Below are 144,179 nucleotides of genomic sequence, written 5' to 3'. Positions count from 1 at the left end.
AATGTAGAGCAATTCTAAGGAAATGAGGTAGAGAGTGTGATTAGGAAAAAGTGCACCTTTGTGAAGGCAAATGGAGGGGGAGGTGAGATAGGAGCAAGGCAGGAGAAAGGGATAACATCTTAAATGTAAATATAGAGTACCTAATTAAAAAAGATTGCTAAAAAAAGAAGTTAGACTCTAGAGAATCAAATAATCCTATTAAAAATGGAGTACAGATTTAAACAAAGAATTCTCACCTGAGAAATATCAAATGGCTGAGATGTACCTAATGAAGTGCTCAACATTCCTAGTCATCAGGAACTGCAAATCATAACAACCCTGAAATTCCACTCATACCATTCAGAATGGCTAAGATCAAAAATTCATGTGACAGAAGATGCTGTTGAGGATGTTAAGAAAGAGGAACACTCCTCCACTGTTGGTGGGATTGTAAACTTGTAAAACCACTCTGGAAATCAGTCTGGCAGTTGTTTAGAAAATTGGACATAATAGTACAGGAAGACCCAGCTATATATTGAAGACCTGGGCATATATTGAAATGAAGCTCCAACATATAACAAGGACACATATTCTACCTTGTTCTTAGTAGCCTTATTTATAATAGCCAGAAGCTGAAAAGAACACAGGTGTCCTTTAACAGTGGAATGGATACAGAATGTGTGGTACATATACACAATGGAATACTACTCAGCTATGAAAAACAATGACGTCATAAAATTCCTAGGTAAATAGATAGAACTTGAAGCTATCATCCTGAATGAGGTAACCCATTCATAAAAGAACACTTATGGTATGTACTTACTGTGAAGCAAATACTAGCCCAGAATGCTTGGAATACCCAAGAAACAATTTACAGATCTTTTACCCCCCAAAAAAATAATGCCTGTATGTGGATACTTCAGTCATACTTAGAATGGAAGACAAGAATCTCATGGGAAAAAATAAAGGTACAAATAGAAGCAAGGATTGGAGAAAACATCATTCAGAGACTGCCTTACCTGAGGATCCACCCTGTATATAGCCTCTAAGCCCAAGAACCATTGCTGATGCCAAGTAGTGCTTACTGGCAGGAACATGATATGAATGCCTCCTCAGAAGCTCTCTCAGTGATGCAGTGATACAGAGGAGGATGCTTGTAGCAAACCTTCAGACTGAACATGAGGACCCCAGTAAAGTAACTAGAGAAAGGACTGAAGGAGCTGAAAGGGTCTTCCACCCCATGGGAAGAACAAAATCATTAACTAGCTAAACCCACCACAGTTCCCAGGGACTAAAACACTAACTAATAAGCTTTCATGGAGAGACCCATGGCTTCAGGTGCATATGCAACAGAGGATAGCATTTTTGGCATCAGTGAGAGGAGAGGCCTTTGGTCCAGAGAAGGCTCGCTTTTTTTTTTTTTTGTTGTTTTTGTTTTTGGTTTTGTTTTGTTTTTTTTTTTTTTTTCAGTGTCGGGGAATGACAAGGTGCTGTGGTGGGAGACGGTTGTTGGGAGAGGGAGCACCTTCATGGAGGCAATGGGAGGGGAAGTAGGATGGTATTGGGGGAAAGGGGATAATATCTGAAATGTAAATACAGAGAATATCCAATAAACTGTTTAAATGTATCAAAATGTTAATGCAATTTATTGAATTTACTTTTGCCCTCTTTTTGTGGGCCATTCATGTGAGACATCCTTAACAATCTTCCAATTGCTTATCTTATGTAAATAATTTGATTGATGTGTAATATGATAATTTACCAGGAACTCAAATGAACTCATTTGCTTATCAAGATAAAAAAGAAAGAAAGAAGAAAGAAAGAAAGAAAGAAAGAAAGAAAGAAAGAAAAAAGAATAGCCACACAAAGACAAACTTCTCCCAACAAGACCATAGATTTTTTAATAAGACCACAATTGTGTAACTGCCCATCCCTGGGGGAAGCATATTCAAACCACCAAATATCACTGTCTTGCTGCTATAAGCCTATTCAAACATGTGAGTCTATGTGGGTCATACCTAGCCACATAATATTGCAAAATAAATTTAGTTTGATTCCAAAATTCCCATAGTTTTTAATGGTCTCAACAATGTTAAAAGCAAAGTGCATGGTCTCTTCTGAGATTCATCAAATTATTTAACTATAATTAATTATATAATGCAAGTGAAGAAGCAGAGCACATACCTCCAACATCAAATGATATACATTGCAATTCCAAACAGTGATAGTGAAGAAACACTGAACCAAAGCAAAACCAAAGGCCAGGTGGGCAAACATCAAATTCTGTATCATCATGTCTAAATAGCATCAAAATACTATTCAGATCTCCAATTTCTTTCTGCCTTGTTGACTGTAATATATGGAGGTTTCCCACTACAACTAGGTTTTATACTTCATCACAGCAAGCCTCAACTTCTTTACATGACCCCATCCGTCCTAGGTTGTCAACTGTAACTGAGCCTGCCTCTTCAGCAAAAGTCTTGACTTCTGCCATTGCCAAGACTCAAATTCTCTCCATGACATCTTTATACCTTCAAAACCAGTACAACCTCGTGATTCTTACCCATAACCAAGTTCATATGCACCAGGGAACACTAATGGCCATCTCTAGAACAAAATTTCTTTATACAATCAGACAACACTTCTTAGAATATTTCACCTCAGTGATTCTGGACACATATTAATCACTGCTAATTTTTTTTTTATCTCCAACTAACCAACCTCAACTGTCCCAGTAGACCCTTTATTCTACACTATAAATCCAGAGCCACAATTTAGAAACTTCTGAGTTCTGCTTCTAGTTGGAGATGGAACATGACCCCCTTGCTTTATTGTGCTGTCACTAGTTTTGTTTTCTAAGTCCTTGACTCTCCAAGCCTGGCCACCCTGTAACTTGCTCTGAAGATTCAAATAATTGCATGGCTATTTCTCTGCAATGCTTCTGTGTATCATTACACCTGGACATAAGCTTTTCTTTACCCAGAACACAGTCTGTCCCATAATGGCCTTGAACTAAAAGATCTATTTGCCACTCACTCCTGGAATTAAATGTATATAGCACTATGACTGGACCTAAGCTTTTTATGTTATATCTAAATCAAGTTGAAAACTATTTCATATCCTTAAATAAAAGATTTAGTTTTATTCCATTTTCTGGTGCTTCTTTACTCTTTGAACCATAGAGTTTGTTGTTGCTGTTGTTGTTGCTTAATTTGTTTTTGTTTTTGTTTTCCTTTTAAGCTTGCTACACTTTATCAAAATGCTCTTCATGAGATTAAACCCGAGGACAGTCTATATGGGTTGCTTCTGTGACAACCTTTGTTAATGCAATTAATCTGAGTCTCTTCATCTTAGCCTCAGTAATACTCTTCAAAAATAGCAAAAAAGAAGGAAAATTCTTAACATCTTAAGAATGATCTTTAGTAAATTGCCTGCAGCAACAATGTCTTGCACATTCCTACTAGTATGACCCACTAAGTTTCTCTTAAAGCATTCCATGACTTTCTAAATCCAAAATCCAAAATCTCCATGCTCCAAACAAAACCATGGTAAAAGTTATCAGAATAATACCCCAGTCATGGGGAAAAACCTCTTAGTTTTGATTTTCATTCATTACTGAGAAGCAACAGCATGAGCAAGCTAACTCTTGTAAGAGACAACATTTAGCTGGGGGCTGGTTTACAAGTTCAAAGGCTCAGCCCATTATTTTCAAAGCGGGCATGGTGCTGGAGGGGCTCAAAGTTCTATAACTAGGTCTGAAATCCTCCAGCAGAAGATTCACTTTCAGGCAGTTAGGAAGAGAATCTTAAAGCCAAGTCCCACAGTGGCACACTTTATCCAACAAAGCCACATCTATTCAAACAAGGTCACACCTCATAATACTGGCACTCCCTAGATCAAGGATATTCAAACCATCACACTCATCATCACAGGGGATGTGCTAACTTGACTTACTAGGTTTTATTATAAGGAAGAATTAAATAATGTAAGGAGGGGGTCAGTAGCAATTGTTTGATAGAATCAAAACTCGTGGTGTAGAGTAGACATAATCAAGAGATAATCAAGAAATGTATACGAATATGTTGTATATGTTTGCTGTTCAAGTTGTAAAATAAGTAAATTTTTTTTACTTTCTTTTTCTTAAAATGGCCTGTATTTTTACTTTCAGTTACTAATATTTTAAATAGGAAAGGAAGAGCAACGGGAATACAAACAGGAGTCAGAATGAACTCAATATATAAAAGATGTCCACATGTAAAACCTTTGCCAAATTTAATTCCAAGTGACTATAGCCACCAAAAGAACAAAGATTATTTATATTATTTACAAATTTACATGATTACCAATGTAATTACATTTCTAAGAAGTGTGATTATAGAATATTCTGACACCAGAACAAATTGTCTCTCTAAAAGATATATAATGGAGAATATTTGGTTTAAATAGATGAATGGTGGTCAACAATATTCTACCATTTACAATGGTTCTTATCACATCCTTTACCCACCAGAGGTTAATTCCATATCACAGCAGGGACTATCATTCTAGAACCAGCTCTCTGTCTCTATCTTCTTTCCTCTATTGAATCCTGAATATGTCATTTTAGTAATGCTTGGGTTCTGACAGACTGCCAAGCAGTAGTGTTCAAATACAGTCTATAGCTTAGTCAGAGTGCAGACATATTTTTATAATGGAATACGCTTTTGTAATTTCATGGGCAGTCCTGTTCCCTGGTGTGAGGATCTTGTTTCTCCAGACAGGTACTCTGCATATTCAAGGCAAATGCATTTCCATCACTGAAAAAAAATCCTTGAAACAATGGAGCAAGGAAAAGAAATAAACTTCAAAGATTAAAGAAGAAAAAAGAAGTATAAGTCGTAGCTTTTACAAGGAGATGGAACGACATAAACAACAACAATGGATACCAAAAAAAAAATCAATCTGTAATAGTTCTATGACTAAATATGAGCCACTTGCCATATGATTCTCCTTAAGGAATGTAATGTGAACTATTAAATTTTGTTACATAGTAAACTTTGTGAATCTGGGTAGATTCTGTATGGTATCTGAGGTAGAAGACACAATATACAAATAAACTGCACATCTTTTACTTTCTTTTTCTTTTTTCTTTTCTTTCTGTAATTCCTATTTTTTGAAAACTGATACTCTATCTTTCTTAATATAAGTAGTTATGGTTCCTTAAATCCAAAGAAATTCTACTTTGAGAATTCACTTAATACAACAGAATGAAATTAGATAAAATATTTACATATTCTTATAAAGGAAGCAATAAAATTTGCCCAAAATGATAAATTCTAGAAGTTTCACAGAATCAATAATATCATCTTCACGATGGACAGCAAGTTGATGCATTAGAACATCTGTGAATTCCTCTGTTTTTTTACTTCAGAGATGCTGAGGGACTAAAAACCCAAAAGCATGAAAACTCAAGGCCCTTATTTGTGGGCAAGTGGATCATGCTTTCTGACAGACAACCTGGTAAGGCTAAAACAGGTGCAAAACCCAAGGAATTCTCATGATTGAGAATGACTAGCATTAGGAGAATCTCCAGGACAGGGTCCATCAGTCTTGGAACATATAACTATGACATCACATTGATAAGACCATGAAAACTGGTCATTTAGCATTAAAACTTAGAGTTCTCCAGGCTAATAAAGTATCTGAATAACCCCGGAGTGTTTAGCCAATGAGTTTCCCTTCCTAGGCATCCCCTCCTGTAGAAGGTATTTATTTAATCCATGGTTCACACTAAGTAAGACATTTGCACTTACCTCTATCATGAATAAAGCAGTTTAAACAATTTCAGTCTCTTTCATCAAGAACTGCCTTACTGGGAGTCCTTGTTTTAAAGAGCCTCGCCTATATCTTCCAAAGAAGGGCTCTCTTCCAGGCTCTTTGAACTTTGTCATTCACTTGGAACCAAATTGATTACCAGAATCAGGGGCTCAGACTTCCTGCTTAGTGTATAAGGGAAGCATCAGCCACCAGAACCATCATTCTCAACACCCTGTGGTCCCATGCAGTGCTTGGGTACATAAGAGGCTGAGAACCACAGTATCTACCACAGATGCTACTATTTCTTGCCAGGAAAAACATGGGCTGAGACCCCTATCATAAACTGCATTCTGCCTTCTCTGAGCACCACATTGACTGCATTCTCGCATCCCAGTAATAAGGCAGACATGTAGCCCCAACATTTACTAGGCCTGGAACTTTTTTTTATTCTTTTTCTCCTCTTCCTTTTACGATAAGGATATTTCTGTGTAGTAGAATCTGTTTTCAAACTCAGGATCTTCACCACATACATGCATGCTTGCATGCATACACACACACATATGGGCAAACACACACACACAAACACATGGCAAACAGACACACACACAAACATATGGGCAAACACACACACACACACACACACACACACACACACACACATACACACACACACACACATCCTGCTATTGCTGAGATGATAAAATGTGTGTCACATAATGTTGGGGATATGAAATGCTGAAATGCTGCTGGAATGTGAGTAATCAAGCATGGAGGTTGTTCACATACCCAAAGCTGTGAGTCTATGTTTTATCAAATATGTGCAGAATATCAATGGAATCATTGAGAAGTAGTTTCATCACTATTTCTTCCTAAGACTTTGAGGGGATGGATAAACAATTAGCATTTTAATTATTTTATTTTTATTCTTCCTCTGTTTCATGAACTCAAATCATATTCTTTGGAAATTTTCAGTGCTATATTCTAACTGTGACATTAAAACAAATAAACAATGACAACAAAAGTCAGCGAGCATACATTTTTACTTCATCATGCATCCACGGCAGGACTCGATATATTCACGAGAGTTCCGTGATATTTTCAGTGTTATGTACATCATAACTGATGGCAACTTGCCCTTCATTTAGAGAATCTTCATTTTGAGTGGTTGGCACTGGTAACTATGCTTTCAGCTGCTCTTAGCCTCTAGAGCCTGCTCATAACAAATTATACAATCTGCTAGAAGCTTCTAACAGCTCAAAATGTGGCTGCTAATGTGCCTATGGCATTTCAGAGGCGACTTTTAAAACTTCCCGAAAATCTGGAAATTACAAAGACAAACTGAATTAAAAATGGTATAACTTAATGAACTTTTGACTGTTTTCTTTGATAAAATATCCATTTCCAGTCTCAGCCACTGAGTTCTAACTACTGTCTGACACAGAAATAGCATAAACAGCTACTTTCCTATGGCAAAAATTTGCACCACTGTGCAAGCACTGAACTTGATCTGAGTGATCATATGTTTGAGACGCAGGGTATTAGCAACAGACACTTCATATGAAAAATTCTGTTAAAAAATAACCATTTGGTTGCTTATTCATATATACAAACACAGCCTTCTCGGTTTCAGATTCTCTTCCCCCTGGGCAGCTTCCTCGCACATCTGTGGAAAAGTAAAGCATAAAGAGTACGTTAAATTCAGGTCTGGATAGCATAATAAAACCATAATAAAACAAAGCTGTCTCTATAGTTTCTTAGAGCTTTTTCTTGGACTGTATGTGTTATATGAGTAAGTACTGCCTTAACAATTCCAAGACTTTTGAAATAAAATAAGCTTAACTCTAAGTGCTGAACCTTTGTGGAAGGGGCCATTGTATCTGATATTATTTTTGCACATAACATGAAGCTACTCTTTATAGTTTGGAACACTCTATTATAGAGGCTGGATTATTTTCCCATGTGCCAAGTCTTATACCATGCGGAATATCTTTTTAACGAGAAAAAAAGGAGAAAGCTCAACTCCTGCTCTTCATTGTAATTCAGCAATTTCTGTTGGGGCTGAATTTGGTTTTGTTTGTTTGTTTGATTGTTTGTTTCCTCGTGATTTTAAACTTCTACTAAGCTACCAAATCACTTGTAATAGTAATTTAAAAGAGTTTAGGTGAGATCAGTAACTATAGAAACTGCCTGTTAAAACAAATGAACTAACTAAAGGAAGATAAGTTAAAGCAGTGAGTGAACTAACATCTCTAAGAAGTACCAGTGACACATTGAAACCTCTCCATGTTCTAGTCCAGAGTGATTCATGCAATTCTCTCTTGTGCTTTTCCATGTGACTTTGTGATGCCTTGTTGGCTAGGACTTCTTGGTACTTTTCTTTTCTGGTACTCTGTCTCAACATGTGAAGGTTTCATATTTAAAATTGCCTCTCAATCTATTTTCTTTGAAACTTCAACTGTACTCACAGAATAGGAGATACATTAGTCAGTCTAGAAAACTCTGCTATTGATCATCACTTCTTTATTGATGTTGACCTACCTCACTCACACTATTTGATATTTCCTTCTGACTCCCTGTTTTTACATAAAATAATTTTGATCTAAACTGAAGATTCTACATTTTATTTTACTTGTCAAAAATTCTGTGTAAGGCATTATACTAACCGTAAAGTTTCAAGTCTTTTCCTTTTGAAACTGCTCTTCATTAGGGCTTCTACTGCTATGAAAAAAGAACATTTAATTGGAGTTAGCTTATAGGTTGTAGAATTATGATTGTCATCCAGGCAGGAAGCACAATGGCAAAAAGCAGATATAGTGCTGGAGAGGGAGCTGAGTGTTCTGTATCCAGATCAGCAGATAAGAAAGGACAGTGACATGGGACATGGCTTGATCATCTTACATCTCAAAGCCTACTTCCAGTTACTCACTTTATCCAATAAAGCCACACCTTCTCCAACAAGGCCACACCTCCGAGTAGTGCCACTCCCTATGAGCTATGAGGATATTTTCATTCAAACCACCACAAAACTTCATTTGATTTAATACTTACATTAATAATATTCTTCAGTTTAACTAACATACTTTAAGTATACACTCTATTCTACAAAAAGACAGATTGTTATTAGGTAAACACTGTCTGTACTTTTATTATCGGTTTTAATATAATAAAACATTTTATTATAATAAAGCAAGATAAGAAAAAAGTTCTCAATTTTTTATTTGAATTGATTATAAGAAAGATTGTATGGCAGAAAAATTTTCTGAGGAAAAAAGTGAAAGTTAAAAATAGTAGACAATCAAAAATATTTTAATATCAGTGTGTTGAATAAGAAAGTATGTGGTTGTATAATAAAAACAGCTCATGTGGTGAAGTGCTTATTGCACAAGCTTAAGGAACTGGATTCAGATTTTTGCACCCACATAAAAACACAGGGCCCTGCAGGATGTATTTGTACATAGTGTGGAGAAGACTGAAGGTAAAAGGATCCCTGAAGTTTGCTGATGTTCCAGTCTTTCAAAAAAGAAATTAGCTCTAGGTTTATAAGAGACCCTGTCTCAAAAGTCAAAGTGAGGAATTGTTGCTACCGTCTCCGACCAGCAGAAAAGGAGCAATGACACAGTGTTCTCCTCAAAGTGGTTTATTCAGGAACCTTACAGCATGCCAGTGAAAATCTTTCTGTCTTTCTTTCTGTTTCTCTTTCTGTTTCTCTTTCTCCTCTCCCCGCCTCCAAGCAGTCCTATTATCCTCTCTCATTTCCACCTCCTTTGTCCATGTGCGTGGCTCCAGTTCATAGGTCTGCGTCATCTGGCCTGGTCTCCAGTCATTACTGAATCTGCACAGCCCGCATGGTGGAAGTGGCTAATCTCGGGGGCAGGAGAAAGTCAGGTGCTACTCACAAGACTAGGCCAGAATCCCAAGTATCATCTTGAAACTGCCGCCACACCTGCTCTCCACATCTCTTCCTTCTTTATAATTTTGGCCAAGAGAATATCTGCCTTAGGTTGCCCCCTGTGGCAGTGCCCCTAACCCGTCGTTGGGAGATGAACAGCATTGGTTTGATTCCTGTATTAGGTTGGTGACAGGCAAAGGGAGTCTTACTGGTCACTGACTATTTCTCTAGCATGCCACACCACACTTGAGGAGACTGCCCAGTCTCCACCGCTGCAAAAGCCTGTATCATGAAGGCTTAAGTTCTGTGCTGTCGAAACTGTATACGGCACATGCACCATAACATCAGGACGCTTATGAGGACCAAGCAAAGGGCTAATCTAGCTAGTCCAGCCCATTCTTTCCACCTTGAGGCAGCAGTGGTGATCCAAAATCTCTTTTAGGATCTGCCACCCAAAACGGCGGCTTGTAGAGGCTGAGCAACTGGTGGGTGGGAGACCTGGGCTGCCAGGGAGCAGAGAGATCTCTGCGGAGTGCACATGGAAAGTGCACCCCCTGCCTTGCCCTGCCCTGCCCTGCCTGATCCAGCGACCAGGAACAGAAATTTGGAACTTCTGTTTCCACCCGGTGGCGACTTAGGGACACAGAGCAGAGCCTAGCCAATCTGCCACCCGGAACAGCAGCTCATAAAGGCTGAACAACTGGTGAGTGGGAGACCTAGGCTGCTGGAGAGTAGAGGGATCTCTGCGGAGTGCACACAGAAAGTGCACCCCCTGCCTTGACCTTCCCTGTCCTGCCTGATCCAGTGACCGGGAAAAGAACTTAGGAACTTCTGTTTCCACCCGGAGGCGACTTCAGGACTCAAGCAGAGCCTGGCTTATCTGCCACCCGGAATGGCAGCTCGTAGAGGCTGAGCAACTGGTGGGTGGGAGAACTGGGATGCCAGGGAGCAGAGAGATTTCTGCGGAGTGCACACGGAAAGTGCACACCCTGCCTTGCCCTGCCCTGCCCTGTCTGATCCAGTGACCAGGAACAGAACTTTGGAACTTCTGTTCCCACCTGGCTACTCTGAGGAATAGAACATGGCTCGACCCATCTGCCACCTGGACAAGTGGAGATCCAGGGACACAGACCAGATAAAAGGGAAAGGCAAGAACTTATCACTGACAACAAAATGGCAAGAGGAAAGTGAAAGAGTATATCCCAAGGAAACCAAGACAACCTGGCAACACCAGAACCCAGCTCTCCCATAACAGCAAACATCGGATATCCAAACACACCAGAAAAGGAAGACACAGACCTAAAATTATACCTCAAGATGCTGATAGAGATACTTAAACAAAAACGGGAGGAAAAGCAAAAATATTCAGAAGCTTTTAAAGAGGAAACAAGAAACACACTCAAAGAACTCAAAGAACTAGAGTAAAATAGAATCAAAGAGATGAAGGAATGGAAGAGGTAATTTAAAACAGAAATTGACACAATAAAGAAAACACAAAAAGAGATAACCCTAGAGGTAGAACACCTAAAAAAGAAATCAGGAGTCACAGAAGTAAGCATTTCCAATAGATTACAAGAGATGGAAGAGAGAAACTCGGGGGCAGAAGACAACATTGTAAACATAGAAAAAACAGCCAGAGAAGATGCAAGAAACAAAAAGCTCATAACCCAAAATGCCCAGGAAATCCAGGACACAATGAGAAGACTGAACCTAAGGATAATAAAAGTAGAAGAGAAAGAAGACTATCAACTAAGAGGAACTATGAGATGACCACGAGCATAAAAGAAGCCTTTAGAACTCCAAATAGGTTGGAACAGAAAAGAAATACCTCCCGACACATAATAGTAAAAACATCAAGTGCCCAAAGTAAAGAAAGAATACTAAAAGCACTAAGAGAAAAAGGTCAGGTAACATATAAAGGCAGACCAATCAGAATCACACCGATTTCTCAACAGAGACTATGAAAGCTAGAAGAGCCTGGACAGACATCATGCACACCCTAAGAAAGCACAAGTGCCAGCCCAAGCTGCTATACCAGGCAAAACTATCAATCACCATAAATGGAGAGATGAAGATATTTCAAGACAAATCAAAATTTACACAATATCAGACAACAAACTCAGCACTACAACGTATTATAGGTGCAAAACTCAATACAATGAGGGAAAATACAGCCTAGTAAAAACAAGAAAACTCCTAAACAAGAAAACTAAAAGAAGAAAAAGACACAGACACAACTCAACCCACAAAAGCAATAATGGAAGGAAACAGAAACTACTATTCATTAATATCTATTAACATAAATGGACTCAACACCCCAATAAAGAGACATAGGCTATCAGACTGGATACATAAACAAAATCCAGCCTTTTGCTGCATACAGGAAACTCATCTCAGAGACAATGACAGACACTATCTCAGAGTAAAAGGGTGGGAAAAAAACTTCCAAGCAAACAGCTTCAAGAAGCAAGGTGGAGTGGCTATTCTAATATCGAATAAAGTAAATTTCCAGCCAAAAGTTATCAAAAAAGATAAGGAAGGACACTTTTTACTCATTACCGGGGAAATCTGTCAGGAGAAACTCTCAATCCTTAACATATATGCTCCAAATAAAAAAGCACCCACATTCATAAAAGAAACCCTACTAAAGCTCAAAAAAATGCATTTCACCCCACACAATAATAGTGGGAGACTTTAATACCCCACTCTCACCAATGGACAGATCAGGGAAACAGAAACTGAACAAGGACACTGCAAAACCTGCAGAGGCTTTGATCCAACAAGAATTAATAGATATATACAGAACATATTATCCTAAAGTAAAAGAATACACCTTCATCTCACCACACCATGGCACCTTCTCGAAAATTGACCACATAATTGGACACAGAGTGAGCCTCAATCGATATAAGAAGATTGAAATACTCCCAAGCATCTTCTCAGATCACCATGATCTACGGCTGGTCTTTAACAACAACAAAGACAACAAAAAGCCCACATACACATGGAAATTAAACAATGCTCTGTTAAACAATAACAGGGTCAAATAAGAAATAAAGAAAGGAATTAAGGATTTTCTAGAATTCAATGAAAACGAAAACAAAACATACCCAAACCTATGGGATGCAATGAAAGCAGTACTGAGAGGAAACCTCATAACCCTAAGTGCTTCCAAAAGGAAACTGGAGAGAGCTTACATCAGCCACCTGACAGCACAGCTAAAAGCCCTAGAACAGAAGGAAGGAGATATACCCAAAAAGAGTAGACGACAAGAAATAATCAAAATTAAGGCAGAAATAGACCAAATAGAATCAAAAAGAATCATTGAAAAAATCAACAAAACAATGAGTTGGTTCTTTGAGAAAATCAACAGGATTGATAAACCTCTAGCCAGACTAACTAGAGGGTAAAGAGAGAGTATACAAATTAACAAAATCAGAAAGGAAAGTGGGGACATAACAACTGAGACTAAGGAAATTCAAGAAATCATCAGATCCTACTACAATAATTTATACTCCACAAAATTGGAAAATCTGGAGGAAATGGACAAATTCCTAGACAGAAAAAAGATGCTAAAGTTAAACCAGGACCAAGTAAACTAAATAAATAACCCTATAACACCTAAAGCAATAGAAGAAGTCATCAAAAGCCTCCCAACCAGAAAAAGCCCAGGTCCACACGGGTTCAGTGCAGAATTTTATCAGACATTTATTGGCTATATAACACCAATACTCTCCAAACTATTCCAAAATATAGAGTCAGATGGAATACTACCTAACTCAATTTTTGAGGCTACAATAACCCTTGTACCTAAACCACACGAAGACCCTACAAGGAAAGAGTACTTCAGACCAATCTCACTTATGAACATCGATGCAAAAATACTCAACAAAATCTTTGCAAACCGAAGCCAAGAACACATCAAAATGATCATTCATCTTGACCAAGTAGGCTTCATCCCTGGGATTCAGGGATGGTTTAATATAAGGAAATCCATAAACGTAATCCACCATATAAACAAACTCAAAGTTCAAAATTACATGGTCATCTCACTAGATGCTGAGAAAGCATTTGACAAAATCCAACACCCCTTCATGTTAAAAGTCCTGGAAAGAACAGGAATCCAAGGTCTATACCTAACATAATAAAAGCAATATACAGAAAACCAACAGGCAACATCAAACTCAATGGCAAGAAACTTGAAGCAATCCCACTAAAATCAGGGACTCGACAAGGCTACCCACTCTCCCCCTACCTATTCAACATAGTACTGGAAGTCCTGGCTGGAGCAATTAGACAACAAAAGGAGATCAAGGGGATACAAATCGGAAAGGAAGAGATAAAAACATCACTCGTTGCCGATGACATGATAGTGTACTCTAGTGACCCCAAAAATTCCACCAGAGAACTCCTATAGCTGATAAACAAGTTCAGCAAAGTGGCTAGATACAAAATTAACTCGAACAAATCAGTAGCCTTCCTATACTCAAAGGACAAATATGTGGAGAAAGAAATTAGGGAAAAAGTACCCTTCACAATGGTCACAAAAACTATGAAATACCTTGGTGTTACTCTAACTAAGCAAGTGAAGGACCTGTATGACAAGAACTTCAAACCTCTAAAGAAAGAAATTTAGGAGGATCTCAGAAAATGGAAAGATCCCCCATGCTCATGGATTGGAAAGATCAACATCTTAAAAATGGCCATCCTACCAAAAGCAATCTACAGATTCAATGCAATCCCCATCAAAATTCCAACCCAGTTCTTCAAGGAATTGGAAAGATCAATGTGCAATTTCATATGGAATAACAAAAGACCTAGAATAGCGAAATCCATCCTCAACAACAAAAAAAATCTGTGGGAATTACTATCCCTGACCTCAAGCTATATTACAAGGCAATTGTGTTGAAAACTGCATGGTACTGGTACAGAAATAGGCATGTGGATCAATGGAATAGAATAGAAGGTCCAGAAATGAGCCCTGCAGAGAAAGAGGAACACTTCTCCACTGTTGGTGGGATTGCAAATTAATACAACCACTCTGGAAATCAGTCTGGCGATACCTCAGATAATTGGACATAGTACTACCTGAAGACCCAGCTATTCCACTTCTGGGCATATACCCCAGAGACACTTTAATGCACAACAAAGATATATGCAACCACAATGTTCATAGCAGCTCTATTTATAATAGCCAGAAGCTGGAAAGAAACCAGATGTCCTTCAGAAGATGAATGGATACATAAATTGTGGTACATTTATACAATGGAATACTACTTAGCCACCAGAAACAATGATTTAACCAAATTCTTAAGAAAATGGCTGCATCTAGAGAATATCATCCTGAGTGAGATAACCCAGTCACAAAAGAACAGACATAATATGCAGTCACTGATAGTGGAATGCTAACCTCAGAGGCTTGCACTTCCCCAGAAACAACTCACATACTGTATGAAGTCCAAGAAATAAAGAAAACAAAACAAAAAAAATATTTACAAAACAAGAGGACTTTGACTATTTCCATGTTGCGTTTTGTTTTGCATGTACTTTATGCTCATTGTAACTATTAGGTTTTCAATGCATACTATCAAACCTTGAAAAAAATCAAGTACTGACTAACAAATATATTCACATAGTTTTATGTAAAAATTATTTTAATATCTGAAAAAGCAGTACTGACAAAAATGTATAATTTTAAGCAAAAAAATGTTTAAAATCTGTACATTTATCTTTGTTTTGTAAAATAAAGTCGTTTGAAAAAAATATCAAAATCCCTTTTAGGCTTGAATAAGGTCATAGATGAGGGGTCCTGTACAGGACAGAGAACAAAGTGCAACATTCTAGTCTCCACAGCCAAATGATGTGTGGATGCATTACAACACATGGTATAAAAACAATTATCATTACTACAATTCAAAATCCTATCCTTGGACTGATTATACAATTAGTATTCTGAGAAATATTGGTAATCATCTGAAAACATAACAATCCCTTAAGGGAGAATATTGCATCCCCAAGGGGTGCAATATCCTCATCCCAGGGTAAGAAAGGTAATTGCAAGGAGGTATTAGATGCAAAGATTTGAGGGAGAACTTGTGCTGAGTGTGAGAGAGGTAAAGGCTTAGGGAAAACTGATAGGAGCCCCCATCACAGATCTTCAGTCTTCACCAGTTTTTCTTTTGTGCATTTATTCAACATATGCTATAAATTTTTATTAAGTAGTCTTTATTTATATAATATTTATAGTTAGTAAAATTATAATCACTTTTGACTCTTCCTTTTTTTAAATCCAAATTTCTGTCTCATCCTATCTTCCTTTGATCCAATTAATGTTAATATTTCTTATAACTTTTAGCTTACTGAAAAATTCTCAATTTTGTATAATGTAGAATGGTAAGTAAACTGTCCTATAGCAGAAAAGGCTGATGGGGGAAATGCAAAACAAAACAACACTGAGATTCCACCTCACACCAGTCAGATTGTCCAAGATCCAAAACTCAGATGACAACAGATGCTGGCGAGGTTGCAGAAAAAGAGGAACCTTTCTCCACTGTTGGTGGGGTTGCAAACTAATACAACCACTCTGGAAATCAGTCTAGTGATACCTCAGAAATTTGGACATAATACTACCTGAAGAACTAGCTATTCCACTTCTGGGCATATACCCCAGAGACACGTTAGTACACAACAAAGATATATGCACCACAATGTTCATAGCAGCTCTATTTATAATAGCCAGAAGCTGGAAAGAACCCAGATGTCCTTCAGAAGATGAATGGATACAAAAATTGTGGTACATTTACACAATGGAATACTACTCAGCCACCAGAAACAATGACTTGACCAAATTATTAAGAAAATGGCTGCATCTAGAGAATATCATTCTGAGTGAGATAACCCAGTCACAAAAGAACAGACATAATATGCAGTCACTGATAGTGGGATGCTAACCCCAGAGGCTTGCACTGCCCCAGAAACAACTCACAGAATGTATGAAGTCCAAGAAAAAACGAAAACAAAACAAAACAAAAAAAATAGTAATGCTCAATCCTTACCCACCAAAACTACATTGGCAAATTCTGGGTTATACCCTGTATTACATGTACTGTCTGCTCATTGTAAAAAAAAAAAAAACGTATTGTATAATTTTATGCAAAAAAATGCTTAAAATCTGTACATTTATCTTTGTTTTGTAAAATAAAGTTGTTAAAAAATAATGAAAAAAAAAAGAAACAGAAAAGGCTGATGGATTGAGGGAGGCCGAGTGCTGCTTTAGGGTGAAATGTTTCAACTTCACTGTACATTAGAGAGGCAACCATTCAAGGAAGATAGTGGTTGACCTGAAGTTTGCTATGTGCCATTCTGAGAGGCCTGTGCAGGTAAAGTAGAGTACAGACAAGGGAGTGGTTTACTCAGCATTCAGCTATGACATTCAAGTAACAACTATAAAGTTTTCCAGAAACATCTTCTTGATTTAGTATAGAACTGATGGCACAAGCTATGCTCATGTATGTAAACATTCTAAAGAATTCCTTGTGTGATAGATCCCAAGAAGGCCATGAAAACACAGATAAATCACATGAAGAAAAAAATACATCGACTTGTCTTTTTTATTCTCTCCAATCCTACATCCTCCTTACCTCTCTTCTTTCCTCCTTCTTTCCCTTCTTCCCTCCCAACCCACCTCCATTTCTCCCTCCATTCCCTATCTCTTTCTCCCTGAGCCTGTGGCTACCTAGAAATCTTCATATTAAATTTTTTTCCTGAACTGTAAGTGGTTCTTTGCAGTCTGTCAATTGCACTTGAAAGTGGGTAACTACACAACATTGCTCTATGATGTGACATCCAGGAAAGACATAGTTGGATAAGAATCCATGCTGAGAGCCATAGTTATAGTCCTTAGTTATAGTCTGTACATGAAAAGTTCTGTTTCACAAGAGGCATGACTTCATGTTTATTCTCTACAAGCAGACAGAAGTCAGTCTCTGATGACTTCAAATATGTTGTTGTAACTATTTTATTAGCTATTTTATTTATTTATATTTCAAATTTGATCTTCTTTCCCAGTTTCCCCTATACAATTTTCATATCCCATGTCTTCCCCCTGCTTCTCTGAGGGAGCTCCACAACCCACCCTCCCACTCCCACCTCATTGCCCTGGGATTTCCCTGTATTGGGGAATTCAGTCACCACAGGACCAAGGACCACCCCATCATTGATGCCAGACAAGGTAATCCTCGGTTACATAAGCACCTGGAGCCATGGTCTCTCATGTGTACTCTTGTTGATACAAAGTCCCTGGGAGTTCTGGGGGTTCTGGTTGGGTGATATTGTAGAGAACCTGTAGAGCCCATATCCAGAGGTTTGGCACCCCCTCCAGGTGAGGGATGGGGTCACTTATCCATTTCAAAAATACTAACACAAAATTGTTCCTGTCTAAATGAAATGCACAGACAAAGAGTGGAGCAGAAACGGCCATTCAGATACTGACCTGCCTAGAGAACCATCCCATAAGCCGGCAGTAAACCCAGACACTATTGCTCTTGTCAAAAAGTGCTTGCTGACAGGAGCCTGGAATGGCTGTCCCCCCAAGAGGCTCTGTTAGAGCCTGACCAATAAAGATGTGGATGCTCTCAGCCAACTACCAGGCTGAGCGCAGGGACCCCAGTGTTGCAGGAACTGGAAGGACTGAGGAACTGAAGCTGTTTGCAACCTTATAGAAAGAACAACAGTATCAACTTTAAATATTTCAGTCAATGTTTTAACTTGAAAAGTCCATCCTTTCAATGCTCCAACTTGCATAGAACTTCATCTTTCAAGATTTGATGGCACATTGTGTGTCTGTATGTGTGTTATATCACACATAATGTTAAGTTTGTACACATTTGCAATACACCTACCAAAACAATGCCTTTTCTCTCTGCTCATTCATAAGTGATATATGGTGACATTTCCTCTCTGGCTTCCTCTTTCTGTCTCTTCCCCTTTTGGCTTTCTCTCTCTCTCTCTCTCTCTCTCTCTCTCTCTCTCTCTCTCTCTCTCTCTCTCTCTCTCTCTCTCTCTCTCTCTCTGTCTCTTTGTGTGTGTATGTAGAGCTCAGAAATTAATGTTATTTTTTAGTCATTCCTTGTGGAGAGCAGGTGTGGTGGCAGTCCCAAGATGACGCTTGGAAATTGGTGAAAAACTGTATAGAAGATGAGGAATGGTGTAGCATGGAGCTGGGGGAGGGAAATGAGGCTCTGAATCCGGTTAGGGAAGGGCACTCTGAGGCGGCCAACTCCACCTCCTTATGCCCCGGGCTGAGTGGAAGGGCCGTAGTTTGCATCCTGAAACTTGGAGAGAGCTACGAGCCCCGTACTTTCCTGTATTTCAGGATGCAGAGTAATTGTTATCATGAGCCGCTAGACTGGAAAATCCTTTAGAGGCTAGCCGAGGGAGTGCGCACCTCTGGAGTTAGTGCTGCATATGTTGTGGCGCAATTAGAACACCTACACCTGTATTGCATGACCCCTACTGACTGGTAAAATTTGGCTCCTGCTTGCCTGACCTCTGGTCAATATTTAGATTAGGAGGCATACTGAATTTGCCAAGGAACAAGCTGTTTTTAAAGCTCGCAATGGTCAGCCCGCCAGGGATCAGGACTTGCTAATGGGACAAGGGAGGTTTGCAGCAGCCCAGATAAATTATCCAGTCCAGGTGTATGAGCAGATTAACCTCATAGGAAGCAGATCATGAAAATCTCTACCCAAAAGAGGAGAGGTGAGTGGAAACTTGACCAAGATCCTCCAAGGGCCCACTGAACCTTTTGCACATTTTGTAACCCCACAAAATGTTCGTATCCATACTGATAAGTTGATTGCATTAAATATTTTCAAAACTCCTGGGAGATATTCAATGGGTTCTACCCTATTTATCTCTGACAAACAGACAGCTGCAACCACTCCATTATATTCTTCCAGGTGATTCTGCTCTTGATTCTCCCAGACAACTCACTGATGCTGCCCGAGCCTTGTTATAACTGGTAGAGCAGGGAATCCAGACTGCGGCCTTAAAATGCCAGGATGAGTCACAACCCATTTTGCTGTGTATTCTGCCCACAGAGGCACAGCCTACAGGAGTTCTATGGCAAGGAGCTTCTTTCCTTTGATACATCCAAAGATTACCCCGGCCAAGACACTTTTGCATTATCCCACTTCAGTGGCACAATTGGCTTTGCTAGGCATTCAACAATGCATATAGTATTTTGGCATCCCACCTAAGAATCTTATAATTCCTTATAATGTGAGACAACTAAAAGTATTGTCATCTACTATAGATGACTGGGCTATTCTGAGATGCAGTTTTCAAGATAAATTTGATCTTCATTTCCCTAAGGATCCTATCCTACAGTTGATTACCACTCATCCTATAGTTTTTCCTTGCATCCCTTCAAAGGATCCTTTGCAAGATGCTCCACTTATCTTTACAGACGGTTCCAAGACAGGACAAGGAGTATATATGGTGGCAGGTTCCTCTCTGGTTATCATACAATTCCCCCCTGCATCACCCCAAGTTATTGAATTGCAAATTGTGATTAAGGTATTTAAGTTGCTTCCAGATCCTTTTAATTTGATTTCTGATAGCCAGTATGTTGTTAACATTTTGCTCCACTTAGAAGTAGTGTGTAAAATCAATTCAAAATCTACTATTGGACATCTCATTGTCACCTTGCATGACTTGATTTTGAAAAGAACGTCACCCTTTTTTGTACAGTATATCCATGCCCATACTAATTTACCTGGTCCCTTAGTGGAGGGAAATGATATTGCAGATAAAGCCACTAGGCCTTGCTTGATTTTTTTTCGATATATCACCTATTTATTTCATTGGCTCAAGAATTTCATTCACAGTTTCATGTTATTTTCCAAGACTCTGTCCTCACGCTTTAAGATCACATGCGATGAGACACGGGGTATTGTAAAAGGGTGTCAAAAGTGTGCCTCTATGCTACCCCAGATTGGGTTTGGGGTTAACCCATGTGGGTTGTACCCTCTACACTCTGGCAAATAGATGTTACTCATTTCCTTGAATTTGGAAAATTAAAGTATCTCCATATTTCTATTGATACAGACTCTGGGATCATTTTTTGCATCTCTACATACAGGGAAAAAGCACATCATGTAATTGCACATTGCTTTGAAGCATGGAGTGCCTGGGGGCAGCCCAAAGAATTAAAAACAGATAATGGGTCTGCCTGTACTTCTGCTTCTTTTGTGTCCTACTGCAAAATGATGGGCATTCAAGTAACTCAAGGATTGCCCTATAATCCTCAAGGACAAGGAATTATTGAGCGTGCTCACCACACCCTCAAGGAGTGTCTAGTTAAACAAAAGGGGGAATTACCTCTGTATGTTCTTCTCCTAGGGAGAGACTGGCTATTGCTCTTTTTACCTTAAATTTTTTAAATGAAGACAAGCATGGGCGGGTCACTGCTGAGCCTCACACCAATCATGATGTTTCTCCCAAAGGCCTGATTATGTGGAAAGATGTCTTGACTGGCAAATGGCAGGGTCCCGATCCGGTGTTGGTTTGGGTGAGAGTGTCTGTTTGTGTGTTGCCTCAGGAACATGGACAGCCACTGTGGGTCCCAGAGAGGTAGACCAGTGTGGTCCAAGATGAGAAGAGCAACAACCCTGTGGATGAGCCTGATGCTGATGCTCCTGCTGATGACAAGGTTGTACACTTTTGTTGAAAAAATTAACAGTTGATTATAGACTGTGTTCTCTTGTGTACATTTATTTTAACATCCAGAGACACATCATCTAATATGTCTCTCATATTAGCAAGTAATACAAGCCTGCAGCAAATGAAGACCTGAGATGTCATGAATGTAACTAAAAAAGCAAAATAAAATGAATCGTATATTTACCTAAATTGTCTCTTGTAAAAATTATAAAGCAATGAAAAATATTTTCACAAGGTGAAGATGAAGGGCTTGGCTATTAATGAAAATGCTGAGCTGTGCTGTATGTAGGTCCTTCCCCAAAGACTTTAATACAGTCCCAAGATGGTTAAATGGAAATAGATTATGTTAATTATATTTATTTCTTTTACTAAATATCATTCAATAAATTTTATATAAATATTTATGCACATATATGGCTTAGATAAACCACAGTAATACCACTACAAATTATAATGGGTGGTTTTGCATAGTAATATTTTATGTCTTTTAAGAAGACTTACACCGTGATAAGTAAGCTAGTATCAATATAACAACAGAGGTTAGGAAAACAGTAAGGAACTATGTGGAAGGGATGAATATTCCTAAAAAAGTAGATAATTAACTATAGATCAATAAGTTGGGGACTGGAATTGGAGAGTCAAAGAGAGAGAGAAGGGAAGAGAAATGGGATATAGAAGGTACAGTTAAACTAAGGGCCATTTGAGGAGTCATTTGAAAATTTAATACAGTAGAAGCTTCTTATAATGTATAAATATATGACAGTAATCTAAATGATCTAATAAAAATCACCAAATAATAGGGGAGATGATGCCCCAAATAGACCTTTGTTTTACTAAATAAAGTTCCAAGACTGGGAATAGGTGTATTTTCACTAGTTATTGGCCAAATTTCCAATGAAAACCTCAAACAAATCAAACTATTGCCGAAGCTATTAGCATCATTGGTGCTGTGACTTGGATTCATAGATTTCCATGTTTGCTGTTCTACAGCTGCAAGGGTTATGCCTTTAGGCTGGAAACACATTTCAAGTTGGCCTGCTCCACCGGCTTTTGGGCCATCAGATCACTAGATGTCTGCATTTAGACACCAGCAAAATGGTGAATTCCCTCTCCTGGTGCACATAAATGTCCCCTGGATCCAAAGGATCAACCATTGATCTCCAACACCCCTGGTGTCTTTGGGGATGGAAGACTATAAGCCACAGTCTTCATGGTTATGGCTGGTTCTTTACAATGACTCTTCAACATAGCACCTTTTTACTTATGAAAGATTTCATTCTTTCTGAAGTATAACCCTTTCTTTTCTCTTAGAAATTCCTGTATCTGCTTTCTCGTGTCTTCCAGTAGGTACCGTGATCTCTGGCTGTCACGTGACAACATTTTGAACCTGTTTGTTTCTTCATTCTGTTATTTTTCATTCCCTTTAGTATGTTGCAAACAGTAAAAATAATAACCTTTTTCCTTGCTCATGAGCATTGTATGCTCATCTGTATCTCCAGGCTCCCTCCTGGGATACCACCTGAAAAACCTCAAACCTCCAAACCGAGCTCCTGATTTAAAGGCTTCTAGACTCATATGCCTTTACAATCAAACTTGCCCCCAAAACCCACTAGATAATGATTCCACATGGACATCTATCAGCATTTTTGGTCCTATTAGAAGGGATCTTTATAACTATTGCCAGCCATCTAGAAAATGGAGGAAAGTTTCCTATATGCAGGCCTTTTCCTACCTTTGCTTCAAACCTCTTCTTTGTCGTTTCTGTTTGTCAACTCAGCTCTTCCTCTCTATCAACAAGATGAAACTTCCATTATCCTTGATCCAGCTAATGACACCCTCCTTACTGTCCCTGAGTAGCATCTTTAGTGTCTACTGCTCCTCGAGGTTCTTATATTTCCTCTACACACCAGGCCTCCTTAGCATTCTTTCCTAGTGGGGTTTCTTAAGACCACTGCCCTCCCCCATCTGTTACAAGCTGCTCTTACCATTCCACACTAGCACCTACTTTCACCCTACCCACATTTTTTAAAAGTATGATAGGTTCTTGTTTTATTGGACTTTTAAAAATTTCAAAGGCTATCCCCTTTTCTGGTTTCCCCACCAGAAACTCCTCTGCCCATCCTTCTATGAGTATGCTCACCTACCGACCTACCCACTTCCACCTCCCATTCCTATATTACCTTAAACTGGGGCATCAAGCCTTGGCAGAACCAAGGTCTTCTCCTCCCACTGATGCCCAACAAGGCCATCCTCTGTTCAAATGAAGATGGAAGCATGGGTCTGTCTCTGTATACTCTTTGGATTAGGACTCAGTTATACTACTCCTGGGCATATACCCAAAAGATACACCAAAATTTAACAAAGACGCATGCTCCACCATGTTCATAACAGCCTTATTCATAATAACCAGAAACTGGAAAGGACTCAGATGTCTTTAAACAGAGGAGTGGATACAGACATGTTGTACATTTATACATTGGAGTACTATTCAGCTATTAAAAACAATGACTTTATAAAATTCTTAGGCAAATGGATGGAACTAGAAAATATTATCTGGAGTGAGGTAACCCAGTAACAAAAGAAAACTTATTACCCAAGATACAACTCAGACCACATGAAGCTCAAGAAGAAGAAAGTCCAAAGTGTAGATGCTTCAGTCCTTCTTAGAAGCAGGATCAAAATTATTCACAGGAGAAAATATGGAGACAAAGCTTGGAACAGAGACTGAAGGAAAGGACATCCATAGACTGCCTCACTTGGGGATCCATTCCATATATAGCCACCAAACTCAGACAATACTGTGAATGCCAGTGTGCATGCTGACAGAAGCCTTATACAGCTGTCTGCAGAGAGGCTTTGCTAGAACCTGACAAATACAGAGGCAGGTGCTCACAGCCAACCACTGAACTAAGAATGGGGTTCACAATGGAGGAGTAAGAGAAAGGACTGAAGGAGCTGAAGTGGTTTGGAATCCCATATGAACAACAATATCAAACAATGAAAGCTCCCAGGGACTAAGCCACCCACAACATTTTTTCTTTGTTTTTTTTTTTTAAATCATTTTTATGGGATATTCTCTGTATTACTTTTCAAATGTTACCCCCTTCCCCTAATCCCATTCCCCCTCCTCCTCATATTGCCTCCATGAAGATGCTTTCTCTCCCAATTGTCCTTTCCCATCACAGAGCCTTGGCATTCCACTACACATTTGTTTTATTCTGCGCCAGACTCTGACCTCCACCTATCAGTCCCTTCATGTCATACAATCTGACCACTTCAGGGATTATTGTGTGTATGTGCCTCCTGAAACTGGATCAATGCCTCTGACCTCTGGACCTTTAAAAACGCCATATGGAAATGAATATTTGCCCTTCCTGACACTTCTCATTTTCCTGCTTTTACTATTTGCACCCTGCTTCATCAACCCCTTCTACAAATTCCTCCAAGGGCAAATTCAAAACATTTCCAACCAAATGATTCATCAATTCCTCTTACAGGATTACTTTAATAGGCACAGAGGAACTTGATGATAACTTTTGAGTGAGTCCTGCTGGTTAGGATCAATTATGCACCTGAATTGACAATACTCTTTCACAGCAGGTATCAGTTTAAGAGATCCAATGCCCTATTTCCACCTCATTATTGTCCCTCTTCAATTTTGTGCTCCCCTTTATAATAAGAAAAATAAGGGGGCATTGGCAATCAGGTAACCTCTACAGTCCAGCCCACATAGCAGCAATGGGACCATCAGACAGCAAGATATGGCATCATTAGTTGCCCAGAAGAGGCACATTCTTGTTGTCTACTGTGTTGCATGTCCCCCTGCTCATGTGCTGTGTCAATATAGAGAGTATTATTATGGATTATATATATATGTATATATTATGGATTCTGGTTTGGGGTCTTTATAGATTCCTGTGCTTGCAAACATGTTTATCTGCATCAATATGTGTTTCTTGTGATTTCCCTTTGACTCTTTTTCTGTTTGTTTTTCAAGTGCATTTATTTGTTTTGGATTTTTATTTTATTTTATTATTACACATAGATATTTTTTTCCAAGAAGAGATGGAAACAAAGTGTGGATTCATATTTGAAGGGTGTGGGAAGACTGGGGAGATATTGGAAGTGGAAACTGTAATCAAAATATAATGAATGAAAAAAATCTGTTTTAATAAAAAAAATTTTAAAATGAAAACATAGAGTTATCTACAAGAGAATTAGTTTTAGAAAGATGATGCTCTAGGTTTTTTTGGTCAAAGCAGTAGCTCTCTATTTATGTGCTAAAATAGAGTTGGGGTTTTCCTTATTGCTTTAGTCCAATGAAATATACATAGTGAAAATAAATATGCGTGTTTCTGCCACATACTTCCTAAATTGTAACCATTAAACGATTGTGATCTGCACACTTTATGGAGTAAATTGTGCAGATTATTTTCAGGTTAAGAAAGTAGCCTACTTAAACAACAGTGGATTTTATAATATAGTCTTCTTCCTGTTTATCCATCCAACATGTACTTGTTACTATAATATTCTAAACCTTTCATTCAAGTTGAAACTAAAGGAATGTTTGGCATCCATATAACCAAAGACCTAAACGTGATGCTGCTTCCATTTCCTGATAGCCATGACACTGAACATATGTACGAACTAAGTGCAAAGCACAAGAGATAAAAAGGTTATGTCCTCAACAATTGTGAAATCTATTCTGAAATTAAAGTAAAAAAAAAAAACTTTAAAATACAGTTGTTGAGTTCAAGTCTCCTCATGGAAAACTTGTTGGATTAGAAAGTCCTGTAATTTTACTCTCTATATATTAAGTGTGAATATTTTGAAAAAGATGAAAAAAACCCATTATTTCTGATTATTGTATAATACTCAAGTTGTTTTGTAATATAGATGTAAGGCTCATGCCAAAGTTTAAATACATAATGAACACTAATTATCTAAAATAAATTTATATAAGCTGAAATTATTAAAAATGAACATGAAAATAATATTTTGTGTAACTGATTTATACATAACTTGTTAAAAATTGCTAATTTGAAATTTAGATGTTTTTAATGTGCAGGCCCATATTTGAACTTTTAGAATCATATAATATAATATTGCCTTTGACTATAACTCACAAGTGTAATTAATAAATAATATAAATATAAATATATAGAAAATGTAATAGTAATTGGTATAATAGTAACTAATTAAAGAATATCAAATATAGAAAAGAACACAGTGTACTATGACTTAAAAATATTCAATACACTTTATCAAGTAAACATTCTAGACGTATTAATTCTAAAGACTGATATTTGAAAATTTTCAATTTCTCACATGAAAAGAAAGATAAGAAGAAAGGAACTCTTCTCCCAGATGATTGCCAATTGAGATTTTCTACGATGAAACATAAGAATAGAGAAACACAGACACTATCTAGAATTAGGGTACACATTTGAAGTCAGGTGAGATCAAGGCAGCCAGAGTATACAAAACACAATAAAAGGTTCGTTTTCAGCATTGAGTAAAATACTGACCACTACAAAGCCATGGACAAATTGCTCATGGTTTAGAAAATAACAACTTCTCTGAAACACAACACTGGGTTCTTTGAGATGCCTACATAGAACTGTCTTCTTACATCAAAGGACATTGTTTTGTTTTAGATCATCTGTAAAAAAAAAATTAAAAATTTGAAATTAAAAAAAATGTATTTTTTTCATTTGTACTTAAAACAAAATGAAATATATGTGAACGATATATAAAAGAGCTGTAAAACTTGAAAAACAATTAGTTAAATACATTTGGAAATAGTGAAAAGTTATGATTATTAAGATTTCAGTCCTTTACAACTTCATCTATGGATTCAATATTATTGGAATGAGTTTCCTTAGAGCATTAACCAACTAATTCTATAGTTTACTGAGGAATGAAAAAGATCCATTAAAACCAATATTAAATTATATGACAGTATTGAATGTTAGATGAATACTGATATCAAGACTTACTTTAAAAGTATATCAATTAAAATAATGTGGTGTTGATAAAAATGTAGGCAAACAATAATATTGTGGAACCCAGAAAATCACACATCAACATGAGTAACTGATTCTTAACAGAGAGACAAATCAATGAAATGAAACACAAACTCTTCTTGAACATAGTACAACCTGAAAACCAAGCTATACCACTCCTGGGCATATACCTCAAAGATATTCCAATATATAACAAGGACACATGCTCAACCATGTTCATAGTAGCCTTATTTATAATAGCCAGAATCCAGAAAAATCCTAGATGTCCATCAACAGATGAATGAATACAGAAAATGCGGTACATTTACATAATGGAATACTACTCAGCTATTAGAAACAAGGACTTCACGAAATCAGTAGGAAAACAGATGGAAAACAAAAGAACACGCATGGTATGCAATCACTGATACGTGGAAACTAGTCCCAGAAAGTTTGGAGTACCCAATACTCAAAAAACATTTCACAGACATTATGAAGCTCAAAAAAAAAAAAAAAAAAAAAAAAAAAAAAAAAAAAAAAAAAGCCAAAATGAGGATGCCTCAGTCCTTCTTAGAAACGAGAACAAAATGGGAGGAAATGCAAGGTCAAATAAAAGAACAGGGATTGAAGAATTGATCACTCAGAAGCCACTTCACCCGGGGAACTGACACACATGCAGTCACCAAATCCAAGCACTGTAGCTGGTCCCTAAAAGTACTTACTGGCGGGAAATAGACAGAGATGCCCCCTCAGGGTCTATGCTAGAGTCATATAGATATAGTTGAACATGTTTGCAGCTAACCATCAGTATGAACTCAGGGATCCCAATGAAATGTCTAAGCAAAGAACCTAAGGAACTGAAAGGGGTTGCAACCTTATGGTAAGATAACAACTTTATCAACCAACCAAAACCTCCAAAATGCCCATGGAGTAGAACACCAAGCTCTGTTGGATATTCTCTGGATTTACATTTCAGATGTTATCCTCTTTTTGCCAATCCAATCCCCCCCAAGCCCTTGGCTTAATGAGAGAGGTCCAGCAAAGACTAGTTTTCTCAGAAATTTTGGAAGAAGGGGGGTTGTTTGTGTTTTTGCCATTGTTGTTGGTAGAGGTGGTAATTGTTGGTTTTCTTTGTTTTTGTTTTGTTTTGTTTTGTTTCATTTTTAATGGATATTCTCTATATTTACGTTTCAAATGTTATTTCTTTCCCCACCTCCCCTCGCCTCTCCCCTAGCTTCCATGAAGGTACTCCTCCTTCTCCCAACTACCCTCTCCCACCTCAGTGGCTGCGCTGGGTAAAGAAGTTTTCACTGGACCAAAGGCAATACTATCCTCTGTTATATCCTCCCACTGATGTCAGGCAATAGTATCCTCTGTGACATATGCACCTGGTGCCATGTGCATCTCCAAGTATGCTCAATGGTTAATGTTTTAGTACATAGGCAGTCTGGATGGTTTGTTTGATTGTTATTGTTGTTCTTCCCATGGGTGGCAAACCCTTGCAGGTCCTTCAAACCTTTCTCTAGCTCCTTCACTGGAGTTTCCATGTTCAGTTCAATGGTTAGCTGCAAGCATCCACATCTGTATCAGTGTGACTGTTGCAGACCCTCTGAGGAGACATCTATATCAGGCTCCTATCAATAAGCACTTCTTGGCATCAGCAATTGTGTGTGGGTTTGGTAGCTACATATGGGATGGATCCCCAGGTGAGACAGACTCTGGATGATTTTTTTCTTCAGTCCCTGGGTTGTTTTGTTTTCAAGTAATACTAGATCTGGATAACACACTCAGCAATTTTCCTTTCTGGCCCTATAAAAGAAATGACAGTAGATCTTTGTTAATTTTCTGGTAGAATTCTTAAGGTGGCCCTTCTGGACCTAAGACTTTTTAATCACAAGGTTTTTGTTCATGTTTCAATGTTCTTGTTTGTTATTGCTTTGCTGACATTCATTTATCGAGAAGAATACCCATTTTTTCTAGGGTTTCTAAGTTACTGGAGTTTAGCTTTTTCTTTTCTTTCTTTTATGTTTCTTTGGATGTTTCTGTGCTATTTCCTGTTTTGTTTGTTCTGTTGTGATTGTTGTTACTTTTTTAAGATTCCCCTTATAATAGGCTTTATTTATTTGATTTCAATCATAATACATCCCTGTCCATGTCATCTCTTTCTGATGATTTGAGCCATCTCTTTTCTTTGTTTCATTGATTATTTAGGTTTTCAGGTGAGTTTATTTTATAAAACGAAAAACACACACAAAACACACACAAAACTTAAGAACAGCAGCACTTAGATTCATTTTTTCCCATTTTTTTATTGGATATTCTCTATATTTACATTTCAGATGTTATCTCCTTCCCAACAACCCCATTCCTTTTGCCTCTCCCATTACCTCCATGAAGGTGCTTCTTCTTCCAACCTTCCTCTCCTACCTCAGCACATCGGGGAAAGAATCCATTGCTGGACTAAAGTCCTCTCCTCTCATTGATGACAGAGAGTGATATTCTCCTGCATATGACCTGAAGCCATAGATATCTTCAGGAGAAATGATTGGTTCGTGTTTTAGTCCCTGGAAGCTCTGGTGGGTTTGATTAGTTAATAATTTTGTTCTTACCATAGGTTTGCAGAACCTGTCATCTCCTTTAGCCCTTTCTCTAACTCCTTCATTGGAGTCCTCAAGTTCAGTCAGATGGTTAGCAGCTAGCATCCTCTTTTGTATGAGTATGGCTCTGGCAGAACTTCTTGGAAGGCATCCATATCAGATTCCTGCCAGTAAGAACTTGAAATGTCTGACTGTGAAAACATGTGGGGCTCTGATTCCAGTGACTTATCTTGACCTCTTTTCCTTATGTTGGTTTACATAATCATTTTTTCATTATCTTATGATTATGTTGACATATATTAATGAATGAAACAAGTAATGAAAAGAATGAATGAAACAAATAATGAAAAGAAAACTAGACAGCATGGTAGGGGTCAATAACTAAACTGTAACTTAATCCTCCATTGAGAGAAAATCAGGTTTCTCCAATAGAACGACACTGGGTATTTCAGCCATTGTAGGGCAGGCCTTCTGTTCAGTAGTTGACTAACATATAAATGGGCTACTCATTTTCTAAAGCTTGTTTCTTTGTTTTTCTTTTTATTATTCTTTATTTGGTCACAGTTAGATATTTTCTTTGTTTTTCTTTTGTTTTTGGTTTGGTTCTATTTTGCTTCTTGGTTTGGGAGGGTTTGTTGTTATATTGAGTTTTTTTTTTTTTTTTTTTTTTTTTGTATTTTGATAAAGAACTTAAAGTTGAGGTGAGTAGAGATGGGAGATCTGGAGAGACGTATGAGAGGGCAAGTATGTGCTGAAAACAAGTTTAATTTGAAGATTGTTTTAAATAAGAATCAGAGTTAAACTTATTAAAATTAAAATTGTTCTTAATGAAAAAAAAAAAAAAAAAGAACTTGGAATCAGCAATAGTGCCTGAGTTTGGTGACTGTGTATGGGATGGATCAGCAAGCAAGGCAGTCTTTGGAAGATCTTTTCTCCAATCTCTGCTCCTCTATTTGTCACATTATTTCCTCCCATTAGTGTTTTGTTTTCCGTTCTAAGAAGGACTGAGGCATCCATATTCTTGTTCTTTCTGTTTGAGCTTCATAATTTCTGTGAATTGTTTCTAAGGTATTCTGAGCTTCTTGGGTTAGTATCCACTTATCATTGAGTATATACAATGAGTGTTCTTCTGTGGCTGGGTCAACTCACTCAGGATGATAGCTTTAAGTTCCAACCATTTCACTAGAAATTTCATGAAATCTTTGTTTTTAATAGGTTTGTATTCCATTGTGTAAATGTAGCACAATTTTTGTATCCATTCATCTATTGAAGGACATCTGTAGTCTTTCCAGATTTTGCTATTATAAATAATGCTGTTATGAACATGGTGGAGCATGTGTCCTTGATAGATCATGGAGCTTCTTTTGGGTATATGCCCAGTGGTGTTATAGCTGGGTCCTCAAGTAGAACTATGTCCAATTTTCTGAGGAACTGTCAGAGAGATTTCCAGAGTGCTTACACCAGTTTCCAACACCACAAACTGTGTAAGAGTGTTTTCAAGAATTCTGTTGAGTATTTTTACATCAATGTTCATGAGGGCAATTGGTCTCAAGTACTCTTTGTAGGATCATTGTGTTTTTAGGAAAGAATATAAGTGTGGCTTCAAAGAATGAGGGGAGTATTATTCCCTCTGATTCTGTTTTGTGAATAGTTTCAAGCGTATTGGCATTAGGTTTTCTATAGTGGTCTGTTAGAATTCTGCACTACACTCATCTGGTTTTGGGCATTTTTGGTTGGGAAACTTTTGTTGATTGCCTCAATTTCTTTAGGAGTTATGGAGCTGTTTAGGTAATTTATCTGATCCTGATTTAACTTTGGTACCTGGTAACTGTCTAGAAAATTCTCAATTTCCTCTAGATTATCCAGTTTTGTTTGTTATAAGCTTTTGTAGTAGGATCTGATGTTTTTTTGAATATCCTCAATTTCTGTTGATATGTCTCCCCTTTCATTTTGGACTTTGATAATTTGGATTCTATCTCTGCTCCATCTAGTTAGTCTGGCTAAGGGTTTTTCAATCTTGTTGATTTTCTCAAACAAGCAGCTCCTGGTTTTGCTGATTCTTTGTAAAAGTCTTTTTGTTTATTTTTGGTTGATTTCTGATCTGAGTTTGATTTTTTCCTGCTGTCTACTCCTCTTGGGTGCATCAACTTCTTTTTGTTCTAAGTTTTGTTCTAAGTTTTGTTCTAAGGTCTGCTGGGAAAGAGTTTGTGTATGCTCTCTCCAGTTTCTTTTTGGAGGTACTCGGAGCTACGAATTTTCCAATTAGCACTGCTTTCATTGTACCTCATAAGTTTGGCTATGTTGTGTTTTTATTTTATTTCAATTCTAAAATGTCTTTGATTTCTTTCTTGACTAAGCTATCATTGAGTAGAGCATTGTTCAGCTTCCATATGTATGTGGGCTTTTTGTTGTTTTTGTTGTTATTGAAGACCAGCCTCATTCCATGGTTATCTGATAGGATGCATGATATTATTTTGATGTTCTTGTATTGATTGAGGCATGTATTGTAACTGGCCTATATTGTTAATTTTGGAGAAGGTGCTGTAAGGTGCTGATAAGAAGTTACATTATTTTGTTTTAGGATGAAATATTTTATTGACATCTGTTAAATCCATTTGGTTCATAACTTCATAGTTTCAGCATGTTTCTGTTCAGTTTTTGCTTCCATGATCAGTCCATTGATAAGAGTGGGGATTTGGAGTTTCCCACTATTATTACGTGTGGTGCAATATATGCTTTTAAGCTTTAGTAGACTTTTTTTTTTTTAATGAATGAGTGTGCCCGTAGATGTTCAGCATTGAAGTTTATCTTGGTAGATTGTTCATTTGATGAGTAAAATGTGTCCTTCCTTATTCTTTTCTTTGATATATTTTTGGTTGAAAATCCATTTTATTCATATGACGATGGTTACTCCAGCTTTATTCATGGGACCATTTGCTTGGAAAGCTTAATCCCAACTTTTTTTTCTCTAATGAAGTACCTGTCCTTGATGCTGAGGTGAGTTTTCTGTATGAAGTAAAATTCTGGGTCCTGTTTACATATCCAATCTGATAGTTTATGTCTTTTTATTGGGGAATTAAGTCCAGTGATGTTAAGAGACATTAGGAAATAATTATTTTGTTTCCTGTTATTTTTGTTGTTAGAGGTAGATTTATGTTTGTGTTCCTTTCTTCTTTTGGTTTTGTTACAGAGAATTACTTTTTTGCTTCTCCTAGGAAGTATTTTCACTCCTTGTTGGAGTTTTCCATCTATTATCCTTTGTAGGGCTGGATTTGTGGACAGATACTGTGTTAATTTGGTCTTGTCCTGGAATATCTTTGTTTCTTCATCTATAGTAACTGAGAGTTTTGCTGGATATAGTAAACTGAGCTGGCATTTGTGTTCTTTTAGGGTCTGTATGGTATCTGTACAGGATCTTTTTTAGCTGTCATAGTTTTTGTAGAGAAGTCTGGTGTAACTCTGTTAGGTCTGCCTTTATATGTTACTTGTCCTTTCCCCCTTACTGCTTTTAGTATACTTTTAAGTTTTGAACATTTGGTGTTTTGATTATTATATGTCAGAAAGAATTTCTTTTCTCATACAATTTATTTGGAGTCCTCTAGCCTTCTTGTAAGTTCATGGTTATCTTTTTCGTTAGGTTACAGAAGTTTTCTTCTATAATTTTGTTAAAGATATTTACTGGGCCTTTTGGTTATATTCTTTGCTCTCTTATACACATATTGTTCTTAGGTTTGGTCTTTTCACTGTGTCTTGGATTTCCTGGACGTTTTGGGTTAGGACCTTTTTAATTTTTACATTTTCACTGACTGGTGTGTCAATGCTTTCTATGTTATCTTCTGCCCCTGAGATTCTCTCTTCTATCTCTTGTATTTTGTTGGTGGTGCTTGTGTTTATGACTCCTAATCTCTTTCCTAGGTTTTCTATCCTCAGGGTACTCTCTCTGTGTATTTTCTTTATTGTTTCCATTTCCATTTTTAGATCCTGAATAGTTGTATTCAATTTCTTCATCTGTTTTCTTGTGTTTTCCTGTGTATCTCTAATGGCTTCAAATTATTTTTTGGTGTTCTCATATATTTCTTTAAAATAGTTATTCTTCTGCTTCTCAAGGTCTTCTATCATCAGCATAAGGAACAAATTTAAGTCCAAATATTGGTTTTCTGGTGTGTTGGGATACACACTACTTTTTGTGTTGGGTTCTGATCATGCAAGATTGTTGCTTAGATTATTACACTTGTCTCTTTGGTGGTCTCTTTGCCATCTTACCTTTGGTGTTAGTTGATCTTATGTTCTCTGAATGGACCATTTTTCCCCTGTGTGTCTGTGGTCAATAGCTCCACAGCGAGATCGGTCTTGTGTGTTCAGCTCTCTATGGGCAGGCTGTGAGTTCTGATATCAGTGGATTAATTCTAACTCTGGTTGCAGATGGAGGCCTGAAGGGCACAGACCCAAGCAGTAGAGTGTGACCTGTGCCCTAAGATTTCCCAGAGCTCTCTCTCCAGACAATCAGTGGAGAGAGAGTGTGGGCTTAGACATGAACTCAGTAGGGAGAGTGCTCCAGAATGTACTCAGGGTGCTCAGTTCTCTACAGGAAGACTGTGTGCCTGCTCTGCCTGTGGCCCCATGCTTTGTTTTTATTTGTTACTGTCTTCATTAATTTTTGCTTGAATTATAATATTTTCCCTCTGGTGCTGTTTTTGTCTTGTTGCTCTCCAATGTTTTTTTTTTTTTTTTCTTTCCTTTTCTATGATGTACATTTTTTTTCTTTTAGCTAAATTTTTTTTACAACTTTATTTTAAAAAGAGAGATATATGTACAGATTTTAAAAAGCGTTTTGGCAAGCAGTTCCCAGAGATAAAGGCCTGGAGAGAAGGGGATCCGAGTAGCCAGGGGGAAGAGAGATCTCTGCCGAATGCACACAGAAAGTGTGCCCCTGCCATGGCTGATCCAGGGACCAGGAACATAAAATTGGGACCTCTGTTCCGACCCGGGAACCTTGGGGTGCAGAACAGGGCTCAACCCATTTGCCACCTGGACCAGCAGTTCCCAGAAATAAAGGCCTGGTGAGAAGGGGATCCAAGTAGCCAGGATGCAGAGAGATCAGTGCCAAGTGCTCACAGAAAGCACTCCCAAGCCCTGACTGATACAGGGACCAGGAACCCAACATTGGGTCCTCTGTTCCAATGCAGTGGCTTTGGGATGCAGTACAGCGCTAGGATCATCAGCCACCTGGACCAACGGAGATCCAGGTAGTACAAGGGAAAGGCGAGAAAATATCACTGACAACAAGATGGCAAGAGGAAAGTGAAAGAGCATATCCCAGGGAAACCAGGACAACCTGGCAACACCAGTACCCAACTCTCCCATCACAGCAAACAGCTGATATGTCAAACACTCCAGAAAAAAAAAGATGCAGACCTAAAACCATACCTTAAGACGATGATAGAGATCCTTAAACAAGAACAGGAGGAAAAGCAAAAAGAATAAGAAGCTTTTAAAGCGGAAACAAGAAAAACACTCATAGAACTCAAAGAACTAGAGGAAAACAGAACCAAAGAGATGAAGGAATGGAAGAAGCAATTTAAAACAGAAATTGACACAATAAAGAAAACACTAAAAGAGATAATCATAGAGGTAAAACAATTTAAAAAAAATCAGGAGTCACAGATGCAAGCATTTCCAATAAACTACAAAAGATGGAAGAAAGAATCTCGAGGGCCGAAGACAACATTGAAAACATAGACAAAACAGTCAGAGAAGATACAAAATCTAAAAAGCTCCTAACCCAAATATCCAGGAGATCCAGGATACAATGAGAAGACCAAACCTAAGGATAATAGGAATAGAAGAGGGAGAAGAATATCAACTAAGAGGCACAGTAAATATCTTAAACAAAATCATAGAAAAAAATTTCCGTACCCTTAAGAATGAGAAGACCACAAGCAAAAAAAACAGAAGCCTTCAAGACTCCAAATAGGTTGGACCAGAAAAGAAATACCTCCCGACACATACTAGTCAAAACAACAAGTGCCCAAAGCAAAGAAAGAATACTAAAAGCAGTAAGGGAAAAAGGTCAGGTAACATATAAAGGCAGACCAATCAGAATCACACCGATTTCTCAACAGAGACTATGAAAGCTAGAAGAGCCTGGACAGACATCATTCAGACACTAAAATAGCACAAGTACCTGCCCAAGCTGCTATACCCAGCAAAACTATCAATCACCATAGATGGAGAGATGAAGATATTTCAAGACAAATCTAAATTTACACAATATCTGACCACAAACCCAGCACTACAATGAATTATAGGTAGAAAACCCAATACAATGAGGGAAACTACATCCTAGTAAAAACAAGAAAACTCCTAAGCAAGAAAACCAAAAGAAGAAAGAGACACAGACACAACTAAACCTACAAAAGCAAAAATAGCAGGAAATAGAAACCAGTATTCCTTGATATTAATTAACATAAATGGACTCGACACCATAATAAAAGGACACAGGCTATCAGACTGGATACATAAAAAAAAAAAAAAAAAAAAAAAAAAAAAACCAAGCATTTTGCTGAATACAGAAAACTCATCTCAGAGACAAAGGCAGACACAATCTCAGAGTAAAAGGTTGGAAAAATAACTTCCAAGTACACAGCCTCAAGAAGCCAGCTGGAGTGGCTATTCTAATATAGCATAAAGTAAATTTCCAACCAAAGTTATCAAAAAAGATAAGGAAGGACACTTTTTACTCATTACAGGGGTAATCTGTCAGGAGGAACTCTAAATTTTTAACATATATGCTACAAATACAAAAGCATCCGCATTCATCAAAGAAACACTACTAAAGCTCAAAAAATACATTTCAGCCCACAAAAAAAATAGTGGGAGACTTCAATACCCCACGCTCACCTATGGACAGATAATGGAAACAGAAACTGAACAAGGACACTGTAAAACTAGCAGAGACTGTAAACCAACTGGAAATAATAGATATCTACAGAACATATTATCCTAAAGTAAAAGAATACACCTTCTTCTCAGCACCTCATGGCACCTTCTCGAAATTTGACCACATAATTGGACACAGACCGAGCCTTTATCGATATAAGAAGATGTAAATACTCCCATGTATCCTCTCAGATCATGGTCTAAGGCTGGTCTTTAACAACAACAATGACAACAAAAAGCACACATACACATGGAAACTAAACAACGCTCTGTTAAACGATAGCAGGATCAAAGAAGAAATGAAGAAACAAATTAAGGATTTTCCAGAATTCAATGAAAATTAAAACACATCATACCCAACTATATGAAAAGCAATGAAAGCAATACTGAGAAGAAAACTCATAGCTCTGAGTGATTCCAAAAAGAAACTGGAGATAGCATACATCAGTAACTTGACAGCACAGCTAAAAGCTCTAGAACAAAAGGAAGCAGATATACCCAAGAAGAGTAGATGGCAAGAAATAATTAAACTTAGGGCAGGAATAGACCAAATAGAAACAAAAAGAACCATGGAAAGTATCAAGAACACCAAGAGCTGGTTCTTTGATAAAATCAACAAGATTGATAAAATAATCAACAAAATCCTTGCAAACCGAATCCAAGAACACATAAAAAAGATCATTCACCATGACCAAGTAGGCTTCATCCCTGAGATGCAGGGATGGTTTAATATAAGGAAATCCATCAATGTAATCCACCATATAAACAAACTCAAAAAAAAACATCACATGGATATCTCACTAGATGCTAAGAAAGCATTTGACATAATTCAGCACCCATTGATGTTAAAATCCTGGAAAGAACAGGAATCCAAGGTCCATACCTAAACATAATAAGAGCAATATGCAGCAAACCAACAGACAATATCAAACTTAAGGTGTGTAACTTGAAGCAATCCCACTAAAATCAGGGACTCGACAAGGCTGCCCACTCTCCCCGTACCTATTCAACATAGTACTGGAAGTCCTGGCTGGAGCAATTAGACAGGAATAGAAAATCAAAGGGAAACAAATCAGAAAGGAAGAAGTAAAAACATAACTCTTTGCAGATGATATGATAGTGTACTTAAATAACCCCACAAATTCCACCAGAGAACTCCAAATTTGATAAACAAGTTCAGAAAAGTGGCTGGATATAAAATTAACTCAAATAAATCAGTAGCCTTCCTATATTCAAAGGACAAAAATGATAAGAAAAAAAATTAGGGAAAAGATACTCTTCACAATAGTCACAAAAAGTAAAAAATACCTTGGTGTGACTCTAACTAAGAAAGTGAAGGACCTTTATGACAAGAACTTCAAACCTCTAAATAAGAAAATCAAGGAAGATCTCAGAAAATGAAAAGATCTCCCATGCTCATTGATTGAAAGGATCAACATTTTAGAAATGTCCATCCTATCAAAAGCAATCTACAAATTCAATGCAATCCCCATCAAAATTCCAACCCAGTTCTTCATTGAGTTGGAAAGATCAATATGCAATTTCATATGGAATAACAAAAAACCTAGAATAGTGAAATCCATCCTCAACAACAAGAAAACATCTGCGGGAATTATCGTCACCTGATTTTGACAAAGAAGCCATAAACATTCAATGGAAAAAGGACAGCCTATTCAACATATGGTGCTGGTCCAACTGGCACTCAGCATGCAAAAGAATGAAAATAGACCCTTTCTTATCTCCTTGTACAAAGCTAAAGTGTAAGTGGACCAAAGATCTCCACATTAAACCAGATACACTGAAACTATTAGATGAGAAAGTAGGGAAAACCTTAGAACACATAGGCACAGGAGAAAATTTTCTGAACAAAACACCAATGGCTCAAGCTCTAAGGTCAAAGATTAACAAAGGGGACTTAATGAGATTGCAAAGTTTCTGTAAGGCTAAGGTCCTTGTCAAGAAAACAAAACGGCAGCCAACAGAATGGGAAAAGATATTTACCAACACCACATCAGATAAAGGCCTAATATCCAAGGTATACAAAGAACTCAAAAAGCTAGACACCAGTGAATCAAACAACCCTATTAAAAAATGGGGTACAGAGCTAAACAAAACGTTCTCAGTTGAGGAATATCGAATGGCTGAGAAATATCTGAGGAAGTACTCGACATCCTTAGTCATCAGGGAAATGCAAATAGAAACAACCTTGAGATTTCACCTCACACCAGTCAGATTGCCAAGATCCAAACTCAGATGACAACAGATGTTGGTGAGGTTGTGGAGAAAGAGGAACACTTCTCCAGTGTTGGTGGGGTTGCAAACTAATACAACCACTCTGGAAATCATTCTGGTGATACCTCAGAAAATTGGACATAGTACTACCTGAAGACCCAGCTATTCCACTTCTGGGCATATACCCCAGAGTTACTCCAATATACAACAAAGATACATGCACCACAATGTTCATAGCAGCTCTATTTAGAATAGCCAGAAGCTGGAAAAAACCAGATGTCCTTCAGAAGATGAATGGATACAAAAATTGTGGTACATTTACACAATGGAATACTACTCAGCCACCAGAAACAGTGACTTAACCAAATTCTAAAGAAAATGGCTGCATCTGGAGAATATCATCCTGAGTGAGATAACCCAGTCACAAAAGAACAGACATAATATGCAGTCACTGATAGTGGGATGCTAACCCCAGAGGCTCGCACTGCCCCAGAAACAACTCACAGAATGTATGAAGTCCAAGAAAAAACGAAAACAAAACAAAACAAAAAAAATAGTAATGCTCAATCCTTACCCACCAAGACTACATTGGCAAATTCTGGGTTGTACCCTGTATTACATGTACTGTCTGCTCATTGTAAAAAAAAAAAAAAAAAAAAAAAAAAAAAAAAAGCATTGTCAAGAAAAGAAAACGGCCACCAACAGAATGGGAAAAGATCTTTACCAACTCCACATCAGATAGAGGCTCAATATCAAAGGTATACAAAGTACTCAAAAAGCTAGACAGCAGAGAATCAAATAACCCTATTAAAAAATGGGCTACAGAGCTAAACAAAATGTTCTCAATTGAGGAATATGTAATGGCTGAGAAACATCTAAGGAAGTGCACAACATCCTTAGCCATAAGGGAATTGCAAATCAAAACAACCCTGAGATTCCACCTCACACCAGTCAGATTGGCCAAGATCCAAAACTCAGATGATAGCAGATGCTGGCAAGAATGTAGAGAAAGAGAAACATTTTCTACTGTTGGGGTTGTAAATTGATAGAACCAGTCTGGAAATCATTTTGATGATTCCTCAGAAAATTGGACATAGTAGTGCCTGAAGATTCAGCTATTCCACTTCTGGGCATATACCCCAGAGATACTCCAATATACAACAAGGATACATGCACCACAATATTCATAGCAGCTATATTTATAATAGCCTGAAGCTGGAAAGAACCCAGATGTCCTTCAGTAGATGAATGGATACAAATATTGTGGTACATTTACACAATGGAGTTACTACTCAGCTATCAGAAACAATGACTTAACCAAATTCTTAAGAAGATGTTTGCATCTAGAGAATATCATCCTGAGTGAGATAACCCAGTCACAAAAAACAGTCATAATATGCATTCATTGATAGTGGGATGCTAACCACAGAGGCTCAGACTTCCCCAGAAACAACTCACAGACTGTGTGAAGTTCAAGAAAAAAAGAAAACCAAACAAACAACAGTAACAAAAAAAAAATTATGCTCAATCCTTACACACCAAGAAAACATTGACTAATTCCGGGTTACATCCTGTTTTACATGTACTTCTTGCTCATTGTAACTAGCAAGACCTTAATGCAGAGTATCATACCTTAAAAAGATGAAGAAAAAAAAAGCCAAGCACTGACAAAAATGTATTTGTATACATTTATGCCAAAATGTTTAATTTTTTTTCTTTTATCTTTATTTTTTAAAATAAAATTTAAAAAAGAAACAAAAGAAATATAATTCTAGCGTTTTAATGGCTTGCTTTTACACAAAGGAATAATACATGACAATGTTTGAAGAAAGAGTTAGTTTTCTTTCTGGTTGTACTTTTATTACAATGTAAATATCTCTCTTATTTTCTCTTTCACATGTTTAGTGATCTTAGAACTTTAACCATGGGAGTGGAGCATTTGTGAAATTTTACCTTTAAGAAAAAAGAGATTGGACATAGTGCTACCTAGTGATCCAGCAATTCCACTCCTGGGCATAAACCCAAAAGTAGTTACAATATCTATCAAAGACACATGATCACAATGTTCATAGCACCCTTATTTATAATAGTCAGGAGATGGGAAGAACCCGATGTCTTTCAACAGAGTAATGGACACCGAAATTGTGGTACATATACACAATGGAGTACTAGTCAGCTATTAAAAACAATAAGTTCATAAAATTCGTAGGCAAATGGATTGAACTTGAGGCTGTCATTCTGAATGAGGTAACCCAGTCACAAAAGAAAACTCATGGTGTGTACTCACTTATAAGTGAATACTAACTCCCCTCCCCCCAAAAAACAACCAGAAACTCAGAATACCCAAGAAACCATCCACAGAACTTATGAAGCTCAAAAAGAAGAAAGACCAGAATGTGGATGCCTCAGTTCTTATTAGAAGGGAGAACAAAACAGGGGATGAAATACAAAGACAAACAGAGGAGCAGAGATTGAAGAAAAGACCTACCGAGGCTGCCTCACCTGGAGATCCACAGCATATACAACCACCAAACCCAAGCACTGTTGCTGATGCCAAGAAGTGCTTATTAGCAGGAACCAGATATGCATGTCTCCTCAGAGGCTCTGCCAGAGTCATACAGACACATATGAGGATGCTTGCAAGTAAACATCAGACTGAACATGGGGACTCCAATTAAAAAGCTAGAGAAAGGACTAAAATAGCTGAAAGATTTGCACCCTCATGGGAAGAACATCATTATCAGCCAAGGCACTGAGGTGGGGAGAGTGATTGAGAGAGGGAGCACCTTCCTAAAATCCAGTTGAGGGGCAGAAGAGAGAGGAGTGGGGGGAAGGTATAGCATTTAAAATGTAAATAAAGAGAATATTCAATAAAATTGAAAAAAAGTTATAAAAACACTGGATATAATTAACATGGCTGATTTTGTTATATATAGTTACCTTAATAAAGGTTATCAAAACTATGAAAAAAATAAAATTAAAAGCATTTTGGCATAAAAGTATATGAATATATTATTGTCAGCACTTAATTCTTTTAGAAGTTTGGTGGCATGCATTGAAATCTTACTATCTACCATAAGCATGAAATACATGTAGAACAGAACATAACAGTAGATTTTTTTTATTACACATTTGAATATGAGCCCTTTGTATTACATATCATCTCCCACTTTTAAGGGTGACTCATATTTTCAATGCTGAGGATTATATGTGTATTCCAGGCAAATACTCTGCCATTTAACAACAACTGTACTCATAAGCTACTTATCTTTAAAGAATACTGTCTGCTTCAAGACTGTAGCATACTGTGCTATCTTCTGAATGTTTTTTTCTCCTCTTCAAGGTCTTTAGTTTATTTTGCTATCTCTTGAGTATTTCATTTTTCCTTTCTACATTCATAAGTACATTGGTAAATAAATTTCTGTTGTCTATTTAAAATTCCCAAATTAGGCTAAATTATTCTCAGTTTTATTACTAACTGTTTTTATTTTTAATTCTCACAGTTTAAATGTTAATCTGCAAGGTTTTTAATCACAATCAATCTGAAATGCATCCTTGTGAACAGTGCAGTGTAGCAATCAAATAGACAATTTTAATTCATGGATCCCGAGCTTCATTAACCGACACTGACAATATTAGTATCAATCCATTGAGTTGAACTGCTTTTCATTTCATTTCTTTTCTTTCCTTCTCTTTCTTTCTTTCTTTCTTTTTTTTTTTTTTTTTTTTTTTTTTTTTTTTTGGGCCAAAAACAAAAAAAGAAAAAAAAAAAAAAAAAAAGAAAAAGTAAGACATTTCCCAGACTGTTTGTTCTTAGATTTGATCTTCCTAGGTGAACTAACAACAATGTTTCATTAATTATAGTTAATTAGTGCATTTGCAAAATGCTTAATGGAATCTGACAGTTTGTATTTTTATTCAAATTCCAATAATATCTTGAATATCACTGTTCTGGCAGACTTTGATGTAAAATGTAAAATTAGCTTTCTGAATCCCACCAGATGCCAAACCAAAATGTTTTTATAAGAATTGCTTTGAATAAACACATTGATTAGGGGAAATGACTTTACCATAGTATTGATTCTTCTAAACCATGAATAGAGTTTATTCTTTTCACTCTCTGTAATATTTATCTTCTCCAATGGAGTTTTATAACAACATATGTAAATATATATAATATATTTGTATATTATATATATATGCGTATATATACATATATCTATATCTGTGTGTGTGTGTGTGTGTGTGTGTGTGTGTGTGTGTGTGTCTGTGTGTGACTCTGGGTTTTGCTTCAGAATCTGAAGCCTCAAAGTTTGCCCCCAATGAAAAAGTTCCTATCAACAAGGCTCCACCTTCTTCAACAAGGCTATAACTCCTGATAGTGCCACTCCACATAAGTTTATGGGACCAATTTAATTCAAAGCATTACCTGTTAAAAAATTAACTTTCTACCTGGATTTTCTTTACTAACACATAAAAGATACTTGATTTACTGCTTTTCTTAAATGTATACATTTTTGGTACCTTTATAATATTTGGTTTGGCTCTGGGTAGGGCAATGATCTGATGGTTGACTTCTTATTTATAATAAAAAGGGTTAATAACTATTTTATGCTTTTAAAAGTACAATTCTATTTTTAAATAATCTGTTATATTGTATATTTCTTGTTTATTTCAGTTGTTATGTTGGAATTTCTGATTTACATTTGGGTATTTTCTGTGCATTTTTTGTTGTTGCTTGTGTGCCTGCTGATGAGAAACACCCAAATTACTTGTTGTCAGTTCTCTCTTCTGCCACAAGCATACTTTATTTTTTTTAATCTCAGGCTATGAAATGATTTTCTTCACAAGCCTCACTGCCAGTCATATAGTTTAGTTCAAAGTACAGCCCACTCTTCAACTTTTCCTGTTAGTCCCCAAGTTATTCAGAGTTAAGTTTTCTACCTCCTCAAAATGTGGAGATTTTGCTTAATTCCTTGAGCCTTAGGTTTTATTTTTTTTTTCTTTCTTTTTTTTATTGGCAATGTGGTCAGAACACAGACATAAAATAGTAAACTATCTTCCGATTACTCTATATCTCAGCACATGGCTTATTTTGGTTAGTGTACTAAATGTACTTTAAATTGTGAAAATGTGTTCATAGTTCAGGTACCATGTTCTATATCTGCCAACAAGCTTGATTCAGTTAAGCATAATGTTTTTTTTGTTTTTATTAACTCATTTCATGGAAGAAATTAAGGAAAGGAAAACCTATTCCTGAATTATTCTTTTCTCTAGCTGTTCTCTCTGTTCTTACTTATTCAAAGTCTGGTCATTGCAAGCATACCACAAATGCTGTGCTTTTTAAATTTTCTCTATTGAAAGCATGCTTTTCATTTTCTGATATGAATAGCACCTCTCTATGTCTTTATCTAGTATCACAGAAATGGCTGGGCATTTAACTCACCTATTGGATTACATCTTTCAGGGGCTCCGAAGTAGGAAGAATTTGTGTTTAATTTCCCGAAATCCTTCCCAAGCATGCCTCAAAGAGCTCTTAGAGTTGACCAAATGACTCTAAGTGCAAGGACTCAAGGTCTAAAGTGGAAATTAATAATTCTACTATGAATTTTAGTCCATTTTTAGAGAATATTTGTTCCTTCCCGTTTTTGTGTCTAGGATATGATATAAACGCATACATTCCTATAATGCATTTTGTGAATGTAGGGAAGATTGGTGAAGAAGAGAAATGATATTTTTTCCATAATTAGAAGGCATCTAAAATTTTTTTAGATTGAAAACTTCACCATACACCTTTACATAAATTTGATACTAGAAAGATAGAATTTATTACTAAAAATGCTGACATTAAGATCTGCCTTTTTCAATTTTTCTGAATCATTAGGGAATACAAAATGAACATGGTTTTCTATGCGAATAAAGGTCCTATTATGTCTCTAAGTCACTTTATGCCTAACTCACTGAAGTGATTTGAGTTATTTAAGTCCTTAATTTACTTCATTATTCACTTGTGTTAGCCATAATTTGAATAGGAATGGCAAGATGTTTTAAGTTCCACTGAATCAGATGGTTAAAAAAGTCTAAAGCATTGTTAAGAACTCAGTATGATGGTTCATATTACATATTTTCGCAAATTCTATAGCATGAAAGTGCAAACTAGTGTGCTTTTTAATATTGAAAAGCATATTTTAGTAGTGCTGTAGCAGAACTATTTAATCTCACAGTAACAAAATTGAATTACATTTCTGTAAAATGAAGGATAACTTCAGTCCTGGTATAGATGCTAAAATTTCAATGTCTCAAGACTCATGGTACACAACAGAAAACATGTATACTAAAATTGACTAAACAAAAAATCACAGTAAGGAAGAAAGGAGCTCAAGGTCCTGTGGAAGGACCCAGGAACAAACTGCTCTGAAAAGACTAAATCAAAGGCTGTGTTCTTCTAAAAGGACTTAACTAGGGAAGAAAAGGAAGGAAGATGTTATGTTAGCAACTGATTCGATTATTTAAAAAGTGATAATAAAAATAATGACTGGTTTTGTATTTACAAATGTATGTTTGAGATCATGTATATAAGATTATTTGACACAACAGGCTGATACACATATGAAGTCACAAAAACTGACAGCACATTTGATTTTATTTTATGATTTTGATGAAAATGTTTTTCAGGCCATGAAGCTGAGACTCTTAATCTTCTATTCTCTTTATTCTTAAGCTAGGAGTGTTCATGATATTATAAGTTTTCTGGATGTTTTGTGTCAGAAATGTTTCAGACTTAACATTTATTTTACTGATATATCAATATTGTCTATTATATCTTCTATCCCTGAAATTCATTCTTCCATCTCCTGTATTCTATTGGTGATCATTACATTTGCTCTTTCTATTACCTTCTCTAAGTTTTATATCTCCATAATTCCCTGTTTTTGTTTGTTTGTTGCTTTTATTTCCATGTTCAGAGTTTGGAGAGATTTATTTCTTTCTTTCACCTGTTAATTGTTTTCCTATATATCTTTTTTATTGAATAATTTATATATTTACATTCTAAATGTTATCCTTCTCTTCTATTCCCATATAATAAAATAAATTATATATTAACATTATTATATATTTACATTATATATTACAATATATTATATATTTACATTCCAATTGGTCCCTTATCTTCTATTCCCACTCCTGTTGGTTCTATGAGGATGCACCCCTCCCACCTACCCACTACTAATTCAAACCCCTGACATTTCCCTACAATGGGGAATAAAGCCATCACAGGACCAAGAACACCTCCTTCTATTGATGCCAGGTAATACCATCCTGGGCTAAATATGGAGCTGGAGCCATGTGTCCCCTAATGTGCCCCTGGTTGTTGGTTTAGTACCTGGGATCTCTGGGGGGGGGGTCTAGTTGATTAATATTGTTGTTCTTCCTATGGAGTTGAAATCCCCTTCTGCTACTTCAGTCCTTTCTCTAACTCCTCCATTGGTATGCCCATATTCAGTAGGATAACTAACCGCAAGCAATCAAAATTAATCAAAAGGGGCAGAAAAGGAAACTCATCAAAGAAAATAAATCTACCAAGATATTATCCCAATTCTGGCCACCTATGCCCCACAAGGGCACCTACATTTCTAAAAGAAACATTGCAAAAGTTTATACTACATATTGATTTCCTCACATTAGTATTGGAAAATTAAATCCCCAATCTCACCAATTGACAGGTCATCCTGACAAAAACTAAACAGAGAAATAAGAAACTTAACTCTATGAATAAATTCAACCTAACAAACAATTATTGAATATTTCACTAAAACACCAAAGAATATACATTCTTCTTGGCATCTCATGAATTCTTTTACAAAACTGACTATGGTCAGTTTTGGTCACAAAGAAAGACACAACATATACAAGAAAATTGAAACAACATGTTTAATCTTATCAAATCACCATGGATTAAAGCTGGACTTCAACAACAACAGAAACAACAAAAATCTTATGCCCTAAAGGAAAATTGAGAAGCTCTCTACTTAAGGACATAAAAGTCGAGCAGAAAATAAAGAAAGGGAGGAAGCAAGAAAGGGAGGGAGGAAGGAAGGAAAGAAGGAAGAAAGGAAGGAAGGAAGGAAGGAAGGATAATAGGAATTCCCTTACACTGAGAATACTGGACCAAAGGCCCCTCCTCCCATTGAAGCCAGAGAATGCTATCCCTGCTGCATATGCACCTGGAGCCATGGGTCTCTCCATGCAAACTCATTGGTTAGTGTTTCAGTCCCTGGGAGCTGTGGTGGGTTTGGCTAGTTGATAATTTTGTCCTTTGCATGGGGTTACAGACCATTTCAGTAACTTTAGTCCTTTCTCTAATTCCTTCATTGGGGTCCCCATGTTCAGTCCATTGTTTAGCTACAAGCATCCTCCTCTGTATCAGTTTAACAAAACCGAACATCTTTTCATGTTTAAAGCACTAGAGATATCAGAGATACAATGTCTTATTAAAGCAATGTGCATCAAACCAACAAGAAAAATCAAGGTAAATGAAGATTCCACTTAAAGAGATAAAATCAGGGAAAAATCAAGGCTGCCAAACCTCTCCCTATATATTCAATATAGTAATTGAAGTTCTATCGAGAGCAATAGGAGACTGAGATTGAGACTGAGGTTTGGATTGAGATAGAAATTGGAAGGGAAGAAGTCAAAGTGTCGCTATTTACAGATGACATGATAGTGTATGTAAAGGATTTCAAAAATACTGCCAAAGGACTCTTATAGCTTATTAACACCTTCAGCAATGTGGATGGATACTAAACTAGCTCAGGAAAATCAATCTTCCTCTTTTATACAAATGATAAATGGGCGCAGAAAGTGTCGCAGCAGTCTCTGACCAACAGAAAAGAAGTGACTACACAGCGTTCTTCTCAAAGGAGTTTATTCAGGAACCTTACAGCATGCCAGTGAAAATCTTTCTGTCCCCTGTCTCTCTCTCTTTCTGTCTATCTTTTAGTTTCTCGTTCTATTTCTCTTTCTCTTTCCCTTTCAGTTTCTTTCTCTTTCTCCCCGCCCCCAAGAGCAGCACAGCTCGCACGGGGGAGTGGCTAATCTGGGGGGGGGGCAGGAGGAGGTCAGGTGCTAGAGCCAGAGTCCCAAGCATCATCTTGGGACTGCCACCACACCCTCTCTCTACAAGAAAGAAATTAGGGAGACAGCCACCTTGGTATTATCCACAAATAATATAAAATATCTTGGTGTAACTCTAAGAGAAAGTGAAATACTTATATGAGAAGAACTTCAACTCCTGGAAGAAATAATTTGAAGATTTCAGAAGATAAAAAGATCTATCTTGCTAATGCATAGTTAGGATTAACTTAGTCAAAGTGGCCATCTTTCAGAAAGCAATCTACAAATTCAGTGCAATCTCCATCAAAATTCCAACAGTTTTCTATAGAGCTTAAAATAACAATTCTCAACTTCACATGGAAAAACAAAAACCTAGGATAGCAAAAATAATATTGAACAATAAAAGAACTTCTGGGGAAATCACCATCCCAGACTTAAAGTTGTACAACAGAGCAATACTTATAAAAACTGCATGGCATTGGTACATAAGCAGAAATGTTGATCAATAAAATTGAATCAAAGACCTAGACATTAGCCCACACATTTATATACACATGATTTTTTTTATAAAGAAGCCAAAATTAAACAATGCAAAAATAAATAAACATCTCTAACCAATGATGCTATTTTAATTAGATGTCTACATGTAGAATAATAATAATAATAATAATAATAATAATAATAATAATAATAAATGCATATTTACCATCCTGCCCAAAACTGAAGTCTAAGTGAATTGAGGTTCACAATATAAAACTGGATACACTTATTCTTGTAGAAGAGAAATTGAAAAATACCCTTTAACATATTAGTGTCCTTAACTCTGAATCATAGAATTGGTTATATGGCATTTAAAGAGGTTACCTCCTGTAGCCTGGTAGGAACCCCAGTGGAACTTTAGAGACACCAAACCACCCATAAAATTTTTACCCAAAATTTATCCTCTACAAGCAATGTAGTGATAGGGGATGGAACAGAGACTTAGGGAATTGCCTATCCGTAAGAGGCCCAACTTGAGGCCCACCACATGAGAAAACACTAATCCCTGACACTATTAATGATACTCTGTTTTGCTTGAAGACAGGAGTCCAGAATGGCTGTCCTCTGAGAGCTTCCACCCTGCAGCTGACTCAGATAGATGCAAAGACCCAGAACCAAACAGTGGATAGAGCTTAGAAACTTTTATGGAAGATTAGGAGGAAAGATTTCAGGCCTCAAAGGAGATAAAAACTCTACAGAAAGACCAACAGAGTCATTAACCTGTATACTTGCAGCTTTCAGAAACTGAGCCCCCCCCCCCAAACAAAAAACATAGCAGGGGAAGATTTGGACCTCCCTTTGCATATGCAGCAGATGTGTAAATAGGTTTTCATTTTTTCTAAAACATCAGGAATAAGAAAGGGGTGCTATCCCAAAAGCTGTTCCCTCTCTGTGGGATATGTTTTTCTAGCTGGCTGCCATGTCTGGCTTCATTGGTAGAGGATACACAAAGATCCCAATAAGCTTGATATGCCAGGGTATGGGAATACCCTGGGGGCCCCCATCCACTCAGAGAACAAGAGGGGGGATAGGGGTAAGAGTATGGTGGGAGGGGCTGGCAGGGTGGGAGATGTTTGAGGAATGTAAAGTGACAAAAAAAAAGGAAGGAGAGAGTAGAGAGAGTCGAAAGAACAAAAGATAAAGGGGAAAGAAAAGGAAGGAAGGAAGGAAGGAAGGAAGAAAGAAAGAAAGAAAGAAAGAAAGAAAGAAAGAAAGAAAGAAAGAAAGTTAAAACCTCCCTTTAAGAAGTGTTCTTAAATGTTTTAACCTGCATTCTAGCCCATCACGAAGCAGATGTAGTAGAATGGAAAAGATAATAGGACAAAAGAGGATGTGAACCTTTTTAGAAATAGTTCTTTAGAGTGAATCTAATCTGTATTGTCAGGATATCAGGAGTTCAGTTCACATGCATCAGCAAATCTACTTACCCAACTTTATATAATTGAACGAAAATATAGTAGATCAGTTTTGAATACTTAGATTTTTATAATGATAAGATGAAGCCTTGCCTGGCCATGTTTTTGGGTCTTCCTCAGATTTTACATTTGCAAATTACATAAGTTAAATTAATTAATCTGTGCAAGTAAGCATAGGAATACAATCAGTTATAGAGACCAATAGGGGACCATCAAATTTATCTCACTGTAGTAATAGTTCTTTTCCTCCACACATGCATCTTTTCAAAAGTATCACTTTTAGGGTAACTCTGACCTGGACTTGTCTGTCTATTTTTACTAAAAATATCTTCTGGTTTCAGACATTTGTTTTAACCTGTGACCTCTATTTCTGATCTAATATTTCACTTTCTGTATTATTATTACCACATACCTTACAAGTCTTTATCATTAGTTATCTAGACATAGGATATAATACTTTAAGACACATAGGAAACTTTGTGAATATCAAAAGTAGATTTTTTTACTAATTTATTCTTGATTAGCAAAAGCTATTCTTAATGCTGAGAAAAATTGTTTCTGTAAAGTATTATAATTATGTTAGCAATTAATGTCCAAAGATAAAACATTTATTATTCTTTGGTTTCCAGGATATTTTCGAAAGTGCCAATTCTTCACAAGAGGACTATTATGCTTTGCATGTTCTGAAAATGCTCAAAATCTCAGCATCTTCAAAAGGCAATGAAGCTGGGAATATATAGACATTTTTAAAACAAGAATGTTTATTACAGTGCAATGTAGCCACTGGGCAGTCATTAAATATTAGCTAATGTTCTGATAATTAAGTGGAATGTAATTAATTTCCTTGCAAAAGGACTGCCAAGTAGAACATTTGTCATGTCTGAAGCTAAAATAGAATAAAAAAAAAAAAACAAAAAACCGATAGCAATCCACTTAAAATTAAAATCTTAACATTAATCTAATAACACAAAATGTCATAGAGAATTACTGTAATTTTGAAAAAAAGCAACTGAAATATTATCTATAGGAACTGAATATTTTGAAAATGTATAGCTTGACTGAATGCAAAGTACATTCCTGAGCTGAAAAGAAAGCTCAAGGGTTAAACCACTTTATGCCAAGGAAACGATCTGTCTGATGTGTTCCTCAGAATCCCTGAAATACCGAAATGATGCTGTGGCATAGCTATAATCCCAAAACGTGGAGATGACACACAGAACAAACTGAGTACATAGACTAGCCTGAACAGTGAAATTCACTTAAAGACAACACTTCACACACACACACACACACACAAACACACACACATTGTTTTTTTAAAAATATTTGATACTTTTATTTTTTATTTATTTGAAGTTATAATTGTGGATTAAAGTAAACAAGCTATATAGCCATGTAAGTTTTGTTTTAATTGAGACTTAACTACAAGTGGTAAAGTGGTCACACTGACATTATAGATTAATATATCCTATATTTACTTAAATTGCATGTACAACTGTGTGTCATATATGTGTCTGGTGCAGATATATAATAGAAAGTTCTATAAGAATAGGAAATGTCGTGACATTTAAAATGGTCTTAGAATAACTAGCATATATGTTTTGGATGTAATGAAAAAAATTAAAGTTGCTACTAATTCACAAAACAATGGTAAGTCTGAGCAAAAGCAAATATTAACATAGTCTGCCTATCTCCTGTGGGAGGAAAAAAAGACAATAATTTTGGGTTGAAAGAAAGAAAAGTAGGAAAAAAAGAAAGGAAGGAAGGAAGGAAGGAAGTAAGGAAGGAAGGAAGGAAGAGAGAAAGACAGAGAGAGAGACTGAGAGAAAGAAAGAAAGAAAGAAAGAAAGAAAGAAAGAAAGAAAGAAAGAAAGAAAGAAAGAAAGAAAGAAAAAGTAAGTAAGTAAGTAAGTAAGTAAGTAAGAAAGGACAAACAAAATGCAGAGACTGGGCAGCTTAGCAATCAAATGCAGCAATGCCATGTTTTCCACTCATATACTCTGTGGAAATTTGGAAAGAATGTAACCAAAATGTATTGTATGAAATAAAAACTATTTTAGTTAAAAAACAAAGTGCTAAAGAAATGAAAGTTCTCTTGAATTTTATAATAATCACAATTATGTAATGCTTGCCTTCATATATCACATTCTATAAAGTTGAATATTAATACCGCTCACTACTTCCTAGACTGACTTACTTTTCCTTAAAATCTGCCTGATACAATCTGAGCAAATTGTGACATAATTTGGATTTTCTTTGATAATTGGGATAAAATCATGAGTGCATTCTGCTGCTTACTTTTACTTATACAATCTAGAATTCCATGCCAAGGTTCAGCTAGAATCATGATGGGTTTTAACTTACCAAAGAGTATAATCAAGCCATTTGCCCACACATAAGTCCTCAAAGTTCATCTTCAAGGTCATTGTGAAACTGGCATCATATAGCACCCATTAAAATGATCTGCCATGAAACTAATCCCTATTTTATCACAAGCATAGTAACTACCAAACATAATTTATCACACATACATACATTACTGATAATTACATAACTATCAATCCAATATAAATCTTATGGAATGAATGGCCTTTTGGCTTGTAAATGATTTCAAGTCATATAGCCTTTGCCTGTATATGTCAACACAGAGTAATACATGAATCTTACAGCATTGTTTACTATAATTTCCTGAAAGGGTTCTTTAAAGATTAATTATGACTGTTTTAAATATAATGTGCAGACATGGGTGTCAGCATCTACGTATATACACATGCATTTGGCTGCCTATTGTGTTCAGTGGCATTGGCAACTCTTGGAGCTGGAGTTGCAGACTTGTAAGCCACATGAACTGATTGCAAGGAGCTGAACACATAAATTTTTTAAGAGCCTATAACTGCTTCCATTATTGTAGATTATAATAAGACATCTTTGAAGTGAAAGACTTGTTAAACTGTACATGTCTCTATTACTTTCCAAAACTTATTTAGACTTTTGCCTATAGCTGTTCTGATACAAAACGGAAACTCTTGAGTAGTTTTCAATACTTCACAAACCATTTTTGAGGAAAATAGGACTTTGGTGCATGAGCTGATGCTGCCTTCATTCCCTGTCTCCCATCTCTGTATTTATAGGAAGTGGGGCATTTTTGTCTTTGAGAGCACAGTCAGTCTAACATGTGCTTCTTTTTTTATTCTAAATTTTATTGGATATTTGAATGAACACATATTCTAAGAAACAACAACTACTCTTAGCTACTGATCCATCTCTCCAGATTCTAAAATAAATCATTAAATAAATACATAATGTAGGTATATAATGTATTTTATATTTTTTCAATTGTTCCAATACACATGATATTATTTTTTTTGCATTTGGGACACTTAGTTTTTTGATATTTTGAGTATTTTAGATGTTTTAAGGATTTAAACCAGTTTCCAAGTCAACTATTTAGATGAGCCACGAATTTTTCTCTTTGTTAATAAAATAATTAATTTTGCTTATAAGAACTCTGATTCAGTCTTTGTACCCAATAGTAGTGAAGACAAGATAATTGGTGGTGTAAAACAGATGAATAGCCAATTAGATTATCTCCTTTTCCTCCTTAAGGTCAATGAAAATCTTATTATCAATTGGGAGTGGATAGCTGGTTACCCTTGGCACTCAGCTATGAAGCAAAATTAAATTATTTTAACAGTAGTTGAATTTGAGCAGATGATAGAAAGCCTGCTGAATATGAGATCTTAGCTATTATAGATACTTGTTCTTAATGGTTGAGATTGAGCTGATGATAGAAAGCAAACTGTATATGAGATTCTTGCTATTACTTTAGTAGAACCGTACAGTGAGCAGATGTCATTTCAGAGATACAGCCTGGGGTTCTCTTCCTAAGACCATGACCAAATTAAAAGAAAAATATGAATGGACCAGTTATCAACATATCTTATTTCCCTACCCTGAAACTGAAATAAATTGAAACTGTATGAATTCAAAAACACAACCAACAACAACAAAACCCTGTTATTTCTAGAAGAACCAAGTGAAAGAAGCTAATATTCCCACTTAATGCTTGATATTTCAGCTGCTGTATTTTGTTGATAATTGAGTTAGATTATTTTCCAGGTAACCTTTGTATAAAAGTCAGAAATTGACTTTGTGAATATATGCATTTTATAATGTAAACCCAATAAGTTGAGAGTTACAGACAGTGAATGATGAAAGCATCACTCCTTCCTCTCCTGCCTTCCACAACTGTCAACTCTATGTTTACCTACCTTAACAACTCGGCATCACAATCTTTAACAGGAAACCCCTACCTTGCCTCACACAGCACACCCCCAAATTAGCTCAAATGTCTCCCATACTCTTCCAGATTAATGCCTCTTAGCAATCCTAAGTGGAGCACTTACTTTTCATGTTAATGCTTCTTCCCAACACACCCAGGTCATCAGTGAAAAATTAGAACTATGAGGAATACTCCACCTTATAAACTGCTCTTCATCATTGTTAAACATAGATTTCCAGACTGCATAACAACTTAATTTTTAAAATGTATTAAATGTGTAGTAATGGGTCCTAAGAGTGATTTTCAGAAAGTTGAAAAAATATATAATTTTGCATCCCACTGAATATGTCCAAGTCAGCAAATTTGTCACCTGTCTATATTTTGTTTGCATGATAGGCTGCTGTGGGTAGTTTAGATAGGCTTGAATAATTTTATTATAAAATTTAAATCAAATGAAATTCACATTAGTCAGTGTATCTTATCACTGATGTGCCAAAACCTCACTCCAATAATGCAAACACTCTGGAGACATAAATTCAAGCATATCTCTGACTTACTTCCACAGGATGCTGCATTACTGCCTCAGATGCTTAGAGGAAGATAGAGTGAAGGAGGCTCTTAGCATTGTCTCTGTAATGGACCCCTAGGGTTTCTCAACTCAGTCCAATCAGGTAGGCTGGAGAAACTGAATCTATACCAAGAGAACTTTATTTTAGATTAGTCTTAATAAGCAATTTTTTCAAACCCACAAAAACAAAAATATAGTAGGCTTAATTAATACAGAGGGCTAAATAGTTCATTAACCAGACTTTATTCTCATGAAATTACCTTTTTATTGAGTATTGCTTAATAAAAAAAATCCTCAGGGGTAATATATTGTCATTTCAATGATTTTCTCTCCCAATCAGCTAAGACTTGAATCAATTCTTAGATCTATCCTCCTTGAAAAAAACCGGAAACTAGATCAAAAAGAGAAAACATGCCAAAGCTGTTCATTCTGTATAGTTTTGTCCTGTTTATTCAGGTCACTTCAGCCATTTTAAGTCTCTTATACACCATGTATAAGTCATTTACATACCTCTATTATTGGAGGATGGTCAAAATTAGCACATTACATCTGAGGACTTACTCATGTTTACATGTGTGCTTGTGACTTAAGGGGCAGTCCCTTAACAGATTCCTGACACAAAGACACTTCACCACAGTTCTAATATATTCCCAAATACTCTGGCCTTATCATATTTTTTAGTATAAATTACCTTAGCAATATTAATGTGTTCTTTCTTTATAAATTAACAGAGATTACAAGATATTTATTACCTCGTATATGAAGAACATCATTTCTATCTTTGTGGCACATTTTACATTGAAGGAATTTCTAGTATCATAGCTTCCTGGGAGCCTCTCTCTGGAATCACCAAAGAAAACCAGGTCTCAGAATTTATGTTGCAATCCCAACAAGATGTCAGTAGTCTAGCTGCCTTTCTTACATATATGTATTATGAAACTTGGAAGAGAAGAATAAAAGCAGTGTTTTATGTGAGAGAGAAAAGAGAAGCATAGATTATAGGAAACCCAACAAACCAGTTCCAGAGAGATGCAAACAGTGGGGAAAGAAACTTATTCCCTTTTCCAAACCAGAAATATAACAGAATTATAAAATAAACAATAAACATTTTTAAAATAAATTATTTATGGGCTAAAATGTTAGGCAAATTATGGTAAGAAACAAACGTTTATAAAATTCCTGTAAGATATCTATAGTTTTCCATAGGAAAAAAATATAAAATTTATCAAGTTACCACAAAAGTTATAGGTTTTTGTTATTAAGTACCAGCTACAATGAACTCTACTCAATCTGAGTATCTTATATAATGATGAGAAAAATTTGGAAAATATAAGTTAAGGTGTCTGAGAAATTGAAAATGGGGGTAATAAAAATAAGCAAAAATATAAAGATTCAAATATAGCTGAATTTATTACATAGCAATTGAGGAATTCTGTTTTAATAATATTATACCATTATTTTTCTGTTATGGATACATTTATATTGACTAAATAAGAAAATATACATGTTAAGGGCAATATATAGTAATACGCTAATCAATAAATGGCATCTCATCTGTACTGTAAGTTTCTTCAAAAATTTAAAAGAAAAAAATATATACATATGTTTAGAGAGTGGTCTCAAAATGTACACACATGCAGGCATTCATGAAGGTATAAAAACATATATATTATTCATAAATATAGATGTAATATATAGACATGTACACTTAGGGAAAATATTAAAATAATACATTAACAGTGTTAATATTTAGGGCTAACAAGCCAGAGCGATACCAGGCTGAATACTTTAGTTATAGTCACAGAACTCACATATGGTGCTTGTCTGCATTTACATGTTAACAGTAATTCGGTGGTGAGATGGAGGTGGAGTGGGAAAAATATCCAGAAAAATTATGCGACCCTTAGCCTGAAGTATATAACAGAAGAAAAATTCTACCTCAATGAAAAGCAAAGATAACCACCCAAGACTGTCTGATGACCCCAACAGGTGTGCCATAGCAAGCACATGAATAAATTCACAGACACAAAGGTAAACAAATGCATCATACAAATGCACCAAATAAACTGTTTCCTAAAATAAAAATAGTAATATTAGGGCAATTTGACTACAAATAAGAGATGATCCATGTGTCAACTTTTCACCTTTTTATAAAACTTGAATTACTTCATGACACAATATTTATAAAAAGCCAAAAGAGCTTGAATCCTGTAGAAAGTTGCAAAATACAATGTTTTGTTCAGAGGCATCTACTCGTAAGAGAAAGACAATTTGCGGGGCATAATCACTGAGAAAAAAGAAAGTCCTTCTTTCTGATTGTTGCAAATTCAGAATATCAAATGATATATTCATCTACAGAGAACAACAAAAGAACAGATGAGACGAGTAAAAGAGAAGTAATGAGAAAAAACAGGCTGTAATGTCCAAACAAAAGTGTGGTATCCTGAATAGTTTCCTTCTTATCACTTCGAAAATTTTCAAAAACTGCCAATTATTTACACCACAACAAATTTCAAAAGTTATTTATCATTCTTTTTTTAATGTCTATTTTTATTTTCCCAGTTTTTCTTTTTTTAAACTTTATCTTCAAAAACTAAGATAAATGTACAGATTTTAAAGCATTTTTGCATAAAAGTATACGAATATATTTTTATAAAGTTGTAATTAAGTATTTGTAGGTACATAATTGAGGAACTGCCAGACTGAAAGTGGTTGTATCAGTTTACAACCCCACCAGCACTGGAGAAGTGATCCTCTTTCTCCACATCCTCGCCAGCATCTATAGTCATCTGAGTTTTGGATCTTGGCCACTCTGACTGGTGTGAGGTGGAATCTCAGGGTTGTTTTGATTTGCATTTCCCTGATGTCTAAGAATGTTGAGCACTTCCTTAGATGTTTCTCAGCCACTTGATATTCCTCAATTGATAAATTTTTATTTAATCAGAACCCCATTTTTAATAGGGTTGTTTGATTCTCTGGTATCTCGCTTTTTGTGTTCTTTGTATACCTTGAATATTAGACCTCTATCTGATGTGGGGGTTTGTAAATATCTCTTCCCACTCTTTTGGGTGCCATTTTGTTTTCATGATAGTGTCTTTAGCCTTACAGAAACGTTGCAATCTCATTAAGTCCCATTTGTCAATCTTTGACCTTAGAGCTCAAGCTATTGGTGTTCGGTTTAGGAAAATTTCTCCTGTGCCTATGAGTTCTAAGGTTTGCCCTACTTTCTCATCTAATAGTTTCAGTGTACATGGTTTAATGTGGAGATCTTTGATCTATTTGCACTTGAGCTTTGTACAGGGAGATAAGAAAGGGTCTATTTTCATTCTTCTGCATGCTGAGTGCCAGTTGGACCAACACCATTTGTTGAATAGGTTGTCCTTTTTCCATTGAATGTTTACAGCAAATTTGTCAAAAATCAGGTGACCACCATATATGTGAGGGTTCATTTCTGGATCTTCTATTCTATTCCATTGATCCACGTGCTTATTTCTGTACCAGAACCATGCAGTTTTCAGCACAATTGCCTTGTAATATAGCTTGAGGTCAAGGATAGTGATTCTCACAGATGTTTTCTTGTTGCTGAGGATGGATTTTTGTGATTCTAGGTCTTTTGTTATTCCAAATGAAATTGCACATTGCTCTTTCCAACTCAGTGAAGAACTGGGTTGGAATTTTGATGGGGATTGCATTGAATCTCTAGATTGCTTTTAGTAAGATGGCAATTTTTAGAATGTTGAACTTTCCAATCCATGAGCATGGGAGATCTTGCCATTTTCTGTGGTCTTCCTCTAATTTCTTCTTTACAGCTTTGAAGTTCTTGTCATACAGGTCCTTCACTTGCTTAGTTAGAGTCACACCAAGGTATTTCATAGTTTTTGTGACTATTGTGAAGGTTATCTTTCCCCTAATTTCTTTCTGTACATGTTTGTCCTTTGAATATAGAAAGGCTACTGATTTGTTTGAGTTAATTTTATATCCGGCCACTTTGCTGAACATGTTTATCAGCTGTAGGAGTTCTCTGGTGGAATTTGTGGGGTCGCTGAAATACACTATCATGTCATCTGCAAAGAGTGACGTTTTACTTCTTCCTTTCCAATTTGTGTCCCTTTTATTTTCTTTTGCTGTCTAATTGCTCCTGTCATGACTTTTAGTACTATGTTGAATAGTACTAGAATAGGTAGGGGGAGAGTGGGCAGCCTTGTCGAGTCCCTGATTTTAGTGGGATTGCTTCAAGTTTCCAACCGCAAAAGTTATTTATCATTCTTAACACAACAGTGAAATATTTCTTTCACTTGTAATTCTCTACCAATGTTGGTGTTAAGCCTTGAACGGTCCATGAATTAAAAAGAAAAATTTTGGACCAGAAATACATAGTTTTATGAAAAAAACAATCAAAAATATATAATATAGAATAATATTTAGTATTGCTAAGATGAATTCAGTTTAAAGCTTAAAGTGAAGATCATCAGAGGACTATTTTGAGGAACATGTTACAACACCCAGAGACATGCGGTTATTGCTGTTAAAGTCAATTGATTCAACTTCTGATTCGTTATATAAAAGCTACTCCTTGCCCAGAATCCTCTTACATTCAGTGTGATTACTTATTCCCACATTTTACCCTTCTTAATTATTAGAGATTCATATGTAGTATACACCTTGGTCTGGTAGTATAAATGCTTCTATTTTGTTCATCAACAAGGCTTTAGTTAGTTTGAAATTTCATATCATTACAAAAGATATTAAAATCAGAGCACACACATTCATAAAAGAAACGCTACTAAAGCTCCAAAAATACATTTCACCCCACACAATAATAGTGGGAGATTTTAATACCCCACTCTCACCAATGGACAGGTCATGGAAACAGAAACTGAACAAGGACACAGTGAAACAAGCAGAGGTTAGGAACCAATTGGAATTAGTAGACATCTACAGAACATATCATTGTAAATAAAAAGAATACACATACTTCTCAGCACCTCATGCCACCTTCTCCAAAATGGACCATATAATTGGTCACAAAACAAGCTTCAATAGATATAAGAAGATTGAAATACTCCCATATATCCTATCTGATCACCATGGTCTAAGGCTGATCTTTAATAGCAACAAAGATAACAACAAACCCATATACACATGGAAACTAAACAATGCTCTATTAAACAGTAGCATAGTCAAAGAAGAAATAATGAAAGAAATTAAGGATTTTCTAGAATTTAATGAAAAAGAAAACACAATATACCCAAACCTATGGGATGAAATGAAAGCAGTACTGAGAGGAAAACTCGTAGCTCTGAGTTCTCCCAAAAGGAAACTGGAGAGAGCATACATTGCCAATTTGACAGCATAGTTGAAAGTTGTAGAACAAAAGGAAGCAGACACACCCAAGAAAAGTAGACAGCAAGAAATAATCAACCTCAGAGCAGAAATTGACCAAATAGAAACAAACAAACAAACAAAAAAACATTAAAAGAATCAACAAACCAAGAGCTGGTTCTCTGAGAAAATTAACAAGATAGATAAATCCTTAGCCAGACTAACTAGAGGGCAAAGAGAAAGTATCCAAACTAACAAAATCAGAAATGAAAGTGGAGATATAATAACTGAAACTGAGAAAATTCAAAAAGTCATCAGGTCCTACTACTAAAGCCTATACTCAAAAAAGATGGAAAATCTGGAGGAAATGGATGAATTCCTAGACAGATACAAGATCCGAAAGTTAAGCCAGAACCAGGTATTTGATCTAAATAATCACATAACACCCAAAAAAATAGAAGCAGACATCAAAAGCCTCCCAACCAAACAAAGCCCAGGTACAGATGGGTTCAGTGAAGAATTTTATCAGACATTTACTGACAACCTAATACCAATACTCTCCAAACTATTCTATAAAATAGAAATTTGGACATAGTACTACCTGAAGACCCAGTTATTCCACTTCTGGGCATATACCCCAGAGAAGCTCCATCATACAACAAAGAAACATGCACCACAATTTTCATAGCAGCCCTGTTTATAAAGCCAGAAGCTGGAAAGAACCCAGATGTCCTTCAGTAGATGTTATCAATCAAAAACACATTGTTCATTTTACTGAACTCAATCACACAGGGACTTGCCAGTATAGTCCAACACTAAGAGAACTTTCAAGTTCTTGTAATATATATACTTATACACAGCTAGAGCTGAGGCTCATGAGTATGGTTTTACTGATGGGAGGGTATAGCACAACATTTACTCTCTCAAATATAGGTTGATTAAATGCTTATTATTTAGTGGCGTGATGAAGATGAGAAATTACAAAGCAAGGGTCATCTGCATCTGCTTTAAAACTGCATTTGTCTGGCTTCTATTTCAAATATATAAAGCGATAAACTTCATTTCTACACACAATACAACTAAAAGCAGATGAAACTTTTATTTTAAAGACAATTTACAAAGCTTTGGGGATATCAAAGTACTAACAATTGCACAAGAATAAATGTTTTTTTCAATCCATGGGCTTGAATTGAGATAAAGTAAACACTGTTTCTTCCCTTACATGGATGCCAGAATTTCTACACATATACAAATAAATAGGAATGAATGGGGGGATAACCATTTGCAAATCACTCATATAAGAAAATACAAAGCTAGGTTAATCTGCAATCAGCAATGACTCTCCCCAAAACTTTTTTTCTAAGCCCAATAGGTACAATTGCCTGTTTTGATTCATCTTTTCCAGTTAATTCATAAATCCTTAAGTACAGTTTCAGATTCTGATCATGTTTTAGAATTATTTCCAGCCATAGATTTATACTCACTCAAACACTAATTTCTTTTGTTTTATTGGCATAAAGGAAATAAGCAAGCTGATGAATTAACCTGACCTAATTTCACTGCTCCAGAAAATAGAAGGGGTATGCAGATGTATCCACTAAAACAATATAAATTCTTCTTCACCTTCTCCTGCCTGGTGCCATCCTGAACTAAATAAGGAGGGTAAAGACACATTATAAGTCATCAGAAATATTTGACAAATACCTGGCCAAAGGGAAAAAGGAGATATTGACTATATCATTGCAAGTCAAGTATTCCCATTTGGCATCAAGTTATGGTACTGTACACTGAGGCAGAAAAAGCTTTTTCACTTGAGAATCTCTTTCTCTAGCAATGCTAGCTGATTTGACCTGCACATCTGTGAGGAGTGCTTCTGAACAAGTGTCTTGGTTATATTTTCCTTGTTTTTCTTTGCTTCAATTCATAGATCACATCTATCTAGCTGTATTAATTTTACTTATGACAGACCCTTGAAATCATAACAGACTCATTCACTCATCTAAAGATGAGAGATCATCTAATTTGTCATTTTGCTTTTAATTAATTTTTACTTACATAGTGCACAATATTTGTGTTTCTATTAAAGAGCAAATATAACATACATATGACAAGATACCAGAACTACTACTAATTATATGGGCCTCTTTTTAAACTAGTCTCTAGATTTTTCTGATCAATATAATAGTATAACAAATAGTACTACACAGAGTTTTAATTGATGTTTTAGGTGGTATATTACATACAATGATGTCAATGACCTAACACTATAACTTTCTTACTTATAGGACTCTCATGTCAAATAACAAATAGATTTAACTACAACATCTCAAATAAAAACTACTTTGAATATCCTCCTTTTCAAATTAACAAAATCAGAAATGAATAGGAGACTTAACAACAGAAACTTAAGAAATTAAAAAAAAAATCATCAGATCCTACTACAAATGCATATACTCAGCAAAACTTGAAAACCTGGAGGAAATAGACAATTTTTTAGACATATACCAGGTACCAAAATTAAATCTGGATCAGATAAACTATCTAAAGAATCCTATAACCCCTTAAAAAAAAACAGAATTAGTCATCAAGTCTCCCAACCAAGAAAAGCTCAGGACCAGATAACTTTAGTGCAGAATTCTATCAGGCCTTCATAGAAGACCTAACACCAATACTCTCCAAACTATTTCACAAAATAGAAACAGAAGGAGCACTACGCAGTTCATTCTTTGAAGCCAAAACTATGCTTATACGTAAACCACAGAAAAACCCAACAAACGAAGAAAACTTCAGACCAATTTCTCTTATGAATATCAATAACAAAATACTCAATAAGTTTTCACAAACTGAATCTAAGAACACCTCATACTGATCATCCATTATAAACAAGTAGGCTTTATCCTAGGGATGCAGGGATTGTCCAATATACACAAATCCATCAACATAATCCACTATATAAACTAACTCAAATAATTAAAATGACATGATCATTTCATTATATGCTAAGAAGGCATTTGACAAAATTCAATACCCCTTCATGTTAAAAGTCTTGGAAAGGTCAGAAATTCAAGGCCTATACCTAAACATATTAAAAGCACCAGTAGTCAACATCAAACTATATTGAAAGAAACTTAAAGCAGTCCAACTAAAATCAGTGACATTACACTATTAGTATAAGTCATTACAAGTTGATTTAATAAAATTTCAATTTAACATGATAAAAGTACTGGTTTCTATCCAAGATTTTATGATCACAGTGTACTGGTAATATTTTGGTACCATGTATGCATTTCAGGTGGTGAGAAGTGCTTAAATCTAAACTGTTTATTCTCCTGATCATGGTAGAACTATTGTATCAGTGGGGTTGTCATGATAGGCCATTCATTTCTGTAGCTCACAAACTTTACAGATGGGTAAGTTGGATGAGTACTTTTATGTATTGATCATTGCCATCTCTGTTTCTCTGTCTCTGTCTCTTTCTCCTTCTCTCTCTCTCTCTCTCTCTCTCTCTCTCTCTCTCTCTCTCTCTCTCCTTCTTCTTCTCTCTCTCTATCTCTCTCTCCCCCCTCTTTGTATACACACACCCACTCACACACCCACATACATATATATGTATGTATACATATATTTAGTTAGTTGGCTTAATACTATTTCAGTTTAAAATAATAAAAGTATTTGATAATATAATAAAGTATAAAATATAATGCTGTATAATATGATAACATAAATAAAAATATAATGTATATGAGTATGTTTGTGTGAATGTGTGCATGTGTGTGTGTGTGTTTGTGTGTGTGTACTACTATAGACACCATTGGCAAAAGTAAAAAGCTAACTAACCAAACAAAAGCATCTGGACTGGGTTGCTTCTTTCTGGACTTGTGAGCTCTTGATTACCTTCATATCCACAAGCATTACAAACTAGTGCCAGTACAATTGGCTACTTTCTTGGACATGATGGTAAAGTCCCACTGCTAAACATATCACATACTTGACTCACAGAACTTGAAGACACAAGGTGGTATTCACCTGAATTCCTCATTCCCATGGGCTATCATTCACAGTTTTGGAAAGTACTATATAGAACACTAGAGAAAAAATGTACTTATCAGGTTACCCAGCTGGGAATGTTGTGAGCTTCAGAAAGGAATGGCCATCTAAGTCAAGACTATTGGTGTAATAGTGCTACCATCATCATGAGAGTAACCTACCAGATTACAGTTAATGTAAGCACTGCTAAGCACATGAAATATGTACATGATACCAAAATGTTACCAAAGCTCTTTGATCCTAGAATCCAGGATAGAAACCAGTACTATTATACTAAATTGAATAGAATCCAACTAACTCATAATGGCTTAACTTTATACTAATATCCATCCCCCTCAGAGAAGCTTCTATTTGCTGTAGATTGTGATTAATAAAGAGACCTACAACTGGTAATTTTGTTGAAAATAAAAGATTCCAGAGGGCTTAGCATTATCACACTTTCTCATCTCGATGTTCAAGGATCATTTAGGAAGAAGGTAAATACTAGAATTATGAGCCATAAATGGCAGATGACTACAAAGAAACAGTGGTTCTGAACATAGCAAAGCAGTTGCACATATGAATCTACAACAGGTTTAAGAGCATGCAGAAAACCCACGTCAAATCTAGCTTCCAGCCAGACCAATTGCTGGCATATATAAGGAAGGTAGGAATAAGATCTAACACCTAGCCAAGGTGCTATTTCAATCAACAGCATTCCCAGAGGATGGAAAGGTCAAACTTTCAACTACATGTGAAGAACTCAGAGAGGGAGCACCGGGAATGAGGGTTAGATTGGAAATAAATAAAAAACAATTTAATTTAAAAATCGAATACACAGGCAGCATAATTATACAATATATTCCAATAACATTTTCCCCTCCATCTTAACCTCCCAGTTTTTCCAAACATCTCCACCTTACCTCCCATCTGAATAAACTCCCTTTATGTATTTAATAAAAAATAATAGAAATCTATTAAATAAAAACAAAACAAAACAAAATAAAATACAAGAGATAAAACAAAGCATATCAAAATGAAGTTGAGCAAGATAAACTAACAGGAAGAAAACAATCCCAAAAGAAGAGACAAGAATCAGAGATCCATTCAAAAATACTAAACTGAAATCCATAACATTCTCCGTAGAAACGGTGCACACACATGCAGGCCTGTGTTACTGCTTCAATCTCTGTGAGCTCATATAGGTTTCACTCAATTAGTTTAGGAAACATTATTCTCCTGATGTCCTCCATCCCCTCTGACTACTACACTATTTCCACTTTCTTTTTCACAGGTTTACCTGAGCTCCGAGGAGAGGGATTTAATAGAGACATCCCATTCTGATGTAAGGTTTTATTGCATAATGTATGACTATAGTCTCTGTATTTCATGTTATATCTGTAGGAGGAAGCTTCTGTGATAATGGAGAACAAGGATCTGATCCATGAGTATAACAGAATATTATTTATTTATTTCTTTATTTATTTATTTCAGGGCCAGAAGTATTTGATTTTTCCGAGGTCTCTGGAATATTTAGTCTCTGTTCCTTGGCTCCATCTAATGAAAACTTCTTTAAGTAATAACAGATATTGGTTGGTTACTCCTAAAAGCTATGTGCCACCATTGCCCTAGCATATATCCAATAAAATAAAATAAAGAGCATCTGAAGCTCAGGTCAGAACACTTAGACTTGAAGCCCAGGGCACTACATTTACATTTGAAGCTCAGGTCAGAACATGTAAAATTGTAGCTAAGGACAGGACATTTATACTTTTAGCTCAGGGTAGGTTCAGTGGATATAGGTGTGGCAGTCTCTTTGTCCCTTGGGATTACCTTTTGTTCCTGATCGTCAAACCTGGCCTTCAGAAAGATGTTTATGGGACTTTTAATTATTACCTTGCTTGTTCCCTGACTCGGAACTGAAGTTATCTTTCTGCATGTAATTTAAGTGGTTTAAAAAGAAGACATAATAAAGAAAGCTTCACTTCAGCCTCAAGACTGGCCGAAGTTAGGTTACAATTTTGAAAAAAATAAAATAAAATAAAGAATTCCAGCATTCAGGGTGTCAAAATTGATGGGATTGGGGTAGGAGTGCTGAGTCTCAGGATAAAAGTGACCCATAGTCTCTTTGTCCTGTGGCAATACTTTCTATATATGGGTTATGTTCCTCTGATAATGTAAAGGCCTTTTCACTTGGATGGCCTAAGACCATATTGAAACACACATATTTAAATTACAGTTATTAACATTATCAAAATTAAAGTTACAAAATAGCAATAAAAATAATCTAATGGTTAGGGGTTACTACAACAAAAGGAACTATATAAACATTCTCAGCATTAAAAAGTTGTGAACCAGTGTGCTATGGGAAAGGGTATAACTAGATGACCTAAGGCAGTTGTCACATGAGGTGGGTGTATAACTCTATACTAATAACTAGTATTAATTCTGATTTATAGAACTTTAATATTAATCTTTCAGAAAAAATATACCTTAATGTTTGAAGTACGTTTTAATATTAAATAGAATAGATAAAAATGAATGTAATTCTACAATATTACTACTGTGAAAACCATACAACTCTAAAATATAATATTATAGATAAGCATTAAGAATAGTTTTCAAAAGACCCAGCCCAGTTTTATCAGAACCAGCTGACTGTTTACATGTTGCTCTGTACTCAGAAGAGGTGCAAGAGGACTCTCTATCCTATGTGGAGGGGAAAATCCACTTCTTAAGCTCACTATCTACCCCAGGAAAGGCTCTCCAGAACTCTCACTGCATAGGAGGCTATGGTGCATGGAAGTGCACTCTTCTGCCCAAGACAACTCAGCTCAGTTTCATTAGGACCTGCAGCCTGCCCACAGGTTCCTGGGTGCTCTGAAGAGCTAAATGAGGTCACTCCATTCTAAGCATAGGGGTGAATCAACATCCACTGCTCATTGTCCAACCAGAAAAAAGTCTCATAGAACTCTCAAGTCGCAGGTGGCAGTACTGCCTGAGAACACACACTTCTGACCAAAGGCCAGTCCTAGCCCAGCTGCATCATGACTGGGCACTGCCATTGAAGCTCACAACCTACCCAGAGAAACAAAACCCAGAAGCAAACTTTCTTGGGAGACCACGATACAAAGACCCACAGAGAGACATACTCCAGCAAAAGATAGCAAAATCATCTAGCATCACCTATAACAAGATGGCAGGAGCCAAGCACAATACTCTAAAAGATAGAAACCAAGACAACCTTGAAACATCAGAACCCAGTACTCCCACCACTGCAAATAGTAAATATCCAAATTCACCAGAAATAACAAGATTTATACTTAAAATCATACTTCATGATGATTATGGAGATCTTTGAAAACCGGATAAATAACACGTACAGAAACGTAGGTCTTAGAGACCTACAGAAAAGCCAGAAGAACACACATTAAAATGTTGAAGCCCTTAAAAAGGAAACAAAAAAACAAAATCACTTAAAGAGCTACAAGAAAGCACAAACAATCAGGTAAAGAAACTGAAATAAGAAAGAGAAACAATGACGTAATTACAAAAAGAGACAACACTGATGTTAGAAAATCTAGGAAAGACATCTGGAGTAATAGATTTTAGCATCACCAACAGAATACAAGAGATGGAGGAGAGAATTTTAGGATCAGAAGATACTACAGAAATCATTGACATAACAGTCAGAGAAAATGCAAAAATCAAAAAAAAAAAAATTCTAACTGAAAAATGTCCAGGAAAGTCAGGACACAGTGAAAAGATCAAACCTAAGAATAATAGGGGAAGAAGAGAGCTAAGACTCCTAACTGAAAGACCCGGTAAATATCTTCAACAGACTTATAGAAAAAAACTTATCTAAAATAAAGAGATGACCACAAATATTCAAGAAGTCTACAGAACCCAAAATAGACTGGAAAAGAAAAGAAATTCAACCAGACACATTATACTCAGAACCCAAATGCTCAAAACAAAGAAATAACAATAAAAGCAGTAAGAGAAAAAGCGAGATCTATCAGAATTACACCAGACATATCAAAGAAACTATGAAACCTAAAAGATCCTGGACTGACATCAAACAGACCATAAAGCAACACAAGTTCCAGCCCAGGTTACTATATCCAGCAAAACTCTCAATCACCATACGTGGAAAAACCAAGATATACAAGGACTAAAACAAATTTACACAATATCTTTCCATAAATTCAGCCCTACAAATGATAACAGATGGAAAATTCTACCAAAAAGAGGGAGATTTCACACTAAGAATATCAAGAAACTAATCCTCTTTCAAGAAACACCAATGAATAAAAGCACAAAAACATAACTCTAACTTTAACAAAAAAAAAAAAAAAATAGCAGAAATCAACAATCACTATTCTTAATATCCCTTAACTTTAATGGCCATAATTCTCCACTAAAAAGATATAGACTATCAGACTAGATATGTAAACAGGATCCAACATTTTGCTGCATACAGGAAACTCATCTCAGCAAAAAAGACAGACACTACCTCACAGTAAAAGGTTGAGAAAAAACGTTCCAAGCAAATGGTCCCAAGAAACAAGTTGGAGTAGCTATCTTAATATTAAATAAAATAGATTGGCAAGTAAAAGAAACACACACACACACACACACACACACACACACACACACAAAATAAAAAAGACAAAGAAGGACCCTTTTTATTCATCAAAGGAAAAATCTACCAGGATGAACTCTCAATCCTGAATATCTATGCTCTACATACAAGAGCACCTACATTCATTAAAAAAAAAAAAAGAAGAAAAGAAAAGAAAAGAAAACTCTACTAAATTTCTGAGCACATACTATACCACAAACAATAATATGGGGAGATTTCAACACCCCACTCTTATCAATGGAGAGATCATGGATGCAAAAACTGAACAGAGACACAGAGAAACTAACAGAAGTTATAAACTAAAAGTATTTGATAAACATCTATAGAATATTTCATCCTAAAACAATATACCTAGTTCTCAACACCTCATGGCACCTTTTCCAAAATTGGCCACATAGTCACAAAACAGGCCTCAACAGATACAACAATATATAAATAATCTCATGCATTCCATCGAATCATTGTGGACTAAGATTTGTCTTAAATAATAACAAAAACAACAAAAATCTCACATACACATGGAAGCTAAACAATGTTTTCCTCAATGATAGCTTGGTAAAGAAATAAAAAAGAAATCAAAGACTGTTTAGAATTTAACAAAACTAAAGGCACAACATACCTAAACTTCTGGGATACAATGAATGCAGTGCTAAGATGAAAACTCCTCCAAAACTGGAGAACATATACAATAACAATGTGACAGCACAACTGAAAGCTCTAGAACAAAAAGAAGCAGATACTCCGAAGATGAGTAGAAAGCAGGAAATAATCAAACTCAGAGCTAAAATCAACCAAATAGAAACAAAAAGAACTATAAAAAGAATCAACAAAATCAAGAGATGGTTCTTTGAGAAAATCACCAAGATATATAGACCCTTAGCCAGACTAACAAGAGGGAACTGAGAGAGTATCCAATATGACAAAATCAGAAATGAAAAGAGACATAACAAAAGATACTGAGGAAATTCAGGAAATCTTCAGATCCTATTACAAAAGCCTATACACAACAAAACTAGAAAACCTAGAAGAAATAGACAATTTTCCAGACAGATACCTGGTACCAAAGTTAAATCAGGATCAGATAAACCATCTAAACAGCCCCATAATGCCTAAAGAAATAGAAGCAGTGATCAAAAACCTCCCAACCAAACAAATTCCAGAACCTGATGAGTTTGGTACAGAATACTCTCTGACCTTCATACAACACATAATAACAATACTCTCCAAACTATTCCACAAAATAGAGTCAGATGGAAAACTACCCAACTCATTCTTAGAAGCCACAATTATGCTCATTCCTAAACCACACAAAGACCCTACAAAGAAATGGAACTATTGAACAATTTTACTTATGAACATTAATGCAAATATACTCAATAAAATTCATGCAAACCGAATCCAAGAACACATCAAAACTATCATTCACCATTATCAAGAAGCCTTCACTCCAAGGATGCAAGGATGGTCCAATAAACTAAAATCCATTAACCTAATGCACAGTATAAACAAAATAAAAATGTATTGCACTATTATCTGTCAAGATTCTAAGAAAATTTGACAAAACTCAATACTCCTTCATGTTGAAAGTCTTGGAAAGCTTGGGTAGTCAAGGCTTATACTTAAACATAGTAAAAGCAATATACAACAAAAAAGTAGATAACATCTAACTGAATGGTGAAAATCTTGAAGCAATCTTACTAAAATCAGGAACTAGACAAGGCTAGCCACTCTATCTCTACCTTTCAATATAGTATTGTTAGTATGAGCGAAAGAAATAAGACAATAAAAATGGGTCAGAAGAATACAAATTTAAAAGAAAGATGTAAAAATATCACTATTTGCAGATGTAATGATAGAATACTTGAGTGACCCCAAACATTCCACCTGAGAACGTTTACAGCTGATTAACACCTTCAGGACCATGGTAGGATATATAATTACCTCAAACAAATCAGTAGCCTTCCTGTACTCAAAGGATAAACAGGCTAAGAAAGAAATTAGAGAATCAACACCCGTCACAATAGTCACAAAGAATATAAAATATCTTTATGTGACCCTAACGAAGCAAGTGAAGTATCTGCACTACAAGAACTTCAAGCCTCTGAAAAAGAAAACTAAAAAGACCTCAAAAGATGGAAAGATCTCCCATGCTCATGGACTGGAAGGATCAACATAGTAAAAATGGAAATCGTGCCTAAGGCAGTCTCAAAATTTAATACAATTTCCATCAAAATTGCAACTCAATTCTTCATTGAGTTTGAAAAAAGCAATTTGCAAATCCATTAAGAAAAAAAAAAAAAAAACAGGATTAGCAAAAGCCATTCTCAACAATAAAGTAGCTTCTGGGGGGAATCACTATCCCTGAACTCAGGCTGTATTATAGATCAGATGTGATTAAAAAAAATAAAAAATAAATAAATAAAAACTGCCTGGTATTGGTAGAGAGAGAAGCAGATAGATCAATGGATAGAATCAAAGACCCAGAAATGAACCCACACAAAAATGGTAACTTGATCTTTGAAAATGAGCTAAAACCATTCAATTTAAAATGGACAGCCTCTTCAACAAATAGAGCTGGCTCAACTGACAATCAGCATATAGAAGAATGCTAATCGACTCTTCTTATCTCCTTGTACATAGCTCAAGTCCAAGTGGATCAAAGACCTCTGTATAAAACCAGTCACACTGAAACTAATAGAAAATAAAGTGGGGAAGAGTTAAGAACATACATGCACAGGGGAAACTTTCCTTAACAGAACACCAATGGCTTATTCTCTAAGACCAAGAATTGACAAATGGGACCTCATGAAATTGCAAAGGTTCTGTAAGACTTAAAACACTGTCAAAAGAACAAAACAGCAACCAACAGATTAAGGAATAATCTTTATGAATTCAATATCTGATAATGGGCTTGTATTGAATATATACAAAGAACTTAAGAAGTTAGACTCTGCAGAATCAAATAATCCTATTCAAAAATGAGGTACAGAGCAAAACAAAGACTTCTAAACTGAGGTATATCCAATGGCTGAGAAGCACGTAAAGAAATGCTCAGTATCCCTAATCATCAGGGAAATGCAAATCAAAACAACCCTAAAATTCCACCTCACTCCAGTCAGAATGTTTAAGTTCAAAAACTCAGATGACAGCCAATGCTTGTTAGGATGTACATAAAGAGGACATCCTCCATGGTTGGTGGGGTTGTAAACTGGTATTACCACTCTGAAAATCGATCTGGCGGTTCCTCAGAAAAATGGACATAGTACTTCCTTAGGACCCAACTATAGCACTCCTAGGTATATACCTAGAAGTAGCTTCAATATCTATCAAGGACACATGCTCAACAATGTTCATAACAGATTTATTTATAATAGCCAGAAGATGGAAAGAACCCAGATTCCTTTCAACATAGGAATTGATATAGAAATTGTAGTACATACACAATGGAGTACTACTCAGCTATTAAACACGTGATCATACAATTCCTAGGCAAATAGGTGAAACTTGAAGCTATTATCCTGAGTAATGTAACCCAGTCACAAAAGAGCACTCATGTTATGCACTCACTTATCAGCGGATACCAGTCCAAAAAGCTCGGAATACCCAAGAATCCATCCACAGAACTTATGAAGCTCAAATACAAGGTCAAATAGAGGAGCAGGGATTGAAATTAAGATCTACAGAGACTGCCTCACCTGGAGAACCACCCCATAGGCAGCCACCAAACCCAAACACTATTGCTGATGCCAAGAAGTTTTACTGGCAGGAACCAGATGTGGATGTCTCCTCAGACGCTCTGCTAGAGTCAATTAGATACAGATGAAGAAGCTTGCAGCTAACCATCAGACTGAACACAGGGATCCCAATGAAAGAGCTTAGGAAAGGACGGAAGGAGCAAAACGTTTCAACCTTGTGGGAAGAAGAACATCATCAAACAACGAAGGCATTGAGGTGAAGAAGGTGACGGGGAGAGGAAGCACCTTCATGGAAGTAAATTGAGAGCAAGGAGGGAGGGTAGAGAGGGTAAGGTGTACAACATTTGAAATGTAAATACAGAGAACATCCAATAAAATTGAAAGAAATGAAAAAGAATAATTTTCCTAGCATGTTTCAATAGAATATCAAAAATCCACTAATGAGAGGAGAAATAATTTTTTAATGGTGTCGTCACTGTTAAGTTGTCTATCCTTGATAAAAACTTCTTCAAGCAAGCAATTTCAATTAAAACCTCTCGAACACGAAAAAATAAACAAATAAAAAAAAACATAAAAGTAGGAAGAGGATGTAGAAAAAAGAATAAATGATTCAATGAGATTGGAGGGGATAAGAGAGATTGATGGGGGTGAAAAATGACTAAATTATGAAGGTGTCTGAAGCTGTGAATAATATTAAATTAAAAATTCATAGGTAGAAAGATAGCACACAAACAAACACAGAGAAAAAGAAAGAGAGAGAGAGAGAGAGAGAGAGAGAGAGAGAGAGAGAGAAAGAGAGGAGATATGTTTGTAAGAATATGCTGTGGTTTAAATAGATTTGGCCCCCATAGACTGATATGCTTGAATACTTGGCCCACAGAAAATGGCCTTATTAACAGGTTGGACTTATTTAAGTTAGTGTGGTTTGTTGGAGGAAGTGTGTTACTCTGGGAATCAGTTTTGAGATTATCTATATCTAATCCCTGCCCGGTGTGCAGTTACAGACTCCTCCTAGTTGCCCTTAGGTTAAGATGTAGAACTCTCAAGTCCTTCTCTAGCATCATGTCTCCCTTACATGCTTTTTACCATGTTGATAATGAAATAAAATTCTAAAATTGTAAGCCAGCCAGCATTAACTATTTGTCATTATAAGATTGTCATTGTTCATATGTGACTTTAATGATTATTACTGACATTATTTTAAGATGTTTTATAAGAATTAGTATTTTCGGTTTTGATGATATTATATATCTTTTGTCAATATATTAAGGGTATTCCTTAGAAATTTTCATTTAAATTTTGTCAGGAGCTAAGGCTTGACACCTTTTCATGTTTTGTGGACCTAATCTAGGAAAAGAGTTTCTTATATTTTAACACACAAGTATGAAAATGTTTCTTTATATTAATGATTGCATAATTATTCAAACAATATATTTAAAAATAAAAAATTAAAAAATAAATAAAAATAAAAATGTAATACCCTTAAGAAATAAAATAAAATATTTCCCCTGTTGATTCTTATGGTCCCTGAAGGAGCCAGTGTTCTCACTATGGGGTGTTCTTTGGGATCGAGTTCTACATCTTTCTTTCAAAGCTTCTTGTTAATATCTGGAGCTAAAGGTGTGAGGGTAGTAAATTGGAAATGTTGGTATGGTTACTGGGCCATGGGATGGGTTGGTTACACGGGGTAGCAACTTTGATTTGGTCAAAGTTGATGTCACCTACATTGAAATCACATAGATGGTGGCTGGCAAATGAAACTGGAACTTCCACCCTAAAGAAAGATTTTTAAGCTCTCCTTTTGGCTCTCTGTCATCCCCAAGAGGCAGGTGCCTCTCTGTGGAAGAAGCAGCCATTGGCGTGGCAGAAGCGTTCGTGTGATGCTCCTGCTGAAATGCAGTAACCTGGGTTTGTCAGGAGCAGTCTTGGGCTAATCCACTTCACTGGCTGTATTTGACCCTCTTGAGGGGTTAAGTTCAACCATATTTTGTCAGCTGTTCCGTTCCAGTGGAATTGTATTTCTGTATTCTGTATTCTCGTATTTCTGATTCGTTATAACAAATTTTTCTCTCAAATTTAAAAAATAATAAATCTTTAAAAAATAAATAAATAAGCACTTAAAAAAAGATTGTCATTGGTCATGGTGTCTCTTCACAATAAAACCATAAGACAGATAGTTTATATATATATATATATATATATATATATATATATATATATATATATATGTGTGTGTGTGTGTGTGTGTGTGTGTGTGTGTGTGTGTGTGTGTGTGTGTGTATAAATATATATATATGATAGAAATAATAATAGGCAGGAAAGAATTGTAGGAAAGGATGATTTTGTAGTTTAACATAAACATTATATATGCTAAGGTAAATACATAGTGTGCTGCGTACGGATTTATTTTCTCTCACAAAATAAGTAAATAGTGAGTGTGGGATATGTCAATGCAAAGAGAAGAGAATGTAACAGATTAAATAAAATATTAACTGAATCAAGGGACAGAATTGTACTCAAAGTTTGATATGGAATTTTGGAACTGATTACATTTACAATAAAGTTTTTGTAAACATAAGAGATACAGTCATGGAACAGCAGAGAAGTAGGTAAATACTGGAGTAACTGGAAGAGGGAAAATAATACGTTCAAAGCATTCATAGACTTTTAATAAAGGTGTTGAAGCAAGTACTGTGAAGATGACAGCTTTCTTATCTTTTCTACATTCACCAGGAGACATGTGGGCAGCTAAATTCCTTACGAACTTAGAAAGCTTGTTATATATTTCTTAGGGCTCACTAACAAATGTGGACATGACATAAGTAAACATGAACAGTCTTTCAATGCTTCCTTTGTTTAATTTTGGGGAGGATAGTGATTAATCACTTGTCACATGAAACTGAGAAAAAAAATCAGTTAACAGAATTGAAAAGGTGAATCCTTATTCCAAGGTGGACAATGTATCATTCTTCTCTGGTTCTAATAATCACTTTTTTTTTTCAAATTACTCTTATAGGTTTGTAACAGGAAAAAGAAAGTCTTCTAAAGTGTGAAAAGCCACCAGTGAAATTCATCACTCATTCCTCATCTCCTCGTTTATATTTTGCTCAATTATTTACAATATGTGTCAGCTACAGAATATATTGCTGATTGCTTGGGCTGCACTAGCAAATTATTTATATAATTAAATAATGCATCTCCTTCATTGACATGATCAGTATTCCCCAGCCTCAGCGAAGTTAGAAAGGCTAGAACAGCAACTTTATTATTGGGATTTGGCAATTCTCTTCTGAGACATTAGAAGTTTCATAAACAAGTCACATTTTAAAATACAAATAAATATTAATTTGGAAATCGTACACTTTAAAGGTTACTTCAAGTTTACAGTAGCTTTGCAAACAGTGTAAAGAAACAGACCTGTTTGCTACTTAAAAACCAGGGTATAGCAATCTATGAAGAGCATACTCTGTAATTCTCAACTCAAACCACAGCCCTTTTTTCTAACAACCTGTGCCCCTATAATTCTAATTTTTAAGAGTTTTAGGTATGTCATATTAGTTTAAAGGATGAATGTGCAATATTTAAGCCAATTGTGATCAAACATGAAAGAGACATTGTGCTATTTTACTTTTCATTTGCCTTTTAGTTTTAAAAGAACTACCAAAAATGCATCATTTACAGTTCTATTGTGAAACATGATCGCTGTCAGACTTACAGACTAAGTTTTACTTAGTTACAAGTAAGAAAAACAAGTCCCATTAGTCCTATTTTATATGGAAACTGAAAAGACAAATATTAAAATACTTTGCTATTTTCTGTTATTGGCACTATTCAATGTTTTCCTCCCTTACACATGTAGCTCCATGGATTTCAATTTCACTGGTTGTTATTTGTATCTTTTATGAAATTATGTGGTAATTTTACATCTTTTAACAAGAATTTAAAGATTGCAGAAGTATTTTAAATTTCTCATTCCTTAGTGTTTATCTATTTGAATTTTTATTATTTAAAATCATCTCTTTAGTCTAGAAGCTCTATCACTTGTTCATTCATTTTTGTTTTGGAACAGCAGTAATTAGATAGTGATGCACAGAGAAGGGAAAATAGACCCTGTTTGACTTCTGCAACTCATTTCCTCCATGTCTGTCCTACAGATTGCATCCATATGCATCCTACATCTTATACTACTTATGTCCTGTGTCTTCCCTCCACTCCTGTCCTGTGTCTTCCCTCCACTCCTGTCCTGTGTCTTCCCTCCACTCCTGTCCTGTGTCTTCCCTCCACTCCTGTCCTGTGTCTTCCCTCCACTCCTGTCCTGTGTCTTCCTTCCACTTCTGTCCTGTATCTTCCTTCCACATGTGTTCTATATCTTACAAGACTAGAGTTCATGAGCATCAGTTCAGCCTATGCTTTATATCACAGACCTCCATCTTTCTTTGACAGCTGTTGAGACCATTTTGTCCTGCTCCTGTAGACAGAAACCAGTCCCTCGACTCAGCACTTGGATGCAAGTACATTACCCAGTCCACAGTGGCCAAGTATTTCTGTTCAGTAAGAAACTTGGAAAAAATATGAAGCTATTTGTCTTTTATAATAAAACTTCTACCTCACTCCAAAATAAATACTTTAAAACATGGGCATATTTTAAAGTACATTTTACCAAGAAAATGAAAATTAGATTTAGAGGAATAAGATACATAAATAAATACACATAGACACACATATATATACAGAGATTGATATGTAGATTAGGTATATCAAGATGAAAATATAGAGACAGATTATATATAAATATATATAGTAGATTAAATTACTATCTATTATACATAGAAATATAATATTATCTATCGTATATAATATAGACTAAATTAATATATAATATATCAATCTAATATATGTATTAAAATAAAATTGAGAGGTATATCAAATATATATACATATATGTATATGGTCAAACTATACATTGTATTTATGAAAATCTAACAAAATATATTGGAATAATGGGGAAAACATGAGAATCAGAGAAAAAGTTATAAGCCAAAATACCAAGATAGATGTTTTTCCAATAAAAATATTTCAAGAGATAGAAGAGGAAAGAAAAGGTGAGAAGGGGCATGACAGCAGAATAAAGAAATGAAGTGAAAAGAGGAGGGAGGCAGGTGGAGGGTGGAAAATAGTGAAGAAGAGAGGGAAGCAAACAGAAAAGAAAGGAAGAGGACGAAGAGAAGGAAAGGAGAAAGGAGGGAAGGGAAAGAACAGGAAGAAAGTTCAGACATATGAGCTCTTTAGAGTAAATGAAATCATAATTTTTTTGTGTTCATCACAAAAATCTGCAAAATGTTGCCAATCATGTCGGCTAATACAATTCATTGAATACATATTCTGGGCCTTCACCCATAAGGACATTCTTTTAATATCATGAAATGCAAACATCAAAATTCTGAGAGAAAATACCTTTTATCGCTTTTCTAGAAATTTTGAGTGGTTAATTTCATCTTAAACACTTTTATTAGAAATGTTCATGTATCTGCTGAATCATATAAAACTTCTTCACCAAAGATGCTGTACTGATAGGTGAATTAATGCAAATGAGAAAATCATGAAAAGGACATGTGGTTGAGCATCCTGTTTTCTTCTCAAATCTGTCAGGCTAACCTGTATGTAATACGAATAAGTAGATTAATATTGAAAAGATATATTATATGTATATATATATATATACATATACATATATATAATACATGACACATTATATATGAAAAATCATACTTATATATGAGAGATTATATAAAGTGACAATTCATGTAGATTTATATCTCTATATAATATGATACATTAGATATATTAAAGGTGATACATATTATATATGAGAGATTATATGTAGTGATATTTTATATACATAATATCTCTCTCCACATAAACAGACATATAAACACACACACACAACACACAAACACACAAAAACACAAACACACTCACAAACTCACACACACATTTTTCAATACAATAATATTGAATTTTCATCTTGTAAGGAGACAAAATCTATTTTAATGAGGGTGAATACATTGAGATTAAAGCAGGTGTGTTGTCATCAACAAACAAGATAGGCCTCAATGATTACACAGATTCCAGTCTGAATACAGGAGGTGTAAATGTTGCCCATCACTGAATCCCATTGTTGCTAATGATCCTTCTTTTTCCTTGATTATTCCTAGATAAGCTCCCAAAGCCACAGAATAAGGTATCTAATAAAACCACTTTTTAAGTCCTGAACCTACAGAAATTTTCTCACTGGTACTGACAAACAACATATCAGAGCAGTGACTTAGTGATTTCCTGTGGGGGTCACAGATGGCTTGTTGTCAGTCTAGCTCATTTGCAAGTGCTGTGCTTCTGCACATCCAACAAAACAGTGGTGAGTAAGTTCTGGAACAATGCTGCAATTGCTACTGTCACCTCTGGTGGTGAGAGCATGAATGCTGCCTGACTTCCATTAAGTGCTTTCTGAGTTCCAGGTTTTTTGTTTGGTGCCTCACATATACCATTTCCTTTAATCCTTATAATGAATCTTGGATTTTCATCTCAGAAAACATATTTTATGTGTCAGAAAACAGAGGCTTAGAGAAATTGATACACTTTCAATGTTTATTCATCTTAAGCTGGCATCTTTCCTTACTCAATGTTGTAAAAACTCCAGATTAATAAAACAACTTGAAAAAATAGCAAGACCGGTGAAAATCTTTATAAGTAATGTGTTTGACTGAGGAAATAGGGAACAAATGTGGGGCTTAACATAAAAGACAAGATCTCTGACATTCTCAAGTGAAAAGGATATTTGTTCTGAGAACAGAGTGGGGAAAGGATGTAGCCATGTAGATAGGAATGAAAAGGGTGAATTAGAAGATTCACTGAAGCAGAAATCTCAGCCTGTCTGGATAAAGAAATCAAGCTTTGGGATTAGAGCTTAGTGGCCTTAGGAATGGACACTAAATGCAGTGGTTGGAAGGAGAACATCTTTCCATGTAAGATCTTGTGCTAAGAGGTTTAGATTTCATTGTAAATGAACTGCGACATGCTTTCCTTCACACTAGAGTTTACCAACCCTTGACTGACAGATCAAACCCAATCAAACTCTTATTAATAGGACTTAAATATTGCACTACTGTACACATTAAGTTGCATACTGTCTGTGTTTCTTTCCCAGAACTACAAAAGCTGAAATACTGTTAGGAACATCATATTCTCCGCATACCTAACATACCTACTATACAGTTCCTCACATAATCCTGAATGTCTAATCTATGTCCTGCTGAAACTTTTACAATCATTCTCTCTTATCATATTGGCTCCCTAACAATTGCTCCTCTTCACAGGCTAAGTTATAAAAACTTCCTGTGTTAACCATTTTCCAGAATTCCATAAAATTTGTGCTATTGCTTTCTGTAGTCCAAGTACTCAATTGTACCTTGAAATTCTTCTAATAACAATGCACTTTTATTAAAAGTATCCCACATGGCTACAATTTTAGCTCTTGAATTATTAATGATTTAAGTTCTAGGTATCCAATTATCAGTGACTACATATTATGTCTGTTCTTTTGTGAGTGGGTTACTTCACTCAGGATAATATTCTCTACATCCATCCATTTGCCAAGGAATTATGTTTAATATTTACACACCAAGAGAACTGGCTATTTCCATGTTACATTTTGTTTTACTTGTACTTTATGCTCATTGTAACTAGTAAGATTTCAATGCATACTACCAGACCATTAAAAAAATCAAGTGCTGACAAATATCGGTCATATGGTCTTATGCAAAACATGCTTTTAAAATCTGTACATTTCTCTCTGTTTTTAAAAAGAAAGTTATTCAATTAAAACTGATCCCACAATAAGACATTTACCTCAAACACTTCACACCACAGATTTTCTCATATTTTTTAAATATCTATTAACTTGTGACTCACAGAGTTTATTGTACTCCACTCAATCACTCTGCATTGCTCAAAGGCTTTGATCAGTGGTTCTCAATTTCTTAATGCTGTGACCATTTATCACTGTAATTCAAGGTGAGATGATTGTCCAGTATTTAACTAGGAGATTATCTTTGTTTCTACTTTACAATTATAACTCTTCTGTTGTTAAAAATCATAATGTATCTCAACCACCTCTATGCATACTTTTTTCTATTTGAGAATCTCTCCAAGATATATAGCAATAAATGGAGTTACTGGTCTAAAGAATTAAAATTTTTATTCAACAGAGCCAGGCCACTGCCATCAGAATTCACAGCTTACCCACAGAGAGCTGATCACCCAGGAACAATCTCTCTCCTAAGCCCATGGGACCAGAGACCCACAGGAGTAATGTGCTCTAGTCAGAGGCAACAAGATTACCTAATATCACAGACAACCAGATGGCAAGAAGCAAGAACAGGAACCTAAGCAATGGAAACCAAGGAAATCTGGCAACATCAGAATGCAGTTTCCTTACAACAAGTAGGGGATATCCCAACAGACCAGAAAACCAAATTTGGTTTTAAAATCATTCTTCATAATGATGACAAAGGTTCTCAAGAGGCTCATGAATTAAAGAATTACAGGAGAACATACATAAACAGGAAAATGTACTTAAGTAGAAACACAAAAATCACTTAAAGAGCTGCAGGAGAACACAAATAATCAGGAATAGGAATTTAAAATGGAAATAGAAGCAATAGAAGAATCACAAAAGGATACAACTCTAAAAATAGAAAACATAAAAAGGAGATCAAGAGTTACAGAATCAAGCATCACCAGCAGAATAGAAGAAATAGAATAGAGAATTTCGGGGGCTGAATATACCATAGAAAACGTTGACACAATAGTCAGAGAAAATACAAAAATCAAAGAGCTCCTAAACCAAAACATCCAGGATATCCAGTACACAATTAGAAGGACAGACCTAAGATTAATAGGTATAGAAGAGAGGTGACCACCAAATAAAAGACCCAGTAAATATCTTCAACAAAATCATAGAAGAAAATTTCTCCAACAACAACAAAAAAAATCACAATGAACATACGAGAAGACTATAAAACTCCAAATAGATTGGAACAGAAAAAAAAAAATCCTTCAAAACACCAAATGTTCAAAACAAGGAAAGAATACTAAGAGCAATAAGGGAAAATGAACAAGTAACATGTAAAGATAGATAGATCAGAGTTACACCAGACTTCACAACAGAGACTGAAAGCTAGAACATCCTGGATCAATGTCATACAGACACTAGAAGAACAGAAATGCCAGCCCAGAATATTATATACAGCAAACCTCTCAATTACCATAGATGGAAAAACTAAGATATTCCAGAACAAATCCAAATTTATATAATATCTGTCCACAAACCTAGCCATAAAAAGAATAATAAATAGAAAAGTCCAACACTAAAAGGGAAAATATACTCTAAGATAAGCAAGAAAATAATCTCCTTGAAAGAAAACAAAAAGAAAAAAAACACACATACAACAATTCTACCTCTAACAACAAAATAACAGGAAAAAACAGTCACTATTCCTTAATATGTCTTAAGGTCAATGGAGTCAATTCCCCAATAAAAAGACTTTGATTATCAAACTGCATACATAAACAGGATCCAACTTTTTTGCTACATGAAGGAAACTCATTGAATTGACAAAGACAGACACTACCTCAGAGTAAAAGGTTGAGAAAAAAACTTTCCAAAAAATCGTCACAAGAAACAAACTGGAGTAGCCATTTTAATATCAAATAAAATAGATTATCAACAAAAATTATCAAAAAGATAAGGAAAGACACTTTTTACTCATCAAAGGAAAAATTAAGCAAGATGATCTTTAAATCCTGAACATCTATGCTACAAATACAAGGGCAGCATGATTTTGTAGACTTCATTCCAGGGATATAGAGATGGTTCAATATAAGGAAATTCATCCAGATAATTCACTTTTAAAACAAACTCAATAAAACACCACATGATCATCTAATAAGATGCTGAGAATGCATTGGATAAAATTCAACACCCCTTTTTGTTAAAAGTGTAGAAAAGATGAGGACTTCAAGGCCCATACCTAAACAAATAAAAGCAATAAGCAGCAAACCAGTAACCACCATGAAACTAAATGGTGAGAAGCTTGAAGCAATCCCACTAAAATCAGGGACCATAAAAGGCTACACACGCTCCAGTTACCTATTCAATATAGTACTAGAAGTCCTAGCCAGAGCATTAGATGCCAATAGGAAGTCAAAGTGATATCAATCCAAAAGAAAAAAGTCACAATATCACTATTTGCAGATGATATAATAATGCGATTAATTGGCCCTAAACATTCTACAAGAGAACTCCTACCACTAATAAACAACTTCAGCAAAGTAGCTGGATATATAATTAACTCAAACAAATCAGTTGCCTTTTGTACTCAAATGATAAACAGGTTGAGAAAGAAATTAGAGAAATAATCCCCTTCACAATAGTCACAAACAATATAAAATTCCTTCAGGTGATCCTGACCTAGCAAGTGAAAGATTTGTATGACAAGAAATTCAAATTTCTGAAGAAGAAATTTGAAGAAAACCTCAGAAGATAGAAAGATCCCATGCTCTGTAATTGGAAGGAACAACACAGTAAAATGACCATTTGTTGAAAGCAATCTACAGATTCAAAGAAATACCCATCAAAAGTCCTACCTAATTTTTTATACAGTAAGAAAGAGCAATTTGAAATTTTGTTTGGAATAACAAAAAAAAAAAAAAGAAAAGAAAAGAAACAGATATAAGGTTACTTGATCTTTGAAACAGGAGCTAAAAACATGTAATGGTGAAAAGACAGCCTCTTTAACAAATGGTGTTGGTTCAGCATGCAAAAGAATGCAAATCAATCCTTTCTTATCTTTTTGTACAAAGATCAAGTCCAAGTGGATCTAAAACCTCAGTGTAAAACCCGATACACTGAAACTAATAGAACAGAAAGCGGGGAAGAATTTAAAAGACATAGGCACAGAAGAAAATTTCCTGCACAGAACACCAATGGGTTATGCTTTAAGATCAAGAATCAACAAATTAAATCTCATGAAATTCCAAAGCTTCTGTAAGGCAAAGGATGCTATCAAAAAGACAAAACAGTAACCAACCAAAGGATCTTGGGCTAGTATCCAATATATATTAAGAACTCAAGAAGATAGACTCCAGAAAATCAAATTATCCTATTAAAAATGGGTTAAAGAGCTAAGCAAAGAATTCTCAACTGAGGAATACTCAATGGTTGAAAAGCACATAAAAAATGCTCAGCATCCATAGTATCAGGTAAATGCAAATCAAAACAACTTGTAATTCCACCTCACATCGGTCAGAATGGCAAACACCATAAACTCCGGTGACAGTAGATGCTGCTGAGGATTTAGAGAAAGAGGAACATGCCTCCATTTTTCATAGGATTGCAATCTGGCAGTTCCCCCCAAAAATTGGATATAGTACTATCTTAGAATTCAGCTATTCTACTCCTGGACATATACCCAAAAGATGCTATAACATATAACAAAGACACCTGTTTCACCATATTCGTAGCAGCCTTATTTATAAGAACCAGAAGATGAAAAAAAACCCAAATGTCCTTCAACAGAGGAATGGATACAGAAAGTGTGGTGCATTTATAAAATAGATTACTACTCAGCTATTTAAGACAATGACTTTATGAAATTCCTAGGCAAATGGATTGAGCTAGATTCTATCATTCTGAGTGAGGTAATCAAGTCACAAAAAAACACACTGATAAGGAGATACTATCCCGCAAAAGCTCTGAATACCCAAGAAAAAATTCACAGATCTTATGAAGCTCAAAAAGAAGGAAAGACAGTGTGTGGATGCTTCAGTCCTTCTTAAAAGGGAGAACAAAACACTCATTCATAGGAGGAAATACAGGGACAAATAGAGGAGGAGGAATGGAAGAAAAGATCATTCAGAGACCGCCTTACCTGGTGATCCTCCCCATACACAGCCATCAAAACCAAGCACTATTGTTTATGTCAAGAAGTGCTCAATTGCAAGAGCCAGATATAGATGCCTCCTCAGAGGCTCTGCCAGAGTGGTACAGATACTGTTGAGGATGGTTGCAGCTGACCATCTTACTGAACACTGGGACCCCAATAAAAGATCTAAAGAAACGACTGAAGGAGCTGAAAGGGTTTGCAACCCCATAGAAAGAACAACATTATCAACTAACCAAACCCTCCAGAACTCTCAGGGACTAAAACACCAACCAATATGCATACACCATACACCGAGACACTCATGGCTCCAAATGCATATCTGAGGATAAAATTGTCTGGTATCTATGGTAGAAGAGAAATTTGGTCTAGTGAAGGCTTATTTCCCCAGTGTTTCGGGATGCAAAGGCACTGAGGTGGATTGTGTGGTTGTGGGAGAGAGCTCTTTCAAGGAAGCAATTGAAGGGGAAGTGGGAATGGGATTGTGGGTAACCAGGACAACATTTGAAATGTAAGTACAGAGAATATCCAATAAAAATTATAATGTAAATATCTATGATTTCCTATTGTCTTAGAAGATGTCTGTGAAAGGGTAGTTGAACCCACAAGGGATTATGACCCACAGATTAAAAACACCTGCCTTAGCAGGTTAGGCAAATATTGAAATACTTTCTCTGTATGTTGTCCTTTGGTACATTTCATATATATGAAATTATAAAATATGCAGTAACTTGAAACTACCTTTTTCTCCCATAGTGCAATATTCCTAAAGCTTATCTGTCCAGCTCCACCCACTCTTTTCTTTCTTTGTTTTTATACCTAATAACAATGCACTGTTAAGGAAATGCTAAGTTTCATTTTCCATTCATTGAATTAGCAGATGTTTTTGCTGCTTTATTTTCTCAGCTATTTTAAATGATGTAGCCATGAGAAAGTGTAGAAACTTCTGTGTAAAAATATATTTATTTCTATTTGATATTTACCTAGAAATGGATATTTGACATTTTGTTCTCCACCTGTGGTATGATACTTTATATTTCTTCTACAATTTAGACAAGTTTATATCTTCAGAGTATATTGACTTATATTTCTTTTCCTCCACAATTTGCGAGTCATACAAAGTACCATTTTACTGTGTTTTGATATGCATCTTCTTAATGATTGTTAATATTCCACATATTTTCTATATTCTTGGTCAAATATCTATTGGCTATCTTATTTTTTGTGTGGACATATACATGCAGTATTAGTCCATATATTTATTTGCATTCTACCCATTAAAATAATGTTACAAGGTAAATTTTGATCTTAAATATAAATATAGATACAGATGTAGATATCCTTTATTCTTTAGAACTCAATATAGCATTTTCTCCAGGCCAGACATGCTCTCTAGCACCCCTTTAGGAATTCCCTCTGGAAATCAAAACATCATTGCCATCTTGCCAGATGCCCTTCACATTTTCTCTCAGTTTCTTGTACATCTTTAACATTGTGAAATTTTATTGTTTTATGACAGCCCAGCGTTTTTCCAAAGAAGGCTGAGCAGAGAGAGATTGCAGTGTTTTTTTTTTTTTTTTTTTTTTTTTTTTTTTCTTGCAACTTTTATTCCAGGGTTTAATGTCTTAATGGATATTGACTGTAAGTCAGTGCCCTATCTTGAGAATGTGGCTTATAGGTAATTATTCACTCAGAGAACTTAGGTAGATACCTCTCTAAGAAGTAGTTCTTTCCTAAAGAGATTAGACTCTAAGTTAGGTTTGGACTGCTCTGTTGAAGCTCTAGAACCTCTTGATAGGCTCATTAACTCAAACTGAAACCTGGGTTGTTGCAGTCATGAGAGCAGCTCAAGCTGCTATTTATCTATTTTTAAAAATTCAGTCAAATCCACATTTTCCACATATTATGGGATGTTTGAATGACTGTTCAATGTCTTTTTATGCACAACACACATGCACACACACAAAATACATAAATATGATATGAGATTCTGTCTGGTAAAAATGACAGGAAAGCTATACCCATGATTTCTCAACAATATGGCTACTTATACAAGACCAGCACAAAGAAAACACCAATAGATATGCTACTATAAGAGGGTGTAAAATCACTGGGGCTATATTCCTAGACAGGGGACTAAAGACAACCATGGAATTCTAAGAGAGGAAATATTAGTCTTCTCTGGGGATGTGCCTCCTTAATTTGTTATTCATTTTCAACTCTGCAGCTCTGAAATCATATGCATTCAAACTACACTGAACACATTTGGCAGGTTATATTACATATAGAAAGATATAATGATAATGATTCTTGGTTGTTCACATGACTACATCTGGAATTGAAAGACCCTCAAAGCGAGGACCCCCACCCTCCATCCTGGAAGGGGCAATACCCCAAATCACTCACGAGAAGCAGTCTTGATGCAAACTGCAAGAGGATTTTTATTCCAAGAGTGCTGGGTCCCACAGTTGTATGCCACAAGAGGGAAGAGGACCATGGACACCATTGGCAGGATCAGGACAGCTTTTATAGGGTTCACAACAAAGCCCATGAATCATATACCAATCATGGCAAAACCCGCACATCACAAACTGATCATGGCAAAGACTGTGAATTACAAATCCATAATGTTAAGCCATCTAAGCCCAGTAGGGTGTGGAGCCCTTCACACCAGCAAGGCTGAAGTCCAGCCCCTTTTATTGGCACACGGGACAAGCAAAATGGCACTGACAGAGGGTTAGGCTGTATTTTTCATCCTTTCTTTTTTTTAATTTTATTTTAAAAAACAGAGATAAATGTACAAATTTTCAGCATTTTTAATAAAAATGTACGAATACATTTTTAAGGTTGTAATTAAGTATTTGTGGGTACATATACATACACACATGTATATATGTAACAATAATATAGGAAAAGAGGCTATTAATTTGAGGGGAAAGGAGAGAAACTAGGAGGGGCTGTAGGGAGGAAAGGGGGAGGTTATACAGTTCTATTTTAATTAAAATATATTCCTTATTGTTGTTGTTGTGGAGGTTCACATAGTCTGTGAGTTGTTTCTGAGGTGTTCAGAGATTTCTAGGATTAGTATCCCATTATCAGTGACTGCATATTATGACTGTTATTTTATGAGAGGGTTATCTCACTCAGGATGATATTCTCTAGAGATATACATTTTTTAAGAATTTCATAAAGTCATTGTTTGTGAAAGCTGAGTAATACTCCATTGTGTAAATGTACCACAATTTTTGTATCCATTCATCTACTGAAGGACATTTGGGTTCTTTCCAGCTTCTGGCTATTATAAATAGAGCTGCAATGAACATTGTGGTGCATGTGTCTTTGTTGTATGTAGGAGCAATTCTGGGGTAAATGCAAAGAAGTGGAATAACTGGGTCTTCAGGTAATACTAGGGCCATTTTTCTGAGGAACTGCCAGACTGATTTCCAGAGTGGTTGTATCAGTTTACAACCCCACCAGCAGTGGAGAAGTGTTCCTTTTTATCCACATCCTCGCCAGCATCTGCTGTCATCTGAGTTTTGGATTTTGGCCAATCTGACTGGTGTGAGGTAGAATCTCAGGGGTATTTTGATTAGCATTTCCCTGATTGCTAAGGATGTTGAGCACTTCCTTAGATGTTTTTCAGTTATTTGATATTCCTCAATTGAGAACTTTTTTGTTTAACTCTGTACCCCATTTTTAATAGAGTTGTTTGATTCTTTGGTGTCTAGCTTTTTGAGTTCTTTTTTTACCTTGGATATTAGGCATCTATCTGATGTGGGGTTGGTAAAGATCTTTTCCCTCTCTGTTGGCTGCCATTTTGTTTTCTTGACAGTGCCTTTAGCCATACAGAAACTTTGCAATCTCATTAAGACACATTTGTCATTCTTTGACCTTAGTGCTCAAGCCATTGTTGTTCAGTTGAGGAAATTTACTCCTGTTCCTATAAGTTCTAAGTTTTTCCCTACTTTCTCATCTAATAGTTCCAGTGTACCTGGTTTAATATGGAGATCTTTGATTCACTTGCATTTGAGCTTTGTACATGGAGATAAGAAAGGGTCTATTTTCATTCTTCTGCATGTTTACTTCCAGTTGGACCAACACCAATTGTTGAATAGGCTGTCCTTTTTCCATTGAATGTTTACAGCTCCTTTGTCAAAAATCAGGTGACCATATACCTGAAGTCTCATTTCTGTATCTTCTATTCTATTCCATTGATCCATGTGCCTATTTCTGTACCAGAACCATGCAGTTTTCAGCACAATTGCCTTTTAATATAGATTGAGGTCAGGGATAGCCGCAGATGTTTTCTTGTTGTTGAGGATAAATTTCTCTATTCTAGGTCTTTTGTTATTCCAGATGAAATTGCACATTGCTCTTTCCAACTCAATTAAAAACTGGGTTGGATTTTTGATGGGGATTGTATTGAATCTGTAGATTGCTTTTGGTAAGATGGCCATTTTAAAAATGTTGTTTCTTCCAATCCATGAGCATGGGAGATCTTTCCATTTACTGTGAGATCTTCCTTGATTTCCTTCTTTAGAGGTGCAAGTTGTTGTCATACAGGTCCTTCACTTGCTTAGTTAGAGACACACCAATGTATTTTATAGTTTCTGTGACTATTGTGAAGGGTATGTTTTCCCTGATTTTTTTCTCTACATGTTTGTTCTTGGAATAAAGGAAAGCTACTGATTTGTTTGAGTTAGGTTTTTATCCAGCCACTTTGCTAAACTTGTCTATCAGCTGTAGGAGCTCTCTGGTGGAAGTTGTGGGGTTGCTTAAGTACACTATCATGTCATCTGCAAATAGTGATGTTTTTACTTCTTCCTTTCCAATTCATATCCCTTTTATTTTCTTTTGCTATCTAATTGCTCTGGCCAGCACTTCCAGTACTATGTTGAGTAGGTAGGGGGAGAGTGGGCAGCCTTGTTGAGTCCCTGATTTTAGTGGGATTGCCTCAAATTACCCACCATTAAGTTTGATGTTGGTTGTTGCTTTGCTGTATATTGCTTTTATTATGTTAAGGTATGGACCTTGGATTACTTTTCTTTCCAAGACATTTAACATGAAGTGGTATTGGATTTTGTCGAATGCTTTCTCAGCATATAGTGATATAACCATGTGGTTTTTTTTCTTTGAGTTTGTTTATATGGTGGATTACATTGATGGATTTCCTTATATTAAACCATCCCTCCATCCCATGGATGAAGCCTACTTGTTCATGGTGAATGATCGTTTTCATGTGTTCTTTAATTCAGTTTGCAAAAATTTTGTTGAGTATTTTTGCATCAATGTTCATGAGTGAGATTGGTCTGAAATTTTCTATCCTTGTAGGGTCTTTGTGTGGTTTAGTAAGGAGGGTTATTGTAGCCTCAAAAATGAACTAGGTAGTGTTCCATTGAATTCTATTTTGTTGAATAGTTTTGAGAGTATTGATATTATGTTGTCAATAAACATCTGATAAAACCCTGCACTGAACCCATCTGGACCTGGGCTTTTTTTGGTTAGGAGGGTTTTGATGACTGCCTCTATTTCCTTAGGTGTCATGGGATTATTTAGATAGTTTACCTGGTCCTGGTTTAACTTTAGTATCTAATATCTGTCTAGGAATTCATCCATTTCCTCCAGAATTTCCAGCTTTGTTGAGTATAGGCTTTTGTAGTAGGATCTGATGATTTCTTGAATTTCCTCAGTTTCAGTCATTATTTCTCCACTTTCCTTTCTGATTTTGTTAATTTGTATACTCTCTCTTTGCCCTCTAGTTAGTCTGGCTAAGGGTTTATCAATCTTCTTAGTTTTCTCAAAGAACCAGCTCTTCCATTTGTTGATTCTTTCAATGGTTCTTTTTGTTTTATTTGCTCTATTTCTGCCCCAAGTTTGATTATTTCTTGCTGTCTACTCCTCTTGGGTGTATCTGCTTCCTTTTGTTCTAGAGCTTTCAACTGTCAGGTTTCTAGTGAATGTTCTCTCCAGTTTCTTTTTGGAAGCACTCAGAGCTACGAGTTTTCCTCTCAGTACTGCTTTCATCGCATCCCATAGTTTTGGGTATGTTGTGTTTTCATTTTCATTGAATTCTAGAAAATCCTTCATTTTTTTCCTTTATTTTCCATCCTTTTATTCCACAGTTCTTCTCTTGTTAATAGTTCTACTCCTAGAACTGAAAGGACTATAGGCCAGTTTTCTCTTGGCTTGGAAGATCCTTGTACTGTTGTCTAAGTACCTTGATCTGGACCGAACTTATTCGTTCCTAACAAAAGCAACAAACTTATTAATCATGCAAGGCCCAACTATAAGCAACATGAGCAAAATCATTAAGGGTCCCATCTCTCTCTCTCTCTCTCTCTCTCTCTCTCTCTCTCTCTCTCTCTCTCTCTCTCTCTCTAGAAACAGCAGACCTAATATTCTCTGGTTTTATAGGACCACTTCAGACAGGGATTTCTCTATGTTGCTAACAGTTTTGTGAAGCTTGGAGATCTATATTAACATTTTTAACATTAAACAGTTGGTCCAGCTAAGAGGTTACCAGTCTTCAACAACATCAGATATCTCAGAATGACTAGTATTACCTGATAATGAGAAACACAAAACACAGCTTTTAAAACTAGCCAATATTTATGGAGACTGCTGCTGATCCCTGTTGGAACATCAGTCTTCTGGCTCAGGATCATAACTGACAGACATTTTAATCCAGAAATTTGAAGGGCTGATAATTTTGGCCTGGCAAAGATTATCGTCAACTATTCTGCAAAAGTGTCTTGTTTTGGACATTATTGTCTATAGATGAATGAGGCAATTCTTTCCAAGTGGCTGTCTTACAACAACTGGAGCATCTCCATTGGTGCTCAATTTCTTCTTAGAATCTAAAGAGGGACACTGTCAGGATCAAACAGGTCTCTAGTCAAATGATATTTAATTTTTAAAACTCTATAAGTATCATATTCTGTGGATTTCAGATGCTTTTGAAGATTATGTATTTACATAAAGCATCTATGAACTGTTAAGCCTTTACTACTTTTGACTATTTTAAACTGAAATTTTTTTTTGTAACAGTCCCTTTTAATGACTCAGAACCATGAGCTTGTTATTTAGCCCTCAACTAAATTGTTTAACCAACTAAACAATGTTTAAACTTTAAGTCTGTATCAATTTAACCTTTAGTACTGTAAAGATTATAACTTTAACTTTGTATCAATTAGAATGATTCTTACCAATGAAGATATGACTTTAGCTTGGATACCAAAATAAAATTATGATTGTATAACCAAATATAGCCAATTCTTCCCTATGTAATTATGACCTTTTTAAATTTTTTATAAAAACAACCTTACAATACCCACTTTACCCTCCCCAAAGTCCATGTAACTCATCTTAAGCTGCTTCAAGATGAATATATGGGCACTGAGAATTTAGAAGTGGGGAGGGGAATGAAGAAGCCAGATAGGCCTCAAGAGGAAAAGCCACAGTGATGATTTTTGTACTTTCTCCTCTCTGGAATCAGGCCAGTTCAGCATTCTGATGACAAGCTTTATGGTAGTTGTACATTCTGAAACATATAAAACTCAACAAAAAACATTTTAGTTACAAGAGATATTTTGTTTGATTTTTTTAATTTACTTTTTCTCTAATTACAAATATTCCAGTTAAAATCCTGAGCCTGTTATTAAACTGCAATCTGCAGTCAATGAAACAACAGCACTTTTACCATTTCTAAGTTTCTTTTGTAACATTAGAGCATAATGACAATTTTAGACAGTGCAAATGATCTATTTTTTATAAAATCAATACCAAGTTTACTATTTTCATGCCACAAAGTTTGGCTGCATGTTTTTATATATAAACACATAATGAAGCAGCTTTTAAAACTCATTGTTTTAACTCATATTTTTAAAGTCTGTTTTCTAGAAGAATTACATAAAATATTATCACAAGTTTGGGGTATCCATAGAAAACTGTTTCCCTATATATAGAAAACACATGGCCAGGATGACATAATCTATTGGATATGATTAAAAATTAATAACAAACTTTAGTTATCAATGTTACTAATTTTAATCATACCCAATTGCTTATAAGCCAATAATCTAAGACCAAGACATACAGAGCATTTATACTTTTTAAAACCAGTCAAAGCAAAATGAAGTGACCACACATCTTACATATTTAAACCAGATAAAATTTTTACTGTTTTTGGCTGTAATTTCAAGAAATGAGCACCCTGTCACCTGCTAAGCACATTAAACAAAGTCAGAGATCTTTTTTTTTTTTTTTTTTTTTTAGAAAAAAAAAAAAAAAAACAGCCATCAGCTTTAAAAGCAGCCTGGGCAGACATTCAGTTCCCAGCAGGTCTCCAGCTGAGCTAACTTTGGGTGTAGGGCTCTGAAGGCCTGCTTTTTGTTTTATCTTTTATTATTACCCTTTTATGCATGAGTTAAAATTAAATCAAGAGGTGAGCAACCAACAGACAGTGTTTTAATCATTTTTTAAAATGAAACAGGAGCAATACTCAAACAAATACACAGACACAAGTTGAATCACACCTTTTAAAGACACAACACAAAACTGTTTTTCCAAAATAGCATGTCCTTAAGTTGGCAACTTAAGTATCTTGTATCTTGTATTCTCTCCCACAGAAATAATCGAAACACAAAACTCAACATCATATTTATTCGGAAACAATATAAACAATTAAAATAATTAGAAATCCTTGCTAGCCCGCATCTGATGAGCCTTGCCCGCCCAAGGCCCCGCAGCTGCTGTTGACCCTGCCAGCCATGGTCGCCTTGGCGTGGCGCAGCCAGGTGGGGTCAGGGGGGAAATGAAGTGCCCTGCCCCCTACCCCTCCCACAGCCCCAGGACCCCCTCCTGGGGTGTGCCTATGTGCTTGAGGGCTCTCACCCGAAATGACCTGGACCAGTGGAAAGTTTTTTAGTTCTGCTTGCAATGAAACTTTTCTCTCTCTCTCTCACTTGTCTCTTAATCATCCCAAGCAGGCTGATGAGCGAACATAAGGGACTCAACCAACCCCGGGAGGCATTGGGGATCCTCAGAGAAAGGGGGTTGGTTAGTTTTCTAATTATATAAATTATAAGCCCGAGATTTAACTTCAATCCAATGGTCAAGAGTAAAACTACGGGGAGTCGTCACCGTCTGTCCCATGATAAAACTATAGACAAAGACACACAAGACAAAGACACATAACGAAACAGGAACCAACAGGTCCAGACACAAGCGATCCGTCTGTGTCCACCACAAGCAGGCAAAAGAATTGGAGGGCCGCAGAAGGGGAAGCTTCTGCTTTAATAACAGAACTCGATCCTCTGACTGACAGAACAGAACTTGGTCTTCTGCAGGACAGTAAGACACCACCAGGCGTCCCTGGCTATTCTCACCTTCCCGGGCATGTCCAGGGAAACAGCCTTTGATCCCTCCTAGCAAGTCTACCAATCAGTCCTCTGGCCCTCGTGGTATAAAAGGAGAGCTGCAAATCGAAAGTGTGCGTCTCAGACAGCTTCCCCAACAGACACCCAGAACAACTCAGAAGAAGAAGCCGGTCGGTCGGTATGCACACATTCCAGAGGGGATCTCCGTAACTCCAAGTCAGTTCTCCAGTGAGAGGTTTGGTCTCAAATCCCCGGACAAACTCCCAAATAAAAGACCCTCAAAGCGAGGACCCCCATGCTCTGTCCTGGGAGAGGCGACACCCCAAATCACTCACGAGAAGAGGTCTTCACACAAACTACAAGAGGAATTTTATTTCAAGCATGCTGAGTCCCACAGTCTTAAGCCACACAAGGGTAGAGGACTTCGGACTCTGACTGCAGGATCGGGACAGCTTTTATAGGGTTCACAACGAAGCCCCCAAATCACAAACCAATCATGGCAATACCCACAAATTACAAACCCACCATGTTAAACTAATAAGCCTAGAAAGGTGTGGAGCCCCTCCCACCAGCAATGCTGAAGCCCATCCCCTTTTCATTGCGTACAAGACAGGTGGCATGGCGCTGGCGAGGGTTAGGCTGTATTTTTTTATCTTTTTAGAATCAACTACAATCTAAAAATCAAGGGCACATTATGAGATATTTTTTGCTTCATTTAAAGTGATTGGAATCACTTCTAATCAGGAGCTTTGACTTACAAAGATGAGGACATATGCATTTGATTCAAATTTTAAGGTAGGCAAATTCAGCTTTAATCTGAGTCACACCTTCTGCTGGAAGCCTATCTAAGACCATGGAAGCTAAAAGCTTTGTGCTTTGTTTGGGTGCTCTTACTTTGCTAACAAGTCCATTTCTTCGGTAGCAGTAGAGCCTACTTCTTTAGAATTTCAGTATTTACTGAAGAATAGCTGAGACTTCCAGACTCACAGATGGAAAAACTTCTAGATTCGTGGTCTTTCTGTTCATTGCTAGATTAGTTGAACCATAGCCTGTAAGCCAAACTAATATATATATATATATATATGTGTGTGTGTGTGTGTGTGTGTGTGTGTGTGTGTGGACATATGTGTGTATGGTGTGTGTATAATTAATCTCAAGAAATTTATTATATAAGTTCTGCAACTCTCAAGAACCATGATTATAAAAAGATCAATGTTTCATTTCTGACAAAATGTTAATTTTTAATTCACAGACCTGTTTATAGAAATATTTATAGGTTTCATATATAGATCATGCATAGAAACTTTTATAAAGTCTTTCTAGAGTCTATATTCAGTTCATAAGAAAAATAAAAATGATATTAATTGTATGTGTGGAGCCCATGCTGTGTGACAGCTACCCTAAGAAGTTTAGAAAGCATTATGTCATTCAATCTAAAAAAGTTTTATAAAGTTGGTAGTAAAACTTTTTTATAAACCAAAAAAACTGAAATGCGGTTGTAGGGAGCCGTTTGTGCCACACCCAAACATGGCGCCGGCTTCCTGCTGAGAACTCAGCAAACAGAGCTGTTGCCCAGCCAAGAGACTTAATGTGCATGCGCCACATACTTCATAGTCCGCTCTCTCGGGGCATACTATTGAGTTACTGGAGGGCGTACCAATCAGGTAGTGACACGAGTCTCCTAGGCATATATAGCAGTGCATTTCTCCCCCACGGGGAGAGGAAGATAGTGGAGAGATTGCGGGAGACCCCACGTGGAGGGATGGCAGAGAGATACCACGTGGAGAGAGACCGGATAGGAGAGATTGCAGGAGGTCCCACGTGGAGAGAGAGTGGACAGAGAGATCGCACGTGGGAGACTGCACGTGAGAGGTCGCCTAGACAGTAGAACCCGGTAGGGAGTCCCCGGCTCAGAGAGAAGTTTCCTGCTCAAGAAGTCCCCTGCTCAGAGTGCTATACAATAAAGTTGTCCGCAGAAGAATCTGTTTGTTTGTTGCACGCCTGTTCCTATTGGCGGGAAGCATGGGCGCGTGACATGCGGTTTTTTTTTTTTTGTTTTTTTTTTTTGTTTGTTTGTTTCTAAAACAATGATCTGAATTTTTCTGAACTTTCAAAACAATGGAATTTTTCTCAGATACTTTCTACTTGCTATTTGTTTCTTTCTTAAATATCAATTACCTAGACTTATATTGTGTTTCTATGGAAAGTTTAAAATATTGCATAGCTTTAAGAGTATTTTCCAAGTCAGACAGAATCAGATTTATCAGTCATTATTATAGCTTATTTGAGTTTATTTGAGGAGCAATTCAAATAAGTCAATAAAGTATTTTTTATTGAAAAGAGATTTCTGTCTCATCTAATCAAAGTTAGTTACCGTTTTCCATCCCTCCACTTTTTCCAGTTTCTCCCGGCCAGATTCCTTTCTTCTCTGACTCTCAGAGGAAAAAAAGTGTTTCTAATGGATAAGAAAAAATGAAAGTTACATCCGAGTTGAACAAGAGAAACAGAGAGAAAAAAAATCCTGTGAGAAGGCTCAAAAATCACTTATATGCACCCACTGGAAAACCATAAAAATGCTAACCTAGAAACCATAATATAAATCATTTTTATAGTGTTCTTTCTTTGAAACAGATTTTCTCACATAATATATTGCTATGGTATACTCCTTTCTACTTCTCCCCACATTCCTTCCAATCCAGATGCACTCCATTTTTTTATTTCTTATTTTTAAAAAGAAAGAAAAATAGGCTTCTGAAAGACAATAATAAAACATAACAACATAAACTGTATTAAAATGAAATCAAAACTGCCACATTAGATTTGGATAAGACAAGCAAGAGAAAGAAAAGATCCAAAGAGAAGTCACAAGAACTAGAGACCCACTTGTTCACACAGTCAGAAATCTCATCCAAATACTAAAACAGAAGCCGTAATATAAACAGAGGTCCAGGTATAGAGTCTTGCAGGTTCTTTGTATACTGCCTCACTGATTGTGAGTTTGCTTGTGCTTTGCTCATGCTGCTTTAGAAGATTTTATTTTCTTTTTGTCTCTCATCTTTCTAGCTTCGACAGTTTGGCTTCCTCCTCTGCAAGATTTTCTGAGCCCTGAAGGGGAAGTTTTTGACGGAGGCAATACATTTTGTTTCTGAGAGTGCTAAGGTTGTCACTTGCTGCGTAATATCTGTCATGCGACTTTATATTGATTGTTATCTACCACAGAAAGATGCATTTTTAATGGTGGCTGAGAAAGGCATTGACCTATGAGACTGGGAGGTATCAGATTTTTAAAAAATTAATAATAATCGTTTCCCCCTAGATCTGTGGAATATTACTCTCTGGTTCTTGGTCACTCAATGGGTATCAGCTATGGGTTTGTTCCATCTCATGGAGTAGACCATAAGTCAAATCAGATATTGATTGGTTACTCCCAAAATCTTTGTGCTACCTACCATTGCTTTAGAATATCTGCAGGATGAACATTATTGGCAAGACAACGAATTTCTCTCTCTCTCTCTCTCTCTCTCTCTCTCTCTCTCTCTCTCTCTCTCTGTGTGTGTGTGTATAGATTATAGCTTAGTTCCTTTTGTTTATGTCAGATGAGAAATTCTGATTGCTAGCAGAAAATTTTTGTAGATCTTGAGAACCTAACTTGTTCACTAAATGAATGTCATTGTCTTTCACATATCTACAGAATTTGTGGTCATAGACAACAGGATGGCCTACGACTCTCTACATAAAGCTATCTACTGAGAGTGAAAGTAGAATGAGTCCAAGAACACAGTGCAGTTCTCTTTCTACACACAGTCTCTGGTCACAGCACAGAAACACTACAATATAGACCTTTAAGCAGACTTTAAAACCCAGAGAAAAACATTAAATAACAAAAATGTCATGCATATTTGAGTTGTTTAATAGAATACATAACTATTATTATCTCAACAAAGACACTGATTATGAACCTGGAATAAATACAATAGAGAAAACAGTAACTAAGAAGAAACTCAGAAAATGTCATAGTTTAAAAGGTGATGGTAGCCCCATAGGAAATGTAATTTTGTTCTGAAATATGTTCTCCTTCTTTACCCTTGTGAGGAAACATTAAGGGTTTCTGATCAAAGCTCAGATGTACAAAAAATGAACACTTCCTTTTCATTATCTTAAAAAAATAAAATCTGAATTAAAACTCCTGCTGCTAGGGTGAGCACCTAACATCTCAGGTTGTTCTAAAACATCTTGGTATTCACATTTAGGTTGCATATTCTAATACAGAATTCTGCTTATAAAAACCTATTACTATAAACATTTTAATATTTTATAATACAGTTGTCTTATATATTCATCACTATGTACATCATGGCCCTGTGAAGTAGACTGAAATGTAGTAATGCATTGTCTGTTCTTTGGTGCTCAACTTTCTCTGAATTGTCTTTCAAATAGACCTTGTCTATACACCTGGAATGTAACTCTTGTAAGTGGCTGGGCTGCTTTACTTGGTCATGTTAACTGATGGGTCTGCCTGTCTCCACAGTAGATTGTGGATAGTTTCCCTGGCTCCCAAATATAAAGTGTTTTCTATCATCCCACAATGTATTTAAGATACATAGTGCTTGAATTCTTATTGAAATTTACATAAAGAGACTGAATTTTTAATGCTTAATCAGTTGTTTTCTTCTCCCCCACCCCAAATGAACAAATGTATTTGATATGTTTTAGAACAATTCTCTTTAGTCAAAAACCTCTTAATATAAAACCCTTGTCCATGGTAAAAATCAAGGATCCAATAATATTAGAAGAAAATAAAAAAAATTGAATAAAGCACCTCAGGGAACCAGTGGGAAGCTATGGGCACTGCAGAAAGGTCCTTCTCCTAACCCCCTTATCACCTCAACTCCATCTCAGATACCACATTCCTCCTCTTACATCTAATATATGAGTCACTCCTCCTGAAACAAAATTATTAATGACCATTGGACATTGACAATCTGAATGGAAATAGATAAGTTGTTGAAAAACTCCTGCCATTATCAGTATAATTCTAGGATAAAGCAAACAAAAGGAATAATAATATGTAGCTGCTAAATTATTCTCTTATTCTGAGACTTCCTCAAAAGCAACATCACTTATTTATCTGTTACATTACGCTGCTGAAACACAGCCCATTTGTATATATCATGTATTCATGAAGCTTTTGCAAAGATTTACATACTACTTTCTCTCATGCTTGCTCTCTCTCTCTCTCTCCCTTCCTCCCTCCCCCCTTTTCATATTTCATGTCAAGTATATTTACATTTAATATCTTCCTGGAACAAATATAGGTTTGTAGAACCAATAAAAGGATCATAATATCTGTTTGCCCTGATGTAATATCACAGTTGATTGATTCAACCATTGAAGATCTCCAGGTTGCCAAGACATCTAAAATTCTCCAAAGAAATAGTGCATAGAGAATAGAAAATGAAAAGGAGATCCACATGCTCCCATGCATCCTTTCATTGTTCTCAGTTTTCTTTTTAATATTTGTGTGGAATTGACCAAGCCAGTTCAGCCAGTCCACTGGGTCTCAAGAGAAGGAGCAAGGATTGAAAAGGAAAAGACAATTAGACAACACAATAACATGATTGCAGCCAATGCTAAGCCCGAAGTAGGTTTATTTTTCTCAATCCTTCTTTTATACCATTTTAAGCCCCTGCAAAGAATAAGGTCAGTTCTAAGGAATAAACAAAGTAGTTAAGGAACAAACAAAACATAGATAAATGTTTCTTTTTTTTTTGTTTTTTTTTTGATAAATGTTTCTTGATTACTATACACAAAGACTACATTCCTTAGCTCTATTTATCTTGAACTGACTTCCTAGTTCTAGCTCAAATTTAAATTCCTGCCTGAGCCTACTTCTGTGTCCTTAACTAAAAGCTAAATTCCTGCCAAATTCCAAAAGCTTAACACATGGAATGTCTAATGCCCTAACATAAAATAAAACTAGAAGTGCTTCATTCAAAGAAATACCTACAAACATTAAACGGGTATAATTTTGTATCCATTAATCATTTGATATCTTATACTTTCTAAAATCACTTCTGGTTTCTTTCCTTGTGTGGCTATTTATAAATATTTTTGGTATTTTACAAATAACTTGAGCATTGCAGTATCCAAAAATCCATATAAAATAACTATTTCTGGCTGTAGTTCCACCATGGCTGGGCACAGAACCCAAAGGATGATGTATGGAGTCAAGGAAAAATGACTTTGACCAACAGGTGAAGTTCTCAAACTGTCACTGAGACAACTCAGGCTACCTTCATTTATACATAATTTTTTCCTTCCTTTCTTCCTTCCTTCCTTCCTTCCTTCCTGACTTACTTCCTTCCTTTATTCCTTTCTTTCTTTCTTCCTTCTTTCCTTCCTTCTTTACTTCTGTCCATTTTTCTTCCTTTTTTTCTTTCTTTTTTTTCTTTCTCATCATCTAAAAAGTTTTGCCAATCATTTTTTTTTCATTTACAATCTTTTTTAAGAGCTCCCTACATTTAACTTGTCACCTTACAGGTTGATATATGAGAATTGTGTATTTGAGCTTTTTCTCTTGGAGGATTTAGTTCTTGGCCATTTGGCCTCAATACTTTGGGGCCTGTGCCACACAAAATATCATAGTGTAAGACTTGAAGTAAGTCTTAACTACAGGGAGACATCCCTACTCCTTAAGTGAAACACAAGAACTGAGTTCAATGAAACTAAAGAGGTTTATTCCCCAGTGCATCAGGGTTGAACCTCAGTCAGCCTCTTGTGGCCAGTAACTAGAAGGCACCCGAATGGCTATAACAAGCAGTTTTTATACTTTTTAGGGTACAGGTTACATCAGCAAGATTACAGTTTAAACATATTGGCTAAGCATATTGACCTTTGAATCTCCTGACTAGCAAGCATCAGTCAGTACATTCTGAGAATTTACTACTCAAGAATGTTCCTGTGGGTGGGTAATAGAACTTGGCCAAGGTGGGAAGCCTGAACCTGGCTTTTGCCTTGACCTGAGAAGGGTGGGTGTAAGGCTTTACCAGCCTTTAGGGTTCTTCAATAGCAACAGAGCACTGAGGAGAAGCTTGTTCACATCACAGAGGCCCTGCAGCCTCCCACTGGGCTCTGCATCCTAAATGTCATAAAGCTGCTTACCATTATCCAATCAAACACTGTCAACACATTCATCTCCTTATGCTTATTCCCTGCCCTTAAGAAGGTTTGATGACTTCTGTCTTGCACTAACGTTCAACAATTCTGCCTTTTTATCCAATTTGTCCTTTAGTGAATCCAGTGCATTGTGTTGTCCAACACGGTGCCATCAAAGTTGGGGAGAATTTTTTTTTAGAATTTTCATTTCTGTAATGATGTTGTTTTACTTGTCCCCATTTTCATAATTTTATTATAGTTCAAATTGCAATTATGTTTGTTATATCCTGCACCAGTAACTGATCATCTCAATGTGGCTTTTTACAATCAATGCATTTTCTGTTGATTTGGAGTATATTTACTACTTAATAATATATATATATATTAGAGTCCTCATCATATATTTACTCTATATTTTTCAAAAGTTTAGAAGCAAAAGGTTCTAGACATTTTATTGTTTTATTTTATTTTGTTCTATTTTTTGGTTCATGGCATTTTACATTTTATTTTATTTCAAGACAACTCATGTCTCCTGCTTTTAGTGGAGACATTTAGTGGCTGCTTCCCTCACAGAGAACTGGAATTTAAATAAAACATATCTGCTAGGGCTGACATTACCTCACTCTTGCCCAACAGACTATTTTGTTCCTTTGCATTGGAGAAGATTTGGGGATTAAAGGTTCATATAAACATGGCTCCTGATTAGATTGTCAAGCTTGGTGTTTACCTTCCAAGTATCCTGAGGAAGGCCAAGAACAAAGGATGATGATCTAACCAGGAGCCAAGGTTATATGAACATTTTTCTCTTTACCATCTTTAGCTTCCTCCTGCATTCTGACAAAGGGCAGAAGTGAGGGCACCCTCAGAATTACCAATCCCTGTGATTTGCATTGCATGTTGTTCTCTTCACCTGCTCAGCCTGTTTCTACAGTCAGAAGCTTACAGCTGTGTGGTGGATGCTGCCACATGCCTCTCAGATCTCTGAAGATATGGCAGTCCTTTCCTATCTGTGCTGACATTCAGGCACAGTACTGCATCCATCAGATTTCACTGTGATTCCTTGAAGCCCCTATTATTTATTAGCAGGGAAAAAAAGGAGTAAAAAGAGATCATTTTGTTACATTTTAATTTTACTTTACAAAGGAGATAATGGTTTTTGATCATTGCAAGGACCTAAACTACAGCAAAAATTCTTGCTCCACATCCTTACAAAATTTATTTTAAATGCTCCTAACTCTATCATAATTCTGTCAACTACCACTTCCTCATTGATTTTACCACTAATACAGAATCCAATGAACCAATTGAATGACTAAATATTAATAACTAAATAAGAATTCCTCTTGTTTTGTTTTTATTTATTTACAATATTATGTAACATTCTTTGCATTTTGGGGATTTTTAATATCCTCTGTGTCTTTTAGTAAGTAAAACCCTAGAGTTGTAATCTACATTCTTCATTAATCTCAGCTATATGAAACATACCAATTTAATCAAAACTCAATTGGTTCATAGAATGTTTTTTTTTTTTTTTTTTTTTTTTTGGTTGTAGTCCCTTGAAGAAAGTCTTGTTTATAAACAGTCAGTATTTCAATGCACAGGACAAAGACATTAATCAGAGAAAAATTATCTGATGGCTGAATTATGTATTGACCATGATAAGAAAATCCATCAGATTTCTTGTCCAGTAGTCCAGTTACTAAGACCACAGGGTTGCCGTCAGCCACTCCATAAGTACAATATATCTGCCTGTACATTTACTCTATATCTGCTGTTGCAAACCAAATGTAATTACTGCCATTTATGCTTAGGTGCTACTTGCATTTTTCTTAAATAGAATAAAAGCGTGTCCAAATATATTCCCAGCAGTGTAAAGAAAAAGAGCACTAAAAGAATGAGGAGCAGGAAGTGACAATTTTAAGCTCACATTGTATGCTGATTAACATTAGCTTACAAAACCCACCTATTTCTTTAAGCCAGTGAAGAGACACTAAAAGTACAGATACACTGTGGATATTTAAACAACACAGACTTTTCATTAAGACTTTCACTACTCTGCTCTGATCAGGGAAATAAAGCATTAAACCATTGAAATTAGGATATTGGCTGTTTCCAGATGGTACCAGAGATTCTGACTTCTTTTGGGAATCCCATGTGCAGCACTATGATAATGAAGAAGCACATCTCTGTGAGTTCCATGAGGACATTTCAAAACAAGATTAAGGAAAGGAAAAAAAAAGTTCTTGAATGAAGATGGCACCATCCTTTCGGCAGAGAGCCTGGAGTGAAGAAAGACAAAAAGTAGAAAACCATTTAGCCCCCAGCATTTCCTCTTCTCTTGTTTTTTCCAACTCTGACGTGCACTTCTTCTCTGACCAAGGTTTCCTACCTTAGTGGATCACATCAAGAAGCCTATAAACATATTTCCTCTTAAACTATCAGCCTTTTATTCTTAATGATGTTAAAATATAACCTATGGTCATTGGCTATGAGGCTTCAACATATGCCAATTTTTTAAAGATGGCGGCAGTCTATCTCATGAGCAAAATGAGCCATTATTCTTTAGAATACCTCTTTAACATATGTCTACCTGTGTCCCTGTACTTCTGACATAGACAGCAACTATCGTTTCACCGTGAGACTCATTAATGTAAACTGAGGACCATATTCTTTAATCCTTGAACAGTCACTTGCCTATCATCATTCCCATCCAGACAACTGGCTTCTTGAGTCCTCCTGAAGCATTCACCTAATATTTGATGAGCATGGGAAAGAGAACAGAATATCCAGGAACAAGGCTATTAGTGACATGTCAGCATAACAATATTAGAATTCAGATAGTTCTTTCAAATAGATGTACTTTCAAATTCATCAATACCTAGCATTCTTCTCAAATCTTACTTTAGAAAAGAGTTCTATTCCAACAGAATGAAAATCATACCAAACAAATAAAATTCACCCTCCAAAGATTCTTTGTTTGTTGGATAGTTTATATATTTAGATTTCAAATGTTATGGCCTTCCCTCTCTCATGCTCCCTTCCCTGACTTCTATGAAAATGCTACCCCTTTCACACACTCATTTCTACCTCAACACGCTGTCATTCTTCTACATGAAGAAAACTAGCCTTAACAGATACAAGGGCTTCTTTTCCTATTTATGTCAGGTAATGCCATCCTCTGCTACATATGCAGCTAGATCCATGGGTCTCTCCATGTATACTCTTTGGTTGGTTGTTTAGTCTCTGGGGGCTCTGGAGACTCTAGCTGGTTGACATTATTATTCTTCCTATAAGGTTACAAACCCCTTCAGCTCTTTTATTCCTTTCTCTAACTCCTGTATTGGGGTCTCTGTGCTCAGTCAGATGGTTAGCTGCAAGTATCTTAATGTGTATCAGTAAGGCTCTAGCAAAGCCTCTCAAGAGACATCCATACCAGGATCCTGTCAACAAGCATTTCTTGGCATCAGCAATAATGACTAGGTTTGGAGGTTGCAAATGGGATGGATCCCCAGGTGAGGCAGTCTCATGATGGCCTTTTCTTCAGTCTGTGTTCTGTTCTTTATTCCCGTATATCTTCCTGTGAGTATTTTGTTGCTTATTCTAAGAATGACAAGAATTACTTATAAAAGAGAAAATAGGATCAAAAGAATATGCTTAAAGCAATAAATTTGTTTGTTTTAATACTTGAATTTTTGGTATAATAATTCATTCTCTAAAATATGAAAGTTCTCTGTACACTACTAAGGCATAAATATAAAAATTAAACCAGCCATAAACCATTTGATCTACAATGGTATCTTAGCTGAAAGATATTCTAAGGCACAAGATATTCTAGGTAACACAAGATTTGTGGGGTAGTTAATTGGTATCTGATTTAATATAAGGCACACCTAATGAGATGGAATTTATAATTGAAACTGCTTGGGTGACTGAGAACCAGGCACCAGATTGGCCAGAGACCTAAGATAAAGCCAAATATTACATCAATAACCAAATTCAGTGATAAAAGGACTCCTAGTGACATTTTGCTATAATCATAGATCAGCCATCTTCAGAGAAATTTCTTACTGCAGCAGATGAAAATAAATATAGAGACCCATAGTCAAATAATATTTAGAGAGTGACAGATCTTAGAGCACTCAACCTGATTTGTATATTTCCATTAAATCCTGGGTTCACCTCAGTGCTGAGGGCATTCAGAAGAAGAGGAGGCAGATGCAGAGATCAGTAGCCAAACATTATGCAGAAAGAGAGTAAAAATTGGAGATCTCCATCTATTCCTTCCCCTCAAAGAAGAATGTCACAAAAGATAGGAAAGAAAATATATTTTCAATAATAGATAGATAAGAATTAAGTAAGAAAGAAAGAAAGAAAAATAGATAGATAGATAGATAGATAATAGATAGATGATAGATAGATAGACAGATAATAGATAGATAATAGATAGGTAGATAGATAGATAGATAGATGATAGATAGATAGATAATAGATAGATAGATAGATAGATAGATAGATAGATAGATAGATAGATAGATAGATAAACAGAACATTTACTGTGATAAGGTATTAGAGATATTCACATATATGATATGGTAATCATTGACCTGTGAATTAATGGGTCACACTAAATTCTATGTGTTTTAGGACATATTTCATACATATTTCTAATATTGAAATATGATTTTACCATATTATAATTCTTTCCAATTCTTTTCTCCTGTCTTTAATGATATAAAATGTTGCAGCAAAGATACCAATATTCTTGCCTTATCTTACTGTCAGTGAGCTCTCTAGTTCAATATCGAAAGTCTAGTTACATTCAAGTCAAGATTTGATAGACAACTTTTCTACAAAATATCCCTAAAGGGAACTTAGTATTGCTGTGTTAGAAATGTAAGTACCAATTAAATCTTCATTTCTTTCAGCTAACTTCCCTAGGGACATCCTTATGATAGGACTGTAATATTCCATGACCTGCAACTTTTGGCATTTAAGACCTGGAATTATCTGATCATAAACATCTTTGATTACATCCATAAATTACAAATTTCCCTTCAGTTATCTTAAATTCACTTATTGTTCTAAATGTTCAAGGAGAAGGGTTGAAGAACATAAAAGGTGACAACTAAAAATAGGCAGAGAAAAAAATGCTTTTCCTGAAACCCAGAAGTAGCCTGACACAAGAGAAAAGTTACACTACATGATCGGTTTGTTCTGTGGTTACTAGCTGACATGCTAACAGGAGCTTTGTGCACAGGGTTTTCTGCTTAGCCTTTTCTTCACTGCACAGCTCACTCTCTGAAAATGTCTCTGATTGCATAGCATTGACAACATACAACCAGCCATGAATATAGTTCAAAGCTTCATTTATAAATTGAAGATTGATGACTAAATTTAGCAAGATCATTCATTTTTCAGACTTATTTTGAGCCCCGGCATGGGTTGCTCATGGGCCAGCTTTCAGTTTTCTTCACAGGTGATGTTTGTTTAGGAAAAATAGGATGAAGGTGAAAATAAAGTTACTCAGTTCACTGGATGTCGACAACCTAATTGAATAGTCACATGGACTGTAGTAGCTGCGATTTCCTCTCGCAGACAATAAGACAAAAGTGGAATATAAGACACTCCATATGACTCAGTCCATGACCAGCGACGTCTATCCAATCATCTTTGACTTACCCCTCAGTGTTCTTAACCCTGACACACCACTGAGGAGCAGACTGTCCAAAAGTGGAATGAATGACTTTCTGTAGCATTTATTCAAAACATGACAGTCTCTTAGAAAACATGACCCTACCAGGTCTTTGCAGTTACATCAGTGGCTGCATCTGGAGGGAAAAATCCTGTTTAACCAGCTTGGTTGCATAAAAATCTCACAGCACGAAATTATATGTCAGTGGGTGTCTTTTGCAGTATAATTCATTCCACAAATTATTTTGACTGGGCTTTCACACATTGGTAAATATTTCCAGGTTTAGAAAGCTTTTACTCCATTACTAATGGCGCATTTTCATCACCCAGAACATTCTGGGTGATGAAATCTACCCATGCCAATCAATCCTGGAATAGCTGTCAAACATCTCTTCTTTCTATATATCAGCAAGGATAGTTCCAAACCTGTTAAGTATGTGTTAGGTTGCCATTATCTTAAACAGGGAAGTATGTACTTTGTCTTCACCCATACCAATGACTGGAATAGCTGGAATATGTTTAAATGTTTATATTATGTAATTTTAATTTCTGTGTCTATTCATGGCATACGAGCTTCCTACTGAAGCACACATTTAAAAATTATTTTCAGATTCAGACCACTCGCCACCAAGAACAAGAGTGAGCCAGCAGTGAGCCAGTTTGCGGTCTCCCGGTTGCCCCTCCCCGGCCCAGCTTCCTCCAGGGAACCAGTAACCCTGCATCCGGCTATTCCCAGCCAGACAACAAGGAGTGAGGAACCTGCACTCATACCACCTGCCACCAGGAACAGCAGTGAGCCAGCGGTGAGCCAGCAGTGAGCCAGCAGTGATCCAGCAGTTATCCAGGGACACAAGACTGACAACAAGATGGCAAGAGGAAAGGGAAAGAACATATCCCAGGGAAACCAAAACAACCTGACAATACCAGTACCCAGCTCTCCCATCACAGCAAACAGCTGAATGCCAAACACACCAGAAAAAGAAGATGCAGACCTAAAATCATACCTCAAGACGATGACAGAGATCCTTAAACTAGAACTGGAGGACAAGCATAAAGAATTAGAAGTTTTAAAGAGAAAACAAGAAAAACACTCAAAAAACTCAAAGAACTAGAGGAAAACAGAACCAAAGAGATGAAGGAATGGAAGAAGGAATTTAAAACGGAAATTGACACAGTAAAGAAAACACTAAAAGAGATAACCATAGAGGTAGAACACCTAAAAAAGAAATCAGGCGTCACAGATGCAAGCATTTCCAATAGACTACAAGAGATGGAAGAGAGAATCTCGGGGGCCCGAAGACAACATTGAAAACATAGACAAAACAGTCAGAGAAGATGCAAAAACCAAAAAGCTCCTAACCCAAAATATCCAGGAGATCCAGGACACAATGAGAAGACCAAACCTAAGAACAATAGGAATAGAAGAGGGCAAAGAATACCAACTAAGAGGCACGGTGAATGTCTTCAACAAAATCATAGAAGAAAACTTCCCTACCCTTAAGAATGAGATGACCATGAGCATAAAACAAGCCTACCAAAGTCCAAATAGATTGGAAAGAAAAGAAATTCCTCCCGACACATAATAGTTAAAACGCCAAGTGCCCAAAGTAAAGAAAAAATATTAAAAGCAGTAAGGGAAAAAGACCATGTAACATATAAAGGCAGACCAATCAGAATCACACCCGATTTCTCAACAGAGACTATGAAAGCTAGAAGAGCCTGGACAGACATCATGCAGACACTAAAACAGCACAAGTGCCAGCCCAAGCTGCTATACCCAGCAAAACTCTCAATCACCATAGATGGAGAGACTAAGATATTCCAAGACAAAACTAAATTTACAGAATATCTAACAACAAACAATACACTACAACAAATTATAGGTGGAAAACAGCGATTGTTTGTTTCATCTCTACCTTTAATACTGCATAACAGTGATTGTTTCATCTCTACCTTTAATACTGGGCATTATATCTGTGTCACCACAAGACCCAATGCAAAAGACTTGGAATACTCAATCTGTTAGCCCAAATCCACCTCTTTTTTTATATTATAGCTGACCCTCTCAACTATTCAGTTTGTGATGGGAAGCTGAATAACATACTATATTAAGTTTTGTCATGATTTTTAACTCCAGTACCTTTAAGCACCTAGAAAATTGTCATTGACCATAAAACAGTCGGACATGTTATGTCCGCAGCAGCCACATGTATCTGTGCTCACTGCATCATTATATTGCACAATTTTCCTGAGTTTTATAATTAAGTTTAATGTTTTGTTTCATACATCTTGCATGTAGGAGCAATGGTGTATGTGTGTATGCACATATACAATCGTGTATATATACTGTACTGATATTCTTTAGTTTAGTCATATAGGTATATTTTTATCCACAAACATTGCTTTGATAGTTTCAGAACTTTACTTCCTTTGGCAATGCCATCCTTTCAAGCTCACTCTTGACTCAGAATAGATCATAAACTCTATTTTAGACTGCACTTCTTAACCACATTCCCTGGAACTTAAGACAGCTCAACTTATTACTGATCTCAGCATGATATAAGATTTATTACAAGTCTTTCCTAATTTGGAACTCATACAAGACTCTCACTTCTCCAGCCAGTACCAAAAGCTCTTAAAGCCTTTGATCTCTTTTGAAAACTTACAAACATTCAGAAATTTGTTTTTTTTTCTATCAAAAGTTGTAAATCTATGTGGGGCTGTGAAAGACAGCCTGATTCCTGGTTGAGCTAAGACTAGAAAACCTGTGACCCTGAAAGGGTGGGTGTGTTGTCTGACTCCTGGGAATCAGGCCCCTGTCACTAGGCACAGCCCTCTGTAGATTTGTGGCCATCAGTCATGTAGGTACTATGCCCCAGGCACCTCCACAGGTAAAGGACATGTCGACAGGTCATGTAGGCTCAAGACAAATCTCCATTTTAATGAGGTAACTAAAGGCCTGAAGGCTTAACCAATGAACTTTCCTTCCCAGACACTTTTTCCTGCAAAAGGTATTTAATCTCAAATCACGGAAGAAGCATGGCATGATTTCACTCATCCATCTCCTGCGATGACAATGTCTTAAAACCATGGACTGCCTTTTTTCATCAGGTTCTGCTTAGGGGAGTCATGAAGGTCTTTGCCACTGTCTAACCTCCCCTAGAAGGCTTTTCTGCCCACCCAGTCGTGGCTACAGCAGACACCAAACCAAGCCCAAGCCTACTACCATCAAGCCAAGAACTCTCCACATGGGACCAACTGGAACTTTCTTCTTTTCCCCTTGGCCCCAAGCTAGATTCAGCTTGTAGGCCCCCACTTCATTCTCAGTTCTCTTGCAGCGTCCATTAGCACCTGGATGTCCGAGGGCTTGAGAACCAAATGACCTGGAACTCCTGGCAGGCCCAAGAAACCCTAAGCCAGGACCTCAGATTGTTCTTTCCCACACCCAGAGTTGTGTCTGACACTTGCCCTGCGACAGAGTAGCGTAAATAGGTCAAAGGTCTCGAATTCTGCCTTCCTGAAAGGCTATGCCCTATAGTGGAGCAGACACCGGATCCGCCACCCTCCCAGTCTTTTTATGACATACACTATATTCAGCATATTCTGCTCCCTTCCATTTCATCTGAAGCTCTTCAGCATATAGAAGATAATAGATCGCAGCAATGCCCATTATACTGTAGATCCAAATGCTGGAGTACATGTTGTGTTAAAGAAGTCACACCTCTCAGTACAGCTCATAGCCCTACATGGTCTTACTCATCAACGTAATATAGTCCACCATGAAACACATGTGTGACTTCATATTAAGTGTGTATTCTGTAGAGAAAATTTTAAGCATAACATGGGAATAAAATTTGAGTGGCCAGGAGGGAAAGGAGTGAAAAAATGAAAGTTTCTGAACTTAAAGGAGTGATTTAATACAAAACAAGAAAGCACAAAAGTCTCCAGGTATAACCATGAAGAAAACTTAGCACCTGCCCTAAGCTGTCTTCATCTCTTTACCACTGTCGTTTTAGGCACCTTCTAAAAATCACTTCCTTTCCAAAGTTTTTGTCTCACTGCCTCAAATCAACAAAATTTCCTAGGAAAGGGAGACTAGCAAGCCAGTTTCAGTGCAGTCAATCCTGTGCAAATGTTCTGAGCTCTGCACAAGCCTAGTCAAGTCCTCTGAGACCTCGCCCTGTATAATGTCTTGGGCAGACTCATTTCCCCTCGAGTGGTTTCTGACCACTTTAAGTTACTCATAGGTAAGTATCAAAGATTGAACCTAGCAGTCAGTCTTGTTTATTTCTCTGTTTATTGGGTTTTATAGAATGTGGCCACATCCTACGCCTCTTGCAGAAGGGATCCACAGCCCAAGACCTGCCCCATTCAACTTACAAAGTATTTCTACATATTCTCACCTTTGATTTGCTTTTGCTTTTTAACAACTGCTTTTCTATGGATTTGATGCCAGCCTGTGAACACATAGGCTTAGAATCACGGCTATAGCATGGGAGATTGCAGAGTACTTGGTAGAAATCACAATAGCATGTCTACATATACACATTTTTGCATACAATTATTATATATTGTGTGAAACACTTGTGCAAATGACAAAAGGACTGAATTTTAAAACAATATGCTATACTTAGGTTTATATTCTACTTTCTAATACTGTTCCTTTTTAATAATTTCTGTTAGGTACTAAGAGCCTGTGGAGTTAATGGCTGTCTGTTATATAGTAGTAATTAAATTCAGACAAGTTCTCTGAGTATGGGCATAATATGCCCAGTTGCAAATGGCTTTTTCTCTTCTGCACAAAATAATCTACTTATAATTTGAGTAAAAGGATACAAACAGTTTATGTTTAACATATTTTTTAATTTTTATCATTATAGCTATGCATATTTTTTAATCAGCAAGGGTCTCAGGCTCTAAAATTTTCTTGATTCTAAACTTTTAGTTTTAAGTTTAGGCCAAATGAAATACTTTGCTTGCTGCTTAACTACACACAGGTAATGCTTTATGTACAATATTCATGTACATTATTACTGCATTTTAAACTTTTTGCATTCTGTCTCTTCTGGAGATGGTTGATGATTAAAAAAGAAATGAAGAAGTCCTAATCAGCACCTTTATAGAGCCTTTCAAATAGAGACAAAGCATAGTAAATGTCTTTTTCTAACCAGATCTGCTCTACTCAATTATTAATGTAATAAAGCGAACTGTATTGCTGTAACTCTTTGATATTCAGATGAAATCCTATTAACACTACAAATGTCAAGACAATCTCAAATTACTGTCTGTTAGAGTTATATAGTATAGTCCAGACTCGGTGACGAGCATATACCAATATGTTTTTACCAAAAATGATTAAAATTCCCCGTATGCCAAGTGATATGAATATACAATTCCATTATAGAGCATAAGAGGTTCTGGAGTGCTTTCTTTACACAGTATGAGGACTGTCAGCAGAGTTATCAGTACAGTGCCTGAGCTTTTGAGAGAACAAAGCCTCCCATTCAGTTCAGTCACAGTAAGATAACACATAAAGATATGCAATGCATCACAAGCACCTTTTAAATTAAAAAGATTAGGAAACCATTAGCTAGGCAAATGTTGAAGGCCGCCGACAACTAAAACAAAAGACAGAAGAACACACTTGACAAGTCTGAGAAACTACAAATAAGACCAGGATTTCCGAGAGTAAACATTTATAGCTGAAAGAACTTCAAAATGAGCTTCAGAATGCAGCCCATACCTATGAGCATGTGCTATCATTTCAGAAATGTGGAGAATTAACTAGTGACTTCTGACTGAGTGGACTGTGCATGTGTGAATTTTATAAATTCATTTCTTTTTTGAATTGACATAGACATATATTATGCATCAAGTCGAAAAAATTAGAAATATGTAAATATGTTTTAAATTGGTACATATATTCCTGATTTAGTTTAGAAGTTTGTGTTTTACTCATAGGATTAAAAACACCTAAAGACTCTCCTGAAAATCCATTTCAAACTTGTTGGCTTTCTTACTTAGGGTAAGAAAAGGTGAGATTTAAATTGCACTAAAATCAAATGGACAGAAACTAATGCAAATTGAAACAGATTTGCTATTTGTTGGTGAATACTGGATAGAGTTCCCACGTAACAAGTGATGTCTCAACTAAACAAATTTCGAGCCTTATGATCATGTGAGATTGACACACTTTTAGTGGAATCTAGACTAAGAAGTCAGTGACACAGCTCTATGGTCTTCTGACCCACCCTTAGTCAACAATGTTCTGAGTTCACAAAGACTACATTGCTATCTTTAATGTATCTTCAATATTCAGTGCTATCCACAGCTGAAGAGTCATTCCTGCTACTGTTCCCTGGTGAGCTTAGAATTACCAATTACAGTTAATGCACTAAATCTCTGCATTTTCATGTCATTTCATCTATCTCTCTTCTCTGTTCATTTCAGTCACTCGTTTCCTGAAAATATACTGAAATTTCTCCATTATCAGCAGGCTCAGTTATATGAATAAGCAACAGATCAAGCTCATAAATTCCCACATTTTATTTCTAAATTCTTAAAACCTAACGTTTTAAACTGACTTCCTCTCTTCAAAATTACCTTGAAGTTGGTCAAATTCTATGTCTTTCCTGCCTGCCATCTTCCTGTTTACTGTATGTGTAAGATTTCAATCAATCTTTTCTTAAGATTTATTTTTTGTTGTAGTTTGTTTTTAATTGTTAGTTGAGGCAGGCATGAAAATCACTATGCTCCTGCCTCAACCTCAATCCTTTTAGGATGAAGGTGTTTGAAACTGAAACCTGAAAGCCTTAAGCTATTTGAAATATATTTCATTTTTACTACACCATCTCCATCCATTCTCTCTTCTCTAGAGAATAATAATACAAACATAGGTGACAAGAAATTCAAAGCCTGTTAGTGGGATCATCTTTATCTTCACAGAAGGTTCAGTTTTGCTTTCAGTGCTCATATACTCACGTTGTCTTCCTCGGTAACCAGGTGCATGTCTCCCTTTAATACTCTTCCTAACTTGAATGAATGATATGTATATATACTTGTGTGTGTATATTATGTATGTGTGTGTGTGTGTGTGTGTGTGTATTAGTGACTGTTGTAACAGAATACCTCAGTGAAGAATTTATTTTAGTCATATTTTCAAGAAGTTAGATCCATTATTCTGACTGCCAGTTGAACCATCACCGTTTGTTGAAGATGCTGTCCTTCTTCCATTGAATGATTTTAGCTCCTTTGTAAAGGATCACATGATCATAGTTGTGTGGTGTCATTTCCGGGTCTTCAATTTTATTCCATTGATCTGTCTGCCTGTCTCTGTACCAATATCATGAGGGTTTTTTTGTTTTTTTCTTTTTTTTTTTAATCACAATCAATCTGTAATACTGCTTAATGTCAGGGATGATGATTTCCTTCATAAGTTTTTGTATTGCTGAAAATAGTTTTGCTATCCTGGGTATTTTATTATTCCAAGTGAATTTGCAAATTTCTCTTTGTAACTCTATAAAAATTGAGTTGGAATTTTAATAGGGATAGCATTGAAACTGTAGACTACTTTTGGCAAGGTGGCCATTGTTACAATGAGGATCCTTCCAATTCATGAGCATGGGAGACCATTCTACCTCCTGAAGTCTTTTTCAATTTCTTTCTTCAGAGACATGGATTACTTGTCTTACATATTCTTCATGTGCTTGGTTAGAGTCACATCAGTGTATGTCATATTCTTTGTGATTATTGTGAAGGATGTCAATTTTCTAATTTCTTTCTCAGCCTGTTGATTTGTTTGAGTTAATTTTATATCCAGCCAGTTTGTGAAGTTAATTATCAGTTGTAGGAGTTCTCTGCTGGAATTTTTAGAGCCAGGTAAGTATAGTATACTATCATGTCATTTGCAAATAGTGAAATTTTAACTTCTTCTTTTCCAATTTGTATTCTTTAACGTCTTTTATTGTCTGATTACTTTCACGAGTATTTCCAATATTATATTAAGTAGGTAAGGTGAGAGTGGAAAGTATTATCTCCTCTCTAATTTTAGTGGAATTGTATCAATTTTCTCACCATTTAGCTTAGTGTTGGTTTGCTGTATATAGCTTTTACTATGTTTAAGTATGAATTCAAGTACCTTGAATTCCTAATCTTTCCAAGACTTTTAACATGAACGGGTATTAAATTTGTGAAATGCTTTCTCATCATCTAAAGAAATGACCTTGTGGTTTCTTTTTTCCTTTGAGTTTGTTATACAGTGGATTACTTTGATTGATTTCCATATATTGAACCATCCTTGCATCCCTGGAATGAAGCCTGATTATGGTAAATGATTGTATTAATGTGTTCTTGGATTTGATTTGCAAGAACTTTATTGAGTATTATCACATCAATGTTCATGAGGGAAATTGGTCTAAAGTGCTCATTCTTTATAAGGTCTGGGTGGTTTAGGAATATGCATAATTGTGGCATTAAATAATGAGTTAGATAATGTTCCCTCTGTTTCTATTTTGTGGAATAGTTTGGAAAGTATTGGTATTAGGTCGTCTATGAAGGTCTGTTAAAATTCTGCACTAATCCCATCAGGTCCTTGGCTTTTTTGTTTGTTTGTTTGTTTGGGAGGCTTTTGATGACTTCTTATTTTTAATTGGGGCTATGGGACTGTTTAGATGGCTTATCTGATACTGATTTAACTTTGGTACCTAGTATCTGTCCAAAAAATTGTCCATTTCCTCCAGATTGTCCAGTTTTTTGAGTATTAGGATCTGATGACTTCTTGAATTTCTTCTGTTTCTGTTGTTATGATTCCCATTTCATTTCTGATTTTATTAATTTAGGTACTATCTCTGTACCCTCTAGTTAGTCTGGCTAAGGGATTATCCATCTTGTTGATTTTCCCAAAGAACAAGCTCCTTCTTTTGTTGATTCTTTGTATGGTTCTTTTTGTTTCAATTTGATTGATTTCAGCTCTGAGTTGGATTATTTCCTCCCATCTACTTCTCTTGAGTGTATCTGCTTCTTTTTGTTCTAGAGCTCTCAAGTGTGCTGTCAAGCTGTTAGTGTATGTTTTCTCCTGTTTCTTTCTGGAGGTACTCAGAAGTATGAGTTTTCCTCTTAGCACTACTTTCATTGTATCCCATAAGTTTATGTTGTGCCTTTAATTTCATTAAATTCTAAAAATGTATTTGATTTCTTTCTTTATGTCTTCCTTGACCAAGCCATTGTTGAGTAGAACATTGTTCAGCTTCCTAGTAAATGTGGGACTTTGTTTGTTTGTTTGTTTGTTTTTATTGTTATTGAAGATAAGCCTTAGTCCATGGTGATCTGAGAAGATGCATGGGATAATTTTGATGTTCTTGTATCTTTTGACACACGTTTTGTGATTGACTATATGATTAACTTTGGAGATGGTGCAGCGAGGTAGTGAGAAAAAGGTATATTCCTTTGTTTTCTGTTAAAATATTTTCTTTGTTTTGAACTTTTGGTGTTTTGACCTTTTGGTGCTTTGACTATTATGTGTCAGGAGGAATTTCTTTTCTCATCCAATCTATTTGGAGTTCTGTAGGCTTCTTATATGTTCATGGTTATCTACTTCTTTAGGTTGGGAATTTTTTTTTCTATAATTTTGTTGAAGATATTTAGTGGGCCTCTTAGTTGGGAGTCTGTCTTCTCTTCTAAACCTATTATCCTAAGGTTTGGTTTTCTCATTGTGTCCTAGATTTCTTGGATGTTTTGGTTTAGAAGTTTTTTATTTTTTATGTTTTCTCTGACTGTTGTATCAATGCTTTCTATGTTATCTTCTGCCCCTGAGATACTCTCTTCCATCTCTTGTATTCTGTTGGTAATGCTTGTATTTATGATTCCTGACCCTCTTTCCAAGGTTTTCTATCTCCATAGTTGTCTCCCTTTGTGTTTCCTTTATTGTTTCCATTTTCTTTTTTAGATCCTGTATGGTTTTGTTCAATACTTTATCTGCTTGGTGGTGTTTTTCTGTGTTCTCTATGGGCTTGTACTTGTTTATCTGTGCTCTTCTGCATTTCTTTAAGGTAGTGTGCTTATGGAGGTCCTTCATTATCAACATGAGACACAATGTTAAGTCCAAATCTTGTTTTTCTGGTGTATTAGGATATACACTACTTGCTATAGGGAGAGAGCTGGGTTCTAATGCTGCCAAGTAACCTTGGTTTCTGTTGCTTAGATTCTTGTTTGCCTCTTGCCATCATTTTATCTTTGATGTTAGTTGATCTTGTCTCTGTATGGGCCTTGTCTCTCCAGTGTGTCTGTGGCCCGTGCGCTCCAGAGGGAGATCAGTCCTGGGTGTTCAGTTCTCTATGAGCAGGCTAGAGTTCTGATGGTAAGGGACAGGCTCTAACTCTGGATGGAGATGGAGACCTGAAGGGTACAGACCCAAGTACTGTGATCCCTGTGCCCTGAGAGTTCCAGGTGGTCTCTCCCCCAGACAGTCAGTGAAGAGAGAGTGTGGGCTCACCCGTGGGCTCAGGAGGGAAAGTGCTCCTGCTTCTCCTCTGGGTATTCAGCACTCTGTGGGCAAGCCAATAATCCTGATGGCCGTGTATTAGTTCTGCCTCTGGCTCTTGGCCCAGATGGAGATTAGACCAGTCTGTTTCCAGCCTGCACTGAGATCCTTGCACCCTGAGAGTTCCTGGCAGTCCCTTGCCAGATAGTCAGTGGAGAAAGTGTGTAGGATCACCATTGGGCTCAGGAGGGAGAGCGCTTCTGCCTCCCTTCTCGGTGTTAGGCTTTCTGTGGGCAGCCCAAGAGTCTTGATGGTTGTGTCAGCTATTTTCAAGATAACAGTTTTATGTAGACCCATTCTATTGGTAGGCATATGCATTGTAAAACAGGTGGAAACACTTGGTTTTATGAAAAGAGTTATATATAAGTTAAATTGTTATGTAATACCAAAGACTTCCTGAATATACTACTATTTGTCTTCAATGTTAGAATAGTGTTAGTAATGAATAAGTAGGTGTTCATTCTTTATATTAGTCATAGAAAGACTGACTCTGAGATAATAAACCCATCCTGACAAATACTGAAGAGACTTAGTCAGAAATGACAAAGAGACAAATGTGTCTTTTGGAGTGACAATTAAGAAAAACAGTTTTAGGTTCAGAAACATACTATTTCATTTATTAAACTGTTTATTTGTGAGTAAAGCTTTAGCAAAACTCAGTAATGCAATGATAAAATGAAAAAAATATTTTAAAGTAAGTCTCACCTTTACCTTTTGCCCTTTTGACACCTAACATGTTTTCTGGCATAAATTGTCTCTATAGGAATCTATAATTTTATGTGAAAGAAAAAAGTCTTATAAATTCTTATATATTTATTAATATACTATAGTTTTCATGTGTATAATCAAATATCTGTAACAAATATAATTGAGTACTATTCTGTTTTTGAGAAAATTTCAAAGCTTCTTCAATACTAAATTTTTCTAGATCTGTCTTTTTACTCTTTCATAAAAAGTAAACCAATTAAGCCAGTAATGTAGTGTTTTTAATTAGTTTGTTTTAGTTATTGAATTAATAATTATACTATGTGGTCTTGTAGATATTTCTGAAGTAGATTTCTTTATATTTAAATTGTCTAGTGAGAGAATGTTCTTCCAATCTTCTTCCATAATTTGATGTACAGTTTGACTTTTAGAAGCACCATCTTACACGTGAAGGAAGTTCAAACATATACCGAAGGAAGCAGATCTTCAAAGACAGGTTTGAAGAGTTGGCTCAGAAACTGAAACCCCTGGCTGCTCTTCCTGAAGGACTTGGTTTGAATTTCAGTTTTCAAGCTAAACAAAACAAAGCAAAATAAAACAAAAATATTCATAGCAATTTGTAATGCCAGCTGCAAGGGATACAACATCCTCTTTTGGCTTTTGTGGGAACGGAATGAGCGTGTTTCACGGATATATGTGCAGGCAAAACATGACACACATAACATTTCAAGAGCTATGTTGAGACCTCATGACCTGATTACTGCTTAAATCAGTCTGTCACTGATTCAACCTGGTAGACATAGTATCAACGATAAACAATTTCCCTTCCCTATTGTTTAAAGCCTTTTCAAGTAATTTTATGTGCCTAATGGCCTACAGAATCTGCCTACATATAAAAACGAAGATCTTCAGTTCTCTGTATGCTTCCACACATTTTCCTCGAGGGGAAAAACAGGTGCCTAGGGAACAAGAAGCACAACAAAGACTGCAAAAACGTCATTTGCACAAATAAGGAATTCTGTCTGCATTTTCATCAGCTCTCATATGACAGTGTCTGAGTTTGGTAGTGGAATCTAGTTTTTATTTCACTGTGTTAATACTCCCATGTCTGATATCCTTAATGTGTTTATATCCTTACAGAGTAAGTTAAAAAATCTGATGCATAGGTTTACACTTCATGATCTTATGTGAGTGTCAAATACTTTATCAGGTGGCATGAAGAATTAGGAATGGCCTAACAGGTTACAATAATTCTAGGCACAGGGCCTCATATCAAAGATATACCGGGCACTCTAGTAGGAGATAAAGAGTCCCAAGAGCAAGCAAAAGAGTCAAGACAGCCCACATACACATTATTATAAATTATTAGGCCATGTTGTGTAGATAACCCTCAGATCTGTGACTTATTACTGAAGAGAAACTGAGGAAGAGTTGATCTAAGAAAGTGGAAAGCTGTGGTGTGGGAGGAATATTAGGGGTGAAAGAAGAGAACACTCGACTTAAAACAGAATCAGTAATGTAAAGCTAAACCTGCTTTTCAGTAATAATATTAAAAACTAACTCTATCCTGTATGTTGTTCCATGAGAGGCTTTTTAATATGACTCTTAGTGCAATCAGGTTTATTAAGTTTTTATTGTGTTAAAAGTGTGATTCACAGCACTGTTCACATCATTATTATTAAATTATTTGGAATTCACAGCCTTGTACTATGCAAGTGCTTTATTATGCAAATTATTCTGTTTCACAAACAACTTCAGAGATATCATAAGCTTATTTTAAAAATATAAATTATACAGTGAGACCTGGGTCTCCACCACTAGGAACCAAAACATGCCCACAGGAGGCTGAGGTCCCAGATCAGCTGCATAGGGGCTCTTCCATCTGAACCAAAGACAAGCCCGACTCACATGCCCAGGTAGGGTACACCAGTAATTCTCAGAGCACAGGGAGAACGGTGCTCTCTAGAAAAGGGTCCTTTATGGCCAAGAGAGAGAGCCAATTTTCTGCCATTAAGACTCAGGACAGTGGGCAGAGGGCTGAGATCCCAGAAGAGCCTCACTAGAGCTCTCACAATTTAGCCCAAAAAGACAGAGTTGAGTAACTGCCATCAGAAATCACTACCTGCCCACAAAAAAGCCAAACACCCAGGAGCAATCTTCCCCCTGAGCCCACATGCTTTCAGACCCACAGGAGAGGCAAGCAATAGTCAAGAACAAAAAGATCACTTACAATCACTAACAACAAGATGACAAGAGGAAAGCACAAGAACCCAAGCGGTGGAAACAAAGACAACCTGGCAACATCAGAACCCAGCTCTCCTACCACAGCAAGTAGAAGATTTACATAACACACCAGAAAAAATATTAGATTTAAAATAATACCTCATGATGATGATGGAGATCTTTGAGAAGTGCATGAATAACTCTCTTCAAAAATTACAGGACAACCATGAGAATCACTGAAAGAATTACAAGAAAACAAACAAACATGTGAAGGAAATGAAAATGGAAATAGATACAATAAAAAAAATCAAAAAAAAAAAAGAGAGAGAGAGAGACAGAGAGACAACCCTGAAGATAGAAAAACCCAAGAAATAAAGCAGGAGTCATAGATACAAGCATCACCAACAGACTACAAGAGATGGAAGAGAAGATCTCAGGGACAGAAGACTAAATGGAAAACATAGATAAAACAATAGGAGAAAATGAAAAAGCAAAAAGATTATAACCCAAAATGTCCAGTATACAATGAGAAGAATAAACCTAAGAAAACTAGGTATAGAAGATGGTGAAGAATATGAACTAAGGGCACAGTAAATATCTTCAAGAAAATCATACCAAAAAAACTTTCCTGCCCTCAAGAACGAGATGACCATGAACATACAAGGAGACTAAAGAAATCCAAATAGATTGGACCAGAAAAGAAACTCTTTGAGACACATAATAGTCAAAACACTAAATGTTCAGAACAAATAATACTAAAAGCAGTAAGGGAAGAGGATATGTAACATATAAAGTCAGACCAATGAGGATTATACCAGACTTCTCAACAGAAACTATGAAACTAGAAAATACTGAACAGACTCGAAGAAAACACAAATGCCAGCTCAGGTTACTATATTCAGCAAAACTCTCAATTACCATAGATGGAGAAACCAACATATGTTAGGACAAAACCAAATTTACACAATATTTATCCACAAATCCAATCCTACAAAAGATAATAAATGGAAAATCCACAGAAAGGAGGGGAACTACACCCTAGAAAAAGACAGAAAATAATCATGCAAATAAACAAAACAACAAAAACAAAACATAACCAAAGAAGAAAAGCACACAAACATCATTGTACCTCTAACATCAAAAATAACAGGAAACAACAATCACTATTAATCAATAACTGTTAACAAAATTGGAAGCAATTCTCCAAAAAATAAAGAGACATAATCTGAGAGACTGAATACATAATCCGGATTCAGCATTTTTCTAAAAAAATCATCTCATAAACAAAGACACTACTTTCGAGTAAAAGGCTGGGACAAAAGCCTTCCAAGCAAATGGTCCCAAGAAACAAGCTGGAATAGCCATTCTAATATTGAATAAAATAGAGTTTATGCAAAAGTTATCAAAATATAAGGAAGGGCATCTTTTACGCATTACAAGAAAAATCTATCAAAATGAATTCTTAATCCTGACCACTTATGCTTCAAATAAAAGAGCACTCACATTCATAAAAGAAATCTGACTAAAGATCAAAGTATATATTACACCACACACAATAACAATAGGAGACTTCAACATTCTACTCTAATCAATAGACAGATCATGGAAACAGAAACTGAACAGAGACACAACAAAATTAGCAAAGGTTATGAACCAATTGGAATTAACAGATATCTACAGACCATTTCGTCCTAAAACAAAAGAATATACCTTCTTCTCAGTACTTCAGTGCACCTTGTCCAAATGTGACCATATACTTGGCCTCAAAACAAGCCTCAACAGATATAAGAAAATCGAAAAACTCCCGTGCATCCTATCAGATCACCATGGACGAAAGCTGGTCTTTAATAACAACAAAGACAACAAAAAAGCCCACATACACAAGGAAGCTGAACAATGTGCTACTCAATGATAATTTGGTCAAAAAAGAAATAAAGAAAGGAATTAACAACTTTTTACAGATTAATAAAAACAAAAGCACAACACACCCAAATATATGAGATACAATGAACGCAGTATTGAGAGGAAAACTCATAGCTCTGAGTGCCTCCAAAGAAAGACTGGAGAGAGCATACACTAGCAGCTTGACAGCACAGCTGAAAGCTCTAGAACAAAAAGAAGCAGATACACCCAAGAGGTGTAGATGGCAAGAAATAATCAAACTCAGAGCAGAACTAAACCAAGTAAAAACAAAAAAACAAAAAAAAAAAAAAACTATATAAACAATCAACAAAACCAGGAGCTGGTTCTTTGACAAAATGAACAAGATTGAAAAATCCTTAGCCAGACTAATTAGAGATCACAGAGAGTATCCAAAGTAACAAAATCAGAAATGAAAGGGGGAGAAATAACAAAAGAAACTGGAAAAAAAAAACAGATCCAACTACAAAAGCCTATACTCAACAAAACTGGAAAATCTGGAGGAAAAGAGCAATTTTTTAGAATGATTCAGATTCCAAAGTTAAATCTCGATAAAATAAACCATCTAAACAGTCCCATTAAACCTAAAAAAATAGAAGCAGAGGTCAAATGCCTCCTAAACCAAAAATGCCCAGGACAAGATGGGTTCAAAGCAGAATTCTATCAGGACTTTATAAAAGACCTAATGAGAATAGTATACAAACTATTCCACAAAATAGACAAAGAAGGAACACTACCTAATTCCTTTTATGAAGCCACAATCACTCTCATACCTAAACCGCACAAAGACACTACAAGGAAAGAGAACTTCAGACCAAATACCCTCATGAACATTAATAAAAAAAAAATACTCTTGAAATTCTTGCAATCTGAATCAAAGAATACATCAAAATGTTCATTCATCATGATCAAGTAGGCTTCATCCCTGGGATACAGGAATGGTTAAATATACAGAAGTCCATCAAAATAATATTCTATATAAACAAACTCAAAGAAAAAAATAAAAATAAAATCTCACTAGATGCTGAGAAAGCATTTGACAAAACTCAACACCCCTTCATGTTAAAATTTTTTAAAAGATCAGGAATCTAAGGCCCATAACTAAGCATAGTAAAAGCAATGTACAGCAAACCAGTATCCAACATCAAACTAAATAGTGAGAAACTTGAAGCAATTACACTAATATCAGAGACTAGACAAGGTTGCCGACTTTCCCCCTACCTATTCAATATACTTCTGGAAGTCCTGGCCAGAGTAATTAGACAACAAAAGGAAGTAAAAGGAATACAGATCAGAAAGAAATAAGTAAAAATATCCATATTTGCCAATGACATAATAATATACTTAAGTGGCCCAAACAATTTCACCAGAGAACTTTCCCAGCTGGTAATCAACTTCAGTAAACTGACTGGATATAAAATTAACTCAAACAAATCAGCAGCCTTCCTCTACTCAAAGGATGATCATACTGACAAAGAAATTAAGGGAAAGATACCCTTTACAATAGTCACAAACAATATGGAATCACTTGATGTGACCTTAACCTGGCAAGTGAAAAATCCATATAACAAAATCTTCAAATCTCTGAAGAAAAAAAATGAAGAAGATCTGTGAAGATGGAAAGATATCCCATGGTCATGGATTGGAAGAATCAACATCATAAAAATGCTTACCTTGCCAAAAGCAGTCTACAGATTCAGTGCAATCACCACCAAAATTTCAGTTCAATATTTCATAGTGTTGGAAAGAACAATTTGCAAATTCATCTGGAATAATAAAAATACGTAGAATATTAAAACCCATCTTCAACAACAAGAAAACATCTACGGGAATTACCCTCCCTGACCTCAAGCTATATTACAAAACAATTGTGTTTTAAAAAGTGCATGGTATTGGTTAAAAGATAGTCAGGAAGATCAATGGAACAGAATTGAAGACCCAAAAGTGAATTCACACAACTATGGTCACTTGATCTTTGACAAAGGAGCTAAAAACATTCAATGGAAAAAGAACAGCCTCTTCAACAAATGTTGCTTGTTCAACTAGCAGTCAGCATGAAGAAGAATACAAATAGATTCTTGGACAAAGCACTAGTATAAGTGTATCAAAGATCTCCACATAAAACCAGGTTCACTCAAAAGAAAGTGGGTGGAAACCTTAGAACACATAGGCACAGAAGAAAATTTCCTGAACAGAACACTAAATGTCTATGCTCTAAGATCAAGAATCGATAAATGGAACCTCATGAAATTGCAAATTTTCTGTAATGCTAAGGACAATGTGAAGAAAACAAAACGGTAGCCTATAGATTGAAAAAGATCCTTACCAATCCCATATCTGATAGAGGTCTAATATCCAATATATACAAAGAACGCAGGAAGCTACACTATAGAGATTCAAATAGTTCTATTAAAAAATGGGGAACAGAGCTAAACAAAGAACTCTCAACTGAGGAATATCGAATGACTGATAAGCACCTAAAGAAAGCTCAACATTCCTAGTCATCAGGAAAATTCAAATCAAAACAACCCTGAGATTCCACCTCATACCAGTCTGAATTGCTAAGGTAAAAAACTCAGATGAAAGAAGATGCTGGCAAGAATGCAGAGAAAGAGGAAGATTCTTCCACTGTTGGTGGGATTGTAAACTGGTACAACAACTCTGAAAATCAGTCTGGCAGTTTCCTCAGAAAATTGGACATAGTACTTCCTTAAGACCCAGCTATTTCACTTCTGGGCATATACCCAAAAATGCTTGAACATAGAACAAGGACACATGCTCCATGATTTTCACAGCAGCCTTATTTATAACAGTAAGAAGCTGGAAAGAACCCAGATGTCCTTTAACAGATGAATGTTACAGAAAATGTGGTACATATACACAGTGGAGTACTATTCAGTTATAGAAACAATGACTTCATGAAATTGGTAGGCAAATGGATGGAACTAGAGACTATCATCCTGGGTGAGGTAAACCAGTCACAAAAGAACACACATGATATGCACTCACTGATAATTGAATACTAGCCTCAGAAAACTCTGAATATCGAAGAAACAACTCACAGGCCTTATGAAGCTCAAAAAAAAAAAAAAAAAAAAAAAAAAAAAAAAAAAAGAAGAAGAAGAAGAAGAAAGAAAGAAAGAATGAAAAAAAGAAAGAAAAAGAAAGTCCAAAAATGTGAAAACCTCAGTTCTTAGAAAAAAAAAAGTAAAAAAAAAAAAAATCCTGTATTCATCATATATTATGTAACAAATTTTGTGAACCATAATGATATTTTTAAAATAAATAAATTAATAAAAATACAATTACTAGCTGAATTGACAAATCTGAATTTAAGAGATATTAGACAACATTTTCAGATTTATGTAATTATTAGAGACATGGTAAAAGCTTAGCAGTTAAGGGAACTGGCTGCTCTTGCTTGCATGAGACAAGAGTTGGTACCCAGCATCAATGTCCTATATCTCACTACTACCTACAGCCTTAGCTTGAGGGTTTATGATGCCTTCTTCTGTCTCCCACTGGCACCCACAACTGAATGCACATATATAAACATAAGTAAATACAAACTATTTTAAATATATTTAATTAATTACCAGGTAGTGTGCAATTCACAAGCATAAAACCTGTATTCTGGAGTAATTACAACTTAATGTGATATAATTGTAGTAGTGAGAGGTGTTTAAGAAGTAGTAACGGTGACTGTCATGCACTGAACCTGCAGCTTGAATCTGCAGGTTCAGTGTATTATGTAAAACTCAAATTATGATACCAAAGAAAGGTGTATGTAAAATTATATATTTAGAAAATATGTAGCACAAAGTGTGAGTGTTTCACACAGTAACATTTCCTGTATGTCTGGATAATTACTATTCGTTACAAACTTACACAAAGCACAACATGAAGAAAAGGCCCTGCTTTAGTTGTGACTATCTACAGGTCACCAACAAATCAGTTGCCTTCATACAGACATTTATAGGTTTCACAAACGATGTGGCCAAACAAACTGTGTAAAGTTTCTGGAGAGACATTAAGAAACTCTCTTGTAAACTTCATTGCCCTTTGTCTTCCAGAAGATTCCGTTTCTGAGTCTCTTCTCTAGGATGGAAACTAACATCCTAACGTACTTTACTGTGTCAGGGTAAACGTCACTGAAATCATTCTCCATCAGGAGTCTTGAATAAAATTCCATTCATCCTTTTATTTCAGGGGGAAAATATTTCATTTAAATATTCTTGAAATTCATGAGAATTAGTTCCAGTAGAGACATATTTTTATTCTTGTAGTTCTCACTTTAGCTAGGGGGCATTCATTCATAATTGTTGGAGTAACGAAGAACTGCTCAACAGTTCTCCCTTAGCTTATACTTTAGAATGTGAAAATTTCATCCCAAGCAGTAGGATCCCATATCACTAAAAGTATCAATGTATAAACTAATCCATGATGTCCCAAACATGTGAAAAAGAGCTGTCAAGTTCTTGTTGTTGTCACTGCTGCTATCCCTTTACAGTGCTGAGTAACCCTATAAGGAGTTTCAAGATTTTCTGGATTTTTAAAAACTTGTTCTTAGAACTTTGTAGAAGTTATATTAAACATTAACGTGAAATCATGAAAGTCTTTCTTTAGCTATTTTTATCCAACTAGATGAGTATGTCAAATTGTTGCAAGTTACCAAAACATGCCCAGGTGTTTTCAAATCATCTGTAAGTCCAAAGCTTAAGAAATGGAAACTTAATTTCTTTTCCTTCACTAATGCTGAATCATGTAATCCACACTCACATGAAATAGGTCTTTTTGTGTAGCCTGACATGGCTCTACATGCAGGACACATGGCCCTTAACTGACAGCATCTTCTGCTACTGTGGAGCATGCTGAGATTAAAGGTATGCATCATCGTTCTTAAATTAGACAGGTTTTTAAAACTATTCATTTGCCTAGCCATATGAACATATAAACACACAACATACCAGAGCTTCTTTATGGTATTTTCATTGTCCCCCACTCTCATAAAATATCTGTCACCCTGAATGCCTGCTTGTATCCCAGCTCCCCGCTCTCCCACTGCCTCTTCACCCAGTAAATCCCTTTTTACATTTTCTCCACATGAATTCTATTCCTGATTCTCTTTTAACTCTTACCTGTTTTCCAGAGATATTTCTGTCCCCTCTCATGATTTGTTTCTTACAGTACACATATGCTTATATGTTTGTGCATATGAATATACACATAGGTAAATCAAGGTTCCACATATGAGGAATGGGTGGTATATCTGCTGAGTCTGCCATATTCCTTTTAACATAATTGGTTGGATCTCCGTTAGTTTTTCTTTAAATGTCTTGGTCTTTATTTTCTCTGAACTGAATGAAATTATAGTATGTATGTATTTCACAGATTGTTTATTACATTCATCTTTTGACTTCTGTGGTCCTTATATTCAATTTTACTTTTATTATGCAAAGGTCTGATAAGATTCAATAAGTTATTTTCAAATGTTTATATTTTTAACTTATTTGATGGTACACAATTTGTTATGTTTTAGAAAACATTTCATAGACTTATAAAAAGAAAATACATTTCACATTTTTGAAAGAAATTTGTGGAAAGAGAAGGGCCAGAGTGAGATAAGAGTTATAAGCATAAAACATTTATTCAGTAAAATTACAGTAGGATGTTTTACACATAAAGAAAAAACAAACTAACAGTCAAACAAATAATGTATTTAAAAGTCACCAAAACCAAAATTGTATCTGATACAGTTGCAGATTTTTTAGATGCCAACTTATTTTCAATAGTGTTATTTCACTTAATATTTTTCCTCCCATATATATATATATATATATATATATATATATATATATATATATATATATATATATATATATTTTTTTTTTTTTTTCCCTAGATCATAGTATAGTTTCATCATTTTTTCCCTCCTCTGTCTTTCCTCTTAACCCTCCAATTTACCCCACTTTCTCTCTTTCAAACCATAACATTTTTTAGTTTATATAGACATTTATTTGTATGTATTTTTATGAATATATGAATACAGTCTACTCAGTACATAAGATTTTACTTGTATAATATGTTTTTAAGGCAATCATTTGGTATTGGCTAACCAACTGATATTCTCTTCCCTGAGGAAGACTCCCTCTTACTCTAAGCATTTGTTACTTGTAGTCCCTTGTTTAGTTTTCATGCCTCCTGAGCTCTCCTTCGTCCACATTAGCATGTTTATTGATGTTGTCATTCTTCGGGTTTCATTTTAATAGCAATGGCATTAAGACAACATGAATGTAGCACCTCTGAAATTGTCTTACTTTTGGAATGAAGCTTCTAATCCTATCCTCATAGACACATGGTTGAAACATCATTCATGTTTTAATGACTTTTCTCCTGGCATCTCACCTATATTTTTATATACATTTTCTCAAATTCTTCTCACTAGCTTTGAAATTTTCTGACATCTTCTCTCATGTCGATTCTTTGTAATAATTCATTGACCCTAAGTTTGATGTCTTTTTCTTCATAGAGTCATCATGAAGAGTCAGCTTCTTGTGAACCACCTGACTCAGAAGAGAAAGATGTGACATGACATTATGACACAAAGAACCCCCATAGATGACACTGAGCTCATTTGTTATTTTACTTCTACTTGCCCAAATGGAGTTGGACATTCCTTTAAGAACTGTTGTACACTGTGTGAGACTCCTTTGGAAAATAATTTTCACTTGCAAGTGTTATCAGTTGGAGATAGCTTCTGAGTTAGAGATGAAGGTGTGTGAATATTTTTTTCTGCTTCAGGGCCCCATCTGATACAGATCCTTCTAGACCACATGCACAATATATTAGTCTTTATGAGTTTGCAGGTGTTTCTGTCCTGCCATGCTTAGAAGGTCATTTTTCCTTGGGTCCTTTATCTGAGCAAAGCATAGATCTCTAATTATAGCAAGATGCTATTAGGAGTTATGGTATTGGTATATGCCTTTGTAAAACAGTAGTACTTGCTTTTCTTCTAGGTTCCTGGATTATACAGGTTCTTGGTCAGCAAAATAGCATGATGGATGAGTTTTATCTCTTTGAGTAGGCCTTAAGTCAAACCAGTATTGATTCTTTATTACTACAAGAGTTGTACCATTATCATTGTAGTATATTGTACATGAATGTAAATTGGTGGGTTGTAGGTTTGAGGGATTACATTTCTCCTTTCATAGCTTGCAGCATACCATTGGGTGCCAAGAACATATCTTAAAGGAAGGATATTGTTGTAGATCAAAGGGTTTGTGGTTTAATTAGCCCTTATATTTCTCTTTTGGAAGCATGCAAAGTACCTTCCAGTGCCATAAACACTAGTCCCTGTGGTAAGGCACTAGCTAATCTTCCCGATAATTAATGAGTTGTATAGATATAGTCTTCAGCAACAGGAGTATTGGGTCAGTTTGTGGAGAAACCTTGGAATAACCTAGGTTGTCTGGGGATTCCCATGGGCCTCCTTTGCCTAACAATTCAATTAGATATTATCCATTTCTGGTTCTAAGGCTTTCTTTGATGTTGAGAGGTGACTAGTTGTGGTTCTTTTTCTCCCATAATTTGGTGATCTCATTTAGATCACATCTGCATATGTATATAATTTGGGAAGCTTCAACATACTGCATTTCCATATAACCCTACAATGGCCCTTTATTTTAGCTATCCTTCCCTACATTACATTGTTTGTCCCCCTTTCCTCCTCTCCCAGTTTGGTCCTCTCATTTTAGACTCCCTGCACTAGACAATTTATTTCCTTTTACTAGAGCACTCCTTTCTAGTCCCCTGCATTTCTGTAGATTGTAGTTTATTTTTCTTTGACTTAACAGCCAACATGTATATATCAGCAAATACATACTATCTCTACATTTCTGACATTGGGTACTCTCCACTCAAGGTGAATTCTTCTAGTTACATCAATTTTACTGCAAATTTCATGATTATGTTTTTTTTTTAAGTCAAATACTTCACTATGTAAAAGCACCACATTCCTTTATCTACTCACCCAATGTCTAGGTTGCATCCAATTTGAATTATGACTAGACTAGCAAAAAACATGAAAAACATCTGTAATAGGATGAAGCATTCTGTGAATATGTCTGAAGTGATTTAATTGGATATTGAGTTAATTATTTCTCCAGCTTCCCGAGGAACCACCACACTGATTTCTATAACGATTTCATGGGAATTTACACAAAAGTAACTATCACAAATTAGTCAAGTTTATTTTCTAAAAATTATTCATTAAAATTCTATTTATATAACATTCCATTAAATGTTTTAATATGGAGCTAAGTGAAAATTTTATTGTTTATAGAGTTCCTTTCTGATATTTTAAAAATACTTTTACATTGCAGATACTGGCATGATCTCCTGAGTCTTTGAGGTTATTATAGCAACATTGCATTAAAGAAAATTAGTCTCATTTATAACTTATCAAAAGAATAGGTTATATTTCCACATTTTTAATAGCATTTTGTAAAGTCGTGTCAAGTAGGAACTTTCTCATCTGTGTTGCATGTCAAGGAGAAATTTAAATCTGTGATAAAGCAGAATATGTGCAGGGTCGTGATTACCCTGAGTGTGAACACTTCAGATCAGACAAAAGTATACCTGTGGGCATAAAAGAAAATTCACTGTGCAGACTCAAGACTACCAGGAGTAACCTCCATTTATTTATTTATTTATTATTTATTTATTTATTTATTTATTTATTTATTTATTTATTTTTAAAAAAAATTATTAAATATTTTCTGTATTTACATTTTAGGTATTATCACCTTTCCCCCAATCCCATCCGCCCCTTCCCCTCCCACTGTCTTCAATTCCAACATTCTTGAATCTCTTTTCTCTCAGGGTTCTCCCTGTAGTTTTGATATATCTCTCTAGCAAAACGTTCAATCCAACATTCAATCAACCACATTTTAATGGAAACGCTGCTCTAATTAATTGTATTTTCATTCTAAACACCTATGGTGGTGCTCACAGATAGACTTTTGAACCTATCAGCTCCAAAGATTTTTCTAAGCCTCATTCTTGTTTCAGGCGATATCTTTTTTTTTTCCCCTTTATTTATTTAATTCACATCTGGGAGGTTCAGACAAATAGTTAAAATGCATAATTTGTTTCTCTATGTCTGTGTTCTTATCTGTTCTTTATCAGAAATCCCTTTGAACAAAAACAGGTGTAAAATTAGGGGAGTTTGATTAAAAATTAAAAGTTAATCAGAGTACAGGGCCTTTAAAATATAAAAACACTGTTAAAAGCTGAAACAATATGAAAAGCATAGTTGTTTTCTTGAAAGTAAGATCTTGGTCCACAAACATGAATTAAAGGCACCATTCTCAGATCACAGTCAAAGCAACACAATCATACAAAGTAGTGTAGCTGAGCTAATGCGTACAAAGGGTGAAAAGCTGACCTACTTTCTTTTTTTTCTTGAATTTCACAGTCTGTGATTGTTTCTGGGGTGTTCAGAGCTTTCTGGGGTTAGTATCCCATTATCAGTGAATGCATAGTATGTCTGTTCTTTTGTGACTGGGTTATCTTACTCAGGATGACATTCTCTAGATGCATCCATTTTCTTAAGAACTTCAAAAAGTCATTGTTTCTGACAGCTGAGTAGTACTCCATTGTGTAAATGTACCATAATTTTTGTATTCATTCATCTACTAAAGGACTTCTGGGTTCTTTCCAGCTTCTGGCTATTATAAATAGAGCTGCTATCAACATTGTGGTGCATGTGTCTTTGTTGTATATTGGAGTGTCTCTGGGGTATATGCCCAGAAGTGGAATAGCTGGATCTTCAGGTAGTACTATGTCCAATTTTCTGAGGAATCGCCAGACTGATTTCCAGAGTGGTTGTATCAGTTTACAACCCCACCAAGAGTGGAGAAGTGTTCCTCTTTCTCCGCATCCTTGCCAGCATCTGTTGTCATCTGAGTTTTGGATCTTGGCCTATTTGACTGGTGTGAGGTGGAATCTCAGGGTTGTTTTGATTTGCATTTTCCTGATGGCTAAGGATGTTGAGCACTTCCTCAGGTGTTTCTCAGCCATTCGATATTCCTCGATTAAGAACTTTTTGTTTAACTTTGTACTCCATTTTTTAATAGGGTTGTTTGATTTTCTGGTGTCTAGATTATTGAGTTCTTTGTATACCTTGGATATTAGGCCTCTATCTGATGTGGTGTTGGTAAAGATCTTTTCCCACTCTGTTGGTTGTCATTTTGTTTTCTTGACAGTGTCTTTAGTCTTACAGAAACTTTTCAATCTTATTAAGTCCCATTTTTCAATCTTTGACCTTAGAGCTCGAGTCATTGGTGTTCTGTTTAGGAAATTTTCTCCTGTGCCTATGTGTTCTAAGGTTTTCTCTACTTTCTCATCTAATAGTTTCAGTGTACCTGGTTTAATGTGGAGATCTTTGATCCACTTACACTTGAGCTTTGTACAAGGAGATAAGAAATATTCTATTTTCATTCTTCTGCATGCTGAGTGCCAGTTGAACCAACATCATTTGTTGAATAGTAATCTCCATTTATTGAACTATGTAAAAGGTACATTTGCTGAGTGTGGGATGTGTATGCATTAATCTACTTCACAGGAAGCTGAAGAAATTTGCATCTCTTTTTAAAGAATGAATCTTAGAAAGAATCAATAAGAAAATGCTGGCTACCTAGTGAACTTTATGTTCTCTCTCTCTCCTCTCTTTCAAGAAAAAAAAAAAAAAAAACAGTAAAAAGTAAATAGAGTCCCCACAATCTCTGGATGGCCTTACCTTCAGTCTCTCTTCCAAACTTTGTCTCTGTATTTTCTCCTGTGAATATTTTGTTCCCTGTTTTAAGAAGTACTGAAGCACTGTCTCCAAACCCAGACACTATTGTGCATTCCAAGAAGTGGATGCTGACAAGTGCCTGATATAGCTGTCTCCTGTTAGAGCCTGAGAAAGTGAGAGCCACATGCTCTCAACCAATCACTGGACTAAGAATGGGGTACCCAATGGAGGAGTTAGAAAAAAGACTTGAGCTGAAGGGGTTTGCAACCACACAAGAAGAATCACAATACTAACCAACCAGAAACTCCAGAGCTCCCAGATACTAAACCTCAAACCAAAAGTACACATGGAGGGATGCACGGTTCCAGCAGCATATGTAGCAGAGGATGGCCTTATCGGGTATTAATGAAAAAAGGAGTCCTTGGCCCTGTGAAGGCCCAATAGCCCAGTGTAGGGGAATGCTAGGGTAGGGGAATGGGAGGAAGTGGGCTGCTGGGAAAAGACTGTCATAGAGGCAGGGTGAGGGGGATGGGGTAGGGGCATTCCAGAGGGGAAACTGGGAAAAGTGATAGCATTTGAAATGCCAGTAAATAAAATATCCAATAAAAAATAGCAAAAAAGTAAATAGGGAGAGCATGATTAAAATATATTTACTATATTGCATGAAAAAAGAGTAAATCTATTAAACCAGATTTTTAAATGAATCATTTATAAAAATTTGAACACTCCTGAGTGAATTTTGCAGTAAATTTTTTGAATATCTATTAATATTTCATCTGATTTTACTCAACCCTTGAATAATGTGAATCATTCTACACAGAGGTAAAATTGAGTTAGCCATTACCGAGGAAAGACGAGAATAAGAATGTGAAATAAATGAAAGATGCTGCATTTTCAAAGTGAACAGGACTGATAATGAGCAAAACTAGCATAATGGTATTTGAATAGTTGAAAATGAGTGAGAAATCATGAGATTGATCTCAATGATCAGGAAGAATGGTTCAGTGGGAAAATGAAATCTAAAATGCCCTGATGAGGAAGACTTATTAAATCATTTTTGCAGCAGCAATGACTAGGAAGTCACAATTTACCAACTTATATTTACTACAGGTTAGCCTGGCTTCAAAAACAATAGGGCACATTTAAATACATGTCTGAATCTAAATTCAATTATATTTTTTGCCATTAGCTAATGTCTTAGACTAGCTTGATTAATTTCTCAAAATTGTTTGCTTTTACAGAAGCTTTTTGTAAATGTTCCTTAAATTTTAGGATTGTTCTTGACATTAGAAGATGATAATGCATCCTAAAAACACTAACAAACTATTCAGTAGAGCTAAGAGTAAAAAAGGATACATTTGAACCTTGAATAGAATGTGGCTGATTACAAGAAACAATGTTTCCCTTCATTTCATTCTTGTCTTTCAATTATTCTCCAGAACATATACAATTTTCACAAAGATGAGTTTTAATTATGCCCTCATAACACATGTATTTCACAAATAAGACAAATGTGATGAGTTAAAGCAGCAGCAATAAATAAATAAATAAATAAATAAATAAATAAATAAATAAATATAAATAAAATAAAGCTAATCAAAAACCAAGGTTAGCTTGGGACTGCTATTAACATTTTAAACCAATACAGTGTCCCTGTATTTATTCAGTTACTATAGCAAGTATATTTGTAGTCTAAATCTTCCTGTTTTAATACAGGTAATGGTTGGAGTCATTTTTTTTTTAAATAAGAAGGTAGGTAGGTATTTGATAAAAGATGAGAGCTAGATGATAGATCAGACAGACAGATAGATAGACATTTGATAAATTGAGTTCTGAGGAAAAGGTAACAATAGAGAATAGAAAAAAATGTAGACAGTGTACGTCCTTGCTTGTATTTTCCGTAAGGTAGACTGGAAAGCATGTTTGACAAAGTGAACACATTTACATTCTAAGATACATGAATTCCAAGAATCAAATGGTAAAGAATTCTGAAAGCAAGGGCCCTTCAATGGGATTCGGTCAGGATTTGGTGATTGGTTACTAAGATAAACAACATCAAGAAAAGATTGGCTCTATAAGCAAAATAAGCAAAAAGTAAAATTAAAACCATGTTGTCAGGGGTGGAACATAGAGGCATATTGGAAAGTCAAAGGAAGAATTTACAATGGGTTTTATAATTCAAAGATTATTCTAAAAATGTTGGCACAGTTCAGTGTTAGAGCATGTGCTGAGTAGGAACAAAGCATGGGTTGATCCACACAAGTAGAAAGAAAATCTGATAACTCCTTAAAAGTTCCATTAAGTAATTAATTCCCATTAAGTTTTTTCCCTTTACTTATATATGTGCTAATCTTGGAATATAATCATTACATGAACTAAGGTGGTAACTATAGAGATTATGAGAAGTATTTATAAATTTTTATATACACAAAAGATGTTGATGTTAAAGTAAAGAATAGCTTATGGATGACTTCACATTATGATTTCTTACTGGGACAAGAAGTGTGAAAAAGACTTTATAATTTCTGGCTAACACACCATTCAGCGATGACAGCTTTCTACCCATTTCCATTATCCTGGGTCTACTAGCATATCTCAGGACTTTCCCTTGATTTTTACCACATGAACATAAGTACTTTGAATTCGTTAAGAAGCATTTGTGCTCTATAACATCTGGGATGAATGGAGTCATAGTGTACTTAGAAGCTGCAATTGCCTCAAGGTAACTTTAGATATTGGAGGGACAGTGAGATAACACAAGAGCTATGGGAAATAAGATAATTTTTAATATTTTTATTGGATATTTTATTTACTTAAATTTCAAATAACCTTTTCTGGTATTTTCTATCCCATTCTCTCCCTTCCCCCAATGCTTCTTTCCTAAAACATTTGTAAGGATAAATCAAGCATTTTGATTTAAGTTTCTATCAGGCAATGATGATAAAATCAATGTAATTAACATATTGATTAACTGACAGTTTATCATTTCTTCATGTTGAGTATATTCAGATTCTCTCTTCTATTTTTAATAGCCTATGCACTGTGAACTATATTCACTATGACTTACAAAGCAATGTTTTATTTTCTTTTTCTAGCTACAACATTAAAATCATTAGCCATGTGCTCCATCTACTCAACACCCAGTTCTATGAAGATATACTAAGTTTATAGTGTATGATTTGTAAGGACTCATTAATGAATATAGATACAAGTTAGAGAGGAAGTTATGTTTACAAAAAAATAAACCTTTTTATACAGATATTCAAGGCTGCATTCTTTGTAATCACTCCAAACTAAAAACTAAATGTGCCTCAGTTAAAACCTGACACAAAATTTTTTACACGTAAATAAATGTTTTATCTATCAGTCTCAGAAAATGCAAAACATTCTTTTTAATATACTAATCACTTCTTTTAGGTGAAAATATGTTTAGTCAATAATAATAAATGTGAAGTGGATACTTTCTCATAAATAAACATATCATAAGGCACTGAGACAATTACCCCATAAAATTTAGAAAAATCATAAAAACCTGAAAAACATTTCATGATTAGAACTCTCAATCATCAACCAGGATAGCAGCATTATTTCAGTGCTAGTAAAGTTATTTAAAAATTTTCTACTTCAACACAAAATGTTGAATGCTCTCTCATTAGAATTAGAACAAGTGAGAAATTATCAAGTATTTTTTTTCTATTCAACAATCCCTAAAGATTCAGCCAATTTCTTAATCTATATAGTAAATATGAAGTATCCATTCAGAAGAATTGGAAGTGTCTATCTTCATTTGTAGGAGAAGTTGTCCTCAGATGGTAGTGCTATTAAAAGTGAGTTAATCACTTTTACCAACTTTATTAATTGTTCATTTATTCATGTTTCATCTGGAAAGCTATTAGGATACATGATTTTAGAAGATATTGAATAATGGAGTAAGTCTTGCCTCTGTTCCCTTTCTGTTAGTTTCTCTGCCTCCAGTAATCTATGATATAAATCATTGACTAAACCTCATATAACAATAGAAATTAAGGAAATTCAGGAAATCATAAGACTCTACTACAAAAGCCTATACTAAACAAATCTAAAAATCTAGAAGAAATGGACAATTTTCTAGACAGATATCAGGTAACAAAGTTAAATCAAGATGAGATAAACTGTCTAAACAGCCCCATAATCTCTAAAAAATAGAAGCAGTCATCAATAATCCCCCAACCAAAAAAAGGCCAGGACCTGATAGATATAGAGCAGAATTCTATTAGACCTTCATAAAAGACCTAATAACAATACTCTCCAAACTATTCCACAATATGGAAACACTAGGAATACTACCCACCTCATTCTTTAATGCCACAATTAAACTCATTCCTAAACCACACAAAGACCCTATAAATAAAGAGAATTTTAGATCACTCTCCCTAATGAACATTGATGCAAAAATACTCAATAAAATTCTGGTAACCAAATTTAAGAACACATCAAAACGATCAGTCACTATAATCAAGAACGCTTCATCTCAGAGATACAAGGATGGTTCAAGATAGAGAAATCCATCAATGTCATCCACTATATAAACAAACTCAAAGAAAAAAAATCACATGATTTTTTCTCTAGCTGTTGAGAAAGCATTTGACAAAATTCAACACGCCTTCATGTTAAAAGTCTTGGAAAGGTAAGGAAAGGCTCATACTTAAACATAGTAAAAGCAATATACAGCAAACAGTAGCCAACATCAACTAAATGGTGAGACACTGGAAGCAATCTCACTAAAATCAGGGACTAGACAAGGCTGTCCACTCTCTCCCTACCTATTCAATATAGAACTTGAAGTACTAGCCAGAGCAACAAGACAACAAAACAGGTCAAAGGGATACAAATTGGAAAGGAAGAGCAAAATATTGCTATTTGCAGATGATAGGATAGTATACATAAGTGACCCCAAAAATTCTACCAGGGAACTTTTACAGCTGATAAACACCTTCAGCAAAGTGGTTGAATATAAAATTCATTCAAGCAAACCAGTAGCTGTTTTATACTCAAAGGACAAACAAGTTGAGAAAGAAATTAGCCACAAAGCCACAAAAAAATATAAAATATCTTGGGGTGACCCTAATGAAGCAAGTGAAAGATGTGTACGATAAGAACTTCAAGTCTCTGAAGAATGAAATTGAAGAAGACCTCAGAAGATGGAAAGATTTTCCACACTCATGGATTGGAAATATCAACATAGTAAAAATGGTCATCTTTCCTAAGGCAACCTAAAAATTCCATGCAATCCCCATCAAAATTCTCACTCAGTTCTTCACAGAGCCAAAAAGGGCAATTTGCAAATTCATTTGGAAAAATAAAAACCCCAGAATATCAAAAACCATTCTCAACAATAAAAATACTTCCAGGGGACTCACCATTCCTGCCTTCAAGCTGTAATACGTATCGATTGTAATTGTAATTTAAAAAAAAAAAAAGTCTCAGGGGAGGAGCAGAGCTTAGCAGAGCAGGACCCTCTGCACCGACACAGCCAGGTCCGTGGAGCAACTTCGCATCATGAATGCAGCAGCCAAAGCTAGAAAACTGGCTGGAGCACCAGCCGACCTCGGGAAAGGTGGGGTCCCCGGAGATGCAGCTCCCGGTGCCCCAGTGGCCGCCCCGCTGGCGAAAGAGATTCCGGAGATCCTAGTGGACCCACGCAGCCGGCGGCAGTATATACGTGGCAGCTTTCTGGGTAAAGGAGGCTTTGCCAAAAGCTTCGAGATTTCAGATGCAGACACAAAAGAAGTGTTCGCAGGCAAGATCGGGCCTAAGTCTTTGCTGCTCAAGCCCCACCAGAAGGAGAAGATGTCTATGGAGATCTCCATTCACCGCAGCCTCGCACGCCAACACGTCGTAGGCTTCCATGGCTTTTTTGAGGACAGTGACTTTGTGTTTGTGGTTTTGGAGCTCTGTCGCAGGAGGTCCCTCCTGGACAAGAGGAGGAAGGCTCTCACGGTGCCCGAGGCTCGCTACTACCTGCGGCAGATCATCCTGGGCTGCCAGTACCTGCACCGTAATCAAGTCATTCACAGGGACCTCAAGCTGGGCAACCTCTTCCTGAATGAGGATCTGGAGGTGAAAATAGGGGATTTTGGCCTGGCAACCAAAGTGGAATATGAAGGGGAACGAAAGAAGACCTTGTGTGGATCTCCTAACTACATAGCTCCTGAGGTGCTGAGCAAGAAGGGACACAGTTTTGAGGTGGATGTGTGGCACATCGGGTGCATCATGTATACGTTGCTAGTGGGCAGCCATCTTTTGAGACCTCATGCCTAAAAGAGACCTACCTCCGGATCAAGGAAAATGAATACAGTATTCCCTAGCACATCAACCCAGTGGCCCGCCTCCCTCATCCAGAAGATGCTTCAGACAGACCCCACAGCCCGCCCCACCATCCACGAGTCGCTCAATGATGAGTTCTTCACTTCTGGCTACATTCCCGCCTGGCTCCCAGTTACCTGCCTCACCATCCCACCAAGGTTTTCAATGGCTCCCAGCAGCCTGGACCCCAGCAGCAGGAAGCCTCTCACAGTCCTCAACAAAGGCGTGGAGAACCCCCTGCCTGACCGTCCCGAGGGAAAGAGGAACCCGCAGTTCCAGTTCGGAAGACAAACGAGGCCATGGAGTGCCACCTCAGTGACTTGCTGCAGCAGCTGACCAGTGTCAATGCCTCCAAGCCCTCAGAGTGAGGGCTGGTGCGGCAAGAGGAGGCTGAGGATCCCGCTTGCATCTCTATCTTCTGGGTCAGCAAGTGGGTAGACTATTTGGACAAGTATGGCCTTGGGTACCAGTTGTGTGACAACAGTGTGGGGGTGCTCTTTAATGACTCAACACGCCTCATTCTCTACAATGACAGGGACAGCCTGCAGTACATAGAGGTGATGACACGGAGTCCTACCTCACCGTGAGCTCCCATCCCAACTCCTTGATGAAGAAGATCACTCTCCTCAACTATTTCCGAAATTACATGAGTGAACACCTGCTGAAGGCGGGGGCCAGCATCACACCCCGAAAAGGTGACGAGCTGGTGCGGCTGCCCTACCTACGGACATGGTTCCGCACACGCAGCGCCATCATCCTGCACCTCAGCAATGGAGCTGTACAGATTAATTTCTTCCTAGGTCTCTGTCCTTCGGACTGGTGTCCCTTCCCTCTGCTAGCTCTGGGCCTGCAATGCTGGGCTCCTGGGGCTGCTGTTCAGTGTCCCGGGCCCTGGGGGCTGGGCAGGGAGCCGTGCCCCCTTTGAAGGGGTTGCTGTGTGTAAGTTATTTTGTACATGTTTGGGTGTGGGTTTCCAACCTCTTCCTTGACCTCAGCCCACTGTATGAATTGTATAAATATTTCTATTGAATTTGGGACTGCCTTTTTCTTAGCTTATATATATTAAATATATGTACATCTCTCTCTTTAAAAAAAACTGCCTGGTATTGGTACAGAGACAGGCACTTAAACCAATGAAATAGAATTGAAGATCAAGGAATGAACCCACACACCTATGGTCCCTTGATCTTTGACAAAGAAGCTAAAAACTTTCAATGAGAATAAGATAGCATCTTCAACAAATGGTGTTGGTTCAACTGGCAGTCAGCATACAGAGAATTGCCAATCAATCTTTTTTTAATCTCCTTGTACACGGCACAAGTGTAAGTGAATCAAAGACCGCTACCAAAAAAAACCAGGTACACTGAAACTAATAGAACAGAAAGTGGTGACAAGCTAAGGGTACACAGGCACAAAAGAAATTTTCCTAGACAGAATGCCGATGCCTTATGCTCTAAGATCAAGAATCGACAAATGGGACCTCATGAAATTGCAAAGCATCTGTAAGGCCAAGGACATTGTCAAAAAGACAAAATGGCAAACAACAAATTGGAAAAAGATATTTACCAATCCTACATCTGATAGAGGGCTAGTATCCAATATATACAAAAAATTCAAGAAGTTAGACTCTAGAGAATTAAATAATACTATTAAAAAATTGGTTCCATGAAGACTTCTCAATTAAGGAATATCAAATGGCTAAGAAGCACCTAAAGAAACTCTCAGTATCCCTAGTCATCAGGGAAATGCAAATCAAAACAACCCTAAGATTCTACCTCACAGCAGTCAAAATGGCTACGATCAAAACCTCAGATGAAAGCAGATGCTGGCAAAAATATAGAGAAAGAAGAATATTGTTGGTGGGATTGTAAACTGGTAAAACCACTCAGAAATCAGTCTGGAATTTCCTCAAAAAATTGAACATAGTACTACCTGAAACCTAGCTATTTCACTCCTGGGCATATACCCCGATGATGTTCCAATATATAGCATGGATACATGCTCCATCATGTTTGTAGCAGCCTTATTTATAATAGCAAGAAGCTGGAAAGAAACAAGATGTCTGTCAACAGATCAATGGGTACAAAAAGTGTGGTATATTTACACAGTGGAGTACTACTCCAAATAGAGGTGCCCCCTCAGGGACTGTGCTAGAGTCATGTTGATACAGCTGAGCATACTTACAGCTAATCATCAGTCTGAACTTGAGGAGCCTAATGAGGTTGCTAAAGAAAGAACCTAAGGAGCTAAAAGGAGTTGCAACCTCATGGGAAGATAACATTATCAACCAACCAAACACTCCAAAACTCTCATGGACTAAAACACCAACCTTTGTGCACACTTCGAGAAACCTATTGATTCAGTTGAATTTGTAGCTGAAGATACCAGTGTCTGGTATCAATGTGAGATGAGGCTTATGTTCAAGTGAGGGCATGTTTTCCCAAGTTAAGGGAATGCCAAGACAATAGGATAGAGAGACAAATCAGGAGGGAGTGCACCATTGTGAAGACAAATGGAGGGGGAGGGAGAATGGGAGTGGGGCAAGGGAAAGGAATAACATCTAAATGTAAATACAGAGTATCTAATTTTTTAAAAATGAAAAGGAAATTGGACATAGTACTACATGTGGACTCTGTTATACCACTCCTGGGCATACACCCAAAAGTATCTTCTACATCTAACAAGGACACATGCTCAACAATGTTCACAGCAGCTTTATTTATAATAGCCAGAAGCTAAAAAGAACCCAGATGTCGTTCAACAGAGGAATGGATACAGAAATTGTGGTAAATATACACAATGGAATACTACTCAGCTATTAAAAACAACGAGTTAATGAAATTCCTAGGCAAATGGATGGAACTTGAAGCTATCATCCTGAGTGAGGTAACCCAGTCACAAAAGAGCACTCATGGTATGTACTCACTTATAAGCAGATATAACACCCCCCCCAAAAAAAAAATCTCAGTATACCCAAGAAACTATCTACCAAACTTATGAAGCTCCAAAAGAAGGAAGACCAGAACATAGATGCTTCTGTCCTTCTTAGAAGAGAGAACAAAACAGAGGAGAATGTAAAATGTCAAGTAGAGAAACAGGGATTTAAAAAAGATCAACAGAGACTGCCTCACCTGGAGAACCACTTCATATGCTGCCACCAAACCCAAGCACTATTGCTGATGCCAAGAAATCTTTTCTGGCAGGGGCCAAATACAGATGTCTTTGGCATCAGAGGCTCTGCCAGAGTCATACAGATACAGATGAGGATGCTTGCAGCTAAACGTCTGACTGAACACAGGAGCCCCAATGAAAGAGCTAGAGAAAGGAATGAAAGAACTGAAAAGTTTACAACCTCATGGAAAGAAAAGCATCATCAAGCAGCCAAGGCACTGAGGTGGAGAGGGTGACTAGGAGAGGGTCACCTTTAAGGAAGCAAGTTGAAGGGGAGAAGGAAGGGGATTGGAGGAGGAGGGCATTATATTTGAAATGTAAATTCATAGATTATCCAATAAAATTGAAAAAAACAAAAAATAATGTATTTTAAGCTTTAATATCTAGATAAATTATTTAGTGTATTTTTATCATATGCAAATATGCCAAATTTATGTTGTGAGTTTTGTAAATATTAAGTTAAACAATGTCTAGTATAGTTCACAAATTTTTCAATTTTATGCTATAAAAAGTATAAAAAATAAGCTGCCTTTCCAATGCCTATTCAAATTTGCATTAGGAAAACATTTTAAAAACCTCTAACTAAATAGGTAGCTATGGCTATATGAGTGAGGGTAATTCTGTAGGAAATTGGAGCCAGAATCAAGCCAGTAACAGTAGCTATATGCCATTAATGATCTGTCCTTATTATAAGAAACTAAGTAAAAAGAACAAAATATTATATGACAAAAGGCACTATTAACTGAGATTTAAATATTCAGACCTAGTTAACACCATATTACATATTTATTCAATAGGATGATGTCTGAACTTTTCCATCGACCTGAACTATAGGATTTTGAGGCAAATCCTTATAGCAAGAAAAATGATCCTTCCAGAATGTACTGGATATATGTTTCCTGTTTGTATTCATAGAAAATTTTAATAATGTATTGTCAGAATAACTTTTACTAATTGCAGCTAGAATCATTAGTATTAATTTTGCATAAAATGTATATATATATATATATATATATATATATTTATATATGTACACACTGTGAAATGGGGAAGTGTAACTGACATCAGTATTGACTCAAAATAATATATTTTCTGATGAAAATATATAAAATTTAATCTCCTGGTGGTTTTCAAGAATAAACCATATTATTAACTATAGATATCATGATTAGAATATCTCGATGTGATTTCCTCTATATAACTTAAATAATCTATATTTTGACTACTTTTTACACAATGTCATCTCTTAACCACTTCTAAATGCCACTTCTGTACTATGTCCTTTTGTCATTTCAAGGACCTGAAACTCAATGTATGAGTGAGATCATGCATGATAGCATGCTTTTGACTATCTTATCTCACTTAAAATAAGATTTTCCCAGCACTTTTTATATACAATCTCATTGTCAAGCATGGAGTAGAGAAATCTGAATGAGCAATAAAGTTTCCTCATGCCCATCCAACATTAATTCAACAGCCATGCACAGCACAGA

General features: G+C 36.1%; 1 pseudogene across 1 annotated transcript; it reads left to right on the top strand.

Annotated features, from left to right (window-relative positions):
- Positions 1-138,708: 138,708 nt before the first annotated feature.
- On the top strand, positions 138,709-140,440 carry LOC308437563 (serine/threonine-protein kinase PLK1-like; annotated as a pseudogene). Its single transcript has one exon. The product of its transcript is annotated as a serine/threonine-protein kinase PLK1-like (transcript).
- The last annotated feature ends 3,739 nt before the right edge of the window (positions 140,441-144,179 follow it).

The sequence above is a fragment of the Micromys minutus genome (genome assembly GCF_963924665.1).
Source record: "Micromys minutus genome assembly, chromosome: 26".
NCBI lineage: Eukaryota > Metazoa > Chordata > Mammalia > Rodentia > Muridae > Micromys > Micromys minutus.
The sequence above is the reverse complement of the archived record's forward strand: the minus strand, read 5'-3'. Positions and strand labels throughout refer to the sequence as shown.